Source organism: Populus alba, chromosome 5, assembly GCF_005239225.2.
Source record: "Populus alba chromosome 5, ASM523922v2, whole genome shotgun sequence".
In the NCBI taxonomy this organism is placed as follows: domain Eukaryota; kingdom Viridiplantae; phylum Streptophyta; class Magnoliopsida; order Malpighiales; family Salicaceae; genus Populus; species Populus alba.
Genome location: NC_133288.1, coordinates 19,745,561 through 19,886,448, shown reverse-complemented (window position 1 = coordinate 19,886,448; position 140,888 = coordinate 19,745,561). Strand labels below are relative to the sequence as shown.

At 33.7% G+C, this 140,888-nt stretch overlaps 14 protein-coding genes, 1 long non-coding RNA gene and 1 other non-coding gene across 29 annotated transcripts; 10 read left to right on the top strand and 6 right to left on the bottom strand.

Annotated features, from left to right (window-relative positions):
* The first annotated feature begins 844 nt into the window (after positions 1-844).
* On the top strand, positions 845-3,446 carry LOC118061690 (uncharacterized). The gene is made up of 3 exons (XM_035075219.2): positions 845-1,435; positions 1,834-1,975; positions 2,745-3,446. Exons 1-3 carry the CDS (start codon positions 1,137-1,139, stop codon positions 2,826-2,828), a joined length of 525 nt encoding a protein of 174 aa, XP_034931110.1. The 5' UTR covers positions 845-1,136; the 3' UTR covers positions 2,829-3,446.
* Positions 3,447-6,184: 2,738 nt separating this feature from the next.
* On the top strand, positions 6,185-8,308 carry LOC118061689 (uncharacterized). The gene is made up of 2 exons (XM_035075218.2): positions 6,185-7,140; positions 7,765-8,308. Exons 1-2 carry the CDS (start codon positions 6,292-6,294, stop codon positions 8,176-8,178), a joined length of 1,263 nt encoding a protein of 420 aa, XP_034931109.1. The 5' UTR covers positions 6,185-6,291; the 3' UTR covers positions 8,179-8,308.
* Positions 8,309-11,199: 2,891 nt separating this feature from the next.
* Positions 11,200-17,450, top strand: LOC118061688 (F-box protein SKIP17). 7 transcript variants are annotated; one of them, XR_004689619.2, is made up of 13 exons: positions 11,200-11,629; positions 12,331-12,506; positions 13,390-13,584; positions 13,679-13,789; positions 14,478-14,563; positions 14,640-14,761; positions 15,563-15,627; positions 15,716-15,788; positions 16,045-16,107; positions 16,207-16,271; positions 16,362-16,436; positions 16,598-16,847; positions 17,105-17,450. XR_004689619.2 is itself a non-coding variant. In XM_035075217.2 (12 exons), the coding sequence occupies exons 1-12, from the start codon at positions 11,279-11,281 to the stop codon at positions 16,752-16,754; spliced, it is 1,539 nt and encodes a 512-aa protein (XP_034931108.1). In that variant the 5' UTR covers positions 11,200-11,278; the 3' UTR covers positions 16,755-17,450. The 7 variants fall into 7 exon arrangements, 1 of the variants encoding a protein (XP_034931108.1); XR_004689617.2 differs by having other exon boundaries at positions 17,055-17,450; XR_004689615.2 differs by having other exon boundaries at positions 16,949-17,450.
* Positions 17,451-23,413: 5,963 nt separating this feature from the next.
* LOC118061692 (N-terminal acetyltransferase B complex catalytic subunit NAA20) lies at positions 23,414-26,546 on the top strand. Its single transcript, XM_035075221.1, has 6 exons — positions 23,414-23,616; positions 23,722-23,812; positions 23,899-24,031; positions 24,619-24,688; positions 25,985-26,045; positions 26,138-26,546. Exons 1-6 carry the CDS (start codon positions 23,539-23,541, stop codon positions 26,227-26,229), a joined length of 525 nt encoding a protein of 174 aa, XP_034931112.1. The 5' UTR covers positions 23,414-23,538; the 3' UTR covers positions 26,230-26,546.
* A 3,230-nt stretch (positions 26,547-29,776) lies between these two features.
* On the bottom strand, positions 29,777-36,379 carry LOC118061693 (ent-copalyl diphosphate synthase 1). Of its 4 annotated transcripts, none has more exons than XM_035075224.2 (15): positions 35,553-36,379; positions 35,068-35,148; positions 34,876-34,970; positions 34,449-34,752; positions 34,151-34,334; positions 33,773-33,987; positions 33,561-33,681; positions 33,356-33,468; positions 33,022-33,248; positions 32,694-32,809; positions 32,446-32,544; positions 32,096-32,338; positions 30,949-31,072; positions 30,596-30,793; positions 29,777-30,118 (listed from the first exon to the last, which is right to left on the bottom strand). In XM_035075224.2, the coding sequence occupies exons 1-15, from the start codon at positions 35,614-35,616 to the stop codon at positions 29,876-29,878; spliced, it is 2,427 nt and encodes an 808-aa protein (XP_034931115.1). In that variant the 5' UTR covers positions 35,617-36,379; the 3' UTR covers positions 29,777-29,875. The 4 variants fall into 4 exon arrangements, with proteins under 4 accessions (XP_034931115.1, XP_034931116.1, XP_034931113.1 ...); XM_035075225.2 differs by having other exon boundaries at positions 34,876-34,961; XM_035075222.2 differs by having other exon boundaries at positions 36,039-36,379.
* Positions 36,380-51,206: 14,827 nt separating this feature from the next.
* LOC118061694 (protein TIME FOR COFFEE) lies at positions 51,207-57,165 on the bottom strand. Of its 2 annotated transcripts, none has more exons than XM_035075226.2 (12): positions 56,775-57,165; positions 56,354-56,683; positions 56,125-56,273; positions 55,749-56,034; positions 55,315-55,660; positions 55,145-55,205; positions 54,962-55,054; positions 54,637-54,829; positions 54,455-54,524; positions 54,288-54,354; positions 53,816-54,190; positions 51,207-53,699 (listed from the first exon to the last, which is right to left on the bottom strand). In XM_035075226.2, exons 1-12 carry the CDS (start codon positions 56,872-56,874, stop codon positions 51,945-51,947), a joined length of 3,825 nt encoding a protein of 1,274 aa, XP_034931117.1. In that variant the 5' UTR covers positions 56,875-57,165; the 3' UTR covers positions 51,207-51,944. The 2 variants fall into 2 exon arrangements, with proteins under 2 accessions (XP_034931117.1, XP_034931119.1); XM_035075228.2 differs by having other exon boundaries at positions 55,315-55,594.
* Positions 57,166-71,704: 14,539 nt separating this feature from the next.
* On the bottom strand, positions 71,705-74,096 carry LOC118062289 (uncharacterized). Of its 3 annotated transcripts, XR_012169844.1 has the most exons (5): positions 73,913-74,096; positions 73,636-73,760; positions 73,494-73,563; positions 72,146-72,244; positions 71,705-72,055 (listed from the first exon to the last, which is right to left on the bottom strand). It is a non-coding gene; the product is annotated as an uncharacterized lncRNA (long non-coding RNA). The 3 variants fall into 3 exon arrangements; XR_012169845.1 differs by lacking the exons at positions 71,705-72,055; positions 72,146-72,244 and adding an exon at positions 72,541-73,043 and having other exon boundaries at positions 73,913-74,093; XR_012169843.1 differs by lacking the exons at positions 71,705-72,055; positions 72,146-72,244 and having other exon boundaries at positions 73,182-73,563; positions 73,913-74,088.
* Positions 74,097-78,600: 4,504 nt separating this feature from the next.
* On the top strand, positions 78,601-80,335 carry LOC118061696 (probable inactive patatin-like protein 9). The gene is made up of 2 exons (XM_035075229.2): positions 78,601-79,887; positions 79,978-80,335. The coding sequence occupies exons 1-2, from the start codon at positions 78,958-78,960 to the stop codon at positions 80,182-80,184; spliced, it is 1,137 nt and encodes a 378-aa protein (XP_034931120.1). The 5' UTR covers positions 78,601-78,957; the 3' UTR covers positions 80,185-80,335.
* Positions 80,336-95,986: 15,651 nt separating this feature from the next.
* LOC118061697 (ARM REPEAT PROTEIN INTERACTING WITH ABF2) lies at positions 95,987-102,252 on the top strand. The gene is made up of 19 exons (XM_035075230.2): positions 95,987-96,407; positions 96,536-96,693; positions 97,045-97,217; positions 97,309-97,429; positions 97,514-97,588; positions 97,678-97,772; positions 97,885-97,960; positions 98,067-98,174; positions 98,707-98,835; positions 98,946-99,014; positions 99,187-99,246; positions 99,398-99,521; positions 99,625-99,764; positions 100,134-100,197; positions 100,321-100,400; positions 100,744-100,808; positions 100,889-101,006; positions 101,105-101,229; positions 101,588-102,252. The coding sequence occupies exons 1-19, from the start codon at positions 96,176-96,178 to the stop codon at positions 101,664-101,666; spliced, it is 2,091 nt and encodes a 696-aa protein (XP_034931121.1). The 5' UTR covers positions 95,987-96,175; the 3' UTR covers positions 101,667-102,252.
* Positions 102,253-103,323: 1,071 nt separating this feature from the next.
* Positions 103,324-107,804, top strand: LOC118061698 (DAR GTPase 3, chloroplastic). 2 transcript variants are annotated; one of them, XR_012169918.1, is made up of 10 exons: positions 103,324-103,521; positions 103,609-103,743; positions 103,848-103,964; positions 104,327-104,470; positions 104,554-104,640; positions 105,189-105,304; positions 105,809-105,990; positions 106,102-106,159; positions 106,467-106,663; positions 107,156-107,804. XR_012169918.1 is itself a non-coding variant. In XM_035075231.2 (9 exons), the coding sequence occupies exons 1-9, from the start codon at positions 103,381-103,383 to the stop codon at positions 106,588-106,590; spliced, it is 1,104 nt and encodes a 367-aa protein (XP_034931122.1). In that variant the 5' UTR covers positions 103,324-103,380; the 3' UTR covers positions 106,591-107,112. The 2 variants fall into 2 exon arrangements, 1 of the variants encoding a protein (XP_034931122.1); XM_035075231.2 differs by lacking the exon at positions 107,156-107,804 and having other exon boundaries at positions 106,467-107,112.
* LOC118061699 (cyclin-P3-1) lies at positions 107,467-109,835 on the bottom strand. Its single transcript, XM_035075232.2, has 3 exons — positions 109,350-109,835; positions 108,151-108,563; positions 107,467-107,865 (listed from the first exon to the last, which is right to left on the bottom strand). The coding sequence occupies exons 2-3, from the start codon at positions 108,549-108,551 to the stop codon at positions 107,607-107,609; spliced, it is 660 nt and encodes a 219-aa protein (XP_034931123.1). The 5' UTR covers positions 108,552-108,563; positions 109,350-109,835; the 3' UTR covers positions 107,467-107,606.
* Positions 109,836-115,172: 5,337 nt separating this feature from the next.
* LOC118061837 (RAN GTPase-activating protein 2) lies at positions 115,173-118,074 on the top strand. The gene is made up of 3 exons (XM_035075432.2): positions 115,173-115,309; positions 115,440-115,477; positions 116,114-118,074. The coding sequence occupies exon 3, from the start codon at positions 116,125-116,127 to the stop codon at positions 117,757-117,759; it is 1,635 nt and encodes a 544-aa protein (XP_034931323.1). The 5' UTR covers positions 115,173-115,309; positions 115,440-115,477; positions 116,114-116,124; the 3' UTR covers positions 117,760-118,074.
* A 51-nt stretch (positions 118,075-118,125) lies between these two features.
* On the bottom strand, positions 118,126-120,877 carry LOC118061838 (chloroplast stem-loop binding protein of 41 kDa a, chloroplastic). Its single transcript, XM_035075433.2, has 6 exons — positions 120,408-120,877; positions 120,174-120,295; positions 119,449-119,551; positions 119,228-119,366; positions 118,750-119,027; positions 118,126-118,419 (listed from the first exon to the last, which is right to left on the bottom strand). Exons 1-6 carry the CDS (start codon positions 120,792-120,794, stop codon positions 118,237-118,239), a joined length of 1,212 nt encoding a protein of 403 aa, XP_034931324.1. The 5' UTR covers positions 120,795-120,877; the 3' UTR covers positions 118,126-118,236.
* Positions 120,878-122,879: 2,002 nt separating this feature from the next.
* LOC118062243 (uncharacterized) lies at positions 122,880-124,754 on the top strand. Its single transcript, XR_012169895.1, has 6 exons — positions 122,880-123,050; positions 123,146-123,313; positions 123,420-123,542; positions 123,719-123,949; positions 124,044-124,208; positions 124,272-124,754. It is a non-coding gene; the product is annotated as an uncharacterized protein (transcript).
* Positions 124,755-124,904: 150 nt separating this feature from the next.
* Positions 124,905-128,206, bottom strand: LOC118062242 (uncharacterized). Its single transcript, XM_035075978.2, has 5 exons — positions 128,085-128,206; positions 126,732-127,145; positions 126,550-126,633; positions 126,373-126,444; positions 124,905-125,164 (listed from the first exon to the last, which is right to left on the bottom strand). The coding sequence occupies exons 1-5, from the start codon at positions 128,133-128,135 to the stop codon at positions 125,009-125,011; spliced, it is 777 nt and encodes a 258-aa protein (XP_034931869.1). The 5' UTR covers positions 128,136-128,206; the 3' UTR covers positions 124,905-125,008.
* Positions 128,207-130,204: 1,998 nt separating this feature from the next.
* Positions 130,205-137,390, top strand: LOC118061628 (probable transmembrane GTPase FZO-like, chloroplastic). Its single transcript, XM_035075127.2, has 11 exons — positions 130,205-130,854; positions 131,113-131,669; positions 131,769-131,837; positions 132,534-132,731; positions 133,763-133,894; positions 134,369-134,455; positions 134,558-134,998; positions 135,129-135,296; positions 135,537-135,764; positions 136,513-136,628; positions 136,972-137,390. The coding sequence occupies exons 1-11, from the start codon at positions 130,359-130,361 to the stop codon at positions 137,252-137,254; spliced, it is 2,775 nt and encodes a 924-aa protein (XP_034931018.1). The 5' UTR covers positions 130,205-130,358; the 3' UTR covers positions 137,255-137,390.
* Positions 137,391-140,888: the final 3,498 nt, after the last annotated feature.

Sequence of the window (140,888 nt, the reverse complement as noted above, 5' to 3'; positions counted from 1 at the left end):
AAATATTTTATAAAATAATCATAACTTATATTTTCCAAATAAGCTCTAAACCTTTCCTGCTTGTACACCTAGGCATAAGCTAGGGGCAATTGAATTCGATTCACCTGATTTAATTTTATTTTTATTCAGGATTTCCATGTTTAATTGAATTTGTTTTTCTCTCCAGAGTCCAAGAAAGATTTTCAAAAATAACTATCAAAACTCTTGTTATGAATAAAAAAAAAGGGACGAGTGAGCCTCTTAATTTAACCTTTTCATTTTCTCACACACTGATCTAGTCATGTTCATTTTTAATTTCTATTTTTTCTTAACGTAGCTTCGCTCTTTTCTGAATTCTTAGTTTTTTTTTTAATAACATTATTTAAAAAAATAATAAAATAACATAGTTTAATTATTATTCTTTTTTTTTTTTGCAAGATAGCACAAATTGGTACATGTGGTTAATGAAAAACATAATATTTCAAAGAAATTGTTAAATAAATCATGACAGAGGTAAGAAAAAAAAAAACAAAAAACGAAGAAAGAAAGAAATTAATAATTATTCACTTGCTTTTGAGCGAAATGAATTATTCACTCCGATGAACATTGATGATATTTTTTAGCTTTATTAAATTTGTCTTATTAAATTTATTTTTATAATATTTATGGTGTGTAATCATAACTTCAATGAAATCTTTTTTTTTTAAAAAAAGAATATTTTCTTTTCTTGTTGTAATTTGTATAAGTTTTTATAATAATTTATTTGAAATGTCATGATAATTTTAAATATTATATTCTCTAATCATTACATTTAACAAATATTAGTATGTGCTGAGGAAAAAAATTATGCTATATTATTTGACTAATATTTTATTCAAATAATGCTAATAAAAGAAAATACCGGAATTCTTGCAACATATTTTATTAATCCAGTTCAAGGAGTTCACATGTCTCGAAATAAAAATTAAACATTATGAAAATTGTCTTTTTTTAATACCTTTTTTTTTTTTTTTTTTGTCATGCAATTAGTTCTCTTGATTCTTGAAGATGATAACACTCTCCTTTCCACATCCACCTTTCATTTTCAGGAAATGATATAAACCAGTTCTTAAAATATCCTAACTTTTTTACTGTTCAGACTTCACAGACCCATAAAAATGGGAACTCTCCTCTTCCCTCTCTCCCTCTGTTGTCCACCAAGTCTGAGACTGAGATCCAATCAGTACGCCTGCTCAAGAACCCATCTCTCAAACCCAATTTCATACCCTCATATCTCCTTAATCACTTCCAGGTCCAACAGATTCAGAGGCAAAACTGTAGTTTTTGGAGGGAATTCAAGTGACATCCCAAACGAGTCTCAGTTTCTAGATGAAAATGGAGCTGTTGATGACATGGATGGCTATCTCAACTATCTTTCCCTCGAGTATGACTCTGTTTGGGACACCAAGCCATCATGGTAATTCTCTTCGTCTTCAATTCATGTTAGTGTTACTTTCTACTTTTCTTCCTAAATGTTTCTATCATTGCCTCCGCTGCTCAATGATTGCCATGCTTTACTACTTGATATGGAACTTCAAGAGATGGCCTGCTTTTCTCGTCTAGTGATAACCGACAAGTCATCCCCAGGGATGGCAGATATTTCTAGCGGTAAATGACGAGTCGTTTTAACGATACACCGGTCATTCATTCACGGGAGTGATGACAATCTTTCTAATGACAAACATGCTTCCGTTCTTTGTATACCTTTTCCAATTCCCAGCAATCTTTCTTTGTTTTCGTAATGCTTTTACTTCAGCATGTGTGTGCTTGTGTTACTTATGAATTGATCGCCTTTTTTCATGGATTTGTCACTAGGTGTCAGCCGTGGACAATAACACTGACTGGAGTATTGGTCATTGCTGGTAGCTGGTTAATCTTTCACTCGGCTGTTGTTACAACAATCGTACTCTTATTAATATGCACCTGGTGGTACATTTTTCTGTATTCTTATCCTAAGGTATGAATGACTCTATATCTTAATCGATGTTCGCTTGATGCACGTACTGTATCAACGAAAGGATATGCTTAAAGGTTCTTGAGTTTTTGGTTTATCTGTGAATTTTCAGTGGAATATGCGTGGTTGTGTATTTTTGAAAGTGGAATAAAATTACACGCCGAGCAGGAGATATGCGAGGTTGAATAGACATTAAGAAAATGCCATTTGGGAAGGATATCCTTAAAGGGGCTTGAGATATCATGATGTGGATTGTCATTCATGGTAGAGTTAGTCAAGAAACACATTGGGAGAGACTGAAGTTCTCGAAGACTTTGGCATGATGTGAATTGTGATGCATAACTTGTAGTTATTTCATATTCTTGAGTTGTTTACAACTTGTGGTCATTGAGCCTCTCTTTCTTTGCATCTGCATCTGTTATCGTCTTACCATTTTACTCCTCTCTCAGAAATACAATGGCAGAAATATAGACTCAGAAATACAATGGCAGAAATATAGACTCAGAAATACAATGGCAGAAATATAGACTTGAAATTCTCAGATAGGCCAATAAAGTGAATACATGTTTGTTTTTTTTTTTTGCAGTTTCGGGACATAAAGCAGAATATAGACAGTCTGTCTGGTTCTCTTAAGGAATTTATAGCTGAATAAGATTTATGTCGCACATTTTTCTTATGAAAGTTATGCAGAATATTTGTATGATGTGCTATAGTAACTCTTTATTCTGCTGAGAGAAATGTACAGCATCTTAATTTCTGTAATTTTTGACAGGTTTATGCAGACATGATCGCTGAACGAAGAAAGAGGGTGACAAATGGTGTTGAAGATACATTTGGCATGACGAAGAGCCAATGATTTAAACGATATATATATAGACACACACACATCCAAAATGTCCATTCGTCATCCCTCTCCCCTGATATACATGTTCGTAATTAGAATTGATGCGCTCGAATCTGAACATGGCCATTAGTTTTGCGTTATTTAGATATATTTTTGTATCCATTTGTCTCAATGCTCGAGTACCAGTCTTCGTAACTTTTTTGCTGCATGCCTCTGGAGTCCAGCAGATCATGTTCTTACTCTGGCCTAGCTCCATCCGAGAGAATCCTTTAACCGTGGTCTAAATAGCAAAATAAATACCAGAGATGTGTCATGTTTGAGCCCTGATCAGCAGTGACATTGAAGCCTAATATATATGTCGATCATGAATATATATGCTGTAATGTGAACCTTCGCAGAGTGTTGCTAGAAACGAAGGCACTAGTTTAGAGATCTCAAACTTGCATGCGAGCATAAGATGAGGCCACCCTGAATTTCTACTTTTATTTTCTCTCTTGCGTGTTCGATGCCTAGTGTAACAGTTCGTTTGGGAAAGAAGTAAGTGGAGGGGAGGGGAGGGAGGTTGATGAGCTCGTATTCTTGTATGGAAAGAAAATTCTTAATAAATGAGAAGAAGAATGGGAAGTGACATTGTTTTAATCTTATTTTAAAACCGTTATTCCCCTTCAAAGTTTCACCTACAAATGGAATTTTTTTAGATTTTTTGACATTAACTTGCTATTTTATCCTTATTTTTTTTTAAAATAATGTTCTTTTAATAAATAAATATTTTCAATCTTAATTGTCGTCTCATCTTCAATTAAAAGGGTATTAAAGATATTTAATATTTATTACCATTCTTGCCATCTCTTCCCTCTTTTAACTTCCCCTCCTCTCCTATTATAATTTTTTTCCAAACAAACTGTAACATAATTTGGAAACAGAAATAATTACTTCTTGGATTCAAAATGTAACTAGTAATGACTAATAGTGTGTTTGAGAGAGCTTCTGTGTTTTAGGTGTTTTTAGCTTGAAAAAATATTAAATTGATATTTGTTTAGTATTTTTTTATGGTTTTAATGTGTTGATATTAAAAAATTAAAAATTAAAATATATATATTTTTATATAAAAAACTATTTTAAAAAAGACTTTTCAACTCAAAACTAAATCCACAATTTGCAGCTAGAAATCAAAGTCCCAGCTAACTCTATGTAGTCGAGGAGAAATTATTATGAATAGTGCAGAACCACCGTCGAGATGACCAAAACAACAAAACAAAAAAAAAAAAAAAAAAATGAAAGACAGTCGAATGTTAAAGAAAACCTAGGTTTGGTGATTCGATTTATCTTTATTTAAAGGTAATTCTTTCATTTGTTTTTATTTTTCTAATTAAGTTAAATTTATTTTTAAATATACATTGAGTTTATAGATATTAATCTATAGTGGTTTGTCCTGAAAATCTTACCAAGAATATAGATTAAAAACTTAAACATATAAAGTATAAAATTAGCTCAATTGGTAATGTAGTATAAGAACATTTAAGAAAATTATTCTATTATATATGTAAACATTAACCTTTTATTTTATTAAATCAATACAATATAAAAAATGAATGTCAACCTGGCGTATTTATTTAAAGTGAAGAAAATAATAAACTCAGTTTTAATATATCATTGATTGAATAGAAAAAAAAATCAGCCTAAAGTGCTTGTTTAATTTGAAAAAATAATATCATATAAAAGTCATATTATATGATGTTTTTAGAATATAAATAGGTACTTATTAACAAACAGTTTAAAATATAAAACAATAACTCACCTTTAAAATGTGAATCAACTTTATGAAAATTTTCAAGGCACATTCTAATTCTTTGTATTTTCCTTGATATTTATTTTTATTGCGGATACATGTAAAATACGTAGTAATGATAAGGACCATACGAAAATGAAAGGGCCGAGAGAGCTTTCTCACACTGTAAATGCCTTGTTCAGAGTGAGAGGATTTTCAAACCAACTTGCTGGGTTGTGGCAATGTTTTATAGTGCACTCCTTATATTTTTTAGAGCTTTGTTGCTTCGAGAAAAAAAAACATTTCACGAGCTCATATTTGTTTTTTTTAAATGTTTTTAAAAAATACTTAATTTTAATTTTTTTATTATATGAAATCATTTGACATTAAAAAATAAATACTTTGGTAGCTAGATTCCTCACAGACACTTTTCTTTTTAAATCACAATCTGACAACAACTTTCTCTTTCTAATTAAAAAAGAATTGAAAAAAGTAAAATGAAGTTTGATATTAAACTTAAATTTTGTAAAATTCAAGTGGACCAATTACCTGGTAGCTAAAAAAAAAGGGACTCAAATGCATTTTTGATATAAACGTTTAATCCACACTTGTTTTACTTTTTTGTTTTCACTTCAATTCTTTATTTCAATTCAACCCTCCTTTACAAAAAAAAAAAAAAACATATAATTAAGCTCTAATTTGATCTCAAAATGGCTCAATTAATGCAAAAAAAATTAGTTTGAAGATTAAATTGAAAAAAATTAAAAATTACACTTTTATAATTCATAGTATAACATGAGTGGATGAACAAAAACAACAATAATAGTAAAAACAACAGTGTGTGTGTGTATAATAGGACAAAAACATTTAATATATATTTTTGCTTAAAATTTATTATTTAAAGAAACATATTGCGTTAATGATTATTTTTTAAGTCTATTGCATTGCTCAATTTTTTTTTTTTTCTTCTAACTAATGAAGTTTTAAAATTACGAGTATAATATGTCTGGCTAATGACTCAGAATCGATTTCAAATAATTTGATGAATTTCACATTTTCAAGTGGATTTTCAATCTAAATCCCACATACCTGAATCTAATTTTCCCTTTACTTTATCCGGACAATTTGATTTTTCTTTACCATTTCAATTAGATTTGAATCATCTCATATTATTTAATAAATTCATTATATATATATATATATTACTTTTTTATTTTGCTCCAAATCATTTTCATTCAACAATTTTTTAGAAACAAGCAATCTTAACACAAGTATTGTTGTAACCTTTTCTGTGTATTTTTTTTAAAAAATCATGTTAAAGAAATAATTGCAGTTTTTTAAAAATTATGTTGTGGGATTAATTGTTGCATGTAAAACAAATAAAAAACAGATTTTCATTAAAAAAATTATGTTATTATAATTTCTATAAAATTAAAATTATATATAAGATCTAATAAAAAATAAAATTATTTAATTAACAAAATAATCTTTACATGGTAATTAGAAGAAAAAAAGAGAGAAGAAGCTGCGCACCACCAAACAGTGAAAAAGGATCAACATCCGTTTTGAATCTTTTGATGTCATATAGGCACCCACAGGCCACAGCCTACCCATTTGAAGAAAAGAAAAGTACCGAAACACCCACCATCCACTACACGCGTTTCGACTTCATCATCCGCCATCAACCCAGCGGACTCAAACCCTAAGATGGATCTCCTGAAGCAAGAGCTCCTCAAGAAACGCCAAACCCTAGCCCAAGATACCGGCGGAAAGAAATTCTTCAAGCGATCCGAAATCCAACAAAAGGAAATCCAAAAACTCCGCGAACAAGAAAAACGCGAACTCGAAGCCAAATCCCAACGCCAATCCTCCTCCTCCTCTATCACCTCCTCCTCCACCACCGCTACACCAAACTCCAGCGTCGCAGCCTCCACCGCCACCACCACCACAACCAAAAATTCTTCTTCTACCGCCACCACATCTAAACCCCTAACCGTAGAACAAAACATCGACAACCTCGTCCTCCCCAAACAAGAAGTAATTCGCCGCTTCAGATTCCTCAAACAACCAATTACTCTATTTGGTGAAGATGACGATGCTCGTCTTGACCGGTTAAAGTATGTTCTAAAAGCTGGACTTTTTGAGGTTGATAGTGATATGACCGAGGGGCAGACCAATGATTTTTTGCGCGATATTGTAGAGTTGCGGAAGAGGCAGAAGAGTGGGATTGTGAGTGGGAGGAAGAGGAAGGACAGAGAGGATGGAGGGGGAGAGGACGGGGAGGGAGGGGAAGGGGATGGAGAGCTTGGTGGTGAGTGTGGGGCTGGTGGGGGTGATAATGATCTGGATTCAAAGCGAATGAAGGCCAATTTTGAGGAATTGTGTGAAGAGGATAAGATCTTGGTGTTTTTTAAGAGGTTGTTGAACGAGTGGAATCAAGAATTGGATGAGATGGCTGAAGCAGAGAAAAGGACGGCGAAAGGGAAGTCAATGGTGGCAACTTTCAAGCAGTGTGCTAGGTATTTGAATCCGTTGTTCGATTTTAGTAGGAAGAAGGTGAGTGCTTTTATTTTTTGTTTTTTCTTTGAATTTTGATGTCACAGTGCAACTGTTCTCTGTGAATTTAGATGTTAGCATGGTGTTTCTGGTTATGTAGCTTTAGTGCTTTCTGTGTGCATGATGCCAATACGTTGTACATCAGTGCAAATCTTTTTTACCTGCGAGTATAAGCTGTAACTATGCTAATATGTGAGTCTCGTCCATCCGTAATCAATCTAGATCATTAGAGACTTAGATGACTGTTTTCCTTTGATATAAAGCAAACTTAACGGGGATCTAGTAAATCTATTTCACATGTTATGATCCCAGCCAATGCAGATGGCTTCTAGACCTGTGATAATGTTACCGTTAAGATAAGAGATGGTAGCATAATGCGGTGAATAAGAGTAATATTGCTCCGTGCAATGGAAAATTTAAGTTCTCAAAATTTTTTGGTCTGCTCTGGGTCCTTTCTGTTTTCTCTGCTGATAACTGTGCTGCACTGTCTCGCTCTTGCACATGGAGATAAAAGGGTGCATTTTATAGAAAGAGTTGTCCCATTTCATTTTCAACACCAAAACCTGTACTTAGAATTACAGATAAGTGCCATTCATTCAACTCGTGCTGCATTCTTATTTGTAGATTCTTCCAAGTGACATTCGCCAAGGATTGCTTCTGATGGTTGAGTGCTGCATGAGGCGAGACTACTTAGCTGCAATGGATCATTATATTAGACTGGCGATTGGAAATGCACCCTGGCCAATTGGTGTTACTATGGTTGGTATCCACGAACGTTCAGCTCGTGAGAAGATTTACACCAACAGTGTGGCCCACATTATGAATGATGAAACAACTCGCAAATACTTGCAGTCAGTCAAGAGATTAATGACCTTTTGCCAACGACGGTACCCAACCATGCCGTCTAAAGCTGTGGAGTTCAACAGCCTGGCAAATGGCAGTGATTTACAGTCGTTATTGGCAGAAGAGAGGGTTTTTGATGGCAATCAACCTTCAGAAGGGAGACTTCGGCTGATGCCTGCCCCGGATGAGAATTAGGTATCATCTTTATGGTAGTTATCTTTTTATCCAATGTTTTTAACGGAATATGATGTTTAATGCTTTGGAATACGGTGATATTTGGACCTTGTATGTTTTTTGTTGATCTTTACTGAGGCTGAATTGCTCACTTTACAAAATTGAAAAATAAGAAATTGACAAGTGGGGATTGAAGAATCCCTCATAGAGCCCGCATATTGACAAGCAGCTTCTGTTAGCGTCTATCTGGAAGTCCTCGATATTTTTCTCTAACAAGTGTTCGGTGTAAGTGACTTCTTTTTTTAAGCGTTGTAAAATAAAAATTGATAAAATAATACAATGCAAAAAATATATAAAGAAATAATACAGTTTATATTTATGATACGATGATTTAAATTGCAATTGCAAAATTGGAAAGACAGGATTTAATAAGGAGAGATGGGGGATAGGGAGGGGGGGGGGAACAAAAGATTTTGGATATACACTGAAATTTGGATGATGATATTATTAATATTGGTGATTATGATGATGATATTATTGATATCGGTATCAAATAAATTTAATGATATGATTATTAACAAAAGTATGCTAAAAACAAGTGAGTTATGATATTTTTGGGTGAGTTTTGATATCTTTGAATGGTTTGTGTGGTTTATTTTGTTTATTGTTTATATATTTTTTTAATGGTATCCGGAAGTGTGTTTTTTGACTTTTTTTTCCTTCACAAATTACGAAGAGAATAGAGAAAACAAAGAAAGGAAAAAAAAAGAAAATGATCGGAATGAAAAGTTTAAAATACCTACGTGAATTATCGGTTGAAGTCACTGTAGGACTAGTATCAAATTCTACTAGATGTTTTTTTTTCAGAGAGTGAATGATGATTTCTCCTGGCTTGTTTCTGGCAGCACCCATTTGCTTTATATTAGCAAAATATATAATAATAATAATAATAAAAATTGTACAATAGTATCTAGAGGTGCCAGATTCATTTTTTTCAATATATTTTTTTTTGAAAATATTTATTTTTAAAAAATATTTTTGATATAGTATATTAAAATGATAAAAAAATCAAAATAAAAATAAATTTTAAAAAATCAAATTTATTAAAATCAACGTAATTACAAACATCTCACCTTAGCCAAAAAATTGTCAGAATAGCACTCTACTTATTATCACATGGGCAAACATACAATGCCCTTAATTTATTCATTAAAAAAAATTGCCCAGAATATTTTACTTCCGTGGCCGGCCATGTGAAGGTGACAAATCGTGGGCTGTGGGCTGTGGGCTGTGGCGGGTTTATATATATATATAAATATTAATATAGAGAAAGAGAGATTTGAAAGGAGTTAAAGATGCTCTTGGTAAAAATATCAAGTACTTCGTTGTGTCTTCTCTCCTCTAGTCCTCGTATTAATTAACCCGCATGCAAGTACCATGTAAGAAAGTGCATTAACTAGTTGTACTAAATTGAGTTAAAAAGTTTTGTTAATAGTAATAATAATAATAATAATAATTAAATCGAGGTCTCGTTGTGCTGAATCCAAGTAATGAAGTGTTTGATAACGAGGTTAAAACTGTATTTTAAAAAAATTTAAAGTTTTTTAGTTTAATTTTTTTTATATTTTTAGATTATTTAAATTTATTAATGTTAAAAATAGTTTTTAAAAAATAAGAAAATATATATAATTTGAATAAAAAATACTTGGAACCGCAACTACTACTGTATATCTTAAATACCTTCTAAAATCTCAATCCATTATAGTATTTTATACTTGTTTAGAGTTCGTTTATTTTTTATTTTAAAAGTTTTTTTTAAAAAATTATTTTTAAAAATTTAAAATTTTATATATTTTCAAATCGTTTAAAAGTACCGATGTCAAAAATAATTTTAAAAAAATAAATAAAATATTATTTTGATATATTTTTAAACAAACAACACTTTAAAAAATAATCACTACTAAACTGGCGCTTACTTACTAACTGCTAATAAGTGTCCATTTGATATTGCAGGCCAAATAGGTTGGTCAAAATTTATTTATTTATTTTTATTTAAAATTAATTTTTTTATGTTTTGTATTATTTTAATGCTGTTGATATTAAAAATAAATTTTAAAAATAAAAAAAATATATTATTTTAATATATTTATAAATAAAAAATATTTTTAAAAATAACTAGTACCATATTCTCAGACACTACTAAGAGGATGTATGTACAACAATTCTTTTTTTATATTTATGTGTTTATGTTAATCCAATTTCGAAAAACATTGAATTGAGTAAGCGGAATATGTCTTTTGAGGTGTTTGTGACCTCCTAATTTTTCCTACACTTACTCTAATTATAATTCAATACTTGAGAAGCGAGATAAAAACAATTAAGATCATGATTCCAATCTCACGTCTCTTATTAATCATGTAAAAAATCTTATTTTTCTTTTATTGTTGTAAATTTATGATACATATGTCCGAGATTCATTAAAAAACACAGGTTGAGTGTAGTAACCGAGTTCCTCATCTCAGAAAAATTGCATGTTCATGTTTAAAGAAAGAAGTCTTTGAACCATTTTATTCAGCGAGAAATTCTATGAAATTCAAACTGTAATTATCAATAATTATAATATATAAGAGATAGACATGTATAAAAAAGAAAAAATAGAGAATTGAAAAAATAATCTTAATAATGAAAGATATTATTATTTCTTTAAATTTGAATATGAATTTCTATTTATGGCTTTCATCGTAGCTTAATTTTACATTTTATACTGTAAAGAGCCAATGATATGGGAACACACTCGAACCCGTTTGGATATGTGGTATTAATTGTGTGTGTTTTTTTTTTTTTTTTTTTTTTAATATTTTGATAATAAAAATATTTTTTTAAAAATAAAAAATATTATTTTAATATATTTTTAAATAAAAAATATTTTAAATTATAATTACTATCACAATCTCAAATGCATACGATTATCCGAGCCAACCAGCCACCTATCCCCCACTCTAATAAACTCCCACGTATTCCATATCTCTTAAAAACGGGGACTCTTATTTCCTCACGCTCTCTCTCTCTCTCTCTCTCTCTCACACACACACACACACACACACACACACATTCACCCACCATGGATACCCTCCTCCACACCCCGACATCCATGGCCAAACGCCCCTGTCCTTTCCCTTCCTTTCCCTCTTCTCCTCCTCCAAACCCAAACAAACTCCCTAACATGAACAATCAAGTCGGCAACCTTCTCCAAACATTTCTGAACCTAGCTGACTCTCATTCTCTCTCCATCGACCAATCCTTTGAGCATCTCCTCGACTCCTCCCCTTGCGACGCTGATCAGACTCTCCTCATCGATCGCGCCCTTAAACTAGGATCTCTTCTTCTCGAAGCCGGCAACCGCTCTGCTAGGAAACGCTCTTCCGTTCATAATTCACACACCTGGGCTCTCCCTCCTGATCTCACCATCAAGGTTTCTTTTTTATTGCTAAGTTTTTTCTTTCCTCGCCGGTTTTTTTTCAGATTTTGAGAATTTCCATTCATGCAAGTTGCGGGCTGTGTTTTGCTTGTCGGCGATAACAGTAGGATTTTTTTTTTAAATCCTCGTTATTATTGTAATGTGGAATTCAAGGTTTGGTTTACTTGTTGGTTGATTTATGAGTGAAAAGTTTTTCGTGTTGCTTGCTTCCGTGAATATGGTCTAATCAGGTGTTGTAGAGGAATTTTTAAGGGAACATGATTTGTGTTTGGTAATCTTGAATTTCCATTTCGCAATGCTTTGATTGATGGATGTGGCTTCAAATGAATTGATTGCATAAAAATGTTGACGGTATTAATTAAACGTGGTTAATTAAGTAGCAGCGAAATACTGCCAAATATAATGGTTTCTTGAGTTTGAAAGTGCATTGATGTGCTTATATTCTGATACATTGATGTGGTGAATATTCTGTGGATCCGAGATCCATGAAGATGTTACAAGGCTGCCATGTTTGGTTTGATGGCACTTGTTGATTTAGAATCAAGAATTTCTAGATTCCTGTTATGGAAATGTCTTCTTTGTCATTTTCAGCTCGTGCTGAGCATTTGAGTGTTTAGTTAATTATAAATTCATTTTTATAGTAAAATGGTTTTCTTTTTCCGAATGATTGATTCATAAGCATTATGCACGTGCAGTTATTTTCTATGCTTGATGCACAAAGCCTTTGCTATGCTGCTGCAACTTGTTCTATGTTCTACAAATGTGCCATGGATCCCTTGTGCTATGCCAATATTGACTTGACAACTGTGGTCCCAAAAGTTAATAATGCAGTTGTGTCTACAATGATCCAACGTGCTGGAAAAGCCCTTCGGTAAGAATTTTTCACCCAACAATTCTATATCCTGTGCAAGTGTTCTCATGGGTCTATTATATGCTTTGCATCTCTGTATTAGGTATCACTGGTGATAGAATTTTAGAAGTTTTGATTTCCTTTGGCTCGGTGTGGTAAAGAAGACAAGTCATAACATACCAAAGATTAAACTTCTTTACATTGAGCCTGATGTACTACCTATGCAGCCTTCATTTTTTTTTCCTTCTCAGTTTCAATATCTCATTTAGATCCCCTACTATGTAATTATGAAGATTCTGAAAAATAATTTCTTTTTTTTTTAATATAGTATTTCATTCATTTTGATCTCATTTATGACTATGAAATTTAATTGATGTTTGTTTGTATGTTCAGTATGGAGAAGGATTAATCCTTTTCTGTCTGTACTGGGAAATACTCTGTTGATTATACTAAAGTGAGCCTGTATTGAGTGTTATATTGATGAATGAGAATAATGCTGTATAGCATGCAAGGTGTATTAGTTAGTTCTCATCTTTTATATCATACCAAAGATTTGTCTTGAAAGCTAAACTTCTTTACATTGAGCCGATGTACTACCTATGCAGCCTTCATTTTTTTTTCCTTCTCAGTTTCAATATCTCATTTAGATCCCATATTATGTAATTATGAAGATTCTGAAAAATAATTTTTTTTTTTTTAAATATAGTTTCAGTATGGAGAAGGATTAATCCTTCTCTGTCTGTACTGGGAAATACTCTGTTGATTGTACTAAAGTGAGCCTGTATAGCATGCAAGGTGTATTAGTTAGTTCTCATCTTTTATGACTGTTCCCATGATGTCATATGTGGATATTGCTGGTGGCCTTGCTGATTTCTTTTTCTCACTCACTCACTTGGTCACTTAGGTCCCTCAAGCTTGGTATAGTTCCAGGTCCGACTTTGCCTCATGGATCTTGTCAACCATTGGTTTATGGAATTAGGAATGCTGTAGAAGTATCTAACTTTTCATGGAATGATAAAAAGACCAGACAGGGGAAGGAGTCATCCACTCTTACTAGATACTGCTTAACTCCTTTAAGTGGGGACAATGGTGCTGCTGGGTATGTTTGGAATTTGGAGACATCAATTACAGATTTTTTTGTCCACACCTGTGATTTATTTTGATCCTAATGTTTGTGTTTTTCGTAATACTAGGGCTGTTTTGAGAGGATTGCATCTATACAATATTGAAAGAATTGACAACACATCCCTTTGTGGGGCATTGTCAGCCTGCCCATCTCTGCTTGACCTGGAAATAATTGGCCTGTAAGTTTCTGTTGAGTTTGTTGTCTGTATGATAATGTTGGTTTAAAAACATTACATTAGGGTAATAACAGTGGTTGCGTTAGTTGAATAACATTGATAAATGGAGTGGATTTGATACAGCAGGTGTAAACAATGATGCGTTGCATCTCCCAAAATTGTTGTGATTTTCATATGCCACTACTAATGATGTGATTGGATGCTTTATCCATACACAGAACTTTCCAAGTTTGGCTATCAGTAGCTATTCTCTTCCTCCAAGTAGTAATAATTATATACCTATTTTGTTTATTTTGTTACCATTCCTCATCAGCATTTTTTTAGCTACCTTTGTAGTGGTAACAAGGTAATATTATTATTACAATAATTTGTTAATACTCGTGCACTTTTTAATTGAGTTTAGTTCTCGCCTTTAGAAAGTTCTAGTGGCTTAAGTCAGCTTCTTTTATGGAATTATATGTGTATGTCTTACAAGTTACCTTTAATATAATTATGCATTGGCAATTCATGTAGATATATTCATGAGTTAGTTTACACAAAATATATTATTAAATATGTATCCTGTAATGAGGACAAGTGCATGTTTTCACGTGACTTATCTTTTGATAATTAATTTTGAGCCATTCTTTCTGAGACTTTTGGGCAAAAATTACTCTTTATGGTGGTAGATGAATATTTTTTTTTCGAGCAGACATGTTGACTTGAGGCAAACATTGGTGTCAGTGAGCATGAATTGTCCCTTGATAGAGCGTTTGTTTTTTGAATCTTCAAAAACAGGTGCAGCACCTTCTTATTGAGAATTCTTTTAGTTGCTCGTGTATGTTTTTGCTAACTTGAGCATGTTCACTATCAGGAAGAGATGACAGTTTGAAATCATCAACCTGCGTGGATCTCGTAAATAATTGTCCAAATTTAACCTCACTGGCTCTAAGAGGTTTCAAGCTGTATGATTATAAACTTCGGATACTTGTTAAGGTATGTCAAAAGTCAAGTTGGGTATAGCTATTTTTTTGATAACAATGAATTTCCGCATGCTACTACTTTTCCATCTAATTGGTACTAATCTTTCCTTTTCTCCCCCCTTTTAAGTAAGACCTAATATTGCTTTACTCTGCTGTGCAAAATCTTTGAATGTTTCATAGTTGGCATAATGCCAATGGATGACCTTAAAAAATGGAGTTTTGTTGGAGATCAAGTCCCACTTGTACTCAATTTATAACATACCCAATTTCTTCAATCTCAAGCTTTTTTTTTTTTTTTTTCTAGTTAAATATTTCTCTTTGTTCATGAGAGAGGTCTGCTTTGTCGGTTGCTTCAAGCACCATGGCTTGAATTTTCACTTCTGGTTAATTTCATTGTTTAAACATTATTGCTTGGTTCACCAATCTTATTAAAATTCCAGGGGGGAATAGCAAATTTTTCTTTTTATCTTAAAATTGTGTTAGTTCGCATTACGGAATGATCTACACTTCATGACCTGAACGAGCAATCTACACTCTCTGTCATTAATATTTCTAGTACCAATTTTACAACGATGTTTGGTCTAATGGCATGCCATTCACTATCGTTGTCTTTTGTTGTCAAAATTTGATCTAACCAAGATTCAATTACAGAACAAAGGAAAAGTTTGAGAAATACATTTCTTTGCTTTACAGTTTTTTTATTTTGGTACTTGGTCTGTAAGATGTACGCTCTGTACTTTGTAGCCAATACAAAGTTTGTTCTTTGTCTTTTAATTGAACTCTAATGACTAACAAGATCTGGCTACCTGTACAGGGATTTTGCAAACTAAAATATGTAGATTTTTCAACGTCATATTCTATCACCGGAAGCTTTTTGAGGTCTGCATTTTATGGAATGTAACTACATTGATATTTTCTTCTCTCTATTTGAAATCTTACAAGGGTTTGTTTTTCTTGAAACTAACAGGAACCTTGGTGGTGACATGGGTGGGAGTTTGCTGGAAGTTTTGATTTTCCGAGACTGCATGCATCTCAAAGAGGCAGGCCATAATTCCTTTCACTTCTCCACCTTCCTTACCTTAAATCTCTTTGAATGTGAAAGATCTTGGCTTTCGTGGTTTGGAGGGTCTCTGAGATCCTTTCGATGACTCATATGGTTCAATTCCTAAATGGGCTAGCATCTGGATAATCCATATCTATAGATATAGAATATACATCAACCTATGAAATGCTAATACTAATTTATTATATTTCCTATTTCCCTCCTTATTCACTTATTTATTTCATTACTTGCAGTTGGAAGTTGCCCGATTATTTGCATCAGTTCTTGCTGGGGACTTTAGATTTCTTCGATATCTTGTGGGTAGATTGATATTGTTGTTTTTTCTGCTTTATGTTGGTCTGATTCTCGTGTTCCTGCTTGATTTTCTTCTTATTCCGATTACTGCACTTTAATAGGATATATCAAACAGGGAAGGTTTGGCTGCTGCAGGTGACTCGTATGGCAGATGTTACAGTTTAAGGTAGCATTTTTTTCTTTTTGCATTTATCATGCTTGCTCTATATTTATACCTGTTAAGATTCATGTAAAGTATTTTGTTGCTTGTTGGCAGCATCATTCCTACAAAGCAGGTATTAGAAGAAAGGCCTGATATCTGTTTGCTAGCAGAATTTCCATCAGAAGGAAGGTCAGATATCTCTCGTTCATTTAAACTTTTTTGGTGGTGACATCTGGAGTCAAACTCCAGTTACTATTCTTATCTAAATAGCCAATATCAAATGGGGAAAAAGAGCAGAAAACATAGGATTTTGGAATTAAGTTCCTCGGTTGTCAATCTGATTTTTGCAGTTTTGTCGACCTTGGCCAAATGACTGATAGCGATCTAACTAGCGAGGTCAGCCTGTCATCACAATTGAGCAGTCGTGCATCAGATGGTTTGTCATTCATGTGTACGTCTGAAATCAACTATAGTAGTGACCAGACTAGTGGGAATGAGGAGGGGTAAAGGTTTTGGATATGTTGTTTTGAGGGGAGCTCAGATGAGTTTGATTATCCTCTTGGCTAGGTGAACCATGAAGTTCAGCAAGGTTTGGGATTTGTAGGTATCCATCTCTGTCTCTGTCAACTATGCTTTTGATTGCAAGTATTTGAACTCTATGAAGTGATTACTCCTTCCGCTTATTACTGACATTTTATCAGTATTATTCAAATCAACAAGGCCGGGGTACTGACAAGTTGCATGCTAATTGATGTGGACCAGTTTTTTCTCTAACATTGTGCTCTTATGCTTCGTGGATTTATGAAGGAGGCTTTTATTGAGAGCAAGCTGATTAGAACCTTTGTTGAATTTACTAGTGGACAATGGACTTTCTTGCACATTACATCATCACTTTCGTGCCTCCCGTACATCAGATGCCTGTAGATTTTAAAGCTGCTGATGTTCCCCGGACAGTGGATTGAGTTGGGGGTTTTTCGTCCTTGTTTACTGAGATGACTGTCGAAGCCTTTGGGGAAGTTTTTTCCCCTTACCCGGAATTGTGCTCTTTTATGTTATATTACATAAATTTTCTTACATACTTGGTGGTGGACTCTTCTACCTTCCCGTGAAATTTGTATCCAGGATATTGGATGATATCTTATTCATTAATTATCGATGATAAATTTATAATGTGGCTTACAATGGGTCATATTGATGTTGGGATCTCTCCCTGTCGTTCCTCATCATTTCATCCATGGACTGTTGGCTGTGTCTGTAAAACCTTATGTAGAAAAGATTGATTTGGCTGAATTAATTCTTCATTGATGATGGGCAGTGTATTTATACACAAAGGCTAAGCAAGAGGTTGTAACTGATTCCTACATGTCAGGAATCAGTTACTGACCTTGCAACAGAGAATAACAATAACTAAATACATAACACATGTTTCTATAATTCCTATTTTATACACTGAAATATTTCTATTCTCAACACTCCCCCTCAAGTTGGAGAGTGGATATCTTGCACTCCCAACTTGCTAACCATAGGAACAAAAAACTCTTTTCCTAGTGGCTTGGTCAGAATATCTGCGAGTTGATGAGTAGAGTCTACATACTGTGTGGTAATGGAGCCATCTCGGATTTTGTCTCTGATGTAATGGCAATCCATTTCAATATGCCTAGTCCTTTCATGAAACACCGGATTAGCTGCAATGTGCAATGCTGCCTTATTGTCACAATACAATAAAGCAGACTCATGGTGTGAAATTCCCAAGTCTTTTAGAAGACATCGCAACCATGTCAACTCACAACATGCTCCCGTCATTGCTCTGTATTCTGCTTCAGCGGAAGAGAGCGAAACTGTTTTCTGTCGCTTTGATCGCCATGAGATCAATGATGATCCAAGAAAAACACAGTACCCTGTTGTAGATCTTCTAGTTAGTGGACATCCTGCCCAGTCTGAGTCACAATAGGCTCTCAACCTCAAATCATTCTTGGAGGAGAAAAATAAACCCCCGGCCGGGTGCCCCTTTTAGGTATCGCACAACTCTAAGAGCTGCTTCCATGTGAAGCTTCCTGGGTTGATGCATAAAACGACTCAAAACATGCACGGCATATGTTATATCTGGTCTTGACACAGTCAAATAAATCAACCGACCCACCAATCTTCTATACTGGTTTGCATTTTTGAGTAGGGGACCTTTATCTGATAACTTTAAACCCTGTTCCATAGGAGTATTGATAGGAGCAGCACCTGTCATTCCGGCATCCTCAATAACTTCTAACGCATATTTTCGTTGTGAAACAAAAATTCCATTCTTTGAAGTAGATACCTCAATTCCAAGAAAATATTTTAAATCACCAAGATCTTTGATATGAAAATGTTCATGCAGGAATTGTTTAGTAGCAGCAATGTTCACGGGGTCATTTCCAGTGATCAAAATATCATCAACGTATATTAATAGAATGGTGAAAGACATACCCTGATTTCTGGTAAATAGCGAATAATCCGCTTTTGACTGAACAAAACCAGCAGAAAGCATAGCTTCGGAGAATTTGGCGAACCATTGTCGAGATGCCTGTTTTAAACCGTATAGGGATTTGTGAAGGCGACAAACAAGATTGTTCTCCCCCTGTCGCCGAAGACCCTGTGGTACAGACATATAAATTTCTTCAGTTAAATCTCCATGAAGAAACGCATTGTGTACATCCATTTGGTGCAAGGACCATCCATGGGCAGCTGTCAAAGCAAGAAGGCAGCGGACTGAGATGATTTTGGCAGTGGGAGAAAAAGTCTCGTGGTAATCCACTCCTTCCATTTGCGTGAAGCCCTGTGCAACCAAACGAGCCTTGCAACGCTCAACTGAACCATCTGAATTGAGTTTAACTTTATAAACCCATCTGCAGCCGATTGGTTTCTTGCCCGACGGTAAGGGAGTAACTGTCCAAGTGCCATTATTTTGCAGAGCCTGGAGCTCGGTTTGCATGGCAGCCTGCCACTCAGGATGAAGAGCAGCCTCCGAATAAGTTTGGGGCTCTGAAATTGAACTGATTTGACCAACAAAGAAATGGTTTGCAGGTGTATAACGATGGTAAGAAATGAAATTGCTCATGGGAAAACGAGTACCTTTGGTGGAACCGGGCTGCCAAGGGGATGATTGGTAGGAGGAAACAGTAGAGCAGACATAATCTTTGAGTTTGGCTGGCGGAGCAGTGTGGCGGCCGGAGCGACGAACTTGAACTGGTGGTGATGGTGGTTCAGGTGACCGAGGAAGGTCACGGGGTAAGGATGGGATGTTATGGGAACATGATGGTGGAGGGTCGGGGTTGGAGGATTTCGGACGACGGGTGTAAGTATGTAATATGGGAGGAGGTTGGGTAGTAGTGGTGGTCGGTGATGGGAGGGATGGTGGCAGGGTGCTGTCGGTGAGGGTTGGAAGAGACGGAGGGCTGTGCGGGAGAGATGAAGTGTGGGAGCTGGGGTAAAATGGGCTGTGTGTGGGTGGGCTGATATCAGGTGGGCTGGAGGTAAATGGCCCGTGGGTCAGGAGAGGAATAGGGCCATAATGTGCGGATGTGCCGGTTTTGGCAGATAAAAAGGGAAAAATATTTTCATGAAAATGCACATCTCGACTTGTAAAATTTTTTTTAGTTGATAAATCATATAATTTATATGCTTTTTGACCAGTAGGATATCCAACAAAAATTGAAGGAATAGAACGAAAATCGAATTTATGTGATGGATGAACATTGGTAGCATAAGCTAAACACCCAAATACCCGAAGGTGAGAAAAAGAAGGTATTTTTGAGTATAAAAGTTCAAACGGAGTTGACAAATGGAGCACTGTGGAAGGAATTCTATTGATAATGTGGACAGCAGTCAAAACACATTCTCCCCAAAAATGAGTTGGTAATTGAGCCTGAAATTTCAAAGCCCGAGCAACTTGCAAAATATGGCGATGTTTGCGTTCCACAACCCCATTTTGTTGAGGCGTGTAAACACAGGAATGTTGAAAAATAACACCTTTATCTTGAAAAAATGAACGAAGTGAAATAAATTCACCACCGTTGTCACTTCGAAAAGTTTTAATAAAAGTATCAAACTGTGTGAAAACATAACAAAAAAATTGTTTTATAAGAGATTGAGCTTCCGACTTGTGACGCATTAAAAAAATCCACGTGAAACGTGTGAAGTCATCAACGATGGTAAGAAAATAATATGCACCAGAAATAGAAGGATGTCGATAACGACCCCAAATGTCACAATGTATTAATTCAAAAGGTTTAATAGTTGAAATCTCACTCGAATTAAAAGACAAACGACTCTGTTTAGCTAAAGGACAAATAGAACAAACATGACTAGACTGAACCGAAAAATTTAAAAATTGCTGAGCAAGGAAACTTAAGTTCTTGGGTGAGATGTGGCCGAGACGCTTATGCCACAGATCAGTTGATGAGATGGTGAGGTTGCAGACTGTTTGGTGAGATGGTGGGGTAGGTTGTACCATAGAGTTCTTTGTCGCTATCTTCACCAAGTAGTAGAGTCCGTTACGCTGTTTACCCAAACCAATCATCCTCCTCGTAGCCAGATCCTGCAAAATACACCAATAAGGAAAAAACGTTATTGAGCAATTCAAATTTCTTGTCAATCGGCTGACTGACATCAAGTCAACTTTGAATGTGGGGACACACAGTACGTCATGCAAATAATAACAAGAATTCAAAGGCAGTGAGCCCTTTGTAACAATATCCGCAGTTGCCCCGCTAGGCAGTAATACAGGAGGCAAAGGATAATTAGTTTGCCGCTGAAAATTAAATGGTGATGAGGATATGTGGTCAGTTGCCCCACTATCAATAATCCAATTGCGCGAAGCTATTGTTGATCCTGTTGTGCTGCATGTAGAGAATCACTATAGGAAGCTAGTTCGTCCCACAGTCCCTTTAATTTGGTGTAATACACTGAAACCGAAAGCTGCTCCTGCTTGAAACAAGCAATGTCACGCTGGATTTCAAAAATCCTTGGTGCGTTGCTTTGAGAAAAACGTTCATGAAGATCTTCCCACACTTCATGAGCTGTAGAATAGTAGATTACACTATCTGAAATCTCTGGATTCAGAGTGTTGATGATCCAAGAATGGACCATATCATTGCATCTAGACCAGGCTGCATATCCCTCCGGATCAATTTCTGCTGAAGGGATTTGTATCGAACCATTGACAAAATTTAGCTTGTTTTTGGAATTCAAAGCTAGGGTCATAGCCCTCTTCCAAGTGGAATAGTTATCCCCATTTAATGGTTTGGAAATTAAAACCAAACCTGGGTGATCTGAATGGTGTGTGAAAAATGGGTTTGAGAAGCTTTCCTTTGAATGATCTAGACTAGTCTCCAGATTGGATGATGATTCTGTATTGGCCATTTTTGATGAGTATGAGAGGATTGGTTTTGATGAAAATAGCAGAAAAGATGACTGCTGGATAAGGATATTGTGATGAGAACGAGATGATGAAAAAAGCAGAAAATGGTGCTGCTAGATTGATGATTTCAGTGAAACAAAAAAAAAACTAATTGGCAGTGATGACAACCTGCTCTGATACCATGTAAAACCTTATGTAGAAAAGATTGATTTGGCTGAATTAATTCTTCATTGATGATGGGCAGTGTATTTATACACAAAGGCTAAGCAAGAGGTTGTAACTGATTCCTACATGTCAGGAATCAGTTACTGACCTTGCAGCAGAGAATAACAATAACTAAATACATAACACATGTTTCTATAATTCCTATTTTATACACTGAAATATTTCTATTCTCAACAGTGTCTGTAATCTTTCATCGTTTGTTGTTTTGGGTGAATATAATCTCCCAACTACCCCTTGAACACTTGTCCCATGGGTTAAGGAAACATTCCCTTAGACAGTCATGCAAATAGGTGCTCAAGCACCTTCAGTCAGAACTTCGCTCGGCAAACCTACTGCTGCCGCCGCCGCTTGAGAACCCTGAACCCTGAGGATACACGAGAGAGCAGTCCCCAACCACGGAACGGTGGTGGCCTCAGCCTTGTAGGGGTTGTTTGTTTTCGTGGCCTCAGCCTGTGTCAAGAGGTACATGTCATTGTGCTCCATATACAACTTCAACCAATAAGGGTTTAATGACTGTAAGACTGCATTGTAATTTCTCAGCAGTCTCCATATTAATAAAATTATGCGTGCTTCCAGTGTTTACCAGGATAGACACAAGGTGCTTGTCAACTTTATCAATAACTCGGTGTGAAAACCCTTGATACCTTCCAGAGCATTAAGGGATGTGTATGGAATTATCTTACCAATTTTTTCCCTCATGGTAACATCACCATTATCTTCGTTATCCTCTTATCAATTTATTAACTTGTATAGAACATGGATCTTGGGAATAAATTAAAGCTTTTCTTGATTTTCGAAGGCTGCAAAGTCCGCTGAAATGTTGTACATCATCAAAGCTTGCTCGCTCGGATCCTATCAACTATTTTATTGTCCGGTGGCCACAGCATTTCTTCTGAATGAATCGTTTGCATCTTCGTTCCTGATGGGTACTGTAATGGCAACGTCTCCCATATCTCCAAACAACAACAAATATAAACAAAGAATATTTGTATCTTTTTGCCAAATTTATTATTCTTTTCTTTTTCGGTTATATAACCAGAAACAAAAGAATCACATACAATCCATCAATAACCCTATACCCCTCATTTTTCCTTTTAAAATTCTCAAATGCAGTACAACCAGCCTCCTCGTGATTTTTAGACAAAAATAGCTGCACCACCTGGTAATCAAACACCAGCAGGAGCCACCTGACTCCCATTTTCCACGCCATTTCCAGACCTATCTTCACAACCTATGATTCATCTTTCAACGTTGCAACAGCCAACACCAGCTTCAGAACCCATGATGAGTCTGTGGAGAGCATCTCGAACCAACCGAGCAGCTCCAGCAGGGGCAGGGTTGCCCTTGCTTGCGCGGTCTGTGTTCAACTTTGTCCAACCAGGGAAGGTTTTAAACTTATTATCCTACTCTCTCCGTGACCGTGAGGTTACAGCTTTTCTTTGCTCGTCGCTAGCAGCAAAGGTTTCTTCCATCTTTGTTTCCTGGGTATCGTGGCCCAGTGAATGCAAGTTATGTCGGCCCAATCTAAAAAACTCAATTAGGGCCCGATGTATTGCTATTGGCATAGTTCCATTGCTTCGCCCTTCACCAGCTTTGCTCCCTCTTTTGCGTCTTCTCTTTTGACCCCTTTGGAAGTTGCCAGCCACATCCAAGAAACAACGAGGTTCAAGGAAGATGACGACTATTCGACGATTCAGCTGCAACGATCTTCTCCGCTTCGCCTCCGTCAATTTCGACCACCTCACCGAAACTGTAAAAAGCCTCCCTTCTTTCTTCTTGTCTAAACCCTTCTTTCTTTCTACTTTCCTTCAATTCTTTTCTGTAATACAATAGTAATGAATTTTGAAACCTGTACAGTTCAATATGTCATTCTACATGACCTATTTGGCAAGATGGCCCGATTATTTCCATGTCGCTGAAGGTCCAGGAAACAAAGTTATGGGTTACAGTAAGCTTCTTCTCCCTAAAAATTTGCTTTTGTTTTCATGAATTGTTAGTAAAATAAATTGTGAATTGCATATGAATGGGTTGCAGTAATGGGTAAAGTAGAAGGACAGGGCGAGTCGTGGCATGGTCACGTGACAGCAGTGACTGTGGCCTCAGAATACCGCAGGCAGCAGTTGGCCAAGAAGCTTATGAATCTCTTGGAAGAAATTAGTGACAAGATGTAAGACTAGCCTTCCATACTTGCAATTATGTTTTTTTTAGTTGCTATTTTAATAGGAGATATGAATTTGATTTGATTTGATTTGATTTTTCAGAAATTTATCATAGTTTTCATGGAAAATTTTTGTTTCTTATGTTTTAGACATTATATAGAACTGTTGTGGGACTTAGAAAACTCAAGAGAGGTTGATTCAAATTTAATTTTAGCTTATGGTTTCCAGTTCTATTAGTATTAGTTTCTTCAACAAGACTTTGCAGCTTTACAAGGTGCTTTGAATTATGGTTTTTGGAAGGAGCAATAGTCCCTCCTGCAATTTATGCCACATTGTTATTTCTTCCTTGCTAAATATCATTCTATTTAAGTTGACTAGCATCTTGACGCAAACAGATTGTCTGAATGTTATGTTTCTCTTCTTCTAATTGTTGCCCTGTTGGCCACTTCTGCAATATTGTATAATTTGGATGCAATTAATTGAAAGTTTGGTTGGTTGTGTCTGCATCTTCTTGAATTGCAGATTGTCTCTCAGCTAGTATTTGTTTAAAATAAGTCTCCACAGCTTCTTTCTAACGTGAGAAACCTTTTTGCAGTGATAAGGCTTATTTTGTAGATCTTTTTGTGAGAGCATCAAATACACCAGCCATAAAGATGTATGAGAAGGTAATGGTTCTTTGAATTCTTTTTGTATCTAGACACTTCTTGCTGGTTGATCATTCTGAGTCTGTAGTGCTTGCATTTTACAAACATGAAAGAGTCTTCAGTGAAAGAAGCTGAACCTAACCTCCAATTTATCTCATTCTAAAATATGATTCCACATTGCCACGTTTGGCTATTGCCTCTTAAATTTGGTTTTTTTTGTTTCTGTAGTCCTATCCTTTCTTACAAAATGGTTGCTGGACTTCTGTTCCAACAGGTGCCTTCCAAAGAAATCTAGGGGCATAAGGTGCTTAGATGCCTTGCAAAGATTGCTATTGGATAATCTTTTGCACGATCTCAGTTTTGAATGGATAATTCTTGAAATTTGCTCAATTTGTGTAATTCTTGCAATCTTGTGACCCCATGCATGGATGTCTAACTTCTTTCTTCTCTGACACAAATTCTTTTTTACTTGTTAGGGTATTAATTGAATTTGGTCATGTGCCTTGTATTAGCAATCCCTCTGGAAACACTTATAATTGTTTTTGTCTAGTATGGCAGCTAGAAAGGAATTTGGTTGCTGCTGCTTGTTCGGTTCAGATCGTTCATATAGATTAATCAGAGAATTTATTAGCTGCCAAGTTGATGCTTTTAATAGAAAACTATGAGGGACAGTGTCATTATTTTCTGAATCAAAGAAGCCCTATTCTACAAATGATTAGCATGTAACCGGGAATTAGAACTTTGTAGTGTTGAATCAGCATATGCTCATTAGTAGGGTTCCTAGGACTGCTGATCTACGGACCATGGCCCAAATTCATAATACACAATGAAAGTAATGATCCCAATTCAAAGAAAGAAAAAATTGAAACTACCACCTGCACCACCTTGCCAGTTTTATCCTTTTTTTCTGTACGCAGATATTATATAATTCATTTTCTTGATATAGACTACTGATAAATATATTTAGTTAGGCAGTTCATCGATGTTGCCCTACTCCTACTGGAGATTATCTGGGTTTTCTACTTGACAAGGTTATATTCTTCATGTACTGCGTTATGAAGGTAGTCTCCTACCTGTTATGAAGTTCACATCTACCGGCTACTATTGAGATTCTCTGGTCTATATTCTACTTTGATAAGGTCCATTCTTGTAATTAATATGCAGATAGTGGTCTTCCTTTTAGTAGGTCTTTATAATGCATTTATATATGACCATGGAGTTATATTATCTTAGCCTCGAGTGTTTTGGATGTTGCTTTTTTCTTATTGTTCAGTCAATGAGACAAGATAATTCTTATTCTTCTGTCTTTGCATACAGCTTGGGTATGTAATCTATAGAAGGGTGCTGCGCTATTATTCAGGGGAGGAAGATGGATTAGGTGAGTATACTGTATTTGGCTTAAGCATCCTTATATCCCTTCCATTGCGCTATGTTGCTTCTCACACTTACAATGCTGTGTTCTGTTTTCAGATATGAGGAAAGCTTTATCTCGGGATGTCGGAAAGAAATCTATTATCCCCCTCAAACGGCCAGTCACTCCCGATGAATTGGAGTATGATTAAATCTGCATTTTGTGGACAATTGAAGTTGAAGTGATGGTTTTGGCTCTTGGAACAACAATGATGCCCGTGACATCTTTTGTCCATTGTAGAACTTATGTTTTATAAAAGAGAGTAGTGCCTTGTATCTTTCATTTGTTCAGTATGATTGCATGAAGAAGGGACATGTGCTTCTGACAAGACTACAAAGCTTTCGTCTTGGATTCATGGACAGCTTGTTGATTGTTTTCCTGTATGCTATGTTTCTGCCTTCAGTAGTCTTAAGAATGCCAACTCTCCATCCAGACACCACAAGGAGCGCCAAGGCATTTTTCGATTCCTCTCTTTTCTTTCCATCGTCTTGTTATCTTCTTTTAGATGTTTTGTGTTGAATATCTCAGCATGCGACGAGTCATCTTACGTTTGTGGATGTCTGGTGATGACCGAACATGCGATCCGTGATATTCTGGTCCATTTCTATCCCTTCAACTCAAAATGGGCTATTTGTGGCCCAATACAAAAGATATGCACTCTGTTTTTCTGTCATTTTTTTTTTATATAATCTTGATTTAAAGATTTCAAACTTATTGGGAAAAAAAATTGATCACTGGATTATCAAGCAGAAACCTACAAAAACTCTTGTATCAAATACCGAGCAACGGCAACCACAGCCTCTGTTTACATTTCTAATGCCGAAAACATCCCTTGGAATTTTGCGTACAGGTCCCTCACCTGAATCCAAAGAGTGGACTGTTGATATCAAATCCAAACCTCGAAATTGAAATCCCATTGCATTTGCATTGATGGGACCTTAGCCGACTGCATGTTTTCCGCTTGCACAACAAAGAAACAAGCATGAAGAGAAGGCTCACGTGTCGTTGTTCTGAAGCCAAAAACGAATGTCCCAAACTAGTGATGGAGCTTTGAAGGGCTCTACCACAACGGATCCAAAAAGATACGCCCTTCAACTTTTACACCCATTGGTCTCGTGTCTTGAAGTTTTCTTCTATGGGATGTTTTATTTTTCTTTCGCTTACCTTTTCTTCTTTTTTTATCAACACTATCTTGATTCATAAAAAGTAAAAGAAAAAAGGTTCTTCTGGACAAGACTTGTCATGAGTTGTGGATTTTTATTCCCGTGTTATAATATTTTCTCTGATCTCACATCTCACACAAGTCAACCATATCTAGATTGGTAAAGCCTTAAAGGTGTTAGAAGTTTGTTACTGTAGCTTCTCCAGCTACGATTCTCTGATTCTATGCCATAGATATCTTTGCACCTCTACAAGTGCTTGAAGTGAGTTGGGTTTTGGAATGTCATCAGTGGTTTGGCATCAAGAATAAAAGAGAGAGAGAGAGAGTGCCAGATAAATTTGCTGGATTCGGAAGAGACAGGATGAGAAGGCCATTCGAAGAGCATGCGGGACAATGGCTATGCCTATTGAATTCATCATAATCTATATTCATACTTAGTCGTACTTAAACCGTACGGACAGATTAGGATTTCTTCTCTTGTTTCTGTCCAATCTTAATTAATGGAGATAAATCATCATCAGATGACTGCCTTGATTTGACGATTTTATCTATGCCTCTTCTTTTGATAATCTAGTTGTTCTTGAAGAGAGAGCATCAACTTTCTTTTCTTCTCTGGTCTGGAAACTTTAATTCCATGATCCATACCAATTGAGGCCCCTGCTGGCCGAAGAGAGAATCAACTCTGAGACACGATATCATCACGTCACATTGTCTGCCATTCTTCGCTCTCCATTCAGGAGGAAACTCCTACAGCGACAAGCTCAAAAAAAGAGGTGACCATAATCTTTTTCCAAAACAACTAAATGGGGTTAATTTACCCCGCGCGCACACACACATATGTTAACTGACTAAATTAGGGCAAACCAATGATCATTAATTCACATAATTCAGGTTTGGACAATATGGAAGTAATCATAGCAGATGTCAGCAATCGATACAAGTGTCTCGTGCCATTTAAAGTGCGTGCTAATGGATTCTTTATGAAGATAAACAAAACCTACTTGTATTGCACTTACTAGAGATAGAGGAGGGAGGTAATTGAAGCGAACAAGATAATTGGGATTTCCTGATCTAATCGATTGGGATGTCAAATATCATGATATGGGAATCTCCACTTTTGTTTTAAAAATAGCATCACTTTGTAACATGCTTTATGTCACCTTGTCTGCCATTTTTTCACTAAACCCATCGTAGAGGGAACTACTCTAAGCTACCAAGAAGTTCAAAAAATGCCCCCCCTGGTTACACACACACTGAATATGAAAAAAAAAAAAAACGAAAAAAAAGTTGCTAATATTTTTTTTTAAGTGAAAAGTTTTTTTTAATAATATTAGGATTGATATGATATGATGAAATTCACTTGATGGGTTTAAAGATAACCCAAAATACTAGTAAAAATGTTGCTTGACTAAAAAGAAAATCAAGATGATATTTTTTTGATAACATATTGGATTAACTTGAGTCAATTCGAGTTAACATGCCAAATTCATGCCCTAAGTTATGAGACCATTATAACCACATAGAAAACAAATCAAAACAAATTATGAAACTTAATTCTCAATTAATCCTATGTTAAATGATGAATTTAAAAAGAAAACAATTAAAAAGAAAAAAAAAAACCAACTCAAGTTAACATGTCAAACCCACTACCTATGTCATAAAACCGAGATAACTTCATAGAAAATAAATTAAAAGCTCAATTCCCAATCATTATATTGTTGAAGGATGAGATTAAAAAAAGAAATCAAATAAAAAAACATAAAAAATGACTCGAGTCAATCCGCCGAACTCGTGACCTGGATCATGAAAATAAGATAATTATATAAAGAAAAAAACACTTGATTTAACCTAAGTTAACCTCTCAAAACCGTGATCCTGATTATAAAACTAGAATAACTTTATAGAAAGAACATTATTTTAATTTATGAAAATTAATTCCCAATTGACTCAATATTGAATGATGAAATTTGAAAAAAAAATATCAATAAAAAAGTAAACCAAAACAAATCATAAAATCTAATTTTCAATCAAACCCAATACTAAACTATGAAAGTGGGTGGGGGGGGGGGAGTGAATTAAGAAAAAGAAAAGGAATACGAGTCAATAGGGCTAAAACGGTTAAATCATAAAGTAGGTCATGAAATTAAAATTAACACAATAAAAAGTAAATCGAAAGTTAAATGGTGAAATTAAAAAAAATTATTAAAGAATAAAATAAATCATATTTTGGAACCTCACCTAACAATTTTAGTTATTAAGTTGAAATAGTTTTTTAATATAGTATCAGACTCACATTACATTGTGTTTAATTTTTATCAAAAAAACTTTCACTTGAGAATGTGTTTTAAAGAATAATATAAATTATATCTTGGGATTTCACCTAACAATTTAAATTATTGAGTTGAAATGGTTTTTTTAATAAATTCAAAGAACAAAAATCATTGTTCCAATAAAATATATATATATATATATATTATATATATATATATATATATAGAGAGAGAGAGAGAGAGAGAGAGAGAGAGAGAGAGAGAGATTACAACAAAATTGAATTTTGTATGATTTTATTTAATACATGGATTTCATTTGAGAAGAAAATACTAATGAATGACTATAGAATAAGTACACATAAAGGTCAAGGCACTCTCTCAAAGAGCACTTTAGCTATGTGATAGTTGACAGTCCCAGGATCACAGATTGCAGAATAATAAAAACTCTTGGCTACTTGAAGGAACGTTTGCTTGATATTAGAATCTATTCCATCTGAGGGGTTTTGGACTACTAACTGCACAAGTTCTTGCATGTCTGATTCTATTTGTGGGGCTGTAGTTCTGTCAGTATTACTGGTAATAGTGCTGTAGCTTCCATTGTAATGTACCTAAAAAATTGTAAGAGAAAAATAATTATATATGGGATATGTGAGCCTTTCAAAAAGATATAATATAATTCATAGAACAAAAGTAGAGATACAATTAACGACAAAAATAAATAAAGCTTATTTGCATCCAATTGATATTTTTAGCCATGCAGATTGCATGACCCCACCCCAAGAACACTCTTTTTGTAAGCAGCAGGACCCACCAGTTTAATTTGAGCATTTCAATTTTTTTTTTGGGAGCCTTGTCAGAATCCATTGAGAGAAGCTCATGAAGAAAGACATTATTCAATTCTGCTGTCTGCTTAGTATATTCGAACAGTGGCTTCCAGCCATTAGAGAGAACAACCCCCTAAAAATAGTGACACTGACGTATAATGCATAGATGTTTAAGGAAGATGCCGAAGAAAAATGCATGCAGCCAAATTAAAAGGCTTTTAATTAAGAAAGCAGTATTCCTAGCCAGTCTCCATCACTAACCTTGTTCTTCTTGTAATGATCAAGCTGATAGCATATTCTGTTTGTCAGGTCGACGAGTTGTTCATATTGAGGATGATGGGCCAAGAGCTCCTCGGAGACCAAATAGCCAGCGGTGAGATTGATTGTTTGCACCAGTAGTTCTGCTTCCCCTTGGCGTCTATCTCCTTCCAATTCCCAGATCAAGAGCCACTTTTCCCACTACATATATTTGTTTGAAAAGAAAAGAAAAAACACTTAGACTAGAACCTTGGAACTTGTATATGTTAGTCTATATTTAGGAATCAATAGTGGGATAGAGTAACATATTTTTAACGCTCCTTTTTCTGAAGTTTATAGTCAGTCTAGCAACTCACAGCATGGCGTAAACTGTGGCTAATGTCTCGACCATGAACCACTAATGCGCCAAAAGAGAGCTTATTTAGGGTTTTAAGCAGCAGCTTAACGAGCTCCTGCCTTGTCTTCTTTCTACCCGACCCCCTGCAACACACGAGAATCAGACATAAATAATCATTTTCCTTTCGGTTGAAGCTTTAATAAATTGATGTTATATTCAAACTAGTAACTTCTCTGTACATGTTTGCTAGCCGGTTTCGTTTATAAAATCACATCAGAGATGAGCAGGAAAGAGGAAGGGTTAACTCCCTCCAACAGTCATCAATTTGTCCATTTATAGATCCAAAAGCTCAAGTTTTTGTACAAGGTCCGAGATATAGTTTATTTTAATAGACCACTAGATGTTGCCAACAACGATACGATGATGGATTGTGTTGGGCTCCCTTACCCATACCTGTTTGCTACATGCTAAGCTAGCTCGAAAGTCGTGTCGAGTTTTTTTTTTAAATGTTTGCAATTTTCAAAATGGGTGGAGCACGTCCGAGTTATGGTGCAAAAGCTAACCACTTCATTCTAGAAGTGCATGGTGACTGGTGAGTTAAGGAGACAAAAAACGACAAGATAGGGTGATTTTAGACGAGATGAGTCAATCCCACGAAAGCTGAAGATCAGATATGTTTTAGGTGAAGGACAAGACAAAAGCACCATTTATTCTTGATTCATACGCGCAGAGCAGCATTCACCAAACGATACCCAATTTAATCTCTGTAGTTTATTAAGAAAATAAATCATATATGCACATCAGAACTCGATGTTAAAAAGGAAAAGAAAGATAGCAAGTACTTTTAATCATGAAACGAATCTCTCATCAAATTAGAAAGTATAATTTCAACTCCCTTCCAAGTTAGATCCAGTTTGGTGTTCAAGGTTTAATAATATAGGAGACCACTTATTTTTGTCGTTAATGTTGTGACAAGAGTTCAAGCACATTAAAGTATTGATACAAATATTCTCCTTTTGTCCGGAATATTTGGCATTATTATTTTACATGTTTTGTTTTCTTGATCAAGACAAGCAGATTTTACTGGCATGTATGCTAAATCGTTCGGCAGGCTATATATCTTTATGTGTTGATAATAATTTAATGAAAACAGTGACGAGATTTACCTTCCATTTATGCTAATACCGTGACTTAATTCATGTATGAAGGCTCTCCTCTGCTCGCTAGAACTGTCATGATTCTCAGGGAAATAAGAACCGACAATGTCGAGCAAGACGGTGGTGGTAGCCCATGCAAGTCGCTCTTTGGACCTTTCCGGCTCAAAGACACTGGCTGCTGCCAAAAAGTAAGAAAAGATAAGGGTCCTCCTGCTTATCCCGAAATCTCTTAGATTACATTCTTCATACCACCTGCAAATGATCCATCATTCATAGAGTATATGCCACCTGATTAGAGGATAAGAAGGGAGGGGTGCGTGCATTATAATCGAAGATTTGTGCTGTTTTTGGTCGCTTACTTTTGAAAATTGTCCCATTCAACGCGATGTAATGCTTGGCAGTTGTTGTAGTCTAATTTTGCCAGCTGGAGATACTCACTGTTGTTTATATATGACATTCTGCGTAAGAAAGAGGCTAATTAATTGGAGCTGTATCATTTATAATTATGGTGTTGATTTAATGACAGCAACTTATAGCTGAGATTTATTAGTTATAAATGAGAGGAAGACGAGTAGGAATTAAAGCAACAATTACTAGTGTAAGTAACCTGTAAAGGGTCTTGCCAATCCACACGTCGTCCTCGCCACCATACTGTTCTATGAAGAATCTAGTCTCCACTCGAGGCAAGCTCGCATACCATGGAATCTCCAATGCAAAACCCACCTATTATACATGATTTTAAGACTCTTAAATTAGTCCTCTATATAAATGACTCTATCCATTCATTACTTGTGCTGCAAGAATATTGATAAAATTGGCTAAGATTATGAACTGCATCTGTTATTAAAAATAATAGCGATTAATTGCAATCTAATATGCTGTATATTTGCAACAGATCGAATAATATATAGCAAATATCAAGTTTGAGACGATACCTCTCCAGGCAAGTCCTTCGTTATAATCCATTTATCTAGAAGTTCATTGGCAGCTTGTTTTTCCCTTAGGAATTCGAATGAATATTCCTTGGCATCCTCAAGTATCTTCTCTCCCGGAAAAAGAACCTGAGAAGCCCTATACAGGTTGAACATTCCTGTGACAGCACCTGTTGACTGCCCTGCAAAGCAGAAAAATTCACCGCCTTTCTCAAAATGCTTGAACACATCTGCCAAATAAGAAAGAAAACGTCGTGAATATCATAACTGGAACCTTCTTTTTTTGGAAAAGTTGCTTTACTGATTTAAGGATTTATATATATGGTGATAGATTTACCGGCAGAAACCTGGTGCCCATGTAATCTAAGTATCCTGAATCCCATGGCCGTGTCATCAATATCATGGACATTAGAATTTCTCGCCCAACAGATGCCATTTTCAGTCCAATATCTGAAGTATTTGCCATTTCAGAAAAAGAAAGTCTTGTAATTGTACAGGTTGCTTTCTACGTCACTTTAATAAAAAAAATTAAAAAATTATACCTATGAATATAATCGACACATTCATTGATCTCTGAGACGAAATATCTTGAGATTCCAAGACGCTGCAGGCGATCCACAACCCAGATGTGCTCAAATAAGTCAACCGGGTAGACATTGGGAACTGAGAAATGGTTAAACTGATAAAATTATCTAACAAATGATAAAAATATATATTTTATTTTATAGTCAAGGATGGAATAAAAACACTTTACCTCCCCCTTTGAATCTTTGGACCGCCTTATTCAAATATTCCAAGCAGTTTTTATCTTTAGTTTGACTGAGTGCAAAGGCAGTAGAGGATGGAGAGAACAAGAATGACCCATCGAGACACTGCAGTTTTATAAGCTGTTTCCAGTCCAGACCTCGCATTCCTTCCAGGCTATGGAGTAGGGTTGTGGGCACATTGTGCATTATGTCCTTGGAAATCCTATCCACACACGCACAGTGATTACATTATATCCATGTAAGGTTTCTAGTAATAATAAAAGAATTATAGTATAAGATGTGACTGTTTTAGTTCATTTATCGTATAAATTCACGAGAAAGCTAGGAAACACAATTATGACTAAAGTTTGTGGTAGTCAAACAACCTTTTCAGCTTTAAATTTCTCCTGGCATAAATCTCTTGAAGGAAAGTAGAATCATCCGGAACTTCGATGTCTAATTTTTTGGCTATCGCAAGAAGTGAAGGGAAAGCAACTTCAAATCCAATAGGCATGTGCTCAGCATTTTCATCTTCAAGCTTGCATAAGTTGTCTCTAAAAAACAACATCCCTGATAAGATACACAATGATGAAGCCAGTGCCATGTTAGCCTACCATGAAAACACTCAGGTAGAGCGAATCCTGCTAGCCTGAACCCTATCAACTTTGGGGTTGTCCTACTAACCTTTTTCGCATTTATCTTGATGTAAGTTCCAAGATTTCAAAGCTACCACGCAAGCTAGCGTATTAATCAACCTATCATGCGCCAAAAATATTCCAGCGTCACCCCACGAACCATCTGGAAGCTGATTGGTGGCAATCCACTGAAGGCTGGATGGGAATTGGGGAAGGCCACTCCCATTAATATCTTCCACAAGAGCAACCCATGCGGTGTCGTAAGCTGAGATGCTTATCTCTCCATCCTCCATCATTTCCAGCATTGCTTTAATAGTCTTGACGTGCTTGCTTATTTCCTTTGCTACAGAGACCTTTTGAGGAAAATAATAATAATAAAAAAGAAAGGGCTGCGACTTGAGTTATTTATTTATTTATTCTTGGTGCATAGGAAAATAGCAGTATCAGACAAAGAAAAGCGACTACTTTCAAATCACCTTAGCAGCATCTTCTTCTGCGTCATCCTCCACAACATCGTGAGGCCAGTTTATCAATGGCAGACCATTTTGTTGTTGAAACAAATCTGCATATTCTGTACGGTAATCATGCCCAGTAACAACATTTGAATTTAGACATTTAATTTCTTATTATATGCTGTTGAATGTAATTAATTAGAGATGACTGTGTACCTTGAGTGCGAGGCTTGGATATAGCACTGCACCTTGTATGAACGTTATCTTTTTTGTCTTTAGCCCCACACAACCAAACACCTAATGAAAAAGAAACTACAGTGGTCATCACAAATCACTGCCTCTCTTCGTCATAACATTTAGTAGTTTCTTACTTTTCTTTAAATTAAATAATATTTCTGATATGCTTGATTTAGTGGGTTTTTTTTAAAGATAATTAAGAAAGAAGAAGACTATTATAGTCCTCATGGGGAAGGAATATGAGTTCTTGCCATTTAATTAAGCAGAAGTAATTCCGAAAAGAACCAGAAGATCTCTTTTCATATATTTATAATGCTGTCTATGAAAGCAATATACATACAAACATGCATACATACATACATACATATATAGTAATTAATACGAATGGATGCAGAAAATGAAAAGGAGATAGATATTTAGAAAAGCAAAGTGCCAGTACTGATGTATGATACATGTTTTCCTACCTACAGCTAGCCCGTGGCAATATTCAATATTGCATTTTTGGCGTTTCCGAAACCCAGAAACCATCCAAGATGATCAGAAAGAAAAGATCTTCTTCGCGTGCTTCCATGATTAAATCAAGAAAAGCATTAATTTGATAAAGAGGATTTGATCAACCCCATTCAAAAAGGTAGGACAATTTTTAAATGGTAAAGCTTATGCTAATGATCGCTTGCCTTAATTAACAGTAAAATCCTCGAAACACTTCATAAAGGACCATCATTAACCCCACATAAACGCATGGAATCTAAGCTGAAATAGACAGACAGAGAGAGAGAGAGAGAGAGAAGGAGGGAGGGAGATAATGAAACACCAAAAATACAAAGTTGGTGTGTGTGGTCTGGTTTCTTTGAGCCTCCGCCTTGGAGGTTTTTCTCAATATTGGACTCTAAGGAATAATAAGAGGTGATCGATCATATCTGAAGAAATAAATTAGGCAAATTACTCACCTGCAGGGAAAGGAAGGGGATGGATATTATTAGAGGTTGAAAAGGAAGATCTTGGTGTGCTTGGTACCGTAGACAAGAGATGGATGGAGGAGTAATGAGAGGACATGGTGCTGTTTTTGTTTTTCTGCGAAGTGCAAGATAGCCAAAAACCACCCACCAGTATTTAAAAGTGCAGAGGGGGAAGCAAGATGACAGAATCGACTTCTCAAGAGATTCCCGCTTACAGGTGCATGGGATCTTCTAAAAATACAAAACTATCGAATTGAGGGCAGTCCCGTCCTTTTCTTCTCTATCAAAAACGAATGGAGAGCTCATGGCGGTGCTTCTGATCATTATCTGTGTGTATGGCCCCTCTCAGGGTCCTAACACTGATAACTAGCATTTTATTTGTTTTCTTGTTCGGAAACTGTTTCGGTTAAAAATTATTTTTAAATTTTTTTTAGATTATTTTAATGTATTTATGTTAAAATAAATTTTAAAAAATTAAAAAATATTATTTTAATATATTTTTAAATAAAAAATATTTTAAAAAACAAAATAACAATCACTATTAGAAATTTAACAAATATAAACAAAAATATTAATATAATTTTTTTATTTGTAAATTATGATGAATTTCACTGATAAAATTTTTTATTGATATACTTGTTGGTTGACGGGAACATTTATAATGAGAGAATTAAAAAAAAAAAGTAAAAAAAATTAAAAAAAAATCATATATAATTTTTTTACTGACATAATTAACTTAACTGTAAAATTTGTTCGTAAATTTACCAATACAATCAATGACAATATTATAATAACATTTTAAAAATAAATTATACATAAAAATCAATGATGATATTATAATAATATTAAAAAAAATAAATTATAGGATGACATGATATTTATATATATATATATAAAAACAAAACAATAAAATATCTGACAAAATAATTCCGTGTCCTCGTACATTTGCTTAGCACATTTGTTAACAAAACTAAACAGGCCATAATAAAACTCACCAACAAAAATATCGGATCCTTCTCCTTTTATATATTTTCATTTGTTATCTTGGCGTTGAATACTTGTTGACTTAAGGTCTGATTATCTTAAAAATACCCAGGTCCACTATGTACTTTAGATGATGGATATATTAATAGCGTTTAATTATATTAATCTTTATGTATTAAAATCTTTTTATTTCAAATTATTTTTTTAATTATTTTGATGTTCTATATTAATAATTTTTTAATATATATATATATTATTTTTAATTTATTTTTAAATAAAAAATATTTAAAAAAACAACAACTATTTATACTCTCCAAACATCTTTAAAGAAAAGTCAAAATAAATAAAAGATAACCACAAGGAACATGCTATAAATAGAAATAGAAGAGAGGAGAGACACCCAAAAAAGAAAAAGAAAAAGAAAAAGAAAAAGAAAACCGACGAGAGAATAAAGGGAGAAAAAAAAAAAAAGAATAATCCCAGCTGACCGAAAGATAATTTTGCCAAAGACCAAAGAACCCTAGCTCCCTATCCCCCTTCATCATCTTCCCTTACCAAATAAAGGACAGCCGAAATGGCACCCCCACGCCACTGTTAAAAAAACCTCACCATTGCACTGTTGGAATCCAGCCCTAAGCTAGCCAACACGGCCATCATCGTTCCATTTCCCATCGGTCACCACACCCAAATCTCTATCACAACAACCGCTACCCTCTCTCCTTTTCAACCACGTTGAAACCCCCCACAGAAATCGCTCTTTGCAGCCTCGCACGACCACCATCGTCTCCAGCCTCTCACCACCAAAATCATCTCCGCTCATTGATGATCTGAAATATCATCACACGACATTCGTTCTCCCTTCCAACACAAAATCACAACGAAGGCAAACCCGAAATATCAGACCCAAACTCAACCACATCAAGCCCAAAGGCTTTACCACCCAAAAACTCGTCGGTCTGTGTTTTTTTAAGGTCCAGCAGTGGTGCGTGTCACGCGCAGCCTAAACCACGAGCACTTAATCTACGAGCGCATAAGAGGCACGCGCCGACACGGCCTCGACTTTTTCTAGCATTTTTTGATCGATTCTCACAGCTCTAGGAGGTCATTCTTAGATTCAAAACAAATTTTTACTTTTATTTTCTTTGTATAATTGTAATGTGACAGAACTGACTTAAGCTAAAGGTTTATTCGGTCCAATGGTTCAAGATTTCCTTTTAATTAAAAAGTTTCGAATAAATAAAATATTTTTTTATTATATTTTATAAAATAAAAATTATTTTTTATTTAATAAAAAATCACAAATACAATATGAAAATTACTCAGAGGTATTTTTTTATGAAATATATATATATATATATATATATATATATATATATATATAATTTCCTAAATATTTTAAAAAACTTTTTTGTCTGAAATCTCTATTCAACGTGATCCAAAATGAATTTGCCAAAAACCTGTTGTACTCTGTTTTTTGAGGTCGTGGGAAGGACACATGCAGCCCAAACCAGCAACACCCAATTTGCCAGCGCGTGATATGCATGTGCCGACACTGCCGACGCTGCTTACATAGATGTAGGATCTTCTTAGGGAATTAAGGGTCCCCTCGTCACTAGTTCAACTAGCTCTACGCTTGCCCACGCGATCTCCTAGGGTTAAGTGCAGCAATATTTGTTAAGCTTGCTTACTGCCTTTTGCCAGAACTAAGCAATTTCTTGGTTTAAGTTCTCCAGCCTTGATTTTCTGAATTGACAACTAAGCTTAGAGCCTGTTTGGCTCTGAGCTACGACTGTGTTTTATTTAAAATACAGTTGCAGTTGTTTGGTTAAAGAAAAAAAAGGCATATTGTTTATTGGGTTCTATCTTTTTTTTGCGTTGAAAATACAGCATTTAAAAAGCAAGAATTCCTTAACTTTTAACTGTTCATGTTAATTGTATTGTTCAATAAACAGTGCAATAAACATGAACAGTGCAAGAGAATTATACTGTTCACTTAAATAATAGTGAACAGTGCAATTCTCTTGCACTGTTCACTTGCACCGCATGGGTATTTTTTTTTTTAGTGTGTTAATTTTTTTAACATTTAAAAAAAAAAACTAGTTTAGAGTGAATTTTATTCATGATAATATTTTATCTAATTTTATTACACACTAAAAAATTATGAAAATTGTAGTTCTTGTCGGATGTATTTTTATACGTAATGGAATTATAGATGGTTTTATTGAATAATAAAAAATATTTTATATAAAGTATGATTTATTTCATGATATAATAGCAATAGTTAAATCCATAATATTTAAATTAAAAATCATCAATATTAATATATATATATATATATATATATAATCAATTATTTTATAACCTCAATTTTAAAAGCATTATTAACCAAACAAATTAAACTACTTTTTATTCAACCTTAATTTCAACCACAGTTTTAACCAAACACCTATTTTTTCAAACTAACCTCAACTAAAAATACTTTTTATAAAACAATTTTTTCAAATCACAACCATAATAGCTACCACAATACCAAACACACTCTAGTCCCACATGCTACATGTAGGAGACTATGTCTGGGTTTGAGTACCTTTTAGCTTAGTTTTAAGTTATTGAAAAATGGTAATACATAATCCCCACCAAATTAAACACTTAGAAATAAAACAAGAAAAAAAATATTAATTACATAAAAAAATCTAAAATAAAATATGATAATTAAAATATAAATAAAAAAAATAGATTATAGGGTAACTAAAATTTTTTGATTGGAGGATTTAACTGTAAGAAAAATAAATCCAACATAAAGAAAAAAAATAAAATAATGACTAACAAATTGAAAAAAACATAATACACCATAAACTTGATTTGAATAGTGAAATTGAAAACCAATAAACTTTATGAAAAGGCTAAGGAAAAAAAACTAGAAATCAAAAGAATAAGGATTATGTTGAAAAAAACTAATATATGAAAAATTAGAATTGAAGGATTAAATTGAAAATAAATAAAAAATTTATAAAAAGATCAAGAAAAAAAAAACTAAAAGAAAAGGAACAATATTTTTTTATTGAAAAGAAAAATAACTTTAACAAAAAAAATTAAAAAAATAAGGAGCAAGTTGAAAAAATAACAAATCATAAACTTGGATTGAATGTCAAAATTAAAAAAAAATAAAAAATTTATAAAAGGGCTAAGGAGAAAAATCAAAAGGTAAGGACAAACTTAAAAAAACAATATATAACAAATTAAAATTAAATAAATAAATTGAAAAGAAAGAAAACCTTTATGAGAGGGTTGATGACAAAAGTAAGAAATTAATAGAAACAGGACCAAAGTATAAATATAAAAAACAAAAAACACCAATATGTAATTTCTAAAGGAGAAGAGAGAAAGAAAAAGACTCACTAATAGCAAACCATCAAACCACTATCAACAAACATTCTATTAGGAGGAAGAGAACGCGAGTAGTATCCAATGACATGATAGAAGGTCAGGTTCAACCACATGAAAGCACCGCACGTGCTACTAGAAGAGCCCAGACGCCTCTCACGTGCTGGATATAAAGCATGTGCTTACAACTTTTTAAAATTTAATAATGGTTAAAAGACCATAATGCCCTTAAGAAAAACAATAACAAAAAAAAAAAAAAACCCTTGATCGAAGGCTTTTTTTTTTCTTTGACTTTAAGGGCATATAAGTGATCTAATTGTATATTAAAAAATAAAAAACCAAAACTACCCATAGGCATCAGACATATATATTTTTTTTTGTCTCAAGGGTATTTTAATATTTTTATTGTCCATAAAAATAAAAAAGATCCTATCACCTCCATCAATCAAACCAAATGCTATTTGACTGAGGGGAAAATCATCATTTTTCTATTATAATCCATAACAAATCATGGCAGTGTTATCGTAAAAACACTATTTTACACTACCTTTTCCTTTTAGTTTATTTTTTTATATATGGCTTATAGAAGATACAGGATCAATATCATAATAGGTCACGAAACTTACTTAAACATCCAAGATTCAATAGAGCTCCCATTCATTTGGGTTCGAGTATATCATATAATTTAGTGTTTTTCAAAAACTGGGATCATCGATTTGACTCTTTACAAACCATTATTGCTCAACAAGTTAAAATATCCATCATCAAATTGGGAATTGGTGTCCATAAAGTTTAATAAGACAACATTCCCATATAGAAAAACTCATTGAGATCTTATGCAAACCCAACCTTGGATAGGCACGGACTCACCCTATAGCCATTTGCTCCTCTCAGATGCACCACCCATTTGTCAAATCTAATCTACTCGCTACTAATCACAAAATAAAACATACATGCATTAAATAAAAACATGTAACTAGGTCACATGTTCCTTAAAGATAGATCATGTTATTGTCATCAACATTACACATCCCACAACATCTAGAATGAATGTAGCTTTCATAGAAGCTTGATGTTACTCTGAACCCTAAGATAAGCGATATCTCCTTCGCAATCTTCTCAACAACAAGAAAACTTCATCTTTTTTCTTTTAAAGCTTTATTTTATAAACACATACAGCACAACCTCCTAATTTTCCTTTTCTTCACCACCAATGCTAACTTAATCATCTAAAGATTTCCTAAACCTACAAAAAAAGAGTTGTTTCTCAAGTGATTTATATATCCAAATCCAATATTTTACCCTTGTCAGCCCATTATAACTTTTTTAAAAAACCATATAATCTTGAAGGTATTTTTAGCAACCTCACCAATTGCAAATGTAAACCCTGGTAAAAATAAATACACACACACACACACACACACACACATATATATATATGATAAAAGCAATGGTCTCGAGAATTGAGTAAATTAATTAATATGACTTGTATAAGTATGAAATATAAAAATTTGAATTTTTAATGAAAAATCACAAACCGGCTAATTTTACGTTATAGCACGTTTCTTTCAATCTGGTCATTAGATTAAGTTGAAATTTTGTGTGGAGTCTTATACAATATTATTTTAACTCAGGTTAAAGTTTCAGAATTTTTGGAGTGTGATAAGAGTTTTTCAGATAAAAGAACAAATAGCACAAATAAGTGTCTAGAAATTTTCTTAGGGACCAAATTGAAACTTTGCCCAAAACAACCCTCTTTGTAAGTTGCCAGCAATGAAAAAAAAGGGAGTGTGCAGCCGACCAAGAGAAGAAAATGTGAAAATAGAGCTTTTGTTATTTTTCATGGAAATTGCTTGAATTTTTTTTTTAAAAAAAAAATGTAAGATAGAAAAAGTGTTAAGTAATTAAAGAGAGGGTTTGATACATTACAGAGACTACAAGGAGTTTAAAGATTTTAAGTGTGCTTTTAGAGAAGAAAAAATTAAAATTAGAGGGAAGTGTGAAGTAGAACTTTATTCAAATTGTTTTGGCTTTAAATTCTTCATTCCATAAGGGCAAGAAAACTCTTCATAATGATCCATTATGTTGTTTTTCATGTTTGTTCTTGGATTGAATAGAATTAGTGTTATGTGAATGTGAGTTCTTGATGTTAGGGTGGTTTGAATACATGAATTTATATTGACTATATATTTGTTGAGGGAATAAATGTTGGGCTTGTCATTAATTAGGTTAATTTGTAAGGGAAAAAAAAAAGGAAAAGAAAAGAAGATGGAGGGGGATAAAAAATGGTTTCCACCTTGGATTTGCTATTGATCTCTTATTATGTTATAAGTATATATGATCTTATTATGTTGATTAGTGAAATTTTATACATTGATACTTAGTTATTATTATATGTGATTATGGAACTCTTAGATAAATAGAAATGATGGGTGTAATTTGTGAAGTTGTGCTAGAGTATTATATCTTGGCATGAAAAACAAATAAATGGGTTAAAGTTAATTAAGTGAAAAGTTGAAGAATTATCATGTCACAATTTTTATTTGAATTTTTGACAAAGGTAAAGAATTTTGAAGGGCAGGTTAAATTGATGTAATTGAAGATTTTTTATGACTTAAAGGGATGGATTGAGTTTGGATACTGGATTAAAATTTAGAGTAGAAGGGAATTTATCCTCCTCTTAAAAAGATGAATTTGACCATGAAAAATATAAGAAATAAAACTTCAAGCTTGAATCCTCCTCTTAAAAAAATGAATCTGACCTTGGAAAATATAAGAAATAAAACTTCAAACTTGAAGAAATTAATGAATTGCATTTAAATAGTGAAAATAATAATAATGAAATGATATGTTGAATTAGGTGTAAAGAAATTAAATTTCCTATAGTTATTTCATATAGTTATTGGGAATTTTTTATAATAATATAAGATTTCCTTATAATTGTGGTGAATTAACAGTTTAGGTGGATGCAACATTGTAAGAATTATTTGTGGAATTATTAAAGAACATGAAGAAAAAAAAATAATGATAATAATTTCGAGTATTAAAATTGTATTGATCGAAAATCTTACTATGTTGAAAAGTTTTAAGTAAATTATTGGATGATGAAGTATTGAAATTATGTGATCTTTTAAATGAAACAAGAGAGGTTGGAGGCTCCAACCAACAACGGGAAGCTATTATTCGAGCATCACCAGTAGGTCAGTATCCGACATCTTGAATTTTTGTAGAAAGATTTAATTGAAAAACATGTGTCAATTTTAATTAGAATTTTTTGTAATTTATGTTTTGATGTTAATGGATGTACATATTTTGGTGGATGAATTAGTACTGGTAAGTGGGCGAGTGAATTAATGCCCGGTAATTGAGCGAATGAATTAGTACCGGTAATTGGACGAGTGAAGTACTGATGCCTGGTAATAAGGCTGATGATTAGTGCTGGTAATTAGGTGGATGATGTAGTGCCAGTAATTGGGCGGATGAACTAATGCCCGGTAATTAAACAGGTGAACTAGTGTTGGTAATTGAGCGGATGAATTAGTACCGGTGATTGGGCGAGTGAACTAATGCCTGGTAATTAGATGGATGAACTAATATCAGGTAATTGGGCGGGTGAACTAGTACCAGTAATTGAGCGGATGAATTAGTATCGGTGATTGGGTGAGTGAACTAATGCCTGGTAATTAGACAAATGAACTAATGCTGGTAATTGGACGGATAAACTAGTGCTGGTAATTGGATTGATGAACTAGTGCTTGATATGTGAGCGAATGAATTATTGTCCCTAATGAGAGAGTAGTACCTTGGTGAAACGGCTAAGATTGGAATTAATTGGATGAATATGGAAGTGTAAGATATTAATAATTCATAATAAAGTATAAAGGAAAAATATTTTTTATATGGGTGTAGTGAAATGATACATTGCATTTATTGATAATTATGTTGATAAAATGTTAATCTTATTTTCAGGACCCTCGCAACAGTAGAATAGATCTTGCTTGAATATATTCTATTTTTTGTGTATTTATATTGATCAATATGTATTTTAAAAATTATGAATGATGTAAAAGAGATTGAATAAACTTTTTATTTGTAGAACAAAATTGTTATATGTAATTATTATGAATGTCATACTTAAAAATATCTTTGTGTTGTATTAAGTATTTGCATTTTATCATAGTTGCTCGTATGATTAGAAATGTTAAAATGATAGCAAGAAAAAAAGAAGAAGAAAGAGAAGAATTTACCCTAATTTTTTATATTTAACTAAGAAATTATCCTAGATAAAATAGTAGGAGCATTACATTCATAATCTAAGTTTTTATTATTTTTCTTAGAATCAATTAACTTTGCAAGTTATGTAAACCTAAATATTATTTATGTATTTGTTTTTATTGATTGCACATTTATTATCGGAAAATACATGTCTATTATCTTTTTGTGATTGGGAAAGAGGTTCAAGATGATTGAACCATAATTATGATATGAATTGTGTAAGGAATGAAGATGTCAATAACTTGGTATGTTCATGTTACAGGAGGAATTAAAAAAAAATTACACCGAATAAAAGTTAACATCTACAAGTAAATATGTTTTTTCTGGGTCATGACACCAAAACAATCCAAGCAACAACCACACTTTTAACTCAAAACATAGGATCCTAACTACTACTTTGTATAACCCCACCACTTTAGTAAAGCTTCCACTGACATTATAGTCAATTTGGTTCCAATAACAAGTTGTCTAATATTGTCTTGAGTCATTGTTTTCTAGTTAAACTTTTTTTTTTTCTAATGAACATGACAACCTATTATCATGTCGATAGGAAGATTTTCATTTTGTTTGTTATAAATGCTTAATTATACATAATTTTGAGATTGGTGGTTGGTAATGGTACTTTTCATTCCATGAATCTCTAACAATATGTTCTTGTTTACTTCTTTTAAAAATATGTCTAGAGAATAATTTTAGTACTAAACACCAATTAAAATAAAAAGGAACTTAACTTTGTTATAAAAATAATTAAGATTACAACACAAAAAAAAGTTATTGGACATACAAAGATGAGAATTGATAGGTCGGTCCAATAAGGTTGCTTAGCTGCTAATTCCAAACTAGAAGAATGGACAGCATAATACATTTTTCTATCTAAAATTTTCTTGGAGTGTATATCCGTCAACTCTAGGTGATTATAAGACCATTAATTTTAACAGTCCCAATCTCCATGAAAATCCCCCCCTCACTATTGAACAACTGATGTAAATAAAAGAAGATCTTAGATCTAAATTGAAGACTACTAGAACTTATTTTTAAATGATTGTCTAGAGAATTTGAAAAGACATGGTCTAAATAGCTTTTTAAATAGAGTTGTTTTTTGTTTAAAATTAAATTTTTAATATTTTAATATTATTTTAATATAATAATATAAAAATATATATATATTATTTTTAATATATTTTCAAAAAAATAATTATTATTATTACATTAATAGCAATTGTGTCTTATAAAGAGGACTATATATATACGCGCCCGCGCGCGTGGTGTCATGCAATACAGCTATGATTGAATTTATGATTCCCCCGATCTTTCTTTCATTACTTGCACCTTATCCCCTAGCAAATTGCCATTTGGGATGTAGAACATCAACCGTCAGATTATGACGTAAATGGATCGCATATTTTCCTCTTCACATGTTTGGCGGATGATATGTCGTTTCAAAAGTAAAGACTGGATTTTATTGTCGTTTCAAATCACTCGAGGATTAATAATCTTTTACCATAAATATTTTATGCAATTTTTTTTACAAGAGTATAATAGATATTTTTGTCATTGAAAATAAGTATAATACAATTTTTTTTAGATAAGATGTATAAAATAATATTTATATTTTCTATTATATAATTAAAATTTATCTAATATTTGAAGACCAGCTTTTATAGTTATTATAAAACTATATAACAATTTTAATTTTTAACTTTATGCTATTATTTCCAAATCAATCAAAGATGGCCCAGATGTTCGCTTTGATACTTGCCATTTGTTATTTAGTTCAACTTTAATGGAAATAAATTAATTGGCTAGTTTAAATAAAAAAAAAAAAAACAAAGAAATTGAGAAACACTCTCTCTTACTCCCTCGAGGCGAAACAAATATCAACACAAAGAAAAAAGAAACCCCTTGCTAATGGAAACAATTTATGAAATTAAAAAAACTATTGCACATGAATTATCGGTAGGAATTTAGCTCCATGACTCTAGGGGAAAAAAAAAAACCCTAGTCATTAGTTCATACATTTATTTATCATACTGGTCCAATTTGGATTGTATAGTTGTTTATACTAGGTTGAGCAAAAATACTAAAAAATCAAAAAACTAAACCAAATCAGAAAAAATCGAGCCAAATAAAAAAATCAGTTTGAACCAATTCTTGTTCTAAAAAATTGAACTGAAACCAGTTTTGGTTTTTTTAAAAAAAATTTGGTTTGATTTTTTTTTTTTTTATAAAAATCAAACCGAACCGAACTAAAAATGATCACCCCTAGTTTATATATTTAAAAGTTTATTAGACTAGATAATAATTAATTTAATTTTTTTTAATTTGTTCACCCTGTATTTGAAAAAAAAAAAGATGAAGAATTTCAGAATAATTTGCAATAATTTTATTTGATTTTAAAAAAAAAAGAGTTTCAGTAAAAAAAAAAAAAAATAACCTGTACATTTTGAGAAACCTATGCGTTGATGCTTAATTGATTAAATAACGAATTTTGTATATTTTAAGAGTTTTTTTTCCAAAATGCTTTTGAATTTTATTCCGTTTGGATTATTTTTTTCAGAGTTTATCAATTAACGCCATCTATCATTTTGAATTTTATAAAAATATGTAATTTTGAGCAAGAAAATTTAACAAGCAACTCACATCTAACTTTTTCTCCATGACAATGTTAAAAACAAATCTGACACAAAAATAACCACGTGATTAAATTAACTAAATTAACGATGAAATTAATGAGCTCAATTATGAACTTAATAAAATTGAGTTTAATATAATATATCAATTAAATTTGTTATAGAATGAATGTTAAAAATAGTTAGTTTAAAATTAACTCATCATCTATCACTAAGGAACAAGTTTGGGTCATTCCATATATACATGTGGGGTGTATTAAAGAACGTGGTAGATATTGTTTTTTAAATTATTTTTTGTTTTGTAAATGTATCAAAATATTATTATTTAAAAAAAATTATTTTTATGTTAATACATCAAAACGATATTAAAAGATTTTCAAAATGATATTAAAAACATCAAAAAAAAAAATTTGAATATAAAAAAATTTAATTTTAAAAAACATAGTTAAACCATAATACCAAACAAGGTTATAGTTGAGTTTTTTTTTCTATCATAAAAAAGGTATTCAAACGATGATAACCTAAATGAACCCGAGTTAACTTGACTAACTCGCAATCCAGGATAACCCCAGAGGAAGGTCAAGGGAAAAAAAATAAAAAGCTCAAGACTTAATAGCCTAATATCAAATGATGATATTAAAAAAAAAAAGTTAAATCAGGAAAATCTTTAAAATTAGCAGCTCTAGTCATGAGACCAAGATAATCATATAGAAGACCAGAAATAAGTCTTGAACAAAGTTTGTAATCATCACAAAACTAAAAAAGAAAATAAATAGTAATTAAAACAATAAGAACCAAATCTGGTATAAAAACTAATAAAATAAAATAATGAGGGACTTGATCAAAAAATAGAATAAAAAAATAAAAAGGATAAAAAAAAAAGCAATTAAAAGAATAAGAACTAAAATTGAATGAAAAAACAAATGAAATAAAATGTTGAAGGAAAAAATTAAAAGATAAAACAAATTAAGAAAATTAAAAAAAAACAATTAAAAAAATAAGAACTAAATTTGAAAAAAAAAATAAAATGTTGAGGGGCAAAATTGAAAGAAAGAAAAACAAGAAAAGAATAAAAAAGCAACAACAAAGAGAATGAGTAGCATATTTAATATAAAAACAAAACAAAATCAGATAGAAATAGATGAAACTGGAAAAAATAAAATCTAAAAAAGAATCCAAAAAAAAAACCAATAAGAAAAAAAGGATCATAGTTGAATTTTTTTTCCCTATTATTTTTTTTATCAAAATAATATCATTTTTATTTTATAGCTGAATAAAAAATCCAGCGATTAGCAATGAAAAAAATAATGTCAACACCCGTTTTGTTTTTTGCCATTATTTTTTTTTTATCAAAATAATGTTATTTTTACTTCATACACAATAAAAAAAAAATTCCGATTGACTCCAATAACCCATATTATTAAACTCAACACATAACCTGAGACATGATGGGGGTCGACTACTAAATTAGGTATTAAAAGTATGATAGAAAAAAAAGCGCATCAAATACAATATGAAAAATCAATGAAATTAAACAATAAGGGATTAAATTGGAAAAAAAAAACTAATAAAAAAAATAACTCAAAATAAAAAGGAATTGCAATCATAAGAATGTAATCAAATTCAAGAAGAAAAAAAATAAAATGAAATGATTACGGATTAAATCAAAAAATAAAATTCAATCAAAAAAAAGATTAAAAGCAAAATACATAGGAATTAAAAAAATGATATTCAAATTTGATAAAAAAAACTAAATGCTAAAAAATAAAATTAAAAAATAAATAAATTAAATTTGATATAATTAAATGAGTAAGGACTATTTTCAACTATGCAAGACCATCACATATTTTAAGGTGGAGAAGAGAGAAAAAAGGTGGAAGAAAAAAAATTATCGCAGGAGCTCCTACATTTTACCTCCATGAGCAGAAATAATGACCTCGCAGCTTCACTATATTAACTTCACGCTCATTAACCTGCGAGCCATAATAATGCAATTACCGAAACAGATTGTCTTTATTAACGAGCAATGCCCCCGTCATCATGTCCTTTTCTTTGCTTTTTGGAACTGCTCCGTCACTGGTGCTTTCGAGTGTGTTTGACATTGCGGTAGTTGTTGTGGTTATGATTTTAAAAAAATTGTTTTATAAAAAGTACTTTTAGTTGAGTTTAGTTTGAAAAAATAGGTGTTTGGTTAAAACTGTGGTTGAAATTGAAGTTGAAGAAAAAATAATTTAATGTTTTTGGTTAAAAATGAATTTTAAAATAATTTTAAAAATATATATTAGTACTCATGATTTTTAATTTAAATATTGTAGATTTAACTATTGTTATTTTATCATTAAATAAATCATACTTTATATAAAATATTTTTTTTATTATTCCATAAAACCATTTATAATTTCATTACATACGAAATACATCAAACAAAAACTATATTTTTTATAATATTTTTAGCATGTAATAAAATTAGATAAAATATTATCAGGTATAAATTTCACTCTAAACTAATTTTTTTTTTTAAATGTTAAAAAAATAACACACTAAAAAAAAAAAAAAAGAAGAGACGCAGGCAAGTGAACAGTGCAAGAGAGTGCACTGTTCACTAGTTTTTGAGTGAACAGTGCAGTTCTCCTGTACTGTTCGCATGAACAGTAAAGAGAAAAGCATGAAATTGATGCTTTCCATTTTCTGCGTTAAAAACGCAAAATTTAAGTGGGGCCCAGTGAACAGTAAAATGCTTTTTTTTTTTAACCAAACGGCTGCGCGCTGCGTTTTCCATGAAACGCAGCCGCAGAGCCAAACGGGCTCGAATCCTGTGTTAGAGTTCCACGGACGGGCAATCATCTATTCGGTACACGTCTGAATATTAATTTTGAAACAAAATTATTGGAAATAATGGTTGTTTACTCAAAATTCAAAAGTAAAATTAATTAACATGCATAGAAGAAAACATAAAATTCTATAAAGATGTAGTTGTCAAAAGGTAAGATTCAAGATCCAAAAGTAAAGAAATATGAAAGGAGATAACTTGATGTGATATGAAAAGGAAATGAAAAAGAAAAAGAAGGGGAAAAAAGGGGTTACAGGGAATGCATTGAAGTTCTGGATTTTTATATCTGATACTGTTAAAAAAATCTTGACAAAATAATTTTAATTGTATCATAAAAAACCATCAAATATGATTATAATTGGTTGATAGTTTTGTTTAAGATGAACCAAAACTTAAAATACATTAACTCAAAATTAATCTCAAACAAAGCCACTAAGCAACTTCAACATTGTTTTGTAGTATTTTATATGGTATGGTTAGAATTATCTCATGATATTAAAAGTGTTAAAAACAAAACACTAAAAATGTTACGGTGACTCATTCTTTCTTTCCCTCCTAATTTTTTCCCTGTTTGTTTCTCTCATTCTTTTGTTTCTTTCTCATTCCACCTCAGCTTATCTTGCAATCGTTTCTTTTTCTTCCCTTGTTCCACCTCATCTTATCTCTATTTTTATTTCTGGTTCATTGAATCTTAAATCTTGTATCTAACCATTAGATCTTAATAAATTTTTGTGTTGATTTTTATACATGTTAATTAATTTTAATTTGTATAAAACATGAATATTTGATTTGAGTTATTACAAAACCTAATACAGCAACAGATGTTACAAAATCAATATTAACAATCATATTAAAACTGAATTGTTTTCTAAATATTTTTCTATCATGAGTAGTTTTTCCAAAACTTTAATCATACTGTCATTTTTGTACCCTTTCTTCTCAAGATTTCCAGACCTCCTTTTCTGAATTCAAAAATGGCCCCCACACCCGCTCTCTTCTGCCTGGTCAATCACGAAACCTTAGCATAAATGCATTCAAAATATTCAGCCATTAAGGTAATCAAAGAACAGTACTCTCAGGGACATTGCCTTCTATTCTATGTTAACCACTCATCATATTTACACATCAGCATCACATTACATAAATCAAATTAAATTGGACCCTATCAACTACCAATAACCTTAAATGTCACTGCGAACCACCTTGCGTGCAACTATACGATAGGTCTGCCGACGAATGATGTTCAAATATGGCAGGTCCCGACTAAATTAACTTCAGAAACTGTACGGCTAATATGAACCCTATCTCCCCTTTCCACAATCCTGTCTTCTTACATCCTAGCCGAACTCATGAAGGCAAAGTGGCGCTCAGACATCCACGTATGATAAGAAAAGTCCTACCTTCGTCAAAAAATCTCACTTGCAATGAATTCCTCGCCACCAATAATTCATTACTCCATGAAATGCCGGCAGGTCTTCAATTGCCGGTTCCCCACCAAGAATTAGCCTCCCTCTACCTATATAATGCAAGACCCCAAAATCCTCAGGGAGACAATCAACTGTTTTCTAGTCCTGCTATCCAGCTCTCATGGCTTTGGATTTGAGCAAGAAAGAAATGATACAAGATTACACTGTAAAATGGGCAGCAATGATCGAAGCAGAGCAAATTGCAGAACGCCTTTAAATTGGCCACAACCATCATTTGCACCAATCCAGATTTGAGACCCGGATGGTAGTTGGAGCAACTGGTCCTTGACGAACACATCAAATAGATGGACTTCTGTCGAAAACGACTCTAGTACTTCAGCTCAGGAAGGTGGCTGGGGCATGTGCTTAAAATTGATGGCACATTCCTACCACAAACCGGGGAGGACTTCTGGGCATTCCCACTCGAGGAGTTGTCACACTGCTGTGGCTGTATAACAGGAACCGATGAATTGGCGTTGGCATTCTTTGAAGTTGTTATCGAGTTGCCACCACTAGATGGAGAGTGGTTACTAGATGATATTTGTTGCCCTTGTGGTGGCAAAGCAGACTTGGAACTTTGCCCAAATGATATTAGGCTACGGCCTTGTGGTGCTCTTCCTTGCTGCTGGGAAGCATTCTTATGAACTGTGTTGGATGCTGAGAGAGATGCAAGCGGGGATTGCATGGAAGGGGTTCTGGACGAGTTCTTCCACTGGGAATGTTGTGGAGTACTTCCCTGAGCTTGAGTTTGAGAAAAAATGGGAGTATTATTTGAAAACTTGGCATCAATGGAGGGCGAAGGCAGGCTGCTGGATGTTGGTGCTTTACTCTCGGCTGCACCAATAGGCTGCTGCAAAATATGTTGCTTCTGAAGCTGAACTAGCTGTTGTTGCTGAGAAGTTGTGCTTGAGTTAGCAGCCATTTGAATGCTCGTAGGTGTTGTGATGGAGCGAGAAGGCCAGTGTCCAGTGAAAGGAGATGGCACAAAGTCGAGAGTTCTAGCTGAATTATCGAAAATAAGTGTCTGCCCAATACTTGTAGATGGCCTTCCCATTGTAGCTTTTTTTCCATCGTCAGGATTGGTTGAACTGCCTCCAGTCTTCCCTTCAGACAGCTGGTGGTTCTTCTTTTGCGTGGCCTGAGCTGCTGGTACAACCTGGTACCCCTGCCATGTCATGTCTGGGAAGCTTTGTAAGATGGTAGGATTTTGTGCCATAGCTGAGAAATTAAGGTTCGAAGCTGTCTTGCTTCCATTGAAAGAGGCGAATGGCATTGCAAATGCTTGAGAGGGGATAAGCTCTACTCCACCCTTTAAATTCTTTTCCTGTGACAATTGATGTTGTTGCTGCTGCTTTTCACCATGATTTCCACCGCCACCAGCATTTGTAGAAGCCATTAAACCAAAGTTTGGCTGAAGAGGAATCATGAAATTAGGGCCATTAACACTCTTTTTCGAGTGAGAGGCTCGGGTATCAGCAATTATTGGGGTGCTCTCCCCACTCATCTCAGAATCAAGCTTCCGAGTGTGATGGGAAGGTATACGAGTCTTTGGCGGCTGCTGTGACTGCATCATTGTGGAGGTCAAAAAGTTATTGGTGCTAACATGTGCCCCCCGTGGTTGCTGACTTTGGGGTTGCTTGTGAGATGAGGATGAGCCACTTGAAGTACTTGCATTCTGATGTCCTGGTTGGACTATAGGTTGAGGTTGTTGCTGCTGAAGCTGGGATGGATGTAACATCTGAGATGAGTAGAAAGACCCGTTAAAGAAAGACAATGCTTGAGTAGGGGTTCCACCTCTGAATGTTGGGTTTCCAACAGGAGTGGGGATGGAGAATGGATAACCATTATTTGGTAGAATTGTAAAGTACGGAGCTTCATTGGCTGCCAAATTTGGGTAACTAAAGCTCACAGCTGCAGCCATCCCTGGCAATGCTGAAGAGTTTGTCGTTACTCCAGCTACAGCACTGCCAGACAATGATTCATTGTTGATTGGGGAAGCAGATTTAGAAGGCCCAGTTTGACTTGTCATTGCTGCTGTGGACGCTTGATGCTGATTGAGGGAGAAGATGAAAGCGGGGCCATGCTACAATTTAAAACAGAAGGCATCAATAACTTTACGAAGGCAAAACTTTATGACAATCTTAGCAAGGATCTACATAATAAACCAAATAAATTAAACCACACGGGGCAAGAGCATACCATTAAATTACCAGCTGGGGCTGGCTGTGGAGGCTGCTGCTTCTTCTGTGCTGCATCTATGAAGGTGGCACTCTCAGAGCCTCTATCATTTTGAGTAAAATCTGGAATGTTTGGCACCGCCTGCACTTTGTCCTGGGCAGAATTTAGATTCACAACTGGAAAGCTACTTTGCGATGGATGTCTGATTATCATGTTTTCCGCAGAAGGCATTACATTGAGGTTCTTGGGATTGGCTCCACATAGAGTAGCAGAGCCAGCTGCAGCTGGCCAGAAATGGTTCATCTTTGTAAATTGCTGTTGCAAGCGAATGTTGCAAGCAATATAATGATGGGTTGCACATCTCTTTGGCCGAGGTTGAGGGATAAACTGTGGAAGCTGAACATATTTCGATAATTCAATGGAGAATTCAAAATGAAGGTCGAAGATAAATGTCAAGGTTGAGGCTTTGGAAAAAAGAACTGATATACAATACCTGTAATGCCTTGGATGATCTGGTTGTCCCATCCATGGGCACAACTGTCTGAAAGGAAGTTGTGTATCTGCAAATAAACACGAGTTACTTTCTAATTATTCATCAATTCTGAGCAAGGAATATATAAAACAAAGATTGACAAGAAAATGAAGGTCTAGATATCGCACCCCAGAGGCAAAAGATTGCTACTTTGCCAGCTAGGTATGGCAATTGGCAAAGGCAACGAACCAGATTGAGCTGATAAAAGTGGAGGAAGAAATCGTCAATAATATCAATGGGTCAAAAACGTAAGCTATATGACAACTCTTAAAGTCATTACGCTGAACACCAAGCTGAAGCTTTGAATTACCAGCTGTCTCCACTTTAGGAACAGTAGCTTTAGGTTGCAGTTTCTGCTGCACATTGCGATTCGGCTTCTCAAAATCAAGTTTTAATCCACGCTTTTCTCTAACTGTCTTCGTCACCTTATCTTCAAAAAGAACCCCTTCCTTCTTCACCGGACTGTCCACCAATTCTTTATTCTTAACCATATTTTCCATTTTCTACAGCATAACAATAACATAGAATTGATTGGCTAAGTTCCAAGAAAAACAAAATACCACAAAATGTCAAATAGTCAAATCCAAGTTTTGACTAAAACAGGGGAGGTGAATTAGCAACAACTATATGCTCACCATTTCCGCATCTTGGGCTGCGGGCTTAGGATTCGAAGACAAATCAACAAAGCCATCACATTCTGGAGAAGACACCACCATGGGAGGAGGAGCCTGTTGGCAAGCCATAACTCGACTTGAGAAATCTCAACAGAAAAAATACCAAGGGAAATGTAATCGGATTGCAACAAGATAGATCCTCACCATCAGATCGATCTCCAACTTCTCCTCTCGCTGGCTGTCTACCTTTGACACGGTTGAAGTCCTTGAGAAACCCACCAGATAGAGTAAGGAAAAAGATGAGAAAATGGGATATCTAATTATATATCTGAAATGATCAAAAAAATAAAATTGGGATATCTAATTATACTCACGATTTTTTCAAAACGGAATCACGGAAATCAATATCCAATTTTTTGCTCACAGGTGATTTCTCTTCTGGCAATACAGATTTTTCCTTAGTCGATACCCCAGATTCTTCAATTGCCGGTTTTGAATCCTGTTGTGTCATTGCTTCCTCCTGTGACTCCAACCCAGACGCAAGTTTAGAAGCATCCATGTCATGTGAAACCTCACATGATTCTGAGTACAATGATGGTTTCCCCGATTTCGTTGCAGAAAATTCCATTTTTGCATCCTCCCTTTCACCTGTAACTGCAGAAGCGATTAAACTATTATGAACCATAACTGAATCAGTATCCATTTTCTGCTTCTTCGATGCTGCAAATGTCATTAGAAATGAAATCAAAACACAAATATCATTAAACATCCATCACCGAAATCTCAACTGAAAGCTAAATAGACTCACCTAAACCAATTAAATTATCCGAAGCAGAGGCATTATTTTGACTCAATATCGATGTCCGAGAAAAGTTTGAATTCGGAGATGATTTAGAATCATGAACGATTCCATTACAATCCATTGAATCAATCTTCCGTAAACCATTGTCAGCCTTCTCCTCGTTCTTAGGCCCGTGTGATTGCTTCTTTAAACCATACAAAACTTCTGCGATCTCAATCTCAAAATCTTCCTGAACTGAACTTGTAGAAGATTTCGACACTTTTGGAAGCCGAGTCTTGGGTCCACTTGATTTCTGAGAATAAACACAAAAAAAACAATCGCCATCCTTAAAATATAGTCTAAAATTAGAAAAATAAAACATCAACATAAGAAAAATACAAACCGTCTTTTTTATGACTGAAACAATCGACGAAGAAGGCGATGCAGCCTCAAAGCTCCTACTCGCCGCCGGTGAAGTCGAAGCTCGCCTGTCTTCACAACCAAATCCACCATTTCCTGATACCCAACTCTCATGTGACCTCTTCACAGAAGCTTCAAAGCCAAAAATCACTATTAATTCTGCCAAAAAAATCCAAGCAAAACACAACTACTCAATCTACAAACTCTTTTACCTGACCGGGCCTTTCTAGGTACAGAGACACCAATCATTTCGTCAGCAGCGACTCTAGAACCGGGAACTTGTTTTACAGCTCCCAGCGGCGACCGCAACCGAGAAACCTCTCCGTCTTCAATTTCATAACCATCTTCATAACCGATGCTTTCTTCTGTAGTCTCTTCTCCTTCTTCCTTATTACTTCCTTGTACTGACCTATCTCCTCCCCCTCCTCCTCTTCTTCTACTACGCTTATTCCTACTCAACAATTCTCGATCTCTTTCCCTCTTACTCCCTCCTCTATCTCTCAGCCTCGCCGATTCTTGTACCACTATATGTCCATCCTCCTCTGCAAGAAAAAGAGACAGAGAGAGACTATTTGAGTTAGTTACATAAACAGCTAACTCGGATATATATTGGAGAAACTTTAAGTTTTATACCAGTAGAATCTCTTGTAGTTCTCTGCTGTCGCCGTCTTGATAATCCGTTAGAGGCTGCCATGTTTGATGATGATCTCCTTCCTTCTCTATTTCTATCCATAAATTTTGACCACCTCTTCCTAACACTCAATATCTAACAGCTACCGGAAATTCACCATAATCGGCGGCGACAAAAAGAAGGTAAAATTTAAGATTTCTACAAATGTATGTTATCCGGAAGAGAAACAAACAAGAAGCACCTTATCAGAAAATGAATTGATGCTCTCTCTCTCTTTCTCTCTCAAAGTTTCCCTGTTTCTCTTCTCTTCTGCGGCTTTGGCTGACTGCCCTTCTCTCGTTTTTTTCTTTCACCTGGTTGTTCTTTTTTGTGCACTCATGTAAATCTCATCGCTTTTTTCTTCTTTTATTAGCGAACGTTATCATGTACATTCACTCAGCGCGTAAGCTACCCCCATACCAATGATGGACGGCTCAGATTAATCACTTTCTTCTTCGGGTTAGTCATTACCTTTGGATTGACATTTATCGGACGGCATGCGATGACAAGAGCCAACATAGCAGAACTGTCCCTATCTCTGTAGAATTTAGGAGCCACTGCATCAAATGAATGGCCACGTGTTATTTTATATATTTTCTGCATTTCATTCACGATCAGCATCTTCTCTCACGCGCACGCGCCTTTGCCACGTGAAGCGCACTCGTTTGAAGCTCAGGTTGCTGCAGGTCATTAAAGTGGACTCCACTGATAGGTACACTTGTCGAGTGCTTATTCGTGAGAAACCCCGAAAGCAAATATCTTATTCGTGGACTGCAGTCGGTTACCCGTGGAAAACTGAGAGCATGAACGTAAAGTCCACAAAAAGAGGATATAATAATCACGCGGGGCTTCGGTCCAGAGACAACCTCTCCAGCCGGTCAAAATCAGCAAGGCCCACTTCACAACTAAAGTGCTTTAGCGGGACCCGCAATTGAGTTGGGGAATAAGATTGCTTGTTTTGCTGGTAGAAGCCACAACTACCATTGAATAAGAATCCGACGTGGACATATCTTAATTTTGACGGACTCAATTACAAAAGCAAGTCTGACCTGGCACCTCACAACCAACTACCTCGTGCTTCACAGAGAAGCCCGAGACGTCCGTATGGTTCAATCAGACGGTCCGTATTCTTAACGCAGCATTCCAGGGTCTGGTGATTCCAATTATTCAACTCGAGGCTCTCGGTCACGGAAGTTGTGAGAATGCGATGGGGACCACCGATAGGATAGGAGGTCTTCAGACTTTCTGGCATTGATGACGTGGCCGTAAGATGATGTCACTCCCATTCGAATCCAGAGAGAAATAGCGTGCATCCGGCTCCATGATAAGAGGGGATAGAAAAGCAATGGTCGCAATCCTTTCATCTCCTGCTATGGGATTTCCTAGAAGTTGTGTAATGTAATTATATGCCCTCTTTGTTTTTTATTTTAAAAGCATTTTTAAGAAATTTTATTTTTTTATTTGCTCATTCATCATTCAAAAAATGTTTAAGAGTATATTCATCTTTAAAAATAATAATAATAATAATAGTAAAGTAACTTGTTTACCTCTAAGGTCAAAAAAATTATAATAGTTAACCAAAGCTTTTTTAATTTTCTTTTAGAATAAAATAAAAGGATATATCTACCCTTAGGAAAAAAAAATAAGGCATGCATTAGGGACATTCTTATCTTTTCACAAAGTTTTTTTTTTTGTAATTTCTAGACATGAAGGGTAATTTGGTATTTTTCATCGGTTAATTAATTTTTATTCAAGAAAATTATTGGTGTGTGTTCATTACACGCTAATATATGAGTGGCATCCACGTTGTTTGCATGACACATTTGATGTCTCCTAATGAAAAAATTTTCCCTTTCATCATGTTTTTAGAAGTGTCACCATGTGTCGTGCAAATTTGTTAATAGGTAATCAATTGAAAAATGGTAAAGGAAATTCTAAATAAAATAATGCATGATGTTAGCTGCAAAAAATATCACCAATGTATAATAATGTTATTTTGATCAAAAGTGGTGAAAACTTTGAGGAACATTTTATTATGATTATGAATGGGAGTCCATGATGAATTTCATTTAAAAATCTTGACAATTTAGGTAAATAAAAAAGTAATTAAATTTGGTTTTTTAGCATAAAATTACTCATTGTTCAGTTTTACGATATCAAGCATAATTTTCAATCCAATAGATGGATCTAATTAATTTTTATAACAAATCTCTTGATATATTATTCTATCATGGTTTAGAATTTCAAGTAAATTGGAGCTTGGGAAGGCCTTATTGTAGTGCCAATAATTGCATAAAAATACAGAAAAGAATATTAAGACAATTAGTAATGGCATTGTTATAAGTAAGTCAAAAAATCTCTTCCCTGTAAAAGAAAATAAAGCTCAAATATTTTCATTTTCCTTATAAAATTCTGATTTATCTTTCAAGTTAAGGATTTGGAGAGTGTTAGAGAGTGAATATGGCCAAGAGATACCACCTGAAAAAGCAATTTTAAAGAGGGGATAAGGTTGGGAAGTTGGGTTGTAAAGAAAAAAGGTTTAATTCAAAAATGGAGGAAGAAAAAATGGATGAAATGGCTATAGGAAACCACTCAGCCTTGCTATGGAAGTTATGGGTAAGTGGTTTTGACACTTGATTTTTCTTTTTTTCTTTTTGTTGATTTATGAGAAAAACTATATAAATTAGTGTGTGACATGAGGGGTTGGGGTTAAATAAGTCAATGATTGTGTAATCCTTTTGTTTTAATGATGAAAAATAACTTTAAATTATATGTTTGATGCATGTACGCATGTTAAAAAATGTGAAAAATCTCATGAGGATAAAATTTTCTATTAAGCTAAAATGGGTATCAATGAAGTGAGAAATTGAGTTGGATCGTGTTTGATTAGTTATTAAACTATGTATTACATGTTCTTTATGGTGGAATCATGGTTGAAATTGAAAGAAAACTTTATGGGTTTGTGTTGGTGGTTTGAACAACAAAAGATAAAAGAGTATTTGAAAACTTTTGAATAAAAAAGAATGATTATGTTGAATAACATGAAAAAATATTGCACCTCATTAATTATTGTTAATTTAAGCACTCCAGTGTAATTTTTATTTGTTTAAATGTTTGATGGCTCTATAAGGAGATAAAACAAAGAAAAAAAATGATTATATTGAAAAGTTTATTAGGAATGATTGATTAGTCATCTATATGAGTGGAGGCTAAATATATTAGTTTTGCTGATATTGATATTGATTAGTCATCTATGCGATTAGAGACTAATGGTATCAGTTCCACCAATATGAACATTGATTACTCATCCACTAAATGAAGGCTAATGATATCAGTTCTATTGATACCATCAATGATTATTAATTCATGAGATTGGAGACTAATGATATCAGTTCCATTAATATCAACATTGATTACTCATCCACGTGAATGAAGGTTGATGATATTAATTTTGCTAATATCAGAACTAATTGATTAGCATGTCATGATGTGAAGACTAATGATATCAGTTGCTACTAATAATGAGATTAATTGATTAGCCTACTATAAGATAAAGACTGATGATATTAATTGATACTAGTAATGGGATTGTTTGATTAGTCAACCATAAAAGTGGTGACTAATGATATCAGGTTTACTAATATCTAGATTGTATAGTTGATCGCATTAATAAATAAATGTTATTAATGAAGATGAGCTTGTAATCGGTTGTAAAGACAGTTGATTAAAGGTTGATGACAATTAAATAATTGCAAATGGATATTGTGTATCCAAGGAAGGAAACAAGTTTTCCGTTGAAAATGATGAAAGGTGATTAGGATAAGATATAAGGATGGGATTTGGATGTTTAAGGATAAAGGATATGATTCAAGTTTTGCAATAGCGAAGAAAGAAAATGGGATTGGAATAGGTTGATAGACTTTATGATTGAAGTAACAAGCAATGGTTTATTTGGTAGCTTGTTTATAATGGGAGAAGTGGTTATTTGTTGGTCGTGCATAGGGTGAATGGTAAGTAGCTTAACATTTAATTAATTATATGAATAATGATTATTTGATAGAAATTATGGTGCGGGTGGTGGAAGGTTTAATGATCCAAAAGTAGAGTAAATAAAAACTATTGAAAAAACCTAATGACGATAAAATATAAATTGTTTTGAGAATCTATTTGTAAAAGGAATGGTAGTAGGTAAAATAAGGTTGTTCATCAACCTATTGTATGAAAAAAAATGGTGATTTTTTGGTAGCTCATTGCAAGTGTAAACGATGGATAATTGATAAACTATTCTAGGCATAAACCAAAGTGATTATGATATCTCATTTTCATGAAAAAGGTAGTTTGGTTTAGCAACTTAAATGGATGTGTATAAGCTATCCATCAATTTAATAGCTAATAGAACAAAGATTATTTTGATGGTTAAACATGGTGCATTGAAGGCTATGATAGGTGACCCGAGCATAATGAAATGAAAGTTAATGTTGATAGCTCTAATGTGAAATGAAGAAGAGGGGGACTATTTATGAGTAAATAAATGTGTGAGAAAGAGTAGATAAATCAAGAGTGATGTTACATGATGATGCTAAATAGCCAAAACTATAAATGATTATTTTTTGTTCAATTCGGTTTTTATAAAAATATAAAAAAAACCGGTTTAAAAAAACCAAAACCGGTTCAAACTTTGGACCGGTTCAGTTATTTTGAGAAAAAACCCGTTTAAACCGGTTTGGAAATAATAAGGACAAGATTAGAATAAGAAGGAAAATGAAAACTTATAATTTTTTTTTATAATGTGCATCTTAAAATACTTTATATTGATTACGTAACGTAGTGAGCTTTTCCAAAATGATGTTATAATTTTTTTTATATTAAAAATACATTAATATATATATATATATATATATCCAAGTTTTTTTAAAAAAAATATGACCGGCGGTTTAAACAATTATTTTTTTTATTAGAAGGCGAGCGTGAACATGAGCGGGTGTTGAATGTTGATAGCTGATAGAGGTTTCTTAGCAGAGGCAGGCCACGTGGGAAAACTTAGCACGGTCCATTCGCTGGATGTGAACAGTGGTTGTTGAAAAAGCTTCTATCTGCTGCAGTGCCGGTGGCCTGGCCTCGGATCTCGATATCGCCACAGCCTCTCCCCTTTTCTAATGTCTTGCCTTTTATTAAAAAAAAAAAAAAAACTACAGGTAGTAATAGAAAAGTAAAAAACAGGCCCTGCCAAATGTTTTAATGAAGTTCATGAACTGAGAAAAAGTCGTCTTCGCTTTGCTTGGCGTGTGATTATGCTGATGGCTTGACTATCTCCGACCCAAATCATTGATTGATATGTACCCCCAAAAAAATAAAATATATCAGCAGGGGAGCTAACAAATTTGAAAAATAAGGCAGGGAGAATAAGTATGCATTTACCTTCTTTTTGTAGGGAGATCGGATGTATAGTACAGTTGCTTTTAAAAAATTGAAAATATATTAAAATAATAATTTTTTAAATTTTTAAAAATTTATTTTTTAATTTCAGTATATCAAAACCAAAATCATGTAAAAACATAAAAAATTAATTTGAAACAGAAATAAAAATTAAAAAATTAATTTTTTTTAAAATCACTTTTAAAAAATAAAAATAAATAGGCTAAAAAGTGGTTTGAAATTGGGGACTCTGTTACAGAGCAGAGTAGAGCACATAACATCAAGTGTGCGCTGATTTCCTTGAAAGACTTGTGTCTACAGGGAAGAGATTAGCACGATTTAATAGCGTGGGCATATGAGGGTAAAACCGGGGCAATCAATGAGTGAGGGACCTAATCAAAATCTATTGGATATGTGGGTGTAGTTTTGTAATTTGCCCATAAATTAAACCCTGCCCGCATCAAACGAGCGTGGATTTTTTCATGTTGATCCATCTGGGTTTTTTTAAGTATATTAATTGTGATTGCTGATGGTTTTTTTTTTCTTTTTTTTTTGTCCAGCTAGCACGGAAATTGTTTAAATTTGATGAAAACGTCACAGTCAAATGATAAGCATGGCCAATAATTTGATAACTTGTGTAGCAATACTTCTAACTTGGTATGCTATTGATTCTGAGCCCAATTTTCCACTCGTGATGGTATCAAACCTAACTTCAATTTTTCAACTTTTAAAAAAGTATGATTCTTCAATTAAATACCCTTTTCAGGTCTCAAAATAATTAAGAATAATTATTTAAAAGAAGGTTGTGATAAAAGCTTGGCATCAAAATATTTACTCTTTTTGTAATCAAGTCTTATAGGGCTAGTATAATAGCTATTAGAGACTTACATAATTATTAACTTTAAGGCTTATGAAATTAGTTGAGGTACAAGTTGGTTCAAATATCATATTAATAATAAAAAATAATGATAATCAAGGTTGATGAGATTTTGAATATTATTTACAGGGTGTCCATAAAGTGGCCCTGTAAGGATAACGATGGATTGACATTTTTTTTTTTAATATAATCAGCTTCGCTAAAAAAAAGACAAAACACTTTAATCGTCTTTGAGTTATTGTTGTCATCAGAAAGGATCTGACTGCCACGATTGTATCATAGGTTCAAACTCCCGTCTTTCACTCATGTAATTTCCAAGATATATATTTTTTATGTGTAAACTTGAATGCGTTTTGTAAGTGTATTATAAATTATTTTTAAAGTTTTTTTATTTGAAAATGCATTGAATTTCTTTTAAAATAGAGATTATTTCTTATGTTATAACATCAAAAAATAAAAAAGTATTGAAAAAATTTTATTTTAAAATAAAAAAAATTAAAATATTTTAAAATTACAGTTCGACCATACTTCCATACACATACTTAATTGAAAAAATGAAGTTCAATTGCTCCTTTGTAAAATCTAATGGCAACCATATTTAGATAAATTATTTAAAATTAAGACCTTGTTTATTTTTGTGTTTCATAAATACTTAAAAAATAAAAAAAATTTATTTGCTTTAAATTAATTTTTGTGTGTTTTTTAGATCATTTTGATGCGTTGATATCAAAAATAATTTTTAAAAAATAAAAAATATATACTATTTTAATATATTTTTAAATAAAAAATATTTTAAAAAAATAATTAAAATTACACTTACAAACACTTAAAAAACACGATAAAAAGGACTTGGTAAAGAGATGTTTTTTCGTTTTTAACTAAGAATTCAAAACTACAATAACTATTAACAAGCTACTTACTTGTTGTTTAATATTGTAATGTAAATGTTTTATTTAAGAATATATTAAAATATTTTTTAGATTTTTTTTCATCTAAATATTACTATATCAGAATAAAAAATTAAAAATATATTAAAAATTATTTTAGTGATGTCGTTCATTTAATAAAAACCAAAAATGATTATAATAAGTATCAAAAACACCTTGCACTGTCCGAAATAATGATAAAAAGACATCTTTTTAATCAAAACCTATTTATCCTAACAATGAGCTTCTTTTTTGGCATTTATCATGGATTGTTTATTTTTCAAGGAAAAAAATTAGCGAAATCATAAAAATAAATTTTAATAAAAAAAATGTTTTGATAATTATGCCACTAATGCGTTAAAAAATATAAAAACAACACACTAGAATTTTTCGGAGTATGTCTTTTTATATAATTATGTGATAATAAAAAAACTTGCTTTTATTTTTTTAATTAAGCTATTTATTTTAATGAAATATAATTAAAAACATTAAATATAATGGGTTAAATAAATAGAGACTAGGCCCATAAAAAAGACAAGGAGCGGAGGCTACAAGGTTGAGAAATTAGAGTTTATTTTCAACCTAGTTTCATATAAAAACATCTAATAAATCTCATTATAGTGTTAATAAATCAATATATAAACTCAAATAATTCTTAAATTTGTCCAAAAACATAAAATTAAACCAGATCAAAAAATCATCTCTCAATCTCAATCTAATTTCTTTAGCAAAACAGAGGGAAAAAAACATTTCAATAGTATTCTTTTCACTGAATAGAAGTAATTAATTAATACAAAAAACAATCCTTTTGTGTTCAGGATAGGATAGGGCCAACCAACTATTCTCTTTTTATTATTATTATTATCGTTTTTTAGTGATTTTTTCTTTTTTTTTTAATCCTAATGACTAAAAAATAACCTTTTTTATCAAAATAAAAAATTTGAAAAACTTTGAAATTCACCGTATATATATATATATATATATATATATATATATATATTATGTTTAAATGGTGGTTTTATCTCTTTTAATTTTATCGTTATACTACAGTTTAAAAAAATAAATAATAAAAGATAGTTTGTTTTTAAAAAAAAAGACAAAAGTTGAAGAAAAAAACCGAACGTAGTTCTTTTAGTACATTCAATAATATATCTTCACATCCAACATCCAACACTAAACATATAATTTGGACTAGAAAAGGGACGGCAGAGACATTATTTTATTCAAGAATGATTCGAATCAAAGCAAGTTTCTTTTCTTTTCTTTTTTGTATTGTGGAAAAAAATGCACCCATGGAATAATATTATACTAAAAGGATATAATAATAAAATACACATCATGCTCCATCACAAGATGGATTTGCATAGTAAATAGATTTGAAAGTGGGGTAATGATTATTTTTTAAAATATTTTTTATTTTAAAAAATATTAAAAAATATTTTTTTAACATTAGTATAATAAAATAATTTGAAAATATAAAAAAACATATTAATTTAAAATAAAAAATAAAAAAATATTTTCGGACTTCAGTCCCCACCATTACCTTGATTAAAACATTAATATTTAAATTTTTTACTAAAAAGCATGCTTGTTTCCAACACCTAGGTGGCGGGTACGAGTATATATTATATATTAAAACCAGACAAAGCAATCCGTCCCACTATTCCACTTGCCAAACGGCCTTGATTAAAACATTATATTTTATGAAAAATGTCTTGATTAAACAAGTCTAAGTGAATCCTAATCGGCCTCGATGATTGGTCCTTCTGCTCAAATGTGATTATTATTATTATTATTATTATTATTATTATTATTATTATTACTATTATTATATATTCTTAATTAATACTGTAGATCGTAATATTATAATTTGACCAAGGCTAGCTTTGCTATATAATATGATTAGAGTCAACTAAAACAAGTATAAAATGACAGCGGGTTAAGACAAATCCCATCTAATACATCTAATACCACTTTATTGTTTTTAAAAATATTTTTTTATTTAAAAATACATAAAAAATAATCTAAAAAAAGTAAAAATACTAATTTAAACAAAAAAATTAATTTTTTAAAAAATATTTTTAAAACGCAGGAATAAATAAGTCTTATAACCTTGTTTAAAAAGAATTATAGATTTCTTAAATACAATAATTAAAATATCATTAAATCCAGATTGAAGTATAATATTCAGGTAGATCTTTCTTCCTTTTTATAATATTGCAACTCAAGCAAGGAATTATTTTTTTTTAAAAAAAAAATGGCTCCGAAACGAGAGAAAACCAATCGCTTTTATTGTTATTGTTTATATGTGAGCTGGAAGGGAGGGGCTCTAGACGAAAACGTACCGTTTGTTAGGTTTCAAGCTATTATTATACGGTGGTCTTACATTTCAGAGAGAAAAACTCTTCAATGCAAGGTAGGGTGGGGGCACATGCAAAGAAAATATAGGAATTAAATTAAGATTCCCACGTCAGACATCAAATAAATATTGAGCACTTCCTTTTACTATTGCCTCGATCTTGAGAATTGATTACACAAGCATCTATAATAAGGTTGATAATGATATGTGGCTTGAATTAATTTAGTATTTTTGGTGATAGGATTTTAATCGTGCTTGTGAGAGAAAAAAAAGATGCCTCGAGAATTTCATTTCAATCTAATGCACTGGCTTGTGTTTTTTTTAATTTTTATATAAAATCTTGTTATGGCAAAAACTAAATGGCATAAAAAATTTATTATAGATTAAAAGATATTTTATTGTGAATTATAATGATAATTTTATTTTTAATTTCTTATTATTTTTACATGAAATGAATCTTTGGCTTTTTTTTTCTTGTCATTCATTATTTTTTCTTTGCCACTTTAACTTTTTGTGTTTGATTTGGTTGCAACATTAAATCCAAGGTATTTGACTCCGACAAAAACATTAAGATTCACAAGTATTATTAGTTTGGTAATTATTTAAGATCCAAGAGATTTAGATTTGACAATCATTTCAGCTCTAAAATGCTTGAGTTTAATATGGTTATTGAACTTAAAACATTTAAAATATTTTTTTATTTTTTTTATTTAAAAAATTTAATATTATTTATTGCGAAACACACGAAACAATACATTAGTTATGTTATAAAATATAAGCATTTAACTGAGTTTTTATTAAGCGGCAAAAATTACGCTCCAATTCCTATTTACATAGGAGATACATTTACACTCCAGCCTATATTTTAAATTTCTAGATTTACCTTTATTTCTTGTTAGCTCTTATTTTTTTCAAGCACTGTTATTTAGAAAATAATTATGTTTTGATTGTCTACTTTATCTATTCTTTTTTTTCTTCACAATCAATGAGATTGCCGTTGGCATGTATTGTATTCAATTTGAGTTCAAGATTCATTTATACCAAACATTTTTTTATAATTTGTAAAATAAAAATATTTTCTCGAGCTCAATCAACTGGAATTATTAGATGACTAATGCCATGTTCAATAGAAGCTTTATTTGTGTGCTAGAATGTTATTTAATCGAATTCTTTTATTATATTCACATGTTGAATTTATTTAGATTGTATCTTTGTAATTGATTAAAAAAATGTATGTCTTCTAAAAAAGATTGGAGAATATATAAAAAATATATAATAAAATAGTTTTATTTGTTAATCAATGAAAAGGGCTTTAAGATTATATCTTAATCAATGAAATTTGATATAATTTAGGTAGAAATAATAAGAAATCAAAACTATATAATAAAAGCAACAAAATTATAGTTATTTGAACCAGCACAAGGGTCTGTATTTAGTTCCATGAGATGATAAGAAAACGTAAAGAACCTGGAGACTGAAGTGAGTGCCCCTTCCTTTTATTGAAGGTTTCAGATATAAATTTAGTGTGCGCTTGATAATACTTGATGCTTTTTAAAAGAGTTTTTAAATTGTAAATATTTTAAAATTTATTATATATATTTTTTCTAACATTGACATATTAAAATTATAAAAACTTACTTAAAAAGATATTAGTTTAATACTTTAAAAACTAAATAAAAATAATTTCAAAAAGAAAAAAAACAAGCACTCCCTCCCATGACAGAGGTGTGTTTGATATTTTGTCTGGCCTTAACTTTTATATTTGCGGTGTAGGAAAACATAGTTAGATATTTAATAATACATTAAATTACATTTTATATTATGGGGTTACTAAAAAATTGAGTTTAAAATACAGTTTTTGTTAAGCAGTTTTTACATATATCTTTTATTGAGTTTCATAAACCTTTGTTTATTTATACGTTTCAAAAGTATTTTTTTTTTAAATTTAAATTTTTTTATTTACTTCAAATTAATTATTTTGTATTTTTAAATTATTTTTATGCGTTGATATCAAAAATAATTTTTAAAAAATAAAAAAAATATATTTTGATGCATTTCAAAATAAAAAATATTTTTGAAAAAGCAACCATTACCAAACATTTTATACATATTTTTTATTACATATAAACCTCAACCATAATTTTTATCAAACACAAATTTAAATTTAACCAATTATATTTTTTTAAAAACTTATTCTTTTAAAATTACAGTATAAAAATTACCTTAAAAACAGAAACATCCTAAAAGGGCTTAGAGGATCGGCACAATGGCCCCCTTGCAGGTACGCATGACCCAATGTGTCCCCTCTTTTTATCTCCAGGCCCCATGCCTGAGAATGTGATTACAGCCTAGCATCGACTTTTCTTTATTGTTATTTTAAATATTAACATGTGGAAAGAACGTCAAATTAACAAAAGCTGAAACAGAACTGAAAAACATCCTAGCATGTGAACGAAACCATTGTGTTTCGCGGTCTTACCCTTTCTCGGAAGATAAAATAAAATAAATAACTTAACACTTAGTTACTGGAGTCATGACAATCTTTTCACAAAATTAATTAATCATTATTAAATTGAATAAGTGTAATTACATATCTTTCCACTTTACAAATAAAGTACAGCAATTAAAATATTACAGAAAATTTAAACTTAACATCAAGGGTTTTCTTTTATAATGATTTTTTTTACCAAGTCAGCTAAATGACAACATAGTATTTTAATTACATATAAAAAATAAAAATAAAAATATAATAAATCAACTAACATATTCTTAAAAACAATATTTTCAAGACTAGTGTCATCGAGTTTTGTTGTCTTTTTACAATGAATTTTATTATTATTATTAAATAAGTTTTGAGACAAATTAATATTTGATTGAAATATATATATATATATATAAGAGGTATAAGCACATGTGTAGTACTTGCTAGCTTATAGGAGTTCCTAGGCATTTTGGACAATGCTTGCAGTGCCTCCTGGCATAAAAAAAAAAAAGCTCTTCTACTATGTATTTGGAAGTGGCATTGCATCTTTTTCACGTTGAGATGACGCTTGTTGGTGTTTTATAAGATGGTTTGTTGTTAGTAGACCTTTTTTTTTATTTTTTTTTTATTTTTTTTTAAAAATTACAGTTTGATCCTTTATGTTGTTGGTATTTCAATTCAAGTCCTTATTATTTTAATTTCTAACTTTTGTTTCTATCCCTTTCATAAAAAAAATTATTTGCTTTCAATTTCATCATTTAATCCAATTTGCATATATTATTTTTTTCATTTTATTCCTTATTCTTTTGATTTTTTGGACTTTTTGTTGAATTGATTTTTCTTTTTAATTTCATCTTCGAAATAAAAATAAAATTTATTTTGTATTTTAAATTTAATTCTCTTTTTTTTTAAATTGTTATTCTTTGTTTTGAATCCTTTTACACAATTAAAATTATTTTTTAATTTCATCATTCAATATTTTATTGATTGAGAACTAGATTTCATGATTTTTTTTAAATAAGTTGTTTATATTTTAATGACTCGGGTTATAAATTTACTAAATAACTTGGGTTGGATCAGCCTTGATTATCAAGACTACAAGTTTGTCATGTTAACTTGGGTTAGTTCAAGCTAATTTTTTTAACAAATATCATCTTTTTGAATTTTATAGGCAAGAATTGAGCTACTTTGTTTTTTTTTTGGAAAAAAAATGTTTTTTTGCCCATGTCATTGTGATTTTTTTTTAATTTAATTTATGTATTGTTATCTTTTTATTCAATTAAAATAAAATCGACTCATTCAATTCATATGAATCTATAACTTGAGTTGTGTCTTTTTTTAAAACCAGTTTGAAGCATCTAGTTATATATTTCTGGAAAAATAAATCAGGCACGCTGCAAATCGTGTGTCCATAATAGAATTCTATTCCCTCACATGAGAGAATCACACAAAGATCGCATCTTTGACGCCAAGAGAACAAAATTGACACAGCCATGAATCCACAATTCGATTTGACATCTTTTTTTCTCGATAAATATTTAAAATCCACGCAAAAAATTCGAGTGGCCTGTGCCGGAGGCAAGCAATTAAGTTGAGCAAATTATTCCAATATCAACGAAAACTCACAACTTCCACAATTTATTGGCCGGGGCTACACGCTAGTTAGAGTGAGCGAGACACGGGCACACAGAAAATGATTTTTTTGCTTTGGAGAGTAGGTACAAACCGTTGAAACTGGGTCCCACTTCCTCTACCCGAGCACTATCTCAACTCGGTCCCAGATGACAGCCCTGTCCACATAACACAATTGATGGCGATGATGATGGATGGATGGGCATGACATCTTAATCACCCCTCTTGGTTTAAATTAAAAGAAGGGGATGCTTATGAACAGATGGATGCTTTACATGTAAGCAAAGCAACTTATCTTCATTCGTCAAAGGCGTATCACTTTGCTTATGAATCCAAGGTTGCAAACTTGGTCTGAAAGGAACCGATCATCAGAACAAGCTCCCTCGGCGTCACCATAGGTGGTGGTCCACCGGTCCTCCTCCTCGCCAATCATTTCGAATCCGAGGGGCATATTATTGGGGCTATTATCCACATGGGCTATTATCCACATGAGATCATAGTCCAATAATGTGCTCCAGAGACAGGAGAGAAGATTCTTTTGCTCATTGAGCTCGACAAAACTCCTAATCATGTCCACGGCCTGTTCTGACCCGAAACAAGCCCATGAGTCGTAATCTCCTTTTAGGCGTAGCACGGTCTGGTCCATATAGTACGAATCAGAGTGCCAGTGAAGGGAGTTACTACGGTGAACCACACGCCATCTGATGCCTGTAGAATCAATCTCTCACAGCATCACGAGTCATTTCAGGTGAAGGAATGTTGAGAAAATCAAATGGGGATAAAATGATTAAAATCTGACATCGCTGTTCATTTAGAGCACCATCATATTGATGATTCCTCAAGCTAATGAACGCCTATAGTGTACAAACGGAGCCTCGAAGAAAAGTTAGAACAGTGCTATACAAATGAATAGCAAACACTCATACGGACCCGTCTTTCATCCTTCATTCCAGAAGAAAATACCCCCCCGAGATCCTATTTACTTTTCAGAAAAGTAACTTTTTGGATAGGTATGGACGGTTCATCCCAGAATACAGCCCTGGGCAGGAAGCTCGCGCATTTACATAACGCATCGGATTTTGTTAAAGCTTCAAAAAATCCTGGAAGACAGTCCATGTCCATCGGCACACCACTTCAAATGAAACGACTAAAATAAAAAATGGCACTAATTTTATCTGCATAAAGGGAAGTAAGACCACCCAGAAAGAAGCCAAGTTCAGCCAATAGCCCTCAAAACCAATGTATCTTAGCACAAGCTTGGGACATGGCTCTATATTTGGATTCAGTAGAGGACTTGGAAACACGGTTTGTTCCTTTGCTTTTGCAAAAACTAATAGCCGGGCAAAGAAACATACATCAAATCATAGTAAAACATCGAATGTCACTACACCCGGCATAATTAACATCATTGTATGCTAAAAGATGAAGTGAACTACCAGTGGGAGAGCAAAATCCCCACAAAGTTGTGCCACGAACATAGTGAATGATTCGTCGTACTTCATATACCATATGAAGGTGTCGAGGAAAGGCCATGAACTGACTAACCTATTGGACTGCATAAGAAATATCAAGTGTAGTAATTGTTAGATAGACCAAGCTACAAACCAACATGCAATAGGTTACAGGGTTTGATAGTAAGTCACCCTCTTCTTTGTGCAGCTTGAGATTAAGTTCCGTGGGAGTATCAAGAGGGGTAGAGTCTTGGAGACCAAAGCAGCCACCAAATACTGGGCATACTTGTGCTATGACAGAAAAACACCATGTGAATCAGCAGTAATTTCTAGACCAAGAAAATACACTAGGAATCCCAGATCCTTCTTGTGAAAAGAGTCATGTAAATACTACTTTAATTGGGAGATCAGAGTTGAATCAGTACCCATGATAATTAAGTCATCAACATACACACCACAACTTAAGTTTTGTGAAGAAACAAAGATGCATTATATTTTCTTTTGAGAAAAGCAAACTTTGGGTAGGGTAGAAGTAAATTTGAGGAACTTGTTTGAGATCATATGACGCAACTTGCACACTATCAAAGTAGGAGTGGAATATAAACATCTTCCTTGAGATCCCCATGAAGAAGAGCATTCTTTACATCCATTTGGTGCAAACCCCAATTTTAAGAAGCAACAATAGCCAAAATTGTGCAGATGATGGTCATTTTGGCCATCGGAGCAAAAGTTTTCTCATAATTTACTCCATATTCTTGATTATTTCCAAGTGCTACTAAGCAAGCTTTATACTTGTCCAAACTACAATCAGACTTAACCTTAATAAAATAGACCCACTTACATCCAAGTGGAGTCAAGTATCAAAGTATGGCATGGTTCTCTTCATATCAAAGTATCAAAAGCAATCAACTAAACCTATAAATATGCAATACTTGCCCAGCGACAGAGGAATAAATAATAAATTAAGGTTGTCTTTTCATCGCATCGAGCATCTTTTATGATAATACTTTACAAGCTAGGTTCTTTGCTGAAGGAAGTTTCCCTTACTAACTGGCCGACAGCAAAGCGATCAAGGATTGGATAAGGCATCCTGAGAATGGCATAGGGTAAGCAGAAGGAGATTGACAGTAGATTATGCATCACATAGATTGTACAGTCAAAATTCTTGTGGAAATACTTAATTACTCAATGTGTATCACAGCATATGGTCTCTTTAATCTCAAGAAAGATTCAGCAAAAACCTCACAAAAGCAAATCATGGCATGTTAACACACACCAAGCACATCATTTACATGAAAGAATCATAAACAAAGTCAAGTTAACCTAAACACACACCCATTCCTCAATCTTATCCAGCATGGATGGATTTGCTCTGCCTGTTCTCACGGAATTAAAATTATGAGTAGCGCTGAATTTACAAAATTCCATAACCTTATAATTATTCCTTGTATTAAATACAAAAATATTCAAAAAGTACTCCACGGGCACACAACTATGCTAGTCTTCTCGAAAAGTAAATTTGAGCATCAAACACACTTACAGCATCTTCCTCAATCAAAGATTTCTCCGCTTCGATCTCTTCAATAGAAGCATTACTAATCACTCCTCTTCTGAATATAACATAAAATTTTCAATATATATATAACCACAATAACAACGCCACATCTACTAAAAATGCTTGCCTGTTTTGCAACAACGGTTTTGACAGGGAGTTTGGAGGAGCCGTTCCGGAGACTGGAGTAGTTGGCAGAAGAGCTCCACAAAGACACTCTAGTAGCAGCAGTACTGGAGTTGTATTGGACTCAACCTGTAAAATTAAAAAATAACTTTACATCCCTTCATTTGCTTGATGTGCAAAACAATACATACATACATACATACATACATACATATATATATATATATATATATAGAGAGAGAGAGAGAGAGAGAGAGAGAGATAGCAGGGATTAGGAGAACCTGAGAGGGAGAGGAGGGCTTTGGAAGGGTTTGGTTTGGATTGGAAGATGGACCACGGTGTCGGTGGTGCTGTTGTTGAAGAGAATGGGGTTGCTTGGTCCTGGCTAGTCAACAGGAGGGGGGAAAGGAATGGATTGTGGATAAGAAAGTTCCAGGAGAAGTAATGCCACGTTTATTTTCATGGCAGGAAAGTGTGTGTTTTTTTTTATAAATAATTTTATTTTATTTTAAATTATATATATATATATATATATATATATATATATATATATTAGTTTTTATATTTTTAGATTGTTTGGTATGTTAATGTTGAGAATAAATTAAAATAAAAATAAAAATATATTTTTAAATAAAAAATAATTTTAAAAAGTAACGCCTGCTATAATTCTGAACTGTTGCTAAGGCTAGAAAATTCTCTATTCTAGACGAGGGCTACAGGATAAACTACGTTTTCCTATTAGTGGGCAAATCCATTTATGATCTATCAGTCTATACAGCTGTCCCAGATAAACTTCAAGATTAAGTTTTAGCAAGTAGCCACAACATTCTTTGATGGGCTTATGATCTGGGCCTTAACATTTGCTTAATATAAGTGGACTTTCTTGTGCTTCCTGGGAAATGGGAATTATTATTATTATTATTATGAGAAATGGAATTGGAATGATTTTTTTATTGAGTTTTGTTATTTGATTATTTTATCTAGATAGAACAAAGAATAGTTTTCTCTATGTATATTGTTTTAAAATGACATGAATTCATTCTAAAATTATCTTATAGATAAATTTATTTCATATTAATGTTTCTATCCCTCCAACCAAATAAATTTATCTTTTCTATATATTTTTTTTCATAACACACCAACCAAAACACAATATTATGTATTAAATAAAAAAAATAAAAGTATATATATATACCCTCTTCATTCTCTATCCTTTCATGCCCTGTTTTCTTTCTTGGTAAATCTTAACATATTATATTATGGTCATAATTTTGCAAAAGGGTGCAGATCACGTGCAATGGTGATTTTCTTTAGGATAATCATGGTTTTTTCTGCAATCTTTAAGGTAACTTTTTACATGGTTGGTGACTGATGCTTGACCCTAAAAAAAAAAACACTAGTTTGAACTTTTTTTTTTGTTAAATGTAGTTTATTAACATCAAAATTAATTATTTTCATGGTTGAAAATGTTATCAATAATAATTTTTCTACACCAGAATCCAATGAGCTTTTCTCTTCTCCAATAAAAATATATATATATATATATATATATATAGTTGAACATGTTCGACTCCAATGAGTAGATTGGCCACAATAACTTTTCGTATTGATGACCAACTAAGTGAGCTTCTCTAGCTATTTAACTATATTTCTCCCCATCTTTTAGATAATTAATTTTTCAAGATCCACAATTAATTGATTTTATTTCTCGTTATTAAACAGATAGTGTGCATCTGTGGTTTTTACATTCTAAAATTTGTTAATGCTCTAGATCTTTGCAATTTGATGAACCATTATGTTGGTATTGTATGTTATTAACATAGAAGAATGCTAGTTATGTTTCATATTTGTAATCTTATCTAGATCTAAGTATAGTTGATAGCATAACCATTAAAACCAAATTGTATTTCAAGTGCAGTAGCTTTAATTCAAGTCATATAGTGCAACATAGTCATTGTCATACAATTTCTTCTTTATTTGAAATTCGTATTGTCATTGTCAAGCTAGATAAAAGCTTCACATGACAACAATTAGCATGTTAAGTCCTTTCTAAGGGGCTCATCATTATTTTCTTTAATGATGACATTAGGCCCACAAGCTCTGTTTGCTTAAGTGTTGGTTTGACCCAGAAGTTTTTTTGTCATTACCTCTATTATATCAGGACCCTTCGAGCCACATGATTCAAGTTGAACTCGCATGTTGAAAGTAAACTAGATTTTATATTTTTTAAAAAAATAAAAGAAGTGTCGATTGGTTGAATTAAATAAATCGGTTGGCTGATTTGGAAAGACTCAACTGGTTTTGTTGCCATAGTACATTTATTGTTCATATTAGAGTTTCCTTTGAGTAGTTAATTTCTTACTTGTCGATGACTCGAGGCTTATAAATAGACTTTAATCAAAAGCTTAATTAATATATAGAGATAGAGAAAACATTTAATCAAGCTTAAGATTATCTTCCTCTCAAATCTTTTTCTTATTCTTTGGTTTTGCTTATTATTTTGCTATCCATAAACACCTACCACACCTATTTTTTCTTCTAACAAGTGGTATCAGAGCTTGTTTTTTATTGTTTGATATGACCAATACAAACTTTCCACTTTAATATCCACATTTAGTGCACTACTGTGAAAACTTAGTTAGATTCCCAAGATATGTGAGAAACGGTTGAAAAAGGCTTTGAGTAGCCTATAAAAAGGAGCAACATTGACTTCACCCCAAAGAGAAGTCATGCAAAAGACGTGAAGGAATGATCGGCAAACACTTATAATCATCCACCAATATCTGAATGATGCCACTTTTAAGATAATGACTAATTCAACCACCACCAAATAAGCATTAAATTTTTGCAACAATCAAACCAAGAAGTTAACAATGTTAAAAAGGTACACCTATAAAAGTTACAAAGTGACTTTAAAAAGCTACATGTGATTTAATCATAAAGCATTTCAAATTACTTTAATAGACTATTGGCCATCTATAATCAAATAAAGAGATACGAGGGGAAGATGGAGGAAACACATGTAGTAAAAAAGATTTTACACTCGCTACAAAAGAAGTTATATAATGCGATGGTCATGATAAAAGAATCGTAAAATATAAGTTTTTTTTTACTATTCAAGGACTTATAAGAAAACTAAAAGCCTTTTAAGAAATAGTTAATGACATTCAATAAGATGCGAGGGCACATATATTCTTTTCAGAACACCATTTGAAAGAGAAGTAAGATGGTTCTGGATATACCAAATGAGGTAAATGACGTGGTAAAGGTAAAGGAAGAGGAGGAAGAGACAAATTCGAAAGAGAAGGTCGGGGCAACCTCAATTGGTTAATTGATTGATCGAATTAAGCAAATTAGTTGACCAGTTCATATGACAATGGTAATCTAGGATTCAGATTTGACAAAACAAAACTTAAATGTTACAATTGTAAGAAGATTAATCATTATGCTAGGGATAGTTAGAATCCAACCAAAAAGGTCAAGGAGAATGCCAATCTTTTTTTAGAAAATAAGAAAGAAGCTACCTTATTACTAGTCCATGATTAAAAAAGTAAGCCAAAGAGAACATGTTGTATCTAGGCAATGGTGTCAACAATCATATATGTGGAGATATAGACATGTATATGGAGCTTGATGAATCAATTAAATGTAATGTCATATTCATAAATCATTTAAAGGTTTTCATTAAAGGAAAATGTACGATTCTCGTAAAATTAAACAATAGAAGTTATCAATTTAATGGTGAGATGTCTATTGTATTCATATTGTAAAAAACAATATATTGAGTTTTGGATAATTATTGGAGAAGGGTTATGAGATCAAGATGAAATTATACCTTAACATTACTTGATACTCACAGAGCTATGACTGCAAAGGTAACCATGATAAAAAACAAAATGTTTTTGCTAAACATGTAGATATATATGTCTAAATGCTTAAAAATATATGCGAAGGACAGGAATTAGCTTTGACATATGAGACTTGAGCATGTAAACTTTGATATCTCGAAGATGATGACACAAAAGAAGATGTTGAAGGGTCTAACATCCATTATACATTCAAATCAGTTTTGTGAAGGATATCTTGTGAGCAAGCAATTCCGTAAAAGCTTTCTAAAAAAGTCCAAATCTAGAGCAAGTCAACATCTACAAAAGATACATGCAAACGTGTGTGGTCATGTACAACCATGCTCATTTGATAAAAATCTATATTATATTTATTTTTTTTTTGATGATTGCAGTGGAAGAACATAAGTTTATTTTTTAAAAAGAAAAGTTTAACGTATTTAATTATTTTAAAAAATTTAATGCATTAGTTGAAGAAAAGTGATTATTTTATAAAATTATTTAGGACGGATAGAAAGTGAATTTTATTTTAATAAGTTTAATTAGTTTTGTATAGATTATAGTATTAACAATAGCTAGATTACCATAACAAAATGACACTGCAATGAGAGAATAAAAGCATCTTCAATGTTACAAGAAACATGTTAAAAACCAAAAAAATATAAAAAATAAAATTGAGGTAAAGTAATAGATTGTGTTGTTTACTTGTTAAATATTTCTTTATTATTGTGCATTTAAACATCATTTTAAAAAAATATATATATATATAACCCCTCTCGTGGTGCGGATGCACGTCCAGTCCAACCTAAACATAAACCATAAATAATTCCATAATAGAAATTAAACTCTTAAGTAATACAATAAATTAACTGGCCAAGGGAGTCAAAAGACAGTCTTGTAGTGGTGCCCTGTCAGTCACTGTGATGAACAAATAATAGCAGTTAAAGCGAGAGCCGAGCCGAGTTAAAAGCCGAGATTGGCGCTTCCTTCCCATAACCCGATAGGAACACCCTTGATTGCACGTGCAAGGACAGTCCATCCGCGTAAGCAAGTCTTTCACAACACAAAAGTAAACCCCTAGCCCTAGTAAGCAAAAATAAAAGAAAAAGAAAATAAAACAAGAAGTGGCGCGTATATAACCACCTTCACTGGCACGCCTCCTATTCAGTCCCTGTTTCAACTCTCCACAACTCACAGAGCCCACAGAGAGTAACAAGAGAGAAATGGGACACACTCTTCCCACTCACTCACTCACTCACTCAATAGCTATCCATCTCGTCCACTTGAAAAGCCAGAGATTTTGATAAAGAAAGAGAGTGTATTGTGCAGCCATTAATGCCTTTTATCTACTAAACGTGACTCCGTTTTTCACTACACGCTCCTTTAGCAAACTTCAGGAACACAATTTCTTTCTCACTTTCATTTACACACACAAACGCAAGAGCAGCTGCATTCCCAAGTATTGAGAGAGTGCTCTTGAAATGGACCTTAGTAAGGCAACGCTAGAGATCTTCTCCAAACTGGAGCAGAAATGGCTCTCGCACTGTGAAGCCACCAAGAAAACGCGAGTGCTAAGCATTGATGGTGGAGGCACAACTGGCATTGTGGCCGCTGCTGCTCTCATCCACCTTGAGGACCAGATCCGCTTCAAAACTGGCGATCCTCAAGCTCGGATCGCCGATTTCTTTGACATCATTGCTGGCACTGGAATCGGAGCTCTCCTCGCCACCATGCTCGCCGCCGCCGATGGTTCTGGCCGTCCGCTCTTCACTGCCAGAGACGCCGTCGCATTTGTTGCCGACAAAAACTCCGACCTCTTCAAAGCGAAGCACGGTGGCTTCCTCCTCCGCCGCAGGAGGTTCTCTGGTAAGAGCATGGACAAAGTATTGAAAGAAGCGTTGAAGAGGGATGATGGAGCTAGTTTGACCTTGAAGGACACGTGTAAGCCTCTCCTTGTTCCTTGCTTTGACCTAAAGAGCTCTGCTCCTTTTGTTTTCTCCCGAGCAGACGCGACCGAATCACCAAGTTTTAACTTCGAGCTCTGGAAAGTCTGCCGTGCCACGTCAGCGACTCCAAGCCTCTTCAAGCCGTTTGACTTAACGTCAGTTGATGGCAAAACCTCGTGCTCCGCAATTGACGGAGGTCTCGTGATGAACAATCCAACAGCAGCGGCAGTTACACACGTGCTCCACAACAAGCGTGATTTCCCCACCGTTAACGGCGTAGAGGATCTGTTGGTTATGTCATTAGGAAACGGAAGTGGATCGCTGACTGGAAGGAAGCTCCATCATAACGGCGAGTGCTCGACGTCGTCTGTTGTTGACATTGTGCTAGACGGAGTCTCAGAGACTGTTGACCAAATGCTGGGTAACGCATTCTGTTGGAACCGCAATGATTACGTCAGAATTCAGGTATTTACTGTTTTTTTGAAAAAAAATTCAAGTTTTAGTGATTTCCATTTTCTATGCTTGATCTTTGTTGACGGTGTTGACTGTGGGTAGGCAAACGGATTAGCGAGCGTGGAGGAGGAGGTGCTAAAGGAGAGAGGAGTGGAAACGTTACCGTTTGGTGGGAAGCGGTTATTGACGGAGACCAACGCCGGAAGAATAGAGAGCTTTGTGCAACGACTTGTTGCTTCAGGGAAGAGTAGTTTGCCCCCTAGTCCTTGCAAGAACTCCGCCGTTAGTCCTCTTGCCAGCAGTCGCTAACTAGTTCCGTGAACTCCTTGTGTTTTTTGTCTTTTTTAACCATGTTAACCAATCTTGGTTTGCTTAACTAGTTAGTTAACCGTCTCTTGTTGAAGTAAAATAGCAGTGGGTAATTATGACCCTTGAATAATTTAAGACCATCTTACATTTCTGTCTCCTCCTCTTGGAACGCATCAAATGGGAGCTCCCTTGACTGAAGCAAATTAATTTATCACATGAGATAAATATCACCGTCATTAAACACATGGAGGCAAAACAAGATGATTTGGTTCAGCTAAGAATTTAGAGTCTTTAAAACAAATTAGAAATTGTCGGTAGAGGTTTTTGTTCTCTTCTTCAAGTATATGCCATTGTATTTTATGCACTCACCAAGCAGCCAGCCTTAACGATTCAAGGGCACCAGTTCAATATATTTAAGTCAGGGGTGAACAATATTAATAACAAAAAAAAACTAGTTTTGGCTTAGAATTAATTTGGATTATTATTTTAGTTTTTTTTTTCTGGTAATTCAAGCAATGCTAAGAGAAATTGGTTTATCCCAAATATACTTTTTAAATAAATTTTAATAGGTTTGTAATTCTCCTTAAATCTAATTTTGGTTAATGAATTGTAATTTTCTTGTGGATGTTAGGTGAGAAAAAGGTGATGGGTAAAAGTAAACTTCAAGCTACTCAAATGACTCGACCGGTCAACACAAATTCAAGTAAAAATGTCGGATAATTAACCGAAATGACAATTTCTCACACGAATGCATGTCCTTGATCATTCCAAGTTTTGTTGGAGAATAAAAGCAATAAAACTAGCTAGCTGCCAGGAAAATCATAGAGAGCATTCAAATATCTTCGGGACACTGTTTCTTCACTTGTTCACAGGAATGACTTGTGAGGTATCCCACCATAAATTCGCGTGTTCAAAGCTCACAGTAAAATCCCACTTTATATTAGCCAAGAGAAAATGAAAGTGTAATCAAAACATTTCGTTCTGGGGACCGCTTCAGTGGTTAAGGGATCCGTCCATGTTAGCGTGGATGCGTGGGCATATTACATGTACGCCCTATCGCATTGAATATCCACTGCAAGGAAAAGAGTCGACCAGGGCAACCCGCCTCATCTCTGTCGTAAATTTGCAAGCTGTGAGCACAGCAGGCATCCACAGTAACACAGGGGAAGGGAGTCCAGTTCCATTATTACGTGCTAGAAAGAGACCGTATCTTGTCATCGCAGGAGTAACTTTCCTAATTATTATTTTTTTTAGTAAAGGACAGGATTTCTCTAGTTTATTCGTCGCTCTTCAGTTTTTTTCTGGAGTATATACGCCGCTGCTCCATCTTCTCTCACTTCCCCCGTCCATCCAGTCTCCTGGAGGTAAGTTGGCGGGTGAAAGTGTAAATACAATATTTCTTCTTCCTAGCCTCGTAGATGATGTTTTCGTGGTGATATTATATGGGATGGCAGGTAGACAGTAGAATAATACTGTCTCCAGCACCTCATCTGTACTTGAGTTTCGAAAATGACAATACACAGGACAGCATTTAGGGCCTAGATTATAAAGTGTTATTTTCAGCTGCTGAAAAGGGGTCCAAGAATTAGCCAACCTGGTTAAGCAAAACAGCTAGCTAGCTAGCAACCTATGGTTTTTGCTGCCCAGATTACTTTCATGGAAAGGGAGTGATAGGGATAGAGGGGGAGGGGGACCTCAACCATTTTAAGCAGCTTTCGTACTCTTTCTGGTACGCGTAGGAGTAAGTTTCATAGGGTATAAAGAACAATTTAACAGTGCTAGTAACAAGCTCCTCACTGCAGACATGGCTTTTCTTATTTGATGCGGTTGCCTTCTGATGCTGAGGATTTCTTATTAACTGAAAAATGATAACTCCCTTTCACCCGCTCTTTTATTGTGTAGAAAGGAGTGCGGGATGTGCCTAAACATTTGAAAGGGTACAGACCCCCCATGAAGAAAAATGTTCATTTAATTGAACACTCAGTATATACTGTCTATGTGTATTTGGATTTCTGGTCATTTCTTAAAAAAATATTTTCAGAAAATAATGGAGTGTCATAATTAAGCCTCTCCTTGAGCTACACCTACACCACAAAAGTTATAGGGGGTGATAAATTGCGCCACTTTTCAGAAACATTAAAGAGTTTATTATATAGTATTTTAAACCACAGTTTTTGCTTGGCAAATTCATTTAATTAACAGTGGAATCCACATCAATGAACATGTCAAGTTGAGCAAGTAAATGAAATAAATACAGTGATTCTTTGATTCAAGAGATTAGTTATAACGAATACAGAGATGCTTGCAGGGAGAGACCATGTGATGTCGAACTTATAACCCAAATCATGGATAAGATAAATTAAAATATTAATAAATAAAATTAAAAAAAATCATTTTAAAAAAACAAAAACAAATAGAAAAAAATGGAAAAAATTTGATATAAAAATAAAATGAAACCAAATGTTGAGGGATAAGATTAAAAAAAATAATTAAAAAAATTATTCAAAATAAAACAAATGCAGACAAAAAGAACAAATGTCAAATTATAGACCAATTTAGGTTAATTTATAAGGAAATGATAAGATTAAACGAAAGAGGACTAGCGTGAAAAAAACAAAGGAATTGAGTGGCTTTTTTTTTTTAATCTCTGAGAGCAATGTTCATTGCAGTCCTCATACTCTTCAAATTATAAATATTACATCCCTCTAATTTTCAAAATATCAATACAAAGTAAATTTTAGTTTGAAACTTTATTTTTCTTAATTTTAAGTCTTTGGTTTGAGAAAGAGAGAGAGAGAGTCGCTAGATTTCATGGTAGAAAAAGAAAATCAATGATAACACTGATTTTGGTTATTAAATGGTTGATCTTTGTGTTATCAAGTTTCATGCTTGGCGTTTGTTAGACCCAGCAATGCTTGAATTTTTTTTTTTTTCTAGTTGAAAGTTTTTTTAACATGTTTTTTTTTTTAGCCTACATGTTTTTTAAATGTGTATTTTTTTTAAAATAATTTTTTTATTTATATTTAAACTAATACATATTTTCTCTAATTTTGTTTATTTAGCTTTTTTAAAATTGCAATTTTTTTTAATCATTTTGTATGTATTTAATTTTCAAATAGATTATTCTAATTCATTTATAATTTTTTTTACGTTTTATATAAATGAAATTTTTTTTTTAAATATAAATATTTATTTTTAGATAATATTTTTAATATGTGTAATATTGCACAATATTTTTTTTCATTTGTTTTATTCAATAAATTTCATATGTGTGTTTATTTCTATTATTATTTAATTAAACAAAAAAATTATTTTAATAAATAAAATTGTTAAACACAACCATGTAAATAACCCGTGTTGTGATTTCAAATATCTTGATCTATATTTTTTTCTTAGTTTTTTCAATTTTGTTTTCATTTATTACTAATAAATTTTTTATCTTATTAACATAAATAATTATTGATTTATTTAATTATATGCATATATTAAGTGTGTGGGTTTTTTCATGTAAAAAAAATCAATTAAGATTGCAAATTCATTATTTTTTAAAAAAATATCTTATCCGGAACATAAAAAAATATCTGAAAGCTTTGCGGTTCTAGAGATCTGATTTTGTTTCAAGTGGAGGCAATAACTAATAAAATTGGTTCAGGTATATGACACGTGATTACGTGGCTCGATACTCATTAGTTAATTGTTGAACTCACAGAAGCGGTTAATTTTGTCGTGATATTGGATGACCCTTCTTGTATAATTTAATGTTGGAATTAGAAATTAATTAAAAGATCAATGTGGCCCCCGGCGACTTACAAAAAACCAAGTTGTTACTGTAGATTTCAGTAGTTTTTTTTTTATCCTTAATTTTGTTTTTATTTGATCTTTTTATAGCCAAATTCCTTTGATTTTTTAAAACTTGCTTTTGATTCAAAATTTTATTTTTTTTATTTTTTATTTCTAATTTAAAGTATAAAAGAGAAAGACTCTGGATTTTTATACCTTTAAATTGTCTTAAAGAGTATATCTAACCTCTAGAATTTTTGGGTTATGGATTTATTTTTTATTTTTGAACTATTTTTTAGGCTATTTGAATACATAAATAAGTATTTAAAATTTTATGGCATTGTTGAGATGTTTATAAATAAAAATATTAATTAAAAAATAAATAATGAAATTTTTAGGTGTAAGACACCCTTGCCCGGAATTTCTAGTCTTTCTAGAGACCCGTCGATAATAATAATCTTTCATGCAAGCCAACGATCTAGTTGTCCTTTAATTGATGGGAGTCTTTCTACCGTATTGTCTCGTACTCCAAATGCGTGGCTCCAAATCCGGCTAGTATCCTCGAAAGCATTTCGTCCTAGCTGTACGAGGTGTTTGTCACAGTTTTTTCAATTTCTGTCTATGTTTTTAACTTCAAAAAAAATTAAATTAATGGTTTTTTAATATTTTTTTAATAGTTTTGATGTCTTTATAATAAAATTTATACAAATCTAGAAAAACAATCTATTTTAATATTTTCTTAAACAAAAAATTATTCTAAAAAACACTTTACACTATAAATTTATAATCTCAAACATCTTCTTGTTGTCAGTGCTAGCTTCTTCCTTAATTCTATCTGCAGGTGTTGAAGACTTTATGCAACGTTTGCTCTTTTGATAAATAAAGTTATGCGATAAATTGGTTCGAATAACAACGTTAAAAAAAAAAAACATCTTGAAATTAATTTGTATTTTTGTTACAAGTAGAAGAAATCAAAGCACAAAGCGACTTGAAATTTATTTTTATTTGTATTACAAATAAAAGGGAATATAAAAAATGATGCTCAATGAACTAAAAGAAACATTAACACACTCATATATAAAAACGATAATATTAATTACTGGTGACATTTTATGAATATACAGGGTAGTCGGTGGATGATTTCTTTTAACTGTTACTTAGATCTAAAATTTATTTTTATAATCATCTAGTATGATCTAATTATAAGAATTTGAATTAAGAGGTTTGTTTTTCCTATAATTTCATGTTTGAGCTTTGTGATTGTTAATATGATAGTCACTGGAGATTTATATGGTTATTAACTTCAGGATCTGTGGGTTTAGTGGAGACATGTACAAGTTAAGTCGAACACTTACATTAATAATAATAATAATAATAATAATAATTGTTACAAAAGCTGATCCGAAAAATACTAATTTGTTAGTAAAACTGAAATAAAATTACAAAAGTATATTCCAGCACATTTCTTTTTGTCATAAACCACTTCATCGAAAACCTAGAAGAATACACACCAACAGCTTTGATCGGTCAAGATCTGTTCATCTGCTTGTCTTTAACCACGACTGCTCCTCGTTCAAGGCATAGAGCAGTGTATTTGAGCCAGAACGATTCCAAGACAAAGTAGAAACGACTGCGTACAATAAGCCTCACCAAGCAACTATAATAAAGAATAAAAATAATAATAATAAAAGAATAAAAAAGAATAGGGCACCAAAATAGCCAACTAAAGCTATACCATAGCCTAGAGAAGCTACAAAGCTTTCACTTGCTAATTACTTTACTATTTGTACACATTTATTAACGTTTATAACCTTTAAAGCTTATTTTAGCTGTAGGAATGTAGGATTGCTTTTATCTCAGTAGGCTTTCCCTCACATGTTGGTGGTTTCTTATCAACACTTGTTTTTAGGAGGGGAGTCGTTTCTCTCTTTACTAAAGCAAATTTCGTGGCCTCAATAAATCGAATTTGATTCCAAGATGAAGCTTGAGAATCCTTCTTTCGGGAAAGAAACTTCTCTCTGTCGTTTGAGCAGGCTTGTTGGTTATTATAAATCTTGTAAAGTAACCTCCATTATCATATACTAGTTATGTCATGTCATCCGTGCTCCATCATGTGCCACATATTTTTATTTTTTTAAAAAAAAATATGCATGCAAGTTTTTATGTAGTTTAAAAAATTTAAATTCAAATCAAGAATTTTACAAATACATGTAATCAAATAAATCACAAATTATATGTGTTAATTAACAAATAAAAAGTTATCAATGATATCTAAAAATAAAAATTGAAAAATCAAGAGATAGATATAAATCAAAATATTTAATTTTAAAATATAGGATATTTATCCAATTATGTTTGCTAATTTTTTTTATTAAAATATTTTTTTTATTCCAATGAGCAATAGTAAAAATAGAAACACAAATTAAATTTATCGAATAAAATAAAAGAAGAAAAAAACACCATGCAAAGTTGCACATATTAAAAATATTATCTAAAAATATATATGTTAAAAAATAGATTTCATCTACACAAAAGATAAAAAAAAATACAGATGAATCATAAAAACTCTTCAAATTTAAATTCATAACCAAAAAAATAATTATCACTAAAAAGAGGCCTTGTAGACAAAATAAAAGAGAAAATTAATTAGTACTAATCTAAATATAAATTAAAAAAAAATTAAAGAAAAAACAATAAAAAGCATTAATTTTTTTTTAGAAAAAAAAATAGAAAACAATTGAGGTTTGAGGACCATAATATATTTTTTCTGAAACTCATGGCATGCCGCTCATATTTGCACATTTCATCAACAATAATGTATGAGATGTTGAACCTGCACACCTACACAATAAAAAACTTACACCTTTTATATTTATACTTAACTATATAAAACCTAAAGGATGTGGGTTTTTTTTATTAGGCATACATCATTGTTCATTCTCTCACATTTTATCGTGGATTTATTGTTCAAGATTTTGTTTTTTTTCTTAAATTTGGTCCTTGATTTATTTTTTTTTTTAGCAATTGTATCTTTTTTAGCCAAATTCGAGGGAAAATAAATCAAATTTATTAACTAAAAATAAAATTAAAAGAAATGGGACCAAAGTAAAAGATGCACCACAAATGGGTGATGGTTTTAAAGCTCACACATAGTTTTATTTAGTCCTCACACTTTAAAAATTATACATATCCGGTCTCTTGATATTTTTATAATTCAAGTCTGATATAAAAATTTATTTTTGTTATTTTTTAGTTAATGACTTGAAAAAAAAAGAAAAAAATTATTGAATTTCATTAAATTTACAAACAGTGTTAACAAGGGTTATATAATGGACCTCCAGTTTGCGATAAAACTATAACGAATACAGAGATGCTTGCAGGGCGAGACCATGTGATCTCTGTATATGAACCTCCTCGGCTGACATGCTCGCCTTTCTTTCTGCTAGGTGGTAGTTTCGTAATTGGCAGTTTTCATTTATTTTCAAGACTGACGTCACCAAAATACTTAAATTACTACTGCAATTTAAATGACAAAAAACAAAAACCATTTGACCGATTTGGACGGTCGAGCTGTACATTATTATATCTGCCGAGAGACATGTGATCTTGTCCTGTTTAACAATTTTACTCCTTGAATGTAAATTATAAATTAGCTGATATGACCTGGCAACTGGATGTTATAGACTTATAGTATTGGGTGCATGGGTGGATGTTGTCGCTTGTTCTTCGATTCATTTAAAAAATGGATGGGAGTGAAATAAGCTCATATCAAACCACGTGTCATTTGTCTTTATCAATATGCATAAAGATCATGAAAATAAAAATACTAATATCAGTGAAGATTTCACCCCTGTTTGGGATTGTGAGTTGGCCAAAATTAAAAAACAAATTAGTTAAGATTAATTTTTTATATATTTATGGATTTTTTTGATGAGTTAATATTAAAAATATATATTTTAATATATTTACAAATAAAAAATATTTTTAAAAAAATCTGTACCTCAAACCCAACAGAAATTAATAGATTTGCAGCATCACTTGCTATAAGAGAGATTAAAAAACATTTTTCTTCAAACAAAAAGTTTCAATGCGCTGCAAGCCTGCAGTATTAATTACTCGAATTGAAACGTCCTGACCCGCCCAACCCAACCATCCAATTTTCTTGCTCGTAAATGCAGAATTCAGACAAGAATATACAGCCTTCAAATCTGACCTAACTAAATCTAACTGCCCTAACTAAATCATAAACTCAGTACTTACCAATTAATTATCACATAAATGCAGAAATTAATTAGTTAGGTGTATGAAAAAACAAAAATTCATTTTTGATATGGTAGTACGTGAAATTATTGATGTTAGGTACAAGTAAGTATGCTTCATGCAGCCATTGCTGTTCTTGTAAATTAGCCTGGTGCAGGAAAGATTGAATAGTAATGTAAGTAAGTATGCTTCAAGTAAGTTTGAATAGAGGTCCTTGAAGAATATTTTATCCCAATCGAGTCCCTAAAGTATAAGGAAATTCTGAACTGGGTTTTCCACAGAACTTTTCTTTAACAAAGATTGCCAAGCTCTGCACATGATTTAGATTCTTGACGACTGGTGACTCTTTATGGTCAACGCTTTTACTGTATTTTTCCACTATAAGCAAACAAAACAAAAAAAATTCGCAAAAAAAGTGTGGAGCTCGATCTTGACTAGATCCCAGCTTACAACTACAAATCAGCATCAACCCACACCACCCATTTCGCCATGTCCCCAGATCTCATACACTCGTGTGGTTCTCTCCCTTGCGACTGTGATTTATGTCTACAACATGTATGTTGTATTATATAGAGTGTGATAAGATCTTGTCTCCCTTTCATATTTTCTTGATTATTTCATTATTTTCATTTCCCTTGTCGTCTTCTTCCTGCAAACAACAAGTTCATGACTTCACATTGAAGAAAAAATAGCGTACGTGATAGATCAGCGTGTATGGGTAACACGAGAAAAAAATATATCAAAAACCCAACAGAACAGTTTGCTTTCCTTTCGACTTATTTTGACCAGCTGGGTTGAAATTAACAGTATAGGTAATTATGAGAAATTTATTTTCAAATCTCTATAATTTTAACCCAGCTGTCCTTTAGTCCCCGTTTTTCTAAGATGATCCATGAACAGTATAATTAATGAGAAAACTTTAGGGCAAAATCGTTGATCAGATCAGGAGAAATGCCCTGCTACCCTGTGCAGAAAGTGACATAGAGGGCAAACTTTCTTTTTTTGTGGGAGTTTTTAATCTCCTGCGTTAGTACTAACTAAAAATCCTTAAAATGTTCAAAGATCAATATTATATAGTTTGTATATTAACTTTTTTGAACAAGTTTGTATATTAATTGATTCGAAGTGAAATGGTGCATTTTAATTTTTTAATATATAAAGCCAGAGAAAGATTTGCAATACCAAACGGCAGTGTCACGAGAATCCATAAAGAATAACATCTAGAGTAAAAACAAGAGCAAAATAAGAAATCGTACTGAAAAAACTCCAGTTCTCAATTTTACGATTTCCCCATATTGTCTCTATAAACCGTACTACTTCCTCCGGCGTCCAAAAATCTTAGCTTTCTTTATATCATGAACACTGTCAAGTTTCTTTCACATAAAGAAATCACGAGCGTACAACATTAAGAACATGTTCACATGGAATTGCAAGCAAAACAAATTAACTGGGAATCATTTATCTAAAGAATGTGGATTCATATTTGTCTGTCCTTTGTTAGGGTTATAATTAGTTACTACCATTAACACAGCAAGAAGCCCAGCGGTCTAGGAGATACAGTACTAAACATGTTAATCTGCCCATCGGATCTTGATACTGATGACGGGCAGGGAAGGTCGAAGCTTTTCCGGAAGAATAAGGTTTGGCGCTGAATACCATGCTTGAATCATTCGTTAACTATGCTTTCCAAAGCTAATTGCATGTTAGACATTTGGCATACATGCGGCTGGCCAACCGTGTTTCAAAAAAGCATGCAAACTCTCTGTGGTGTGCAAGTTCATATCCATATATACAGACATAACAAAATAAACTAAAAGGAAAAGGGAATGTCCACAGTCACATAGCTATCCATTCACGTGCATCGTGGACTACTGGACTGTAATAATAAAAGTATAATTTTGTATCTCATGACATGAAAATTTAGCTTGGTCGAGGAGGATAGTAGATAGTTTTTCTTATTTTTTTGAAACGTAATTGCAGCATCTAGACATTGTTTTTTTTCATACAGGGTGGAAATACAAACATGCGGCATAGTCAAGGCCAAGTCTTTCTATATGTAGATAGATAGATATTGATCTCAGTTAAATTTGTGTACAACCATTAGATTCTTGTCATTTTTACAGGGTATTGATGAATTGATTAAGCATGTTAGATGATAAACACCACCAGGCATCACAAAAACCACCTGCTCTGTTCACTGAGCTATTCCCGCCACCACACGTTTACTGCCTCTAATCTACCTCGCGTATAGGATCTGATTAATTATTAATTTTTCAAGTACACGCGATGAAAATAGTTTGGCAGTTCACGCAGGGTAGATTTTGTTTGATTTTGATTATGCTCTCGGTATGGGTTGAGTCAGGACATGGATATTTAATTTTTGGCTACCTGCAGGAAACATACTGGAGTCTTTCCTGATGGCACTTGGGATACCAGCAACACGTAGCGCAACAGTACAATTTCACGTGGCTACTTCCACAGCCAGGTGAGAGGTGTCCTAGCTCTGCATCCATGGATGTAAATTAAGTAAGGGAAATTAATAGAGGCGTAGGAGCCCGTGAATTTTTGGTAGAGCTGTGTGTGGGGGAAGATCAGATATTCCCTTTTTATTATTCAGACTTTCAGAGACAAAAACCTGGCCATTATGAGATTTGATTGACTTTGTTGTCATTTAATTGTATGAGAGAGTGAAGACGACAACACTTAAAGCACTTAAAAATGGCTGCAAATGCGCCGGTAGAGGAATCTGAGGTCATGTCTGCAGCAAACACCAAGGAACCTTCTTTGGCCTTCTTTTTTTTATTTTGTGTCCTTTAAGCTTTATCATCACGATTCACAGCCGACACAGCACAGTTACAACTTGGGAGCACGGGCACGGAACAGCCTGATCCCTCTTGTACCATAGCACGATCTGTTTAGCATTTCCGGATTATTATGGTTTGGGCTTAGGTTTGGGCCATTTCCATGTGGGGCATTTCTAAGATTATGGGTTGTTTTTTTGTTTTGGGGTCCACTTAGATCTTTACGGCCCAACTGCTTAGCCCTTCTCATTAGCACGCCGAAGATGGTGCCTCGATTGGGATCAGACACGTCCGATTGAAAATTTAGCATTAACTAGTCTTGGCTTGCAGGTTTGAGTAAAAAAAATGAATGTAAAAATAATATATAAGTGGCGGGGGATTTTTTTGATATTGTGATTAAATTTCATTTAGTGGGTTAGATTTAAAAACTCTCGCACTTAATTTTTTACCTGGTTTGAATTTCAAATTCAATTGTGTAGGTTGATTTAACATAACCAAGTTTAAGAATAAAAACAAATAACCATAAAATAAAAATATTCTAGGCTGGAGGGTCCAAATGTCATTTAAACAATTAATAAAATTGTGGTTTAACTTGAAATATGATATTAATATCAAGATTATGATATATTATATGGACCCGGGTCAACTTGAAATAACTCACAAAACTCGCGACCCAAGGTATGGACTGCATTAAATTTAATGATATTTTTTAATTATAAGATAATAAACTATGAATAACATATCATAATCGACCAAATACTTAAGGATGAAATTGAGGAAAAAAACAATTCAAATGATGAAACTTTTTTATAGAAAAAAAGGGGAAAAAATATATGTGTAGACTTGGATGGCTTGGCGCATTGAGGCCCATAAGAAAAGCACAAGTGCTTGGGCATAAGGCTGGCCCATAAGCCATTTTTTTCCTTTTTAAGTGCAAACACCCCTTTGTTTTTTTTTTAATAAAAAATAGATAACTTTGTCACGTGTACTAGGCTGCAGACCTGGATTCTAACCATCATTATAATGTTAAAAAAAATAGGGAGATGGATTTATAACCTAATAACAGCATAAAACTCTAAGATCACCTAAAAAAATCAATAAAATGAAATTGTATATAAACAGATCTTAATCTTCATTTTTAAAGAATTTTTAAAAGAAAAAAATCACTATCAAACTCATTTTTATCGAATCAAAACCATTGATATAAAAATTAATAAGTTTCTTTGTTGAAAAGTGGTTTGACATACTATTATATCTCTCTTTGTTGTTTTTTTAGGTGAACCCCCCCTCACAGAACAAAGTACTTAAAATAAATAAAATAAATTATTAGAAAAAATAAACAAAATATAATTTTTTTTTTTTTTTGTGTGGTTTACATTTTAATATTTTTGCTTTTAAAAATCCATTGACTTTACTTTTCTCTACCCACCCACTACACTACTTGCACTCTCAGATGTCAGTTCTCGCATATTTAAATTTTGAGCAGTGTAAAGTAAAACTAGGCAATGTCGAATCAAACCACTTATTCATGTTTTTTTTTTTCCTTTTCTTTTGTTCCATGTAGCAATTAGTAGACCAGCTCACCTCTGACAAGCTATGAAAAAAAATTCCAGGTCATGGACAAATTGCCTTTTATTTACTTTCCCTAGCTAAATGCTTGTTCTTCACGTCATCATCAATCACTAAAAAGTTGATAGCACATCTTTAAAAAATAAAATTAACGGTTGCATACCCAACCAGACCAACCAGCAGGCCCAACCAGGCCTAGTTTGCAGCGTGTTTGGTTTACCAGTCAAACCCAATTAAGTCTGGGTTGATAGCTAGCCCAATGAAAAGAGAGAGGGAGGGAGGGGGGTAGGAGTGAAATAAAGGAGAGGATTGGGCCTTTTAACCGTAACCGAACATCTCTCCATTTTTTTTCTTCTCTCTCCTTTATTTTTCCACACACTTTAATAATTTACATACAAAAATAATAATAGCATGCATACAAGTTCCAATACAACTATTCTCACGTTACCCCTCTTTTATTGGACAACAACACAACTAACCGAACAAGTTGTTTTTTATAGCCAGTTATAATTAATATTTTATTTTTTAGAATCAACTATTTGTTTTGCAAGTTTAACATCTTGACACTTTAATAAATGACGCCTTTTCTAATAGTACAATGTTAAAAATAGACACAAACAAAAAACTAATTGGATTAAGTACAGAAAAAAAAAGTAATGAATTATTAGAAAGCGTTGTGATTTGTAAGCAAAAAAGTGTTGAACAGCAGAAAAAAAGCTATAATTTTACTCGGGACATGAAAACTTGAAAGCATGCAAGGCATCTCAAACATATTTCTATACAATTTAATATATTTAATTCAAGGGTTGATTTTTTTTATATAAAAAAAGATGGGTTTAAATGGCAAAACATTTAGGTTTGCTTGGCTAGCAAGAGAATAAAGTCATACACGTAAGGTTACCAAGTCAGGTTAGCATAACTAGACTCTTTTTGTTTAAAACGGGTCAACATGCGGATGAAATGTTATCTACCCCTTAACTTTTTTTAAATAAAACCAAAGCAGAAGATGTGTTGTCCGAGTCTTCAGATTTTGGCCACTAGCAAAGTGGTTGAATAAGCGAGCAATGCATTTTGAACCCAATTCAAACCATTTTAACCACTCATAGAATGTTAATAAGTTATTTTATGAACCTAAAAAACCCTGAAATTATACCTAAAAACCAAAACCTAGTTGAAAAAAAATATTTATCAACTCCGGTCCATTTTTTCCGATAGAAATTGAAGGCAAAAAAACCTACAATGAAGCTCCTCTCATTGAATAGAGTCCATTAAGACCGGAACAAGTATTTTGGTTGTTGAAAATTGAACAACTCAAGAGACTTTCTCTCTCACATGTAACACCCGGGGACATCAATGTAAAGAAAAATGAACTCACATGATTGAAAAACTATACGAACGAGAAAGAAAGGTGGCCAAAATCCAGAGTCAAAAAATAAAAAATACACTAAAAGGGATATTTTTTTTTTTTTAGAAAAAAGAGGCTAGATTGTTTTTCCATGTTTAAATTCAAGTCCTTTTGAATTTTATTTTAATCAATCCAATATTAAAATATTTTATTGATATCACGAGTAGCACGTACTAACCTGATTGAACCAAACTCCAAGCCATAACTCAAAACAAGTAAATGCTAGAGGATCCAATTAAAACAATAAAAAAAATCATGTGATTGAAAGAAAAGAAAACAAGGGTGAAAAAAAAATTCATTTTTTTCTTCTCGTAAAACGTTTTATATGTGAAGTATTTTCTAATACCCCACTCAAGAAATATTTTTTGGTATAATATTTTACATATAAAAGACTTTTCAACATAGGAGAAGGTGGTGGCGAGGCAGTTATAGTGGTGGTGAAAATAAAGATGATAATGGTGAATGAGGAAGTGATGACAGTAAAATAAAGGTAGTGATTGAAATAATTGGATAATATTACATACGAATTATTATTTATAAAATATTATATTGAAACTTCACGGGTTGAAAAATATTTTTCAATAAATAGACAAGATCAAAAAAAAAAACCAAATAACGAGTCCATAAACTGAAACAATAAAACACCAAGCAAGCTTATTTTTTTCCCAATCAATTAAAATTTTTGCTCTCGTAGGACAATTGGTCTTTTGCCATTCTAACAAGTTCAATAAAAGTGCTTGGAAGATGGCACATGTTATAAAATCATTATGAAAATAACATAATTTGCATTTTGAACAAAACTGTTATTGAGAACATTGGCTATTTCAAAATCCATGTTTCATTCAGAATAATTAATATATACAAAAGTCAACCTAAAATTTCATGAAAATCTAATGACCGTATATGAGATTTAAGATCAATGAACAATGAAAGAAATATAGGTGCAAAATTATATGGCGAAGAGAGAGGATGGGGAAAAAAATAACCAGGCCATCAGGGACACCAAACTCCATCTTCGACGCATGTGGTATTGTTAGAAAAACTCGAAGGAAACGATTATAACATGTTTGGAAGACACTAGATGAGGTTATAATTTGATAAGAGATTTTGTTTGAGGTTAATTAAGAATTAACTAAGACCTTATTTTGTGATATTTTAAAGTGTAATTAGAATTATCTCATTAAGATATTTTGAACAATATCGAGTGTGTTGAAAACGGAGTCTCAATATCTTAGGTGACTCATTACCCCTCTTCTTGCCCTTATCTCTTCTACAACATCAATTTGTCTCATTTATTTTTCTTAGCCATTGAATCTTGAATGATATTTCTTGACAATTAAAATCTTTATCAAATTAAGAGTTAACTGATTAATTAGTTTGCATAAAATATGCATTTTGATTCTGACTAAACAAATACGATTAAAAATAGCTGTGTTTACAGAAATTAATATTTAAAAATATAATTATATTTATATTAAACTATTTTCTAAATCCTTTTAGAATTGATATCATTATTCCAAAACTTTTACCAATCTATATCTTAAAAAAAAATATTCGTAGACATCGGGTCAATAAACACCCCCATTTAATGCTTCCTAGCTGGCGCCCTTAGCTCTACCCAGTCACAATCCTGTCCAAGTAATAAAAGGCAGTACAATAATTATTGTAAGCAATATTTTTTTTCCCCTGCAACGCAATTGTTTTTGGTCGGTGAGGGGGAACGAAATGTTAAGAGTGAAAGTTCATGCTTCAAATAGAAGCGAGGCCCATCAATGCAGAGCCCAAGGATCCCACAGTAGCTACCAGTAACCAGCCTAGCCCATAGCATCCTAGTCCTAGCCACCACTAACCAGCCTAGCAGTCCCAGGCAGGCATCGTTTGCTTTTGTTCTCTCCAGTAAAAGAAGACAACTCCCGCGGCAAAACCTAAATTTCAAATTTTTTGAACTAAAAGGCGGGAACAGCAATATTACACTTGTCGACTTACAAAGGAAAACGGAAAGATTTCGCGGGTCCTGTCTTCATTACACCTCACCGAATAACTAAACAGAATTATATTTTTATTTTATTTAATCCATCCCCATTTCCCCATTCCTTTCTTCGCCTCAACAAAGAATCATAGAAACCTAACAAGCACGCCTTTCTTTTCATCCCCAAACCACCATCCATTTCTCTCCATGGATCGCCCGACAAGGAAGAGCTTGAAGCGAAAATTAGAGCAGGATTTCGAACACGAAAATCAAAGCCGCCACAAGATTCCCGCCACCGACGGCTTTGAGACTCACCAAAAACTTACGTCCAGTATTCAATCGCTAGTTGATATCCTCAATTCCACCTTCTCTTCTCTCGAAGCCGATCGCGCCGCCGCCAAGCGCGCCACTAACGCCCTCTCTCAAATTGCCAAGAACGGTACCTTGTTAATTTTTTTGGATTTTTTTATAAAATAATTGTTCAATATAGTGAATTATTCTTATTCTTATCATTATCATTTTCTTTTTCCAAATTTAATGTGAAACTATTGGGTGCGTTTTATGTAGAGGAAGCAGTGGATACGATAGTGAATTGTGGTGCGGTACCTGCGTTGGTGTTGCACCTTCAAACACCACCACCTCTGAGAGGAGAAAATGGCCCAAAACTGCATGAACATGAAGTGGAGAAAGGAAGTGCTTACGCTCTTGGACTTCTTGCAGTAAAAGTAAAGTTAATTTGATTGTTTTACCGCTAGATGTTTTCTTATTCTCATTGTAGTGCCGCATGATTATTTCAAAGGTTTCTTTAGCTTGCTGTTTATTTTTTACGCATTAATCAGGCAATCAGGTAGCGGAACACACAATGGTGAATAAAACAAATAAATTTGCAATAAATAGAATACAATAATAAAATTTATTGTAATTAGCAAATCATATTTTCTTTTACAATGTATATCATTAACTTTATTCTGCTTGAACATGATTACAGATACAGACTTTCTGTTTACCACATGAAAATGTTACCCTTTCCTTATTTTGTTCCTGATTTTATGATTCCCTTATCTGCCGTTCATCAGCCAGAGCATCAACAACTAATAGTAGATGCTGGAGCTCTGACGCACCTCGTGGAATTGTTAAAGAGACATAAGAGTGCTGATAACTCACGAGCAGTCAATGGTGTTGTTAAGAGAGCAGCTGATGCAATCACTAACCTCGCCCATGAGAATAGTGGCATTAAAACACGTGTCAGGTTTGCTTATATGGACAGCTCTCTTTTTTTCCTGGGTATGGTTTCAATTGTTACTATATATATTTTATGGCATCTTTGATTATGTATTCAGGATTGAAGGTGCGATTCCCTTTCTTGTTGAATTGCTTGAGCATGCTGATAATAAGGTACAGAGAGCAGCTGCAGGTGCCTTGCGGACCCTTGCGTTTAAAAATGACGAGAACAAAAATCTGGTAGAGGGGATTCTTTTTTTCTTCATCCACTAATATTAATTCGTGGTATAGGTTCTATTATTGACTTGAAGAGTAAATCTGCAGATTGTAGAATGTAATGCCTTACCCACTCTTGTAATAATGCTTCGATCAGAGGATACTGCTATACATTACGAAGCGGTTAATTCTCAACTCAACTTTTTAGCTGTATTTGCGTTCTGATTGTAGAGTTTTATGTACTAACTGACCGTGCAAGGGCTCGTTGTCAGGTTGGTGTGATCGGAAACCTAGTTCACTCTTCCCCACACATAAAGAAAGCAGTTCTTCTTGCTGGTGCTTTACAACCTGTAATTGGATTGCTAAGGTATTGCTGACCTGGACAATGTTGCCTGTTCTTGCTCAGTCACTCTTTTCATAATATAATTGTCTGCTGCAAGGTCCTCACGGATATCCCTCTTAATTTATATATGGTGCAGTTCTTCCTGTTCAGAAAGCCAAAGAGAAGCAGCTTTGTTACTGGGTCAATTTGCAGCTGCTGATTCTGATTGCAAGGTAGACTGAATACCATTCCTGTTTCAAGGCCTAAAGGATTTGACCTTACGTGTGCATCTATGTGTTTGATACTCATTTCAAGTTAACTAGAACAAGGTTCATGCAGGTGCACATTGTTCAGAGAGGAGCTGTGAAGCCATTGATTGATATGCTTGAGTCCTCAGATGTGCAGCTCAAAGAAATGTCAGCCTTTGCACTTGGGAGGTTGGCACAGGTTATTGTTTGATCCTATCGTGGAGTCATGCTATATTTAAAAACATACATATACCTCTTGTTGTCTGTTGAGCATGCTGCGTGTGCATGTGTGCTTGTAGTATAGACTGCACAAAAAGCAGCTCTAAGCATCAAATCAGCGAAGGGACTCATTATTTTGGCAGACATTTCTGTTTTATTTTATCAAGAAACGGACTTCTTCACTCTTTTTGACACATCCTCTTCCTGTTTTTGACTACTTGCTTCTATCCTGAAACAGGCTTTGTGCAAACCATACCACACAAACAGGAAATTTTGGTTTAGAATTTGATCCTCAATGCATCTCTGTAGTCCCTAGGTAAAGAAAAGGAAATCTATAAGTAAAAATAATGACCCCCTAATCAACTGTAAGACAAAGTTTTGTCTCCATGGAATGGTAACTGCTTGTGTATGATTAAATATTATAAACAATGCAGTATGATTTGCAAGGGTTATTTACTTTCTGGGCTTTCTAAAAACATCTTCTCAGTTACCTTATTTCCTCTTAATCTCAGGAAACGCACAACCAAGCAGGCATTGCCCATAACGGTGGTATCGTCCCATTACTTAGGCTCCTTGATTCGAAAAGTGGACCACTCCAACATAATGCTGCATTTACCCTATATGGTCTTGTTGATAATGAGGTATGATTAAGTTTTTCTCTTCATTGCTTAAAGAATAGCCTGGTACTGCTAGTCCCTACGTCCTTATCCAAAATTGGAATGTACTGAAACTTACTTGGATTCTCCCGTAGGATAACGTTGCAGATCTTATCAAGGTCGGGGGTTTCCAGAAACTCCAAGATGGAGAATTCATTGTACAAGTATGTTTCATAGTGTTATATCTGATTTTCCTTGGCTGTTTTTTTTTGTGCTAAAAACTTGAATAACCTCTCACACTGATGGAGCTGGTAGATTATTACTTCCTTCCCAATCTTATTCAGTTTATTGCAGTACTCTTTCCAGCTCTTATTGTTATAATCTGATACTTTGCAGCAAACAAAGGATTGTGTTGCGAAAACAATGAAAAGGCTAGAGGAGAAGATTCATGGACGAGTAAGTTCTCATATATGTAAATGATATTTTTCATCACTGTTTTCCTATGTTAGTTCTTAAAATTGTCTTTCTTGCCCGATATGTTAGCTTAGAAAGAAGTTCCGAGTACAATTTGTTATCAGCAGTGCCATGATTGTGGTTTTCTGAACAGGTATTGAACCATCTCTTATATTTGATGCGGGTTTCAGAAAGGAATGTTCAGAGACGAATTGCTTTGGCTCTTGCTCATCTTTGTACTCCTAATGACCGAAAAGTAATTTTTCTTCATAAAAATGGTACAACTTTTCGATCCGCCAAATTGTATGGTCTTTCTATATGTAATGGTTATATTTATACGGGACAAGTTTCTCATGGTTTGTTTCTAAATGCGTCCTACAGGGTTAGATTTGCTGTTGGGGCTTCTCGAGTCTGGAAGCTTGAAGCAGCAACGTGAGGGCTCAGTGGCCTTGTACAAGTTGGCTACCAAAGCCACACTAGTCTCTCCTGTGGATTCAGCTCCTCTGTCTCCTACCCCACTGGTGAAACTCCTTTTCATGTTGATTTCTTTCTACATGTATAGATTCCTCTAGCATGTTTGTAAGGTTTGACCAGCAGGATGTACATCTACAGCAACAGATTGTGTGGTCGACCTCTAATTATTCATCATTTTATAGATTGTTGGTTCTGACTTGCAATTCCATTTCATTGAGAGCTTTGGTCCATGCCACTTTCTGTTTTTATTTTAATCCCATTATTTCAAAAACATTTTTAATCTCTTCGTGAGCAATTGTTAAATTTTTATAATTCAGTTTGACAGTTATTAGCCTGTTCTTTGAGTACATTGTTAAGCCCATATTTTGAGGTTATAAACAACAGCAGCAAAATAATGTTCTTATTATTTTCCTTAGGTGTATTTGGGTGAGCAATACGTTAACAATCCTACATTGTCTGATGTTACATTCTTAGTTGAAGGTACCGACTTTTGCAACAAGTTTATGTTTGATAAAATGTCTTTTTATGTAATGATAAATTATGGTTTGCATGTTTATGGATTTTTGCTAACATTAATATTGAGTGTAATTTTGCTGTTATCAGGCAAACGGTTCTATGCTCATCGAATTTGTCTGCTTGCTTCTTCGGATGCTTTCCGTGCGATGTTTGACGGGGGTTATAGAGTGAGAATTGACTTTTTTAAGAACTTTCTATTGGCTTTTAGTTACAAATAGCTTTGCTCCCCTCTATCATTTTGCCTTCTCCACTGATGCATGCACCATTCACCTTTACCCAACTGTCATGTTTTGTCTCTGAGAGTTCATAATTCATCAGATTTCTTCACATAAGTGTTTCTTGTTATTGATGAGCTGCTCAGGTTGTTAAGGACTATCATTAGACTGATTAAACTGATCTGTGCAATATTGTGCACTTTTGCATTCAGTTAATATATTCCAGTTGAAAAGAATTGTGGTAGGAGATGGTAAACGGATGTTTGATTTAATCACATTAAAACATGACACGCAGGAAAGGAATGCTAAAGATGTGGAGATCCCAAATATTAGATGGGATGTTTTTGAATTGATGATGAGGTGTGAATTCTAAGCTTTCTTTCTTAGATGTTAAAGCAAATGTTCTTTAGAATTCTGATAGCTTCCTCGTGCACTTCTAGGTTCATATATACAGGATCAGTGGAAGTCAATATAAATATTGCTCAGGATCTGCTTAGAGCTGCTGACCAGTATCTTTTGGATGGCCTAAAGCGTCTCTGTGAATGTACCATTGCACAGGTAACTGATTTACTATGTTAATGGTTGCTATGAGCAAACACTATTAACACATGATAGCTTGAGAGGTGGTCTGACGAATTCTTATTGTCTCACAATAGGATATTTCTGTGGAAAACGTTTCTCTCATGTACGAGTTGTCCGAGGGCTTCAATGCTATGTCATTAAGGGAAGCATGCATTCTGTTCATACTGGAACAATTCGACAAGTTATGTACCAAGCCATGGTATGTTATCTTCTCAATGCACATATCTTTCCCAGAATTGGTTATGAGTTTCTAGTATTTGGGAATTTGCATGGTGTTAATCAGACTGAGGTCTTGGGTTTTTTTAATTGGATCGGGCAAGCAAATGGAGAGCAATTGTGAAAAGCATTCTTAAGAACAAAAGGCTCTGATTTGGAATTCACACCTCTTTAAAATGCGTATTTTGACATCTGAAGTGGTGTCTTGAGTATCTTTTCAACATATATTTCAAACATATCCCGGTTAAGTTATAAATGAGTTTCAAAGTTTCTTCTTTTCCTACAAATAAGGCCATCTTTTTCGAAAGGTTAATGGGCAGGTTCGATTGTGAAACATGCAGGTCATCTAGTTTGATCCAACGCATTATGCCTGAGATACGCAATTACTTTGAGAAAGCACTAAGCAAGCCTACCAACTAACCCCATTATGATGGAAGGCAACGAGTGTACATAAATCTTCAAATTGTCGAGCTAATGTGGGGAAAGTTGGCTATTGTCTTCTTTGCATAAGCAGTCAGTGAAGTCCCATGTTCTTGCAAATCCCACCCCTTCGTTCTCTTACTTTTCCTTTGATCATTCATTCATCTTGAAATAATCGGTGGTTTGGGTCACTTCGCAACACGTAGATCTTCTGTCAGCCTAATTTGGTAGTAAAGCAGGCGTCTATGTAGCAGGATGCTAATGGATGTGCCCACACATAGCAATTGTATCTGTAGGCGTAGTAATGTCTCTTTTATCGGTAGCATTTTTTTGCCTTGAAAGGTCTTTTTTTCAGTTTTCTGTTTACATTTTGAATGGTAACTTGTTCGTGTGGATTTTCTATCACTGAACAATAAATGACCAAGAAATTTGTGTAGAATTGTTTTAAAACAAACAAAAAAAGAGGTTATTGTCATGCATTGATGATGAAACCAATGGAATGATAGGACACTACTACATGTTATTAAAATCACACAAAATCATCAAATTAATATCGTGGAAAAGCACTCTGATCAAATTAATAGTTTCTTAAGTATTATTGTAGTTTCTGTAGTTGTAGTTTTAAGAAATAGATTTAATTATGATTTTAAAAAAATACATGTTTGTTATCAACTTTTGTGAGATAGATTTTTATATGTAAAAAATAAATTATTTTAGTTTTTATAAGTTAAGGTTTAAAATGCAATTACATATAGAATCTAGTGTAAATAATAGAAACTATTTTACTAAATAAATAGGTTTTTTTGCTATAGTTTAATAAAAATTAAAGCTACTACAATGATTGTTTTCCCTTGTTTCAATTCAAGTCCTTTGAATTTTATTTCAAATGTATAATTGAATTTAATTGTATTATTTGGAATACTTATAGAATTAAATTTACAATCTTTACTACTTTACTTTTAATTAATAATTTTTTTTATTAATGTGAAAAAAAATTATTTTATGAGAAATCATGCGGTTATCACAACATGTAATATTAACGTGAATGGTTTAGAAAGCATTGGAAAAAAATGATTACACTGATGAAAATACCTTGCAGTTCATGGTTTCTAGTTTTAATATTTTCTCTCAATTTATGCAACTTCTATCTTTTTTTTTTTCAAGCGTGTTTTGAAGTGTAATTATAATTATTTTTTACTTGAAAATATATTAAAATAATTTTTTTTATTTTAAAAAAATTATTTTTAAAAATACATTTAAAATATAAAAATAAACAGGTATATTTATATCTTTTCAATTAATTTTATCAACAATTATAATGAATATTAGTTTTCAACCGAAATGGAAATCAAAAAAGTTTTGGATTGTTACTCAATCATGCTTATAAGTGTGTTCGGTGATGCTGAAGTATTTTTTAAAAAAATTAATTTTTTAATTTTAAATTATTTTTTAAATATTTTTAAATAAATAAAACTCTAAAAAACAAAACCTAACACACCGCTGCTGTGCTTAAGATTGTACCATGCTCGTTAACGCGGCCCATTATCTGTTGGAATTAAGATTGTGGACCAGTCAAGTTAAAAAAGAAAGCCCAGTCCAATCCACAATAACTCGCCTCGAGGAAAGAAAGTAGAGGAGGATAAAAAAAGAAAGGACAAGATAAGAAACAAACAGAGGTTCATTTTATTAGTAGCAGAAGACAAGCGAGGCAGGCATGGGTGTAGAGGTCCTGGGACTATGGTTACCTAATCCAGCAGTCCGGTTCATCAGGCCGCCATTTCTTCACTTATCACCTCCAACTAGAGCATCACTTGTTACACCAGCTTCTCTCTCTTCTCCACCCCCCACCATCCAGGCAACAATCTCTTAATTCATCTTCCCGTCTTTTCCTTTTCTATTTAAAGTTTTCCTTTCTTTTTATTAATTAAAAGACTCGGAGCAGATTGTTGGTGGAAAAAGTACTCCAAGTTGGCAAGGAAGTGGAAATGATGTTTGTGGAGGAGGAGGAGAAGAGACCGACTGGTACGATTTTGAAACTGATCTTTATCATTGGACCAAACCACTGCGTCCTGTTCAGGTACAGGTTTTTTTTTTTTTCAATTTTAGCCATGGAGTATTGTGTTAATTAAGTGCTTAGTCTTTTTAAGAGAAAAGAAAAATGAATGCTGGAAATGGGGGCAGTGGTATCCAGGTCATATTGCGAAAACGGAAAAGGAACTTAAAGAGCAACTCAAGTTGATGGATGTTGTCATTGAAGTTCGAGATGCCAGAATTCCCTTGTCTACTACCCATCCACAGGTTAGGCTAACCACTTACAAGCCATTGCTGTAATACAAAACGAAGTTTTAAGTCTGCTTGTGTCATTTGTTTGTTGGGTTTATCGTGTTTTTCTTCAAGTATGATGTTTTTGTTTTGTTTGGTCCAATTGAAAGTAATTGTGCCAGATGGTTTTTGAGATTTTGGTCCTTGTGATACATGAAGTAATATTTTTATACATGTATATATATCATCACTGAAGATAGTTTTATTCAATTCCCTTCCTTGCTTTTGATGTTTCTCAACGATCCAGTACGCTGATGCTTTAGGACTGTGTAGTTCTTGGCTCTGAATTTTCTTTCTTCCCTTTTCCTTTCCTTTTTTTCATTTGTGTGTGTGGGTAGATGGACGTGTGGCTTGGAAATAGGAAAAGGATTTTGGTCTTGAATAGAGAAGATATGATATCTAAGGCAGACCGGAATGCCTGGGCTACTTATTTTGCAAGACAAGGAATAAAAGTAGTCTTTTCCAATGGCCAACTTGGAATGGTATGTATAAGCTAGAAATTCTCGTTCAGCTTCTTTAGCCTTAACATTTTGTCATAGAGTAATTTTTTATGTGGGAAATACAGGGTACTATGAAGCTGAGCAGGTTTGCAAAGTCATTAGCAGCAAGTGTAAATGTCAAACGCAGAGAAAAAGGACTCCTTCCTCGTCCCGTGGGTTTCCTAGCTCAGTCAAGCCAGTACCAATCTTTTGTTCTTAAATTTGCTGCTAAGTTCACGTGCTTGTTACATGAATTGGGCCCCTTGCCAGCTTTAGTTTGAAATTTCAGTCTCATTGTTGTTCTTTTCACTTGAATTAGAAAAATGCTGTTAGGCCCATGTCATATAATGCATGACCATTATAGATGTCATGAAATTATTTTAACTATATCATTAAAACTACTATCCGAAAAGGAACATGCCATTCGACCACCTTCTTTTTGATTATTTGATTTCCAAAGCAAATCTTGACAAATATAGTTGAAATGTCATAGTAAGGATTTGTTTTCATCCCAGGGTTGTATTATAGATTATTTGCGGATGCTCTCAAGAGGAATAGATCATAGTCAGTGTAAAAAACAATATTTTTTGGGAGACATTGATCCTTTATTACCATTGTTGTCAGTCATAGCTATCTTCTTAGTATCCATGAAACCTAATTTTCTGAAGCCTGGCAAAAGAATATCATTAACTTTGATGAAATTTATTTCACTATTGTACAGGTTCGAGCTGGAATAGTTGGGTACCCAAATGTTGGGAAGTCATCCTTGATCAACCGTTTACTGAAGCGTCGAATGTGTCCAGCAGCTCCCAGACCTGGAGTTACAAGAGAGTTAAGGTATGCATTTATTTATTTTGCTTAAATATCGTGAAGGATGTTAAATTATAAATAAAAGGTATTTAAAATGGAACCATCAAAAGCATAAGTTTTAACCTGGAGTTATAAACAAGTTTAAGTATGTGACTACATATTCATTTAATTTGCATCAGTATTGTGGAAAATGTGAAATAGAAGCAAACATAAACTAAAACGGCAGGCTCAAGGGAAAGTCTAAACTTACAAGTCCTGAATCAGATGCAGTCCTTGAGGAATTTACAGATCTCTAATGTACTGAGAATCTTGTAGACGTATTAGTGTTTGGAAAATTAGAACCTCAGCATCCTTAATGACAACAGATTTAGCATTGCAAGGTTTGAAGATTTTATAAATCTAACAGAAAAGAGACATTCAAGCTTATAATTTACCTGCTCTTTTGGGTGTGATATGAAAAAGAAATAATGGCTATAGTTATATGTTTGACATGTTATGTTGTCTTTGTGTTTCTTCCTTGCTCCTTGGAAGATGGGTTCGATTCGGAAATGACCTTGAGCTGCTAGACTCTCCTGGAATAATCCCAATGCGGATCAGTGACCAATCAGCTGCTATAAAGCTTGCTATTTGTGATGATATTGGAGAGAGATCCTATGATGTCACTGATGTTGCTGCAATTCTTGTCCAAATTCTGACAAAGCTCCCAACAGTGGGTATGATTGCATTGTTCACAGTCCCAGCTTCCTGCTTGCTATAAACGCCTACAAAAAGAAAGAAAAGGAAAGAAACGATGGCTTCTAATACCATCTTTTGTTGCCTGTCAGGTGCAAAAGCTCTTAATAACCGCTACAAGATGGATGCTGATGACTTCTGTGGTAAAATGTATGTCCTACACGGCCCATCCTTTTCTATATTTGCAGTATGACCTAAGTGCGCAGCTAAGAGACTCGAAGGGCCTAAAAAGCTCAGTTAGGAAACTTAAATTACCAGACCTTTTTATTGCGTACTTACTGAAAAAAGCAAATAACCCGTAACCCCACAAACCAATTGCAATTTGGGCAGATGAAACTCTACTCATATCCCATAAACAGTGCAGTTTTTTATTTGCTGGTTGCCAAGGCAAGTAGCCGGACATTCCTTTGCATAAATATTCCTGATCGGTTTTGTTGCTGTAAATTTTTTAATGCAGATTTGTCCAGAAGCTTTCAGTTCACTTGTTCAATGGGGACACCCATCAAGCAGCTTTTCGCATCTTGTCTGATTTTCGAAAAGGGAAGTTTGGTTGGGCGGCACTGGAGAGGCCTCCCAGGTGATGATGATGGTAGCTTTGTTTTGAATGTCCTCTAATACTTCAGTCTGTGGCTAATGCCTCGAGAGTGCCAAAAGGTAGCTTGAGCAGCACTCGGATATTGTGGAAATTGATCTTGACTTTTGAGTGAAGGGATAACTAGAGATTTACTGTAAATCTCTCATGCCGAAATCAAATAGCACAACTAAGAATATTTGGCAGAGATAAAAAAAAAAACTGGAGTTGTATAGAAAAGGAAAATCTCCAGCCTTGTGTTGTAATCTACTTGGTTATATCTAATTCTTGACAATTGTTGTCTGCAGACAACGTACTATTTAAACCGTTTGCAGCATTAGGTTGTGAATCAAAATTAAAATCTAGCAAGTGCTTATAAATTGCACCCTGATTGAAAGGCTTGCCAAGCAGCTAAACTTGGCAATAGCATGTTGTAGTAATTTCTAGTTTTTTGGGATTTCAATCTAAAAGAGCCATTTTATTGTACATTACACATGGCAGTTAATACAAACGCATGTTTCTGTTTGTTGTATTTCTAGCTGTTCTTCGTTGCTTATTTGCCTTTTCTGGTTCAGAAATCGAGGGACTGCAGCGTGAACTTTGAATGATGTGATGACACAGTGCTCGAAATTTTCTTTGAGACAGGCTGGCTGACATGCTGCTCTGGGTTGCTGCTTGAGGGTGCACAGCAGTCTTGAAGCTCCTGTGCAAGCTTTGTGGACAAAACTCCTTATTACTGGGAAAAAAAAGTTGTTTAATATGCACAGGGGAACTTTTGCAGGCAAATGCCTACAAGCTGTTGAGGAACAAACACTATGGAAACAAAAAGATATCATAAATCCCAATATTGAGACTATGGGACAGCTTTCACGAGGTAATGACAATCTGAAAACGAGCAAGCAAGAATGCTGTCTCTCTAATAATCAATTAAGTACCCACACCGAAATTCAATATCCAGAATTTCCGACTTGATTGTATTCAGACAAGAGTGAGATTACAATGATACATCAAGATGATCTGGCATCTTCATCTTGCAATCGTGGAAGAACAAGCAGTTGAATCATCTTTGCTTGACCAATTTTCTTTAATTCTACATGCTTGGATTGGGCGTTCAATCTGAAGCCCACCGGCAGATTCTTTTTCCAGCTCATAACAGTGTTTTCCAAATGTGTTGACATTTACTTGAAGTCTGAAATCTATACCAAACAAAAACTTCACCTCCAACCTGTTCAATTCTTCTGTGCTTACTCCTCCAACTTTGGCATAGTAGGCATTGTTAAAGAATCTGCAAAAGCAAAGGGAGCATTAGGTTTAAGAACCCAAAGCAACAAAAGATGCAAATCGAGCCCCTTTCCCATGTAACGAATATTTTCCTTGTTGACTAACAGGTTTGCCATCAGACTACCTTACAAATGGTAGCAGATAATCGACATCATTCTAAACACCACAGAAATTTCGTATATACAGTACCCGACTAGAAAGTCATGCGTACTTATTATAACTTGGCAGGATGTACACAGCCTGTTGGAATCTAATCTAACAAAAATAAATTTAGGGAATTGGGACTTACGCATCATCTACAAACTTTGCTGCTATCATTACACTTGTAATCAGGAGACGGTGAACATTAAGGGCAGTTAAATGAATATCTGTTTGCTGGAGAAATCTATCCATATAAATGTGTGCAACAACAAAGCAAGACGGGCTGCAGGCAGAGTACTTGAAGATTCGATCAACATAGTTCCGGATACTTACAGTAGGTGGTCTTAAGCCATGAAATATGGTAACAACATCTTTGATCTGCGTTGTCTCCAGTAGCATTTCATTTTTTTGAACAGATCTATCAAGAAGAGAAGAAAGAAGCATTAAAACCCTAGGAGACCTGAAAACTCCTTTTCTTAATTCCTCAAGTCCCAAGGTTCGGTAGATATCCGAGTCCATGCTTCCACTATCAGGTGAAAGAGTTTCCATGTCTGAAATGAACTGCATTGAATTAAGACCCATAAGTTCATTATCATTGAAATTACCAGATGCATCAAACTTAAAAGTCTTTCAATTTACTTTTTGAAGAAGCAGGTACAGAAGAACAAAGGGAAAGGGAAGGAAAATAAGATAAGTGAAGGAATTCATAATCATTTGATTGTCATGTAAAGTAAAGACAACAACTCTTGAGCTTTCAGGATTTCTAGTAGAGAAACCAATTAATCCCTTGCATCCCATGTGTGCATTTCCCCTCAATTCTTCTCCTGGCGACCAAACACCTAATTATAGATCATTACCATCTCTCCTTTGTACTCCTCTCAATCAGAGGCAAGCAACCTATATTCAGTCCAGAAATCTGCTTACTACGATACTAAAATATTTTGGAATTGCAAGTATAAAACATAGCAAAATGATTTTCTAACATTTAGAAAATCCCAATTTTTACACAAGTTGAGACCATAATTAATGGTTGGGTGCAAGCCAGATCAATACTTCATGAACCAAGTCCAGATCTCAGGGCCACCCAGTACACCTTTTTCCCAAGATATGGAAAATGAACACTGTTTTTGGCGGTAAAGGAAAAAACTTTATGCCTGATACCTTGATTTAAGTACTTAATCAGAAAGAACCGTTACAATTAATTAACAGACAAAGTTAAGCACTGTGTGTGTAGTCGAATAAAGCAACAGAGAAGAAAAAAAATACACATATTCATCAAATGCCCAAATCAGAAAACAAGAAAAAAAATCAAAGCTGAAAGAGAAGAGAAAGAAATCAAATAGAAACCTTGTAGAATTCTTGAGGAGATGTTTCTCTGTAGAACTACAGAAGCCTGGAGGACGAAGAAGATACACTGAACACAGAAGAGAGAAAGAGATAGAGAGATTACTGTGAATCTTGTTTCATCAAGTTTGGCCATCCTCTCCCTTTCTCTCCGCCATCTCTCCCTCTCCTTAACCAGGGAAAAAGATAGCTTTGTTATTGTATTTGTTTAATATATTTAGAGTATTATTTACAAGTACGTGGGGCTCGCTCTTTTCTCTCTCTTCACATGGAAAGGAGACAAGAAGCTCTTTCTCTCTCTTTCTCTGTGTAAAAACAATATATGCTGTGCTGTAATATTGAATGGAAGTGAGTCGCCATTGTTAAGGTGGCAGGTGGGTAAAGGTTTGCCAGGGGAAAGAAAAGCCCTTCTTGGATTCTCTGCCCTTCTACTCTGGTTTAAGGCAGGGGGGCCAGCCGTTTTTCACTAGATTTCGTTTACAAGTATATCAGACATCCCTCTCTTTACCTTTATTTATTTATTTATTGTGTTAAAAAAAGCACTTTGTATTTTCTTGAAAGATTAGTGCTTATCAAGATTTATTATCTTTTATTAGCTAATTATTTTATGCTGTTAAAAAAATATTGATTATCAATCTAAGAAGTCAGTGGATATGGATTGCTGTCTGTGGAGAGAAAAAAGATTTAAATGTGGAAGACTATCCATTGAGAATCTACGTTCTAAATTTTGTGGAATACAGTTCACTTTCCACTTATTTTGAGAATTCACACACACACACACCGAGAAATGGTGATTGTTTTTAAAATAATACTATTTTTTTTTTTGTTTTTTATGTTATGTGATAAATGGGTTTACTTCCAATTTTATTGGAATATAAGAAAACAAATCATGAAAGCTTTTCATAAGTACAAAAGCCTCCCGAGGCTCGAAAAATAACACCATTGATAGGAGTGGAATTAAAAAAAAAATAACAATTGAGAGAAGATGGACGCTTAAATTTAAATTTTTATAGCATTCAATTAGTGTAGATTATAAAGTCATCTACTTAAAGTGTTAAACAGGTCACGTTGAATGTTCAAATCTTTAGTAAAAAAATGATTTGAAATTCAAATAGTTTTTTTTTTTAATATTATGTCTTACCACAGTAATTAACTTAAATAATTTTGTATTTAGATAATATTTGGTTTCCTGATATTAAAAAAATAAAAATAATAGAGATAAAAATATATTTAGTTGAAAAGATAAAGATAAAAATATAAAATAAATTTGTTATGAGATAATTTTTAAGTGGATTTATATATCTTCAAAACAGGAAGTGCAAAAAAACATGTTTCAAGAGATAAATTTATTACTTCTAAAACATCATTGTATAAAATTTTATATTTTAAAATCATCCAACTAAAACATACAATAATAAAAAATTATAATTATAGTTTAAAAATCCAACTCAAAAATTGATTCAGAATAAAAATAGTATCATAAGTCAAGAAGGTTAATTTAGATTAATCCAGGTCAGCGTAAAAAACAAAGTGATCATTAACATATTTTTAAAACTCAATTAGGGGATTTATTCGGGACAAGGCACAGGTTACGTGTCTTTTTGATAATCTATCCTGGTTAACGCAATGATCAAAATAGTTATTATAATGATTTTAAAATCAAATTTAGGGGTCAACCAAATGCAAGGCCAGGGTCACATGCGAGGATGGTCAACCTGAGTTGACTCGAGTTAATGCATGAATAAAAATAACTATTATCATAGTTTTAAAATCCATTTTAAGAGTCGATTTGGGATAAGACCTGGGTCACAGATTGAAAGGATGAACCTGGGTTAACCTAGTTTTTTTAAATAACCAAGCTTGGTGATCAATCCAGAACAAGGCTTTGGTTATAAGTCGAGAAGATCAATTTGAATTTACCTAATATTTTTAAAAACCTTATTCGAGGGTTAATCCGGGACAAGACCCGAGTCGCAAGTCGGTTTGATTATTGACCTGGTTAACACAAGGATAAAAATGATTATTATTATTGTCTTAAAACCTAACTTAAGGGTCGACTTAAGGCAAGTCTCAGGAGGTTATAGGTCAAAAGACCCAATTTTTTTTTAAAAAAATCAAAGCAATCTTGTTTTTATATTTATAAAAAAAAACAAATCAATAGATTTTTTACAAGTGTGTTTCTCGAGTTTATTTGGGTTTTTGATTGAGTTTTGTCTGGTCAATCTTTTTTTTATTTTTTTTAAGCCCGAACTAGTCGAGGTGTCGAGTCAACTCACTAAGCCAATATGAGTTATTATAATATTATTAATTTAAACACTCAATATAAACTAAAATAAATAATTAATAATATTTTTTAAATAAATAAGTTTGACAACAATACATATTAAAGATAAAATATATTTTTTTATATGATATATATTATAACAAAATAAAATATAGAGACAATTATTTATACCACTATTAAATACAATTCTATTTTTATATTTTTTTTATATTTTACTTCTTTTATCCCTACTGTTTTTGTATTTAAACTATTTTTTACAAACTTGTCCTTTTAACCAACACCAAGCACCATATTTTTTTTTTTAAAAAAAAGGAGGTAAGCACGGGAGATGATAACGAGGGTTTATTTGTCAACTCCTCGTATCTTATACGTGCGAATACTCTTGCCTCTTGGGTTTCTTTTCTTTTGTAAATGAAAGGTTGTTTGTTATTTTATTAAATCACGACGAAATATTATAATGACATGGCAGTCATTATCTAGCGCGGGTCTTTGTTTTTTAGTATAAAAAAAACACTCAAAAGAAAAAGATTCTTCTAATAATATAATTAAATATGGCCAAGTAAATACATTTTAAAAATCCATAGCTAAACTGTTTACCTACTCGGGTTTTTAATTACATCATATTAAAATTTACTCAATTAAAATTGATTAATTTTATAGATTTAAATGTAATATTAATAACCACTAAAAATAATACTTGATTTAAAAAAAAATTAAGATAATAATTTTATTTTAAAAAAAATATCAAGAAAATGATAAATTATATCGATTTTAGCCTCACACGACTAGAATTATAGATTTTATTGGGTTTAATAATTTTGTTATGTTTTTTTTATTTAATTATACTATAAAAATAAATACTCATAAAATTGAATATCAACCTAAAAAGTAAAAATAGACACTTATTTAAGATAGTAACAATTCCGTGGAAAGTAAATAGAAATAAATCTTACAATTTATTTCCCAACCAATCAAATATTAAATTACAAAATAAAAAAATAAATTAAAAACAATTAAAAGATAGAAAAAAACATATCCAGTTGGTGGGTAAACTCGACAAACTCGTGAATCGGGTAATACAGGCTAGCATGTCAAACCTATGAATTGTGTTATGGATTCTACAAAGATTATAATTTGTTATTTTAATCTATTTTTTAGTTAACTATGTGATAAGAAAAATACATTATTGTAAAATCAAACACTAACACAATACCAGTATTTTTTTAGACCATGATAACCTTGGAGAAAAGGAAAACAAAACTACTTACAAAATTGAATTCTCAGTTAACCCAATATCCAATGATAAAATATAAATAAATATAAATAAATTAATAACTTAAATTCGCCGTAAACTAGGTCAATCATTCAAAGTCACCCTGTAAAGTTTAATAACATGGCTTTTTTCATAAACTATTTTTTAACTATATGAGAAAAAATATACAATAAAAAAAATAGACACTGCACAAAACATGTAAATCAGGGTAACTCAGGTTATCTTGGTAAATCCACAAACCATGCTAAATCTACAAAATAAAAAATAAAAAGAAAAAGATTATGAAATCAAATTATCAATCACCCCAATATTAAAAAATAAAATCGACAATAACAAACTTTTAGAAAAGAATTATAACAAAAAAATCAATAAAAAAAAAAGAAGCAAAACACCATAATCCACAGTGCAATATGTATGGATTAACAATGATTTTTCTATATTTTTTAGTTTTTATTACTTTATAAAGTTTAATAATATAATTTCTCTTTAAAACTAATTTTTGTAACCATATAAAAAAAACCCATAAAAAATTAAACATTCTACAAAATCTATAAATTAAAATACTCTGGGTTTCGCTGCTAACCCCATTTCAACGAAAATAAATTTAAAAATAAATCACGTCAAAAAATCAATAAAAAAGAAGAAGCAAAGCAATGGGTGAACAGTAGTTCCCGGACCTTTAGTTTTTGTTAATATATATATATATATATCTTTTAAGTATCTAGTTTTAACAAAGGTGGGACCTGTAATCCCACCATTAGCGAATGAATTCCATTTCCCTCGATAGTATTTTATTGTGTGGTGTGGCAAAAGATGAGACTGATTTTAGTGGTATGGTGACGAGGTGGGGTTGCTTTCCCTCCTGACTGGACTCCACCATTGCAATTCAGCTGGAGGAGTGCTTTCACATCTGCAAACTTGACTGGACAAAAACTTTCAAAATCCAAATGCACAATCCATTTTCTTTGCGGGTCTCTATAAATTGTGCGTGAAAAGGAGTAAAAAGTTGAAACTCCCGAACGCAGACAATCCTTTCGTGCCTAAAATCTATCCATATATTCCCGACTAAACGGATCATGCTCGCCGTTCAATATCCATGCTAACATAGCCATCACAGCGGTATAACTGGACCAGATGCCACCAGTAAAAGTGGAGTCACGAGTCAAAATTCTTGATGGTTCTCAGCTTTCATGATCACCTTTTTTCTCCATCCACAAGAGACAAAATGTTCCTTCACATGACAGGACCAACGAGTGTGATTTGGGCTGCAGGCAGCCACCCTGTAGATGCAAAGCAACACTTCATCGTGTTCTTGAAATTTCCTCGTGCTACGAAAAGTTCTCATTTTACCAGATACCACAAGACGAATATCGCAAGCATCAGCTTCTTCACGCACTGCAAGTTGCAACGCCCTTTCTCAATCTTGAATTAGCCCTGAATGAGAAATAGAATTGTTGGCATGTCCATGTCACCCACCAGCCAAAGCTCTCCAGCTCCAGGCATGGCGTGTGCAAAATGCAACCAGACCATACTGTTCACTGTAGCTAAAGTGTCGGTTGGTGGGTACATTTTCCTGCAGAATTCAATGATTTGTTGAAGTTTAATATTACTGTCGGAACCGATTGCATTCTAGTCCCGTGTCCATACACACGCCATGCCTACATTGAACGATTGTTTTCCGAGATCCAACGTTATTTCTTTCATGTCGCTTAGAAAACTCGAGGTTCTCTTCACCCTGCATTTACCAGAAGATTTGGCTGATTCCACAACTTCACATTGAAAGCCATTTTTTCAATAACCTACACTCTCATCCTTCCAATGATCAGATTTGAAGATGCTAATATTAAAATTTCAAATTTATTTTGTCTCATGCTACCCAGCGTTTCTTTGTGTGATCTGTAGCAGCAATAGATGAATCTTCGCAGATAGATTTACCAAAATCCAACCTGAATTCATCACGAGGAATGCGTTTTGCCTTTCAAAATAAAGATTTTCACTCCATAAGAGCCCATTTAACAATGAGTCATTTACTTCATAGTAGCCCAAATGCTTTGAGCTTGGGACGGTGGCAGGGCTTAGCCCGCTTGCCTAGCAACTACAGAATGCAAAAGGGGCCGAGTGAATAAAATAGAGCCGAAGCAGAAATGAAATTCGAAGGCCCAAGCCCATCCATTTCAAACAGCTCCTTGGATCTTAACTGATAAGGCCGTCAATAAATAAAAAATGGAGGATATTATCGTCATCTTACAATCAAGGAAGAGAACGGAAAACCTACCACGCTCTGCCTTTCCCGATATTAATTTTTAAGCGAAGCATGATTTCCCTCCATCTCCCGCACGCTTACTTTTTTATTTATTTATTTATTTTATTCTCCTTATACGGTACAGTTTGATGATTACAGTTCCGGTATCCCTCGATTCCCTCCACTTATTTTAAAATTTTAACCCCCGATTTTTGTCATCTCCAATAAATAAATAAATAAATAAAAAGTCAGTTACTCAATTCTCAGTTTCTCACTTCTTGTTTGTCTCTCCAGAAAATCTAGGGTTTCGACTTGTGCTCGCTTCGTCTCAGGTACTCCCTCGACATTTCTTTTCCTTCCTCGAAAGAAATTAAGGAGAACAAACTTTATTTGTTTTTTATTTTTATTTTTTGGATTCGTAGATCCGAGTGGTATCTTTTTTTTTTTTAATCAGTTAAGTCTTACATTAAGGTTTAGTGGATTTTCAATGTGGTTGTTTTGACTAGGAACTGTATTTGTTGACAAACTAGGAGTTCATTAGTTAAGCCTTAACAAGCCATTGCTTTTATTAATCCGTATTATTTTTCTTGGTACTATACTTATTAATTCCATAGAGGAAGAACATCAATCAATGCTAGAGAAGAATGCCCCTCAAAGGGATTTGTGTACTGGTTTTTATTTATTTATTTATTTGTTTGATTTGTTGGTATTTCGAATAATCATTGCGGTGCTCACTAATATGGAATTTGAAATTTAGCCTTAGAGTGATAACTTACAATGTGAAGATTTTATCCACTTGATGCGTTAATGTTATGCGTTTTGTGATAGTGGACAAAAAATATGAGAAATGATGCAGAAAACATATTTGCATTGGAATTTCTTCTGCTTGTTCTGTGAAATGTTATGTGTTTTGCTTGTTTTTGTATTGTGGTTTGGATTTATAAATCATAGTTCTGGGGTATTTCCAGGATACTTCAACATGGATTCTGTGACACAAACTTTCCAACATCGCATGTCTGTCAAATTGTGGCCTCCCAGTCAGAGTACCAGGCTAATGCTTGTAGAGCGGATGAGCAAGAACTTCATTACTCCATCCTTTATCTCCAGAAAGTATGGGTTATTGAACAAAGAGGAGGCTGAGGAGGGTGCCAAGAAAATCGAAGAGATGGCTTTTGCAGCTGCAAACCAGCACTATGAGAAAGAGCCGGATGGTGATGGAAGTTCTGCAGTGCAGATTTATGCTAAAGAATCCAGTAGGCTTATGTTGGAGGTTCTTAAAAGGGGGCCCAAAACACAAGAGGATGAAGAGGTGAAGACAGTTGATGAAGCTTCTGCTGCTGTTGCGAATCTGTTTGATATATCTGGTGGTCGGCGGGAATTTATTAGTGGGGAGGAGGCTGAGGAACTCTTAAAACCCCTCAAGGTGCCAGGAAACTTGTATACTAGGATATGTTTCAGTAATAGAAGCTTTGGCTTGGATGCAGCCCGTGTCGCAGAATCCATCTTGTTGTCCATAAAGGGTCAATTGACAGAAGTGGACCTGTCAGACTGTGTTGCTGGAAGACCGGAATCAGAAGCTCTTGAAGTCATGGGTATATTTTCTTCAGCCCTAGAAGGTTGTAAATTAAGGTATCTGAACCTTTCAAACAATGCATTAGGCGAAAAGGGTGTCAGGGCCTTTGGGATGCTTCTCAAAACCCAGAATATTTTGGAGGAGCTTTATTTAATAAATGATGGTATTTCAGAAGAAGCTGCACGTGCAGTTTGTGAGCTAATTCCTTCAACTGAGAAGCTTAAGGTCCTTCATTTTCACAATAATATGACTGGAGATGAAGGTGCAGCTGCTATTGCTGAGATGCTGAAACAATCCAATTTGTTAGAGGATTTTCGATGTTCTTCAACGAGGGTGGGCTTGGAAGGGGGTGTTGCCTTAGCAGAAGCTCTTGGATCATGTAGCCATTTGAGGAAGCTTGATCTGCGTGATAATATGTTTGGTGTTGAAGCTGGTATAGCTCTGAGCAAGTCTTTATTTGCATTTGCAGATCTTACTGAAGTCTACCTCAGTTATCTTAATTTAGAGGATGAGGGGGCAGAAGCACTTGCTAATGCGTTAAAAGAATCGGCACCTTCACTGGAAGTTCTGGATATGGCTGGGAATGACATTACAGCCAAGGGTGCTTCTTCTTTGGCTGCCTGTATTGTGGCAAAACAATTTCTCACCAAATTAAATCTTGCTGAAAATGAACTGAAGGATGAAGGTGCTATTTTGATTGCCAAGGCAATTGAAGCCGGTCATGGCCAGCTAAATGAAGTTGATTTGAGCACTAATGCAATTAGACGTGCTGGGGCAAGGCTCTTGGCACAGGCTGTTATGCACAAGCCTGGATTTAAATCGTTAAATATCAATGGTAATTACATATCTGATGAAGGGATTGATGAGGTGAAGGATATATTTAAGAGTTTGCCTGATGTGCTTGGAAAATTGGACGAGAATGATCCAGAAGGAGAAGATCTTGATGAGGATGCAGGAGAAGAGGATGAGGATGCTGAAGATGAAGATGAAGATGAATTGGAATCAAAACTCAAGGGGCTAGAAATCAAGCATGAAGAGTAGGAGATTTCATTGCAGGTAGCTTGCTGCCTTGGAGTTTTTCGATTTGAAACTTATCCATGGACTATGGATTTTTTTAGATTACCAGTCTTTTCTGCGGAACTCGTAAGGCAGTCCAGCTGCATTAGCTTAGGGTAATAGATTTATCCTTTGTAGGCCAGGGCAGGAAAAGTGCTTCTTTTCATTAACATATCAAACTAGCAAATTTACTCGTTGTAGTTTTAAGTTTCAATGCTTGTGATTTTGATTCTGTTAAGGCATGGAGTTCTGTGGTTTTTATGAAGATATACTGCAAATATAAAATTAAATGTTTATTTGTTTTTGGCAGTGCAACCCATGGGTTGAACCATGATGTAGTAGACCTTTCGCTAATGCAGAATTATATGAAGATCTTTATTTATTCGGTAATTTCCTTTTGGTAGATAAAATGCATCTCCTACAGCCATCTGCAACGGGTAGATAAAATATCATGATTCATATTCACGCAGCAACTGGAACTTTCAGCGACTCAAGTATTTTATCGTCAATCTCGAATTGCATTGGCTTCTTGTCTCGACCAATCTTTACATACTCATCAAATCGCTCCTTCAAGTCTTCAGGAAGGTTTGTGGTGCCCTGCCATCCCAAGATGTCCTTGGCAGCTCGTGGTTCTGCATAGAAGTGCTGCACAATACATGTACCAACTAGGGTTATCTAAATTGCTCAAACAGTTGCAAGGTTCTAGGGAAAAACACCTAAAGTATACGGCTTCTATTATACATTCTACAGCAACCTGTGTAATATGCTTATATCTTAAACACATTATTTGTTGTTTTCTACAGTCTAAATTACTGTTATTGTTCCACGAAGAGGTCCGTAAAGGGGCGGGGCAGGGTGAGCAGGAGAAGATAAAACTGTTTGATAGAAATTAAAGTGATGATGCAATGTGGACAAATAATCTGCTAGAAGTAATTAAGCACCTGATTTATGATGAGATGGAAAACAAGCCATTACCATATTTCGGAAAGGAAAAGCTTTCTTCGCATCAATTCCAACAGCTTTTGGATCATAATGCACGATTTCTACTGGAAGACCTGCAGCTTGTGCACAGAGTTTGGCCATTCCATCCAAGGTCACAGCACGGTCGCTTACACAGTTGAATATGTTGCCGGATGCAGCTTCTGGGTTCTCCACAGCTAGAGTAAGCATAGAGGATAAGTCCCTAACATGGGCGATGTTAGTCAGTTGCATCCCAGAACCAGGGATTGGCACTGGCCTTTTGCGGACAATTCCTGTTCACAGAAGATCAAAATCAGGTTTTCTTATGGATAGAAAGGTAAAGAGCTGGGAGAAAATCCAAAACTAAATGAAACCATAGACATAAAACAGTTTTTAGGAGCTATTAAAATGAAACTAAATCAACAGAGCGCATTATAGGCCCGTATTGGCTCCACAGCGTGTCATTGTATAATACTGTCCACTTAGTACTTACGATCAAAAAACCACTCCTCACAATCTTTATTGTTGCCAGATCCAATCATGTATTGTGGACGGAATATAGCCCAACTACTGAAAATCTCTGCTATGTATTTTTCCACCCCAACATGACCAGCATCAGCTTTAACAACATCCTGCAATGACGAAGAACTTTCAGTTAAGTGGAGAAAGTCCAATCCATTTCAGTTCTATTGGATCAATAGCGCACAGCGTTACCCCTTCGACATGAGGAGGCTCATCGGTTGGTTTGTAGATTCCAGCACTGCTGATGAACAGGAACTGCTTCACACCAGCACTCTTGGCCCAGTCTACTACAGGCCTATGCAAGGAGAAGACATGTGATAAACAGAGTTGTACAATTGGGGGAAACAGAACCACTGAAGCCTGGAACTATAAGTACTTGTAAGAATATAACTTCCTGGCAGTATGATTGTTAGACAGTGGTTGCAAACATCCAAAATTCCTAATACTTAAAAATGCAATAACCTTTATAAGCCCATAGATAGACCTTAGGTGCTCTAGTTTTTGCTTATTCGAATTATGAACTGTTTTGTCATCTTCAAATTCTCATACTCCAGTTTCTTACTCCTCAATTTCTCCAATCTCTCATAGCTACGCAATATACAGAAGTATATGGGGGTCTTGTTAATTCCCACAAATCCTCAAGTATCAAATTCTGTAATCAGCTCAGAAACTAGTTCATTTTAATGAACTTCAAGACAAACCATCGAGTACTGTGCAAATTGGTCCTTCCCAAACAAAAATATCCCAACATACCTTGGCAGATTACTTTTATTTAGTCCCTAATCATAAATTACTAACACTTACTGAATTATTGAGCTGATTACAGTGGACCACATTGCAAATTATCGACAAGAAATGCCTTGCCTACATGTTTGAATGTTAGGTACTATCTAGCAACAAGAATTAAAGTAACAAACCTTACAGTATCCAGGTCCTTTCCATTGTTATCCAGCACCACATCAAATGTTGCTCCTTCCACAGCCTTCCCTACCTCTGCTGGGTTCCCCCATACCGTCTTCCCTCCAGCACCCACAATTTCCTTCAAAAGCAAAAACCAAGCCCCCATAAAAATTCCAAAAACCAAAGTTAAGAAGATAATTTCCCAGATCATAATCCACATATATCTGTATATACTGATTTTTAGAACTTACTGAGAATCTACTGAATGGAGGCTTCTTCATCTTGTCTGAACTCTCCTCTCCAACAGTCAAGATACTGACTTCATGGCCAGAACCCAGAAGTTCTTTTGCAAAATAGAACCCAATAACTGCATGACCACCACTGTTCGTATTAACTATAAGGATCTTCTTTTTCTCAGCAGCACTAGCCTTGACAGGGAAAGAAGAGGCAAAGAGGCGTCTTGAACATGTGGGGTAAGCAGAAAAGGAAGGAGATATTGAAAGAGAAGAAGAGAGAGGAGACAGCTGCGAGAAAGAAGAAAGAGAAAGGCGTGATGAGGATGAGAGGGAAGGTTGAGAAAGCTTTGAAGATGGACCAGAGAATATGGGAGAGGAGGATGAAGGAGCAAGAGTAGCCATAGACTGTTGCCTTTTCCGAGCTGGTGTTTTTGATTGTTCGAGAATTGAGAACCAGCAGTTTCTTTGGCAACTAGAGATAAAGGTAACGGCCGGGCTTTTCATTTATTTAATACTGTTAATTTCCCGGGTAATTTGAATATTACCGTTGAGATGATTGGTTGTGGTTGATGATAATCAATTCCATGCGGGAAAATTTAGACATTTTCTTTGAGTAACAGAGGACTGTAGTGTAGCCTGATGTTTATTAAAATATATATTTTTTAAAAATATATTAAAATAATATTTTTATTTTATTTTTTAAAATTTATTTTTAACATTAATAGATTAAAAAATAAAAATAATAATTTGAAATAAAACACATAATTTTTTTTTTTTTTTTAAAATATTCTTAAAACACCAAAACAAAAACAAACAAGTTCTCGACCCGATTTGGAATTGATCTGATTAAAAAAACAGATTCTGGATTATACAGATTGAATCGGTTAACTAGAATTAATCTAATTTTTTTTTTTAAAATTTTTAAATTTTATATGATAAAATTAAGAAACAATTCATGTGAATATATATATAATAAGATTTTACATGATGCATTATTTTATTGCATTATATGAATGCATTGACTCATTTTATTATATCATATTTAACATTCTATAAGAAAATAAGGTTTTTAATTGAAATGGGGGAAATAATGATAATTGATAATTTCCACAAGTACTTATAAGAAGTGTTTTCCTTTCATCATATTACTCTTGTTTGTGGCAAAAAAAATTATATATATTTGTGTGTCTTACTGCTTCAAATAAAGGTTTAGATAGCGATTCATGAGAATAATAAGTTATAATTAAATTTATATATCAATCTTGCCTGTTACTTTATCAAAAAATAACACTTATTAACTCTAAAAAATTATGTCCACAAATTGTGAGATTTCAAGAAAAATTTAATTCCAATTAAAAAAACCATTTGAAAAAATAAACGAGTTTCAACTGGAGATTTTACCAGATCACAGTTAACTGAGTTTTTGTTCATTATGAGTTTTTACTTTATTTAAACCGGTTCAATTACTGAGTTAATTGATTCAGGGTCAATTTGCTGAGCCGGTTGAGATTTTAATAACTATAACCTGGACTAGGGTTTAATTTAAAAAAAATTACTTAAAAATTAATAAATTTAATCGTAGATCAGCAAAAAAAAAAAAATATAAGGAAATATCTCTTAAAATAAAATAAAAAATTTCAAAACATAAGTAACCATTAGATTGAGAAATCCGACACAAATTAGATAAATTTTAGAGTAATTCAGGAGTAATTATCAATACTTATTCTACAATAAAGATATAAACATAAGAAAAATACAGAAATAAAAGAGAATAAAAAAATGAATCTAAGTGAAAATGTTCTTTATCATTTCTTATGATTCTATATGTGATTTCTTTTTCAGTATTGGTAATTATTTTCATAATACTCTGAAAAATCCCCACAAATTGCACTGATTTTCATCTTTTACTCATATCTTGTTTTGTTGAATGATATCTGTAATTACCCTTTAAGTTGACTGCAAGTGCCCATAAAATATGTTTTTATTTTTGGAATTTTTCTTTATGTTTTGTTTCTGTCACTTCTTGATTTTTTTCTGCTTACTTTTTAATAGTAAAACTAATGGATACATTCAAATAATTATAAATTAGGTACTTTTTTTGTAATAAAAAAAATATTCTTTACACTGTCCTTTTATTTTTGTAGCTTAAATAATAATAACTACAAATCTGATAAGTTGATAGTATGTGTTTGAGGGTACTTTTGTTTATATTTTTACATGAATTTTAAAAGTATTTTTGAATTAAAAAAATATGAAATTTATTTTTTAATAATTTTAATATAGCATATTAAAAATAAAATACAATTTAAAAAATATTTATCTCCATCTCATCCATCTTAAATTCTTAAATTGCAGATCGCAGCCGTTAGATCAAAGAGAGAGAGCAAGAGAGAGCCCACTTGGCGCGTTAAAAAAGCAAAACCACTTTAAGGATCTCAAAGGAGTGGACCAGGTCCACTCTTTAGATACGCAACACAAGGCAAAGACAAGATCATTAAAAAATTACAGGAGATTTCAGTGATTTTTGAACGTTGGCCTCAGACCTGTTCTTTTAAATCCCCTCATCATGATACTCTCCTCCTTAAAAACTAGCCGTTAGCTCTCTTTCTCATGGCTGCTTCAGTGGGTTCCCCATCACCAGCTGCCAGCCTCAACAAGGTAGCTCAGCTCCTCTTTCGTCCTTTTCTCCTTCATTCTCTTCTTTTTAGCTGATTTTAATTCTCTATTTTTGTTTAAATTGGTTGCTTGTGCAGGAGTCCACAAGCTTGATAGTTTCTTCTCCTCTGTTTTGTCCGGCATCAGATAAGCGTTTTTGGAGCTCTCTCCGTGGCCGGATCGACGCCCTTCTTGAGAATCGGCACCGTAGTGTCTCGATCGGTCAAGATCAGCTCAATCTTGATCCTTCTTTAGGCACCAATGTGGTCAGTTTTAACTCTAAAGCTTCAGCTTTTCTTTCCAATGATTATTCTTGTTTCGATTTATTTGTAGCCTTAGCACATACGGGTTCTTTTTTGGTGGGTGATATAGAGAGTAGGTGAATCAGATCGAGCAAAGAGAATGAAGGAGGATTCCTTACTTCTGTTAAGAGGGTTTGACTCCATTGCTCAAAATCTTTCTCAGCTCTCTAGTAATCTGGACAACGCTCTTCAGGTAAATGGAAACTCGTTTTAAGCTTTTACAACTTGTTTTCCGCACTTGTCAAACTGGGTTTTATCCCCGTAAGAAGTACATTTTGTTTGCTCACGGATAGTTTACAATCAAATTTACTGGGCTAGCTACAGAGCTGTACATTATTGAACTTAATTCCCTGTTTTCTCTGTTTTCAGGGAGCTAGATATCTAGCTGAACCACCCACATTGAGAGAAATATTCCACAGCAGGCTCGAGAACTCTGAGTTCAGGCAAGAAGATGTAGAAAAGGAAAAAATTGAAGAAGGGAAAAAGACAAGATTGAAGAGGAAGTTTGATCCAGATGATAGATCAGAAGATCAAGGAAATGATTTTCACAAGGAGAATTAACAATGTCTCGAAGATAAAAAGCTGAAGAAAGCCAAAAATGTAGGTTTCTCCCTACTTAGTGCAATACTTGATCTGTGGTAGGCTGTCAAGTTTTTTTGCTACCTGCAATTGATTGTTCATTGGTGTTCTGCAGCTGGCAGTTTCCATGGCAACAAAAGCAGCTGCTCTTGCAAGGGAACTCAAGTCTATAAAATCTGATTTCTGTTTTATGCAAGAGCGATGCACTCTGCTTGAGGAGGAAAACAGGAGGATTCGAGATAGATTCTGCGAGGGGACTAGACCAGAAGAAGATGACCTGGTAAGTCCTTAATGTGCAATTACTCAAATGTGACGCTTGAATGATATGCCCTGTATATTGCAGATGAGGCTTCAGATGGAAGCACTGCTTGCAGAAAAATCCAGGTTAGGAAATGAAAATGCTAATCTTAAGCGGGAAAACCAATGCCTTCACCAGCTTGTAGAGTACCATCAAATCACTACACAAGATCTCTCTGCATCTTATGAGCAAGTTATCCGTGGAACATGCTTGGACTTTTCTTCTCCAACATCCTCTATGATGGAAGCGGCAGACAATGAAGATGACAGTGAAGATGCAGAGACAACTCCGAAATTTTTTGGATTCGCCACTTCTCTTGATGAATCCTGTCACGAAGAAGCAGGGATGAGCAAGTACAGACGATAAAAGCAGTCACCGGTTTTGTCAGTAATTTGATCAGGGTACTTTAGTTCCACTTGAACTGTAAATTTTCTTGTGTTTTTTTCTCTACGGGTTAAAATTGGTGTATTTTTGTTCCCTATGTACTATACATATATAGTGTACTATACTGCATTTATTTTGTTTCTCCATTTCCTTCACCAATCATAACTGTTCAGTTTCTTTGAACGCCCGGTTTAACCATTCCTTAGGCATCAATTCAGTTCATCAGCAGAGACCATGTTGGTCTAAAGTTGCGCACAGTAAGAGAGTTGCTTAAAAGTTTCGGGATACAAAAGACACCTCAAAAGTGAGCATAGATACAAAATAAGTGATCGTAAGCATATGATGTTTCTGTCGAAGAGACCACTAGTTCCATCAAAACAAAACTGACTTTCAGAAGATCAGTTCTTTCTTGTTTGCTTGTCAAGTGTCTTTCTCTTAGCAGGAGTCCTATGCTCAAGACCAGCTTCCCGTGCAGAGATTTTCGAAAGGCTTGAGAGCAATATCTCATTGAACTTCTCCAGCACATCACAAGCCATAGGATTCCCCTTCTCATACTACAGAAAACCAAAATCATATCAACTTTATAATGTCCAAACATGATGAAAGAACTGTGTTTCCCCCCCTTTCCCTCCATTATGTACGTCTGATTATGAAAATGACCCAAACAAGCACATCGCATATCAAGAAAAAATTAGGAGATAAGGAATTAAAATGACCTATTCATCATCAAATGCATCAAATTTTCCAGCTGGAGTCATACAGAACTTGTACAGGAAAAAAGAAACTCGTTTCTTCTGTGAAGCCAGATGGATTTTGAAGTGTTTTGTTTTAGTAAATTTTTTACAATTTCAATCCTCAGCATTAATGCACTTCTGCCTCGAGAAAAAAAAAAAGAGGGAAAATGTATAGAGAAAGCAAAAGTGGCCCAAACCCATGTATTGATCTCATATGCATCTGGTATGCATGGTATTAAAACACTCAAGCAAAGAGCACGAAGACATTCATCAATCAATTACAAAAAAAAAAGCGAGCAATTCAGAATGCACCACAATGTGATTCAAGGAAAAGCACAGAGGGTTGGTGTGGAAAGCATAGAGGGGCAAGTACATGCTTCTGGTATACATGTATTAAAGAACTCAAGCAAAAGATTAATAAGACATTAATTAAAAAGAATTTAAGAATACCAAAAAAAAAAGGGGCAGGAGAAGTACGGAAAGTGTAAGACATGACTTCATTTTCGAGGAAAACCATAAAGAGTTCAAGTGGAAAGAAGAAACTGTTGTTACAGTTTCTTGAGCTTTAATGACAGAACCATAGTCTTTAATCTTTATAGCATTGGCATGTTGCCAGTGATATAGACTCGGTGAGGAGATGATTCGCAATGGAAGCTTTATTTCTAAAAGAAGAGCCAAAGAATTTGTAAAACCTACACCTTGCTGCCTCGATTTTGATTTGGCAAGAAATGAACCCAAGATGTGCCCCAAGCCTTTGCACAAATAACTACTAGCAAAAATATTGAAAATTCCAACACACAAGAACCATCCATTCTAACTCAGTAAGTCAACAAGAGCTCATCAATAGATGATGAAACATTGTCACTGCAATGGAAAACATTCAATTTATTCCTTAAATGCATACGAAATTATAATGCTTCTAGAGAACAACTCTCAACATTCACATCACTTATAAAGCAAGTCCAAGAAAAACACAGACAAAAAGAGGACAGAATATCAGTCAGATAAAGTGGTCTAAAAAACCATACTGCTTCTATTTTGCCAAGAGCATTTTGAAACTTCAAATTAAGCTGATAATTTTCTTCCATTAAGGCTTCAACCTACCAATCAAATAACCCAAAAACAGACCGACAAAATAAATTAAGAATAAGTAAGATAAAATAACAAAAGGAAGGATTCTCAGCATGCCACTGCAGAAAGATAACCTTCTTTTGGGAGTCAATATACAAACTTTTATATGTAATATCATCCCCACCACTACAGCTCCCACTAAAGGAGTTCTTGGTTGCCTGATCCAAAGTCAACAAGTGTTACAAATGAAGTAAAAAAAATGGCAAAGATATATAGAGCGAGAAAGCTAAGTAGATCACAGGTGATAACTAATTACCTTAAATTTTACATCTGCGGTCTTTCCTAGTGCCTCTAGCATTTCCAGAATATAGTCTACTTTTTCTTCCAAGTTTTTTCTCATTGAAGTATGCTCTGACATTTTTGCGTCCGCATGGCCATCCCCTTCCTCGTCTCCAATAAGAGTTATCTCTTCAATGACATGCTCAAGATCTTGGTTGTGAGTGAACACAACTGAATTCTTAAGACGCTCGGATCTCCTAACCTTAGCACAGGTTTGCCTTGCTGTCTTTCTTGAATATGATTTAGCAAAGTGTGATTGCATTTGGAGGTTTGGTTCCACCCCCTCCAAGGTAGAATTTGCAGCCTGTTTTGAGCTTTCAGGCTGGAAGGAGGGATTACTATTATTGGGCTCCAATTGCATGCACGGAACAGAAGGAACTGTACTTTCATCCTTCGATCAAAATCAAACAGCTATCAGTTTAAAACTGAATGCAAGTATTATAAATGTTTAACCCAGGGGACATTTCACAACACATACAACATGGAAGCTAAATCTTCCTACTATGCAAGAATCGTACAACTATAAACGCTAAATGGTAATATTTTCAAAAACATCATTACAAGGGTGGGGATTTAAAGCCTTAAACATCTACAATGAGGCTAGAATTTGAAATTTCCTCAATACCACACACTTTTTTTTTTATACCACATTTGTGTTTTTGAAATTTCCAACACAGGTGGCTATGCTGTCAAATACTACCGATCCCACCGTGGCTGGACTTGGAATTCAAAACCACAAACATTAATAAAAGAAAATCATAGAATAAACAAGCACGAGCCATTATAAGCTAAACTAAGCCATAACGGCCACCCTTTTGAGTTGTGACTTTGTAACCCTGAATCATGATTACCAAGCAATTGCAAAATGCTAAAAATAAAAAAAATACGAAGGGCCGCCATTGCACATCAACAGATTTTGTTATTTCGCAATATCCAAAGATGAGCACTTTAACCAAAAACAAAGGTTACAGAGAAAAACCGACTTCAACAAAAGTATTCCTCTCCTGACAACCCCAACACTGTCCTTTTTTTTTTCGTTTTCTTTTTTAAAACAGAGGTAAAGAATGCCCCTCAGGGAATAGCAAGGTAAACCAGAGCATATGCAATACATTCTGAAAACAAGCAGAAAACAAGCAAATAAAAACATAGAATCACTTGATGAGAGAGAGAGAGAGAGCAATCTTTGGAAATTAATAAGAAAGAGAATAGATGAAAACAGTACGGACAGACTGAATAAATAAATAAATAAAAAGAAAAAACATAGAATCACTTGGTCTAAACTGGGCAAAAAGAAAGAAAAGAAAAGAAGCAAGCTTGTGGTTAAACTTACCACATTAGCCCTTTCTATGAGCTTCAGAAGAGCTTTAGGTTTCCTTCCCATTGTGTTTCTCTCACATGCAAAAATGCTTTGGAGGCAGAGTGGGGAGCAGGGGTTGGATGCCTGTAAAATAAGGTCCTGCCTGCGTTCTTGTCACTTCTCTTCTTTTATTATTTGTTTATTTATTTATTTATTATTATTGTTATTATTATTATTATTATTTCGAGTTCTTGTCCTTTTTAATTCTGAAATTGAAAACGTTAATAAGGAAATAAATCAAAATATTTTTTATTTTATTTTTTAAAATTTTATTTCTAATAACATGATATTAAAATAATTTAAAAATATATAAAAAGAAATTATAACTATAAAAATTCAAAAAAAAATTAAAACACAATTTGACCATAGCACCAAATGAAACCTTAATATTATTATTAAATCTATTTTACCAGATTAGCCCTAAAACCTTGATTAGCCCATCAACGTTTTCACTTTTGTTCATATTATTAAAAAAAATTATAATGTTAAGAGTAATTGGTGATATTTTATTAGTTATTTTTAAGATTTATTTTAAAAAAAAAAATAAAAAAAAAATTAGATAAAAATATTCTTATGAGTCATGAGTTTTATTTTTTATCTAATATTTGTGTCTATCTCTTTCTTCAAGATAAGATGAGTATAGAGAGTAAACTGGAGTCTCGGAGGCCACAGAGCTGCGATCCCCTTTGCCATGCTTTAGAAACCCCATCAGGAATCGAGTGTTGATCATAATCAACCACTGCAAGAACAACTTCGAGGAGAAATAAACTGAAAAGGCATTTGTTTGCTGTCATCTTCATGGCAAAACTGAAAAAAGCAGCCCCTGGTAACTATTAAATAAACTTCCAATCTTGAAATTTCCAACAACTAGTCTCTCTCTCTTAGATAATCCTAGGATGATCTCAAAAAAATTTAAACTACAACAGCAATGGATTAAAATATAAAAATATTATTTGTAAAAAAAAGAAATGATTCATGAATTAAGAGAAAAATACTCAAGATTATTTATTCAATTCATTTCTACACGTATGTAGCTGGTGGGTATGATAAGAAAATTAGCACTTGGGTAAAATTGTTGAAGTTAGAACATAATAAAAGAGTAAATGTTTTTTTTTTACAACAATGAAAATGTAAATTAAAAGATATTAATTATAAAAAGGAGTAAATTAAAACATCATATATAATTGGAGAAAACATAACGACTAGGCCTGATTGTTTGTCAGAAAATAATTTTATTTTAGAAAGTGATTTTCATGAAAATTAATTATTAAAAAGTGAATTTTTTTTTTATGTTTGATAATCTTATGAAGAATAAATTGAAAAATATTTTTTCATGTTTAACCATATCATGAAAAATTAGTTGAGAAATAAGTTATTAATATTTTAATTTATTTTTTCAAGTTCATTGAAAAATAAAAACCAAATATAATATATTAAAAAATTAAAGGAGAATGAAATAAAAAGAATCCAGTATCATAATAATTTTAAATAAAATAATTAATAATAAAAATAATTAAGATCAAGTTCACAAGTAAAAAAATTGACATAGGATGAAATTGAAAAAAAAATTTAATTTTATAAATTATTTGAAAAAAAAAAATATGAACAAAATCTGATAAATAAAAAGGTTGAAAATAAATGAAATAAAAAATAATAATTTAACTTTATAAATTATTTTAAATAAAATAAATAATAATAAAAATAATAGTGATAATTGAATTTAATATATATATATATATATAAATATTTAATTAAAAAAATAAAAAAAATAATCAAAATAATAAGAATCAAATTAATATAAAAATCAAATCAAATTTTAAGGAAGAAAATTGAAAATAAATAATTCAAAAAAAATTATATAATAATTAAAAAATTAAAGATTGAATTTGATATAATTAACAAATAATTATATATTTTTATTTTTTTATTTTTTTAACTTTTAAAAAATTATATTATGAAAAATATTTTATTAAAAACCAACATAGTTTGTTTTTTAATTTTAAAAAAATGTTTTTTTTATTGATAAAGTTTTAACAAAAATGAGAAAGTTTACAAAGAATCCACATGAAAAACGGGGTTAGGACTTAGGACAGTAGGATTGAGGTGGTTGAAGCCTTTGTCACTCATTTCCTTGCACACAAGACCAAGCAGATAAGATACAGAAAACCATAGCAAGAGATAAGCCTCTTCCTCTTTCTCCTTCCAGTCTCACACAATCTCACTCTTTCCATCTCTTCTTCCACCTCCATGATACCTCTCCTCTCCCTCCACTCCCCAAAGCCTTCCCTTTTCCTCACCCATTTCCTTCCTCACCTCCCCACTCCTCGCTTCAAACCCCCTCCTCACCGAACCCGCCATTTCCCAATCCACTCCTTCCCGAACAACCAACAACAACAACAGCCCGCCAATCAAAACTTTTCAAATCAACAACCAAGAACCCTTTTCCCTGGCGGTTACAAACGCCCCGAAATTAAAGTCCCCAACATCGTCCTCCAGCTGGACCCGGAGGATGTCATTCGTGGCGGAAGTGAGGCGTTGGATTTGATTGATAAGGCCGTGTCTAAGTCGGTTGGGATTGTTATTCTCAATGGCAGCATCGGGGGTGGAGGCAGTGGGAAGAGCCTTTACGAGGCGGCCTGTTTGGTGAATTCAGTGGTCAGAGATCGTGCTTATTTGTTGATCGGAGAACGTGTTGATATAGCCACTGCTGTTAATGCCAGTGGTGTTGTGCTGTCTGATCAAGGTCTGTCTTGCTTCATTTATCCACTTTTTAAGTCTAGTTTCTATAATTTTTCTCTCTTTGTCGTTGCCTCTCCAAATTAACTTTGTGGTTATCAGACATAATTTCGTTAATTGCATTTGTTTTAAGTAGTATTAAAACTCGAATTAATTTTCGAAATGGATTTTGTACAGAATTGTGTTCATTCTGGTTTAATACATGCATGAGCACTTGAAATAATCCAGGCATGGAAGGGTAATGTGTTTCTTTGTTATTTTACAGGGCTTCCTGCCATTGTGGCAAGAAATATGATGATGGGTTCTCGAACTGAATCAGTTGTTCTACCTTTGGTAGCCAGGATTGTGCAGACACCAAATGCTGCATTAAAGGCGTCTAATTCTGAAGGTGCTGATTTTCTTATATATGTTCATGGCCCAGAGGAAGATTTTGATTCAGAAATGAGCCCTGGATTCGGGAATGTGAAGATACCAATCTTTGTCCTCGATGCTTCACGTGGGGAGGCCACATTGTCGGTGGGGGCATCAAAATTTCGGAAAACCGGTGCTAGTGGTTTAGTTCTGTCATTGGAAGATTTGAGGTTATTTAGCGATGATGCTTTGAGTCAGATGTTTGACACTGTGAGTGCAACCGGTAAAAATTTTCAGGATGACCTTGAAAGCTTCAGTAAGCTCAAATCTTTGGATATGGAAAATGATAGTCATAAAAAAACAACGGTGGCAGGCTTTGTTAAACTGGAGGATAGAGAAAAACAGCTCATAGAAAAAGAGAGATCAATATTGCTTGAAGCTATTGATGTTATCCAGAAAGCTAGTCCTCTGGTGATCTTTTATTTAAAAATTTGATATTTGGATTTTGTTCATGTTGATTCTCTTTCTTTCTTTTTAAGCCTGAACAAGGGCATTGGCTTTGCATGACAGACGGGGGAGCTTTCACTTTTCATTGACGCGGTTTCTCAGATTGACGAGCCATTTTTACTGGCTATAGTGGTAATTGTGTGCTGAACTTCAACAAATTCTGGTTCCAGGGATATACATTGGTATTAGCTCTACATTTCAAATAAATCCCTCCTCTTATTTTGAAAGGATTTAAAATCAATGGCCTTCAATAATTTTTTGTAGTTTTGTTTTACTTCTAATTGAAGAAAACAATCGTTTCAAGTCTATGCTATGACTTTCGTTTCTATGTTGCATGAGATCAGAACATGGTTTCATGTTTCAGGATTTCCATTTTTGTTCAAACAATTTCACGAACAAGCTGACTAAACAGTTTCATTTTGACCTTTAGGTGTTAGCTTCATTATTTTTCCATACCTTGTTCAATAAAATTATGGGTCACCATGATTTTCTTACTTTCTAGGGATCCACTTCTTGTTCTTATTTCTCATCGATCCTTTCTCCTAAGTCCTATCGTGGTTGGACTTAGCATTAGTAAGTGCAAATGATGCACTAATACCCTTCCAGAGAAAGGCATTGATATTGACATTCTTCACTTTTGCTTCCCTTGATTTTTCTGTGTTTTTTTTTTTGAAATCTTTTTCTGCAACAAACGATAAGTTTGTTATCATGAAAAGAACACTGAGACTCATATGGAGATTGATTGGTTGTTTGTGCCATATCTGTATGAACATGCTGCCAAAGGCTTTTGTTCTTCCTTGACTGTTTGTCTTTATTGGTATCATCCAGGGTGAGTTTAACTCTGGGAAATCAACTGTTATTAATGCACTTCTTGGAAAAAGATACCTTAACGAGGGTGTTGTTCCTACAACAAATGAGATCACTTTCTTACGCTACTCTAAGAGTGATTCTGAAGAGCAACAACGTTGTGAAAGGCATCCAGATGGTCAATATATATGCTACCTTCCAGCTCCAATTCTTAAAGAAGTAGGTCTTTTCATCTCTCATCTCATGTGTACTCTTGAATTCAGTTCTGAGATGTTCTATATAAATGTCTACTTGGATCATCTTGTTTATATCAGATTGCAAGGTTCCAAGGTATTTTCTGCATATGAAATGTTTGTGTTTGTAGTCAGTCTAGCTAAAATTCAGCTGCAATACACTTTTTAATGCAACTTTTTTGGATGTGCTAAATCTCATAAGAAGTCTACATAGTACAATTTATGCCACTTGCGTATGTAGGTTTCTTTCTACAACATGATATTTTGTTTTATGCCTAATTGCACTTTCCATAACAATTTGACTTGGAGAAATGCTAAAAGCCCCAAAAGTTGGAACCCAAATGTTTTCCCTGAATCACTCCCACCATTGATTGGTGGGCTCCATGCACCAATTAAACAGTGGGAGTGATTCAGGGAACCCATTCAGGCTCATCGTACTTTTAGGTTTGATTCACTTGCAATTCACATTTCCTCCCCTTAAATGTGAGTCAAAGTTAATGGTTAGTTTTCCCTGGTAAGGATGCCACACCACGGTATTTTTCCTAAATGGGACTGAATAAGTTACAAATTCTTGGAATGTTAAAAGCCATAAAAAAAGAAGCTTAATAATCTTCAAAATGTAGGTATTAGAGTCACAGGAGAATTTTGGAGACAGGGAACCTCATTTGATCTAGTCCATTTGCTGAATGTGCCATAAAGAAATAACCACATTCTGCATGGAAGAATAAACCCAGATGCATTTGACATTGATAGCGGAAGGAAAAGTTCGTGCACTGTACAGTAAGAGGGAACCTAGAGAAGTCAAAAGCATTCAATCCTACATCTTTGTTAGTTCACTCTGTTTTATAAAGTGTGTGATTTCTTAAAATAGAATAATATTCCAATCTAGAGTAGTTACATCATAATAATATTCCATTTCATGAGTTGCTTTATAAAAAATCCACTTCATGCTATAGCCTATAGCTCCTTTGGATGCTGTAACTAATGCATTTTATTATTCTTTTCTTTCTTAAACAGATGAATATTGTTGACACACCAGGGACTAATGTCATTCTCCAAAGGCAACAGCGTCTTACTGAAGAATTTGTGCCTCGTGCAGATTTGCTTCTTTTTGTTATTTCAGCTGACAGGCCATTAACTGAAAGTGAGGTATGCATGATTGTGAATGTGACATGGCAATCTATAATGTTTTATAGTTCTGAAACACGGTGGATTTGAATGCCCTGGCCCATGGATTTTAGCCTTCACTGTTACATTTTATACCTAACTGTCTAGGGAAATGCGAGTAAGAAATGCGTTAAAGCTTCTTTGACTTCTTGATGCCATCCAAATAAGATTGAGGTTTAGTTGAAGGTACCTCCATTGATTTTGAAAGTGAATTTTGCAGAGAAAATTCCTAGCATAGATGTGACCTGGAGCAATATAAATCCAAAGAAATTGCTCCACCATTGGCATATGTATATGATGATATGACTATAAGAAATGGTTTTGGGAGGCCCTCACTTTGGACTAGAAGAATTCCAGCATTATATCAAATTCATTTTCTTAGTGGTTAAAGTATCTCAGCCAGTGATTTGCTGTTTCCCAAAGTAATTTTGGTCTCACTCCTGATATTATTTCCAGGTTTCTTTTCTTCGTTATACTCAACAGTGGAAGAAGAAAGTTGTTTTCGTGTTAAATAAATCTGACCTCTACAGGAATTCCAGTGAGGTAAGTTATAAACTTTTTTCCATATTATTTATTGGTGTCTCCTAGTTTGCAAAATCCAAGCTACTTACAAGAGTCTACTTTTGTTTCTGTGATTTTATGTAGCTCGAGGAAGCTATGTTGTTCATTAAGGAGAATACAATGAAATTGCTGAAAACCAATGATGTAATATTATATCCTATCTCTGCTCGGTCTGCTCTTGAAGCAAAACTGTCAGCTTCATCTGACCTTGGAAAAGATTACACAGAATTATCAGTTTCAAAATCTCATTTGAAAATCTCTAGATTCTTTGAACTTGAACAGTTCTTGTATAGTTTTTTAGATGCCTCAACAACCACAGGAATGGAAAGAATAAGGCTTAAACTTGAAACTCCAATCGCAATTGCAGAACGTCTACTTTCTGCCTGTGAAACTCTTGTGAAACAAGATAGCCAATTAGCCAAGCAGGATCTAACCTCCGCAACAGAACTGATTGATAGTGTGAAAGAGTATGCAATAAAGATGGAAAATGAGAGCATCTCTTGGAGAAGAAAAACTATGTCACTGGTAAGTTTTCCAGAGAAGATGTGTACAATCACTCACAGACCAGCTCACAGTAATGAATTTGATGTAAATTAGTGGTAATTTTTCACGAGTGATGTCAGTTTATGTGCTGTGCTGATGAATGAAATTGCAGATTGATGCCACAAAATCTCGTGTTTTGGAGCTCATAGAATCGACCCTACAATTATCAAATCTTGATCTTGTTGCTTCGTATATATTCAGAGGGGAAAAGCCTGCTACAATGCCAGCCACCATAAAGATTCAAAATGATATAATTGGTCCTGCACTTACAGATGCACAAGTGAGTTAATGGCTCTTACCTTTTTTAGGAACTGTGTTGATGATGCTTTATACTTGTGCTATGCTTTATATTGTCAAGTGTGTAATTTGCACATCTTAGTGCTTTTTTTTTTAAAGATCCACTAAAACCTTTCTTTCCACTAATATTTCCTTGGTACCTTGGTGACTGCATATCTTTAGAGTTCTTTGGCTTTGGTCACTCATTTGCTGTTTCTTGTTATTTTTATTTTGGCATCTACAGAAATTGCTTGGAGAATACCTGAAATGGTTACATTCAAATAGTGCTCATGGAGGAAAACTATACAAAGAACAATTTGAAAAACGATGGACTTCAATTACCTATCCAACCTCCCAGATACATTTAGAGACCCATGATATGGCGAAAAAAGTTGACCTCAGCATTAGAGTGATAGAGAACCTCAGTGCCGTGTCCACTTCCAAGCTACTTGAAAAGCAAATACGTGAAGCGGTTAGTTCTAATTTTCTGTGGCCATGTGCCAAATTCTCATAAAATTGTTGTCAGAAAATTTTGTAACCTTGTTTGAGCAAAAGCTGGCATCAGTAACAGTTAACCAGTCTGATATAGTCTTTGTCAAGACATATATACAGTAGAATGCTTATGAAGATTCATGATCATATTGGTTTAAATATATATTTTGTTTAACCATAAACAAATTTCTCACTAACAAACATAGTGTTATGAGAGATTGATAACACATGATTTTTTGCACGAGTGCAGAATCTGGTGTGCACTGGTGTATTTTTGGATTTTAACAAAGGTGGGAGTATTGCACAAAATAACAAAATTGTCTGCAAGGAATTTATGAATGAGACATTGTAACCTGAGTAATTTCTGGTGGCATCAGTGGAACCTTGGACAAAACAACAAAATTATCTGGAAGCAATTTCAGAATGACACCTTATAGCCATAGTTAATTTCTGGTGGCATTATGTGTATTGTGTTATAATATAAAAGTCCGAGGCATGTAATTGAAAAAGAAAAAATAAATAGAAGGTAAAAAGGCATAGAGAAAGTGGTTCTGCCTTTAATTCTTTTGTGAACTGAAGTATCAGCACTTTTATGCTATTTCAACGAGATTCCTCGTAACTTTCAGTCTTAGGTGCAGTGAGACTTTTTGCCCAATCAGTTCCGTTTTCATTGTAGTCAATTTGTGAGTGATTGTGCCTGAAGTAAAATGTTTTCTCTTTGGTCATAGTTCTTGGGGACTTTTGGCGGATTAGGAGCTGCTGGTTTATCTGCCTCACTTCTGACATCAGTACTGCCTACTACTTTAGAAGATCTTCTTGCTCTCGGCCTTTGTTCTGCTGGAGGGTAATTTTTCTGCCTGCATTTCGTTCCGTTTTGTTGTTTTATTGCTGAAGTGTATTTGCAAATATTTTTCAGTTTGTGCAGTATTTGCATGATTGATATCCTAAAATTCTATGAAGACATCATTCCAACATGACATATTTTCTGGGTTATTCCCCTAAATTTTGAAATGGCTAGTTGCTCATATTTTCACTCTGCACTTGTCTGCATGTTCTTGTATTCTGATCCGTATCAAGTTATCAGCATGCAGTTCTTGTTTCCTCTAATGATATTTTTGAATATCGTTCCACATTTCAAACATGCAATAAGGTATTCAATATCTGATTGAATCTTTGCTTTATAATAGGTTCATAGCAATTTCCACTTTCCCAGTCCGTAGGCAAGCGATTGTAGACAAGGTAAATAAGATTGCAGATGGCCTTGCACGTGAAGTTGAAGAGGCTATGCAGAATGATCTCATGGAAACTGTTGGAAATTTGGAAAACTTTGTAAAAACTATTGGCAAGCCTTATCAAGATGCAGCACAAGAAAGACTGGACAAACTTTTAGATCTTCAAGAAGAACTATCAAATGTTGATAAAAAACTTAGAACACTTCGCATTGAAATACAGAATGTTCATTTATCATGAAAACCATGGTAAAATCTCAAGTTTCATCATTTACCAGTTTTCCCTCTGATTCTTTTTGTGAAGCAAGTGTGAAGTCTTGATATGTATGAATAAGAACACCGTTTGGTAATTCCATGTTAGTAATCACTTCTGTTTACGGATTGTTAATTGAAAATTGCTGTGGAATGTTGTGAAATAGTGGAATCTAAATTGTTCTGATCATCTACCTGATGCCATGCATCGAGAATGGGTGTTACCATGTGAATTCAGATCAGCAGCTAGTTACTCTTAACCTGATTCGTTGAACACAGAAAACAACTGGCAGATCCTTTCGTTCCTTCCTCATCACATTGTTTGAGACGAGGTGCGGTATTTTTTCAGGGATGAAAAGAATCACCATATTTTCGATGTATAGCAACGGGAATTTATCATAGTTTGTTCTATCTTGTATACTTTTGATGCTCGACCACAATTTTCCTCAAGAGCTTGGCTAACTTAAGATTATGACCCTTTCGTTAAATGTCAAAAAGCACTGGTTGCTGCTTGCCTGGGTTGAGAAACCTCGGCATCTTCTCATCACAAGTCGGAAAAATAGACGGTGAGCTGTATGTTCATGGAAATGTTTAATCAGTTAGGACAATAGCGTGTCAACAACAATATCTACTTACCGACCGACCATCCATAAAGTTTGATGTCGGTTTCTCATATCGATTTTCGTGATTAACAAATATATCACCCATTGATTTCATGACATCTCTGCAGACTTTGCGTGTGATTCTTCCGAGATTTTTCAAGGGACACTAGCATGATCACTGGGAGGAAGAAAAGGCAATAATACTCCTACAATGGTCAAAAGGGATGAGAGTGCGCATCTTTGTTGTCAAGCATGTTTTATAAATAAGCCATGAATTGGATTCCTCGTCGTCTTTTGTCTGTAAATATATAGTTGAAGTAGAAATGGACAAATAGACATGCGCGTTTAAAAATGTTAAATAAACAATCAGAGGCACACTGGGCCTTCGTGCACCTGGGGCCAAGGCGACAGGCTCTTTCGCCTTTCGTTTATGAGAGTCGACTCTTTACTTTCCCCCTCTAAAATAAAAAGAAGATCGCGAAAGCAAATTTGATGGTTGGAAGAGAGTATGTAAAGGGCACATATTCTTCTGTCAAGCTCACTGCTAGCTAGGCATAGAGCAGAGTGGACACCTTTCTTGGATTTCAGAGAATGAAAAGGGCTTTGTTAAGGACCACCAATAAAAACTACTCCTAAGCTTAGCTCCTTCTTGCTACTAGCTGGGTTTGGTATCTAGCCTTGCTCAACTGGAAACTGCTTTTAATTTCTCGATTAAAGAAAAATGCATGCATGGTTCGATATCTCAACAAGGTACCGATGGTTGCAACAATGATATCATATAATAATTTTGATACTAACCCTTGAAGGGCATTCCATTAATAAAGTATTCATGCGTCATGCATGACATTTGATCCTTTTGCTAGCTAGATTAGGGTGACAAGACCTAGCATGGGATCACTTCTATATGTCAATTACATGTCTCTTTGCAACAAGTACATAAATTCTAATCTATGGAGCCCATCGCTTTCACCTTTAAATTATCGATTCTCTTAACTGGGAAAAAGAATAGCCGTAGTGCATGCTGCAACGACTGTAGGTTTTGGCTTTTCAAGGGAAGCAATATACACAAAGACCAAACACAAAAGATAGGAGCTCTTCAAAAAAATTCCTTCATTAGAAAAAGTAGAAGCCACTCCTTGATGCGTTAGGCTTTTGTCTCTCGCTTGACGACGGGTTTTGAATTCCTCCATTGACTGTCATGTGCGTTTGCCTCGTGCTTCTGTTAGTGGGGAAACTAGACGCAATCTATCTGATCTCTTCCGTCTGCAATGCCTATCTTCTGCTAATGCAACAAGGAATATATGCTGGACAGGGCTTCACGATTTATCTAAGCTGCATTTCATGTTAGACGCCTTTTAGTGGCAGGCAAGTGGGCTAGTACTGTCTTAATTATGGTTTTAAATCCAATCCTGAGGCGTTTTTGAAATGTCTAGGTGCATTTTCTTCACTATCCCCGTCTTTTTTTATTCTAACCAAACACTACCATAAGAATAAAAGTGTTCTAACTAGAAAATCTAAGAAATTAAGGCTGCCAGAGGAAAGCTAGATTAAGTTAGTTTGACAATGGTATGCCCTGTAGTTGACTGTCCTCGCATTTGGCTGGACAGAAACCTCCTATGATGTTTGATGCCCTAGGCATGAGGTAATTGATGTTTATCATTGATATTGTTGCTTATGGTAAGTAATGATTAACGACTGAAACAATAATAATTTATGAGCCATAAAGGCTAAAGGGCAGGGGGGATTAATTAGTGCATGGGAGATTGTTTGCTTTGAAAACAGAAACTTGAATTGTTTAAAAGTCCGTACAGTCTTCAGCATATGCTTAAGCAGGAAAGTAATTGGCCGACGCATAGAAAAGTCCTGCATTTGCAGCTTAATTTGTCTAATGCTACATGACAGAATTGTTATTATCGAGGCTTGCATTTTAAGAAAGCATCATGATTAATTGTAATTATTGAAAGAAAATTGGGGGACCGCTTGCCTACAAGACCTTTGAAGGTAGGTTTAGTTCAGTGTTTAATTTCCACCAATTGGTTCTTCTCACTGGAAAAGCGAATCCTACACTCTAAAATTTAAAGGGTTAGTTGATGACTTTTAACTTGGAATTAATGTCAAAAACATAACCTGCAAATCAAGCTCTCTCCAAATCTAGAGAGCCCTGTAATGCTTAAGTCAGCTTAAAGAAGTTAATGGGAAGAACTTTCATGAAGCGAAAAGTCGAGTCTTTGTTTTCAAGAGTGAAAGCGTTTTTGATGCCCTTATGACAGAGGACATAAGAGTTGCATAATTTATAAACACAATATATAAACATAAACAACTTGCATAATTTAACTAATAATATTAAATCAGATAAAATGTAGCTAGGATTTCTTTTCTTTATAAGTAAAATCTTTTTATCCTGTTTACTTACCATTTATTTATTTTTTATTTTAATTTCCACTAGTTTACATCATGTTATCTTTTGTCACCCATAACTTAGGTAAACTAATATACGCTATATCAATTCTAAATTGATGTTATTAGTCATCATCTTCATAATGACAAAACAAAAATAAATCAATACCATTCCACCTAGTATCATTAGCTTCCATTCAATTGGATAGCTAATCAATTTTTCATGTTCATGCCAATACCAATGAACCCATTAATATAATTAGCCTTTTTATTTTTTAAAAACAACTAATCACATCCAATTCTATCTATTCCTTTCATGTTCATGCTATTATAAATGAACCTGGTGACATCATTAACCTTTTTATTTTTTGAAAATAACTAATCAAGTCCAATTCTATTTATTTATTTCATCTTCATATCGATGTTAATAAAACAATTGATATCATTAGTATTTTTATTTTTTAAGAACAACTAATCAAGTCCATTTTTATATATTACTTTCATGTATATGTCAATGTAAATGAATCCATTGACATCATTAATCTTTCTATTTTTTGAGAACAACTAATCAAGTCCAATTTCATTTATTTTTTTTATGTTTATACTGATATCAATAAACTCATT

Bases quoted from the DNA above. Each gene is read 5' to 3' on its own strand.
- LOC118061690 (XM_035075219.2), top strand. From the start codon at position 1,137: ATGGGAACTCTCCTCTTCCCTCTCTCCCTCTGTTGTCCACCAAGTCTG. The intron at 1,436-1,833 runs GTAATTCTCTTC...ATTTGTCACTAG, and splicing joins TGGGACACCAAGCCATCATG to GTGTCAGCCGTGGACAATAA. The intron at 1,976-2,744 runs GTATGAATGACT...AATTTTTGACAG, and splicing joins TTCTGTATTCTTATCCTAAG to GTTTATGCAGACATGATCGC.
- LOC118061689 (XM_035075218.2), top strand. From the start codon at position 6,292: ATGGATCTCCTGAAGCAAGAGCTCCTCAAGAAACGCCAAACCCTAGCC. The intron at 7,141-7,764 runs GTGAGTGCTTTT...TCTTATTTGTAG, and splicing joins TCGATTTTAGTAGGAAGAAG to ATTCTTCCAAGTGACATTCG.
- LOC118061688 (XM_035075217.2), top strand. From the start codon at position 11,279: ATGGATACCCTCCTCCACACCCCGACATCCATGGCCAAACGCCCCTGT. The intron at 13,790-14,477 runs GTAAGTTTCTGT...TTTTTCGAGCAG, and splicing joins GACCTGGAAATAATTGGCCT to ACATGTTGACTTGAGGCAAA. The intron at 16,437-16,597 runs GTCAGATATCTC...TGATTTTTGCAG, and splicing joins GAATTTCCATCAGAAGGAAG to TTTTGTCGACCTTGGCCAAA.
- LOC118061692 (XM_035075221.1), top strand. From the start codon at position 23,539: ATGACGACTATTCGACGATTCAGCTGCAACGATCTTCTCCGCTTCGCC. The intron at 23,617-23,721 runs GTAAAAAGCCTC...AAACCTGTACAG, and splicing joins TCGACCACCTCACCGAAACT to TTCAATATGTCATTCTACAT. The intron at 26,046-26,137 runs GTGAGTATACTG...TTCTGTTTTCAG, and splicing joins AGGGGAGGAAGATGGATTAG to ATATGAGGAAAGCTTTATCT.
- LOC118061693 (XM_035075222.2), bottom strand. From the start codon at position 36,144: ATGTCCTCTCATTACTCCTCCATCCATCTCTTGTCTACGGTACCAAGC. The intron at 35,149-36,038 runs GTGAGTAATTTG...CTTTTTCATTAG, and splicing joins TCCCCTTCCTTTCCCTGCAG to GTGTTTGGTTGTGTGGGGCT. The intron at 32,810-33,021 runs GTATCGTCTCAA...CATGTATAATAG, and splicing joins CGAAGGACTTGCCTGGAGAG to GTGGGTTTTGCATTGGAGAT.
- LOC118061694 (XM_035075226.2), bottom strand. From the start codon at position 56,874: ATGGATAGAAATAGAGAAGGAAGGAGATCATCATCAAACATGGCAGCC. The intron at 56,035-56,124 runs GTTTGTATTTTT...GTTTATTCTCAG, and splicing joins TTTCAGTCATAAAAAAGACG to AAATCAAGTGGACCCAAGAC. The intron at 54,191-54,287 runs GTATTGTATATC...AAATATGTTCAG, and splicing joins GATCATCCAAGGCATTACAG to CTTCCACAGTTTATCCCTCA.
- LOC118061696 (XM_035075229.2), top strand. From the start codon at position 78,958: ATGGACCTTAGTAAGGCAACGCTAGAGATCTTCTCCAAACTGGAGCAG. The intron at 79,888-79,977 runs GTATTTACTGTT...GACTGTGGGTAG, and splicing joins ATGATTACGTCAGAATTCAG to GCAAACGGATTAGCGAGCGT.
- LOC118061697 (XM_035075230.2), top strand. From the start codon at position 96,176: ATGGATCGCCCGACAAGGAAGAGCTTGAAGCGAAAATTAGAGCAGGAT. The intron at 96,694-97,044 runs GTAAAGTTAATT...GCCGTTCATCAG, and splicing joins TTGGACTTCTTGCAGTAAAA to CCAGAGCATCAACAACTAAT. The intron at 99,765-100,133 runs GTGAAACTCCTT...TATTTTCCTTAG, and splicing joins CTCTGTCTCCTACCCCACTG to GTGTATTTGGGTGAGCAATA.
- LOC118061698 (XM_035075231.2), top strand. From the start codon at position 103,381: ATGGGTGTAGAGGTCCTGGGACTATGGTTACCTAATCCAGCAGTCCGG. The intron at 103,965-104,326 runs GTTAGGCTAACC...GTGTGTGGGTAG, and splicing joins TGTCTACTACCCATCCACAG to ATGGACGTGTGGCTTGGAAA. The intron at 104,471-104,553 runs GTATGTATAAGC...TGGGAAATACAG, and splicing joins CCAATGGCCAACTTGGAATG to GGTACTATGAAGCTGAGCAG.
- LOC118061699 (XM_035075232.2), bottom strand. From the start codon at position 108,551: ATGGAAACTCTTTCACCTGATAGTGGAAGCATGGACTCGGATATCTAC. The intron at 107,866-108,150 runs GTAAGTCCCAAT...TTGCTTTTGCAG, and splicing joins GCAAAGTTTGTAGATGATGC to ATTCTTTAACAATGCCTACT.
- LOC118061837 (XM_035075432.2), top strand. From the start codon at position 116,125: ATGGATTCTGTGACACAAACTTTCCAACATCGCATGTCTGTCAAATTG.
- LOC118061838 (XM_035075433.2), bottom strand. From the start codon at position 120,794: ATGGCTACTCTTGCTCCTTCATCCTCCTCTCCCATATTCTCTGGTCCA. The intron at 120,296-120,407 runs GTAAGTTCTAAA...TTGCTTTTGAAG, and splicing joins CTCCATTCAGTAGATTCTCA to GAAATTGTGGGTGCTGGAGG. The intron at 119,552-120,173 runs GTTTGTTACTTT...CTCCTTGCATAG, and splicing joins AAGGACCTGGATACTGTAAG to GCCTGTAGTAGACTGGGCCA.
- LOC118062242 (XM_035075978.2), bottom strand. From the start codon at position 128,135: ATGGGAAGGAAACCTAAAGCTCTTCTGAAGCTCATAGAAAGGGCTAAT. The intron at 126,445-126,549 runs GTTATCTTTCTG...TTTGATTGGTAG, and splicing joins ATATTGACTCCCAAAAGAAG to GTTGAAGCCTTAATGGAAGA. The intron at 125,165-126,372 runs GTATGGTTTTTT...GGTTTTCTGTAG, and splicing joins CTCTTGGCAAAATAGAAGCA to TATGAGAAGGGGAATCCTAT.
- LOC118061628 (XM_035075127.2), top strand. From the start codon at position 130,359: ATGATACCTCTCCTCTCCCTCCACTCCCCAAAGCCTTCCCTTTTCCTC. The intron at 131,670-131,768 runs GTGATCTTTTAT...TTTGCATGACAG, and splicing joins TCCAGAAAGCTAGTCCTCTG to ACGGGGGAGCTTTCACTTTT. The intron at 134,999-135,128 runs GTAAGTTTTCCA...ATGAAATTGCAG, and splicing joins GAAGAAAAACTATGTCACTG to ATTGATGCCACAAAATCTCG.